At 42.2% G+C, this 144,179-nt stretch overlaps 5 protein-coding genes across 13 annotated transcripts in view; 3 read left to right on the top strand and 2 right to left on the bottom strand.

Moving 5' to 3' along the window:
• Positions 1 to 12,072: 12,072 nt before the first annotated feature.
• On the top strand, positions 12,073 to 46,383 carry lrrc3b (leucine rich repeat containing 3B). Of its 5 annotated transcripts, none has more exons than XM_026156337.1 (3): positions 12,073 to 12,308; positions 40,281 to 40,346; positions 41,418 to 46,383. In XM_026156337.1, exon 3 carries the CDS (start codon positions 41,564 to 41,566, stop codon positions 42,344 to 42,346), a length of 783 nt encoding a protein of 260 aa, XP_026012122.1. In that variant the 5' UTR covers positions 12,073 to 12,308; positions 40,281 to 40,346; positions 41,418 to 41,563; the 3' UTR covers positions 42,347 to 46,383. The 5 variants fall into 5 exon arrangements, with proteins under 5 accessions (XP_026012122.1, XP_026012124.1, XP_026012123.1 ...); XM_026156339.1 differs by lacking the exon at positions 40,281 to 40,346 and adding an exon at positions 18,354 to 18,502; XM_026156340.1 differs by lacking the exons at positions 12,073 to 12,308; positions 40,281 to 40,346 and adding exons at positions 13,462 to 14,247; positions 18,354 to 18,502.
• Positions 46,384 to 65,810: 19,427 nt separating this feature from the next.
• LOC113014825 (tropomyosin alpha-3 chain-like) lies at positions 65,811 to 82,455 on the bottom strand. Its single transcript, XM_026156576.1, has 10 exons — positions 82,248 to 82,455; positions 81,852 to 81,977; positions 76,159 to 76,292; positions 73,981 to 74,098; positions 73,734 to 73,804; positions 73,480 to 73,555; positions 73,227 to 73,289; positions 72,957 to 73,026; positions 67,512 to 67,590; positions 65,811 to 66,444 (listed from the first exon to the last, which is right to left on the bottom strand). Exons 1-10 carry the CDS (start codon positions 82,359 to 82,361, stop codon positions 66,441 to 66,443), a joined length of 855 nt encoding a protein of 284 aa, XP_026012361.1. The 5' UTR covers positions 82,362 to 82,455; the 3' UTR covers positions 65,811 to 66,440.
• Positions 82,456 to 95,635: 13,180 nt separating this feature from the next.
• arhgef2a (Rho guanine nucleotide exchange factor (GEF) 2a) lies at positions 95,636 to 132,109 on the bottom strand. Of its 3 annotated transcripts, none has more exons than XM_026155992.1 (23): positions 132,048 to 132,109; positions 122,235 to 122,397; positions 120,896 to 120,963; positions 118,736 to 118,784; positions 118,395 to 118,527; positions 117,082 to 117,191; positions 115,899 to 116,042; positions 115,443 to 115,693; positions 115,243 to 115,368; positions 112,924 to 113,044; positions 112,477 to 112,553; positions 111,497 to 111,668; positions 108,971 to 109,047; positions 108,078 to 108,250; positions 107,424 to 107,491; positions 106,171 to 106,359; positions 104,556 to 104,642; positions 102,802 to 102,851; positions 102,008 to 102,043; positions 101,872 to 101,922; positions 98,751 to 99,071; positions 98,068 to 98,236; positions 95,636 to 96,527 (listed from the first exon to the last, which is right to left on the bottom strand). In XM_026155992.1, exons 2-23 carry the CDS (start codon positions 122,377 to 122,379, stop codon positions 96,499 to 96,501), a joined length of 2,646 nt encoding a protein of 881 aa, XP_026011777.1. In that variant the 5' UTR covers positions 122,380 to 122,397; positions 132,048 to 132,109; the 3' UTR covers positions 95,636 to 96,498. The 3 variants fall into 3 exon arrangements, with proteins under 3 accessions (XP_026011777.1, XP_026011775.1, XP_026011776.1); XM_026155990.1 differs by lacking the exon at positions 132,048 to 132,109 and adding an exon at positions 130,068 to 130,312; XM_026155991.1 differs by lacking the exon at positions 132,048 to 132,109 and adding an exon at positions 130,068 to 130,312 and having other exon boundaries at positions 112,924 to 113,041.
• On the top strand, positions 131,789 to 137,250 carry thap7 (THAP domain containing 7). 3 transcript variants are annotated; one of them, XM_026155993.1, is made up of 5 exons: positions 131,789 to 131,867; positions 132,893 to 132,972; positions 134,271 to 134,408; positions 134,556 to 134,666; positions 135,878 to 137,250. In XM_026155993.1, the coding sequence occupies exons 1-5, from the start codon at positions 131,817 to 131,819 to the stop codon at positions 137,190 to 137,192; spliced, it is 1,695 nt and encodes a 564-aa protein (XP_026011778.1). In that variant the 5' UTR covers positions 131,789 to 131,816; the 3' UTR covers positions 137,193 to 137,250. The 3 variants fall into 3 exon arrangements, with proteins under 3 accessions (XP_026011778.1, XP_026011780.1, XP_026011779.1); XM_026155995.1 differs by having other exon boundaries at positions 131,829 to 131,854; XM_026155994.1 differs by lacking the exon at positions 131,789 to 131,867 and adding an exon at positions 132,108 to 132,170.
• Positions 137,251 to 141,260: 4,010 nt separating this feature from the next.
• Positions 141,261 to 144,179, top strand: part of s100v2 (S100 calcium binding protein V2) — a 5,118-nt gene continuing 2,199 nt past the window's right edge. The window contains exons 1-2 of the mRNA XM_026156499.1: positions 141,261 to 141,392; positions 143,337 to 143,468. Of these exons, the coding sequence (XP_026012284.1) occupies positions 141,384 to 141,392; positions 143,337 to 143,468 (141 nt within the window). The 5' untranslated portion in view covers positions 141,261 to 141,383. The remainder of the gene's footprint in view (positions 141,393 to 143,336; positions 143,469 to 144,179) is intronic.

Raw genomic sequence — 144,179 nt, 5'->3', positions numbered from 1 at the left:
TCTAATAGGATATTATGGTCGACAGTATCGAACGCTGCACTGAGGTCTAGCAGGACAAGCACAGAGATGAGTCCACTGTCAGAGGCCATAAGAAGATCATTTGTAACCTTCACTAAAGCTGTTTCTGTGCTGTGATGAGCTCTGAAACCTGACTGAAACTCTTCAAATAAGCCTCTGCAGATGATCTGTTAGCTGTTTGACAACTACTCTTTCAAGGATTTTTGATATGAAAGGAAGGTTGGAGATTGGCCTATAATTAGCTAAGACTGCTGGGTCTAGAGATGCTTCTTGAGTAAAGGTTTAACTACAGCCAGCTTGAAGGCCTGTGGTACATAGCTGATTATTAGAGATAGGTTGATCATATTTAAGATTGAAGCATTAATTAATGGCAGGACTTCTTTGAGCAGTTTTGTAGGAATGGGGTCTAAAAGACACGTTAATGGTTTGGAGGAAGTAATTATTGAAGTTAACTCAGAAACACCAATTGGAGAAAAAGAGTCTGATGTCTGAGAACAGAATCACCAGTTACCAGACTTTGACCCCCGGCGGGTGTGTCGCCGAGTGGGGAAAAACGGGTAGACACATGAACAGGTTGGTGGTGTACCTGGAGCTTTTGTTTAAGACTATGCTTCCTCCTCACCGTCACCCAGCCGCCCTCTTTCCCCAGCTGCTTGGGGTCTGCTGGGGAACAGCTAGCGGGGCCTACGCTATCTTTGGCTGCACCAGCTACAGGGGCCTGGCTAGCTACGGGTGAATGAAGGGTGCAAAGCCGAGTCTCCAATTCAGTAATCCTGGCCTCCAGAGCTGCAAATATGCTACATTTGTTATAAGTATCATTACTGCTAAAGGAGGCCGAAGAGTAGCTAAACATCTGACACAATGAGCAGGAAAGTGCAGGAGGTACAGGTGAAGTAGCCATGCTGCTAGCGAGTTGGCTACAAGTTAACCTAAGCTAGCAAAACAGTAAAGACACAGTGAGTGAATACTTTGGCTATAAATTAGGGAGCGAGTACACAGAAAGTGTGCTTCAGATGAAGCACATGAAGATTATGCTATGAAGAAAGAAGGTATCTAAAACGTTTTAAATAAATCGCTAAGCAGATAAGCTACTCAAAAACACCCCTGTGTTTGAGCAGGAACAGGAAGTAATACTCTACTGCAGAGAGAGCGAACACCAACTGACAGCGCCACTCTAAAAGGCAGTCACTTCCCATTACCAACCAAACTAACACAAGAATTATTTCAGATGATGTGTTGATTAGGGGACGAGGAGACACACGAGGAAGCGAAAAGAACATCAAACTAAATGCAGACAGGTTTAATCTGAGGCAAAAGAAGGCTGCGTACACAGGACACCTCCTAACAGCAGATGGACTAAAAATAGAATCTGAAACAGTGTGTGCCATAAGAAAGACGCCGAAACTAACAGATGTGAAAGCGGTTCAGAGGCTGTTGGGTATGAAAATTACCTAACATTTTGCCCACACCTCTCTGATCACTGTGAGGCACTGAGGCAATTAACACACAACGACTGTGAATGAAATGGACATCACAAGATTAGGATGCATTCCTCAAACTAAAGGAGACTACTGCAAATGCTCCAGTTCTGAAATATTACAACCCAGAGGTGGAAGTGACAGTGCAGTGTGATGCCTCAGACACAGGCTTGGCTGCAGCACTTCTGCAGGAGGTAGACCCATTGCTTTTGCAAGCAGAGGACTCACACAAACGCTCAAAGTAGAAAAAGAGTTCTTGGCTATTCAGCATGGAAATGTTCCACAAGTACACATATGGCTGCAAAGTTACCACGAGCCACTGGAGACCATCGTGAGAAAACCACTGTTGACTTCTCCTAAGCGACTTCAGAGAATAATGTTATGCATTGAAAAGTTTGATCTGGATGTGGCGTACGTGCATGGAAGGGAGCTTACAGACACTCTAAGCAGATCAGAACTTCTTGAATGTCCATCTTTCAGCTCTGTCGAAGCTGATATTGACTCTAACACACCTGCTAATCTCCAAGAACAGGCTCTGTGCAATACACCCTGCTACAAAACAGGATAACACCCTGCAGATCCTCATTTGAATCATGCAGGCTGATGAGTTAAAGTATCAAGATGGAATAGTATTCATGGGAGAACGTGGTGTCATCCCTGATAATCTGAGGAGCGAGATCACTCATTACACTTTCCACATCTTGGTGTAGAAGGATGCTTTCAGAGGGCTGATGATGTGTCTACTGGTATGACAGGAATGTCCAGATCAAGACACACAGCCAAGGGTGACATCTGCAGGGCAGTAGACAACAAACAACCAAAAGCAACCTTCCTCCCACATGAAGTGCTGAGCAGGCCGTGGTCAAGGTGGGAACAGATTTGTTTTCATCAGACAACAGAGATGATCTTATTACTGGAGACTATTACTCAAACCTTTGGGGCATTGCCTATTGTGTGCCAAAGTTTAATAAACGATTCTCCTGTTTGAATAAGAATCGCCAGTGCTGTATTTATTTTGTCTAGAAGAGGACGAAATACAACAATCTAGATTCACTAACCCCAGCATTGGCTGTCAGGATAAATGGTTACACGCTGGTTATCAACTGGCTAAGGTAACCCCGGGTGTCCCCTGCCTGTGCCCTTTTCCATTACAACCAGGTACTACCTAATGTGCGTGGTTGTCGTCATAGCAACACAACCGAGCATTCCGCGACATAATTAATAAGTGACATGAACGCTAAAAAAGGTGGACATCGAGGCGACGATATACCTGCTCCTCGGTCTGTGGCTTTTCGGCAGACTCTGGGATCACAGCGTTGTCTTTTGTAGCCATTTCCCTGAGCAAGACATCGCCAGACAGGAATGGCGGTTTTAATTTTCATGAACGAGACATGCTCATGACTCATTGAGTGACGCTACTGACCAGCCAATCGGTGGCATGCAGTCTGACGACCTCACATTGCAGTACCTGCTTGGATCGCTTGGAGCCTGGTACCAGGTACTGTGACCTAATGGAAAACCCTGGAAACTGTGGCGAACCGTGCCGAGTTGATCCCAGTAGGTACTAATGGAAAAGGGGCAACTGTGTCTTTGTACTTTTCCTCCTGTCACCCCCAACCAGCGCTGGCAGATGGCAGACCCTCCTTGAGCCTGTTTCTGCCAGAGGTTTCATCCTGTTAAAAGAGAGCTTCATCTAACCTCTGTGCACTATTGATATGTAACTATAACTTTCTTAAACAAAGAATGAGTTTGAAGATTTAAAAACAGCTAATTGTAAACTGTGTTTAAGGTCATGACACATTCTATGCGTCTTCACTATCACCCCATGGCCTACATGAATTTGGGAATTGACCTCTCTACAGCTGAATAGAGGAAGATTGTGTTCACACAATGGGTATAAAGGTACTCTTATTATTTTGCCTATTAGTCAGTGCTAGTACAAATCCTCTATTCATGGGACATGCCCGAATTACCTCACCCAGGAGGCGCACAGGAGGCATCCTTGTCAGATGCCCGAACTACCTTAACTGGCTCCTTTTGATGTGGAAGAGCAGCGGCTCTACTCTGAGCCCCTCCCGGATGGCTGAACCTCTCTGTCATGGTCTGGGTGGGTGCCAGTAGCTGTATCCCAATTCAGGGTCTGCAGCCTTAAAGGCCGCATTTTAAGGCCGATTACGTCACAGCAACGCGACGAAGGCTGTCCCAATTCGAAGGCTGCTCGAAATGCGGCCCTGAAATGCGTCCTTCATTTCCCTGAATTTTAAGGATGTGGCAGTGTAGACTTCGTGGCCCAACATATCCCAGAATGCATAGCGCGGCGGTGGGTGTGGATAATTTTGCCGAAAAAAAATGGCGGATGAGGGGCGCCCGAAGAGTGAACTTTAAGTAAGTACTGAATATGATGTCACTTATTTATGTGCAAATGTTTAATAACGAAGATCATGAAAACATTACTGTTGGCCACATGTCGGCAAAGTTATGTGACATTAGTGACGTTTGTACTAACTTGGTTTTAAAGCCTTTACTTTAAAATATACGCCGTTCAATAGCTGAGCTTCATCTTACAGAGAATGATCAAAGCTCATGTAGAAAGAAACAAACAAATGAACAAAAGATTTTCTCCTTCATTTCTGTTAAACAAAGCTTTATGAAACGTTTCCAGCTGTTATTATCATGGTTGCTAGGCAACCTGGGCAGCGCAACGGAGGTTAGACCGTCCCATTTCACAAGCCTCGCACTTCCGGCCTTAGCGGTCTTTGAGTACGCGGCCCTTGAGGATCGTTGAGACTGCGTACTTTAAGGCTGCAGACCCTGAATTGGGATACAGCCAGTGTTTCTCCCTCCATCTCCACCCATGGGAGGAGCCACTGTGTTCTGCTTATTACTCGCACCTGTGGGTAATTAAGCCGGGGTCTCATAAGGGCAGCGCACTCAACCTCTCTTCGCCAGATTCTCAGCTAACCCTAGTTAATGCAGGCCACCGCTGTGATTTTGTACACGAGTTGCAAACTACCTTGTCTCATCCTGTATCTCTCTTCCATAGCCACGCACCAAGTTGCCAGACACGAATCTCTGCTGTAGAGCACCCATCCGGACGCTGGACCTCCTGACAGTCTCATGGGTTTCTCGCCCCATGCACCTGCCTGCCTCCCTGCCTCAACGCCAGGGATTTCGGACCACTCACCCAGACCACTCACCCCTCCACGCCACTACTGACCACCCGTGGCAAGTAAGCAGTGCAAAGGAAAATTCAGAACAGACAGCTTGCCCATATTCCTCCCGAACCATACCTGAACGTCTGTACTCTGATTTCAGTGACTCTGACCCTTTCCCTGGACCCAGCCAACCAGTTTGACTCTCCCTTCAGCCCAATCCACAGAACTGCAGTTTCCACTGACGAGTGATCAGATTGTTTACTTAGCTCAGGCTGCATCCCTCAGAGATAGGGGGCTCCCTATCTCTGAGGGAGAGTCCAGCCACCCTTTGGAGGAAGTTCATTTCCTCTGCTTGTATCTGTGACCATAGGTGAGGGTAGGGACGTAGGTCGACCGGTAAATTGAAAGCTTCACTTTTACACTCAGCTGTCTCTCAGTGTAAAAACGTCCTGCAGCTGCAGCACCAATCCATCTGTCAATCTCCTGCTCCCTTCTCCTGTCACTTGTGAACAAGACCCTGACATACTTAAACTCCTCCACTTGGGTAAGGAACTTGTCCCTGACCCGAAGTGGGCACTCCACCCTTTTCCGGCTGAGGACCATGGCCTTACATTTGGAGGTGCCGATCCTCGTTCCCACCGCTTCACACTCGACCTCGAACCGTTCCAGTGTGAGCTGGAGGCCATCACCCGATGAAGCCCACAGAACCACATCATCTGCGAAAAGCTAATCAGCTAATCCAAAATGCTGCAGCAAGAGTCCTGACAGGGACTAGAAAGAGAGAGCAGATTTCTCCTGTTTTGGCTTCCTGTTAAATCCAGGATTCAAAATCCTGCTCCTCACATACAAGGTCTTAAATAATCAGGCCCCATCTTATCTTAATGACCTTGTAGTACCATATCACCCTATTAGAGCACTTCGCTCTCGCTCTGCAGGCCTACTTGTTGTTCCTAGAGTATTTAAAAGTAGAATGGGAGGCAGAGCCTTCAGTTTTCAGGCCCCTCTTCTGTGGAACCAGCTTCCAGTTTGGATTCAGGAGACAGACACTATCTCTACTTTCAAGATTAGGCTTCAAACTTTCCTTTTTGCTAAAGCATATAGTTAGGGCTGGCCAGGTGACCCTGAATCCTCCCGTAGTTATGCTGCAATAGGTGTAGGCTGCTGGGGGATTCCCATGATGCACTGGGTGTTTCTACCTCACTCACTATGTGTTAACAGACCTCTCTGCATTGAATCATATCTGTTATTAACCTCTGTCTCTCTTCCACAGCATGTCTTTTATCCTGTCTTCCTTCTCTCACCCCAACCAATCACAGCAGATGGCCCCGCCCCTCCCTGAGCCTGGTTCTGCCGGAGGTTTCTTCCTGTTAAAAGGGAGTTTTTCCTTCCCACTGTCGCCAAAGTGCTGCTCATAGGGGGTCATATGATTGTTGGGTTTTTCTCTGTATCTATGAAGCACCTTGAGGCGACTTTTGTTGTGATTTGGCGCTATATAAATAAAATTGAATTGAAATTGAATTGAATAGATTCTGAGACCACCCAAGTGAAAGCCTTCAGTCACTTGGCTGCGCCTAGAAATTCTGTCCATAAAAATTATGACCAGAATCCTGTTCATGCTATATTGATTTTAACTTTCCTTCAATAAATCTCATTAAATCACTTTGCTTTCGATGTGCAATTTGTTTTTCAACAATTAATTAAAAACAAACAAACAACAAAAAGCAGAGCATCAAGTATTCTTGGGCAATACACTGTACCCTCATCCTCATCATAGTGCAATTGTGTGTGAATGTCAGATAAATGTGTGGTGTTGAAGTACATGCACAAAAGGCTACCTTTGTGCTTACATGGTGCTGCTGGAGAGAGAATAATGCTGCTGTAACTGCAAAAGACTTAGACGAGAATCCTCCTTATTGGCCAGATGTTCCTGACAGATCTGACAGATCTGGATAAGTTAATACATTTTGTGTGGTCCACTCTGGTCTGCCATGAAATGTTCTAACCTTCTTCTTTCTAGAAAATTTGACTAACAGATTATAGTGAGTAGCAGGACTGATAAGAAGCTGGCCTCATGAGATCATGTCTGCTATATGTCAGCTGTCTTATTCATTTTGTTCCCACGAGATTTCTATTTTCTCAGGAAGGTTTTTATCACAATAGCAAAAGTAAACTAATTAGGATGGAAACAGGCTTTTTAAAGTGTTGATATTTATAAGGCTGTGTTCTTTTGGAACAGCACCATTGTGGTGTTTTCACAGCCTCTACAAGCTGTGAGAAATTCGACAGACGCTTCTCACATAGCACAGATGGAAATATTTCTCAAAGCACAGTGCCACAAGCCAGAATCCCCAACACATGTGCAGTGTATTTAAAGCAGACCTTGTTTGCTCTCAATACGCAGCACTGTCTCTGTGTTTCATTAGTATCTGATCTCAGTTACCATCATTATCTTACAGATTAGTATATCAGTGATTCAAAACTGATAAATCTAAAATGTTTGGAAATCATTGCAGTCATGAATAATTCAGGCTTCAGGCTTTGTTCAAACTGCATCAGATTTGCTTTTAAGAAGTGATTATATTTGAGTCTGTGAACTAATGGACCATCATCTGATAAATGCCAAGAGTGTGGAGCAGGCGCTGTTTTAAGTCATCTCTCGAGTCAGTATCCCAAAGAGAGACTTACTGACCAGGCACCTCGTTCACACACACTAAAAGAACTGTACAAATGGATATGAAGTCATGAACTTTAGGACCTGACAGCAAACCTACACATGCTGGGGAGGTTGTCATGAGAGAATTTATTCCAGGCCCAAGAACGTCAGTGATGCCTTTACAACAGCAGGGCTAAACTCAGACAATTTACACAAGGATAAGGCGACCGTGGCTCAGGGGGTTGGGAATCACATCTGTAACCGGAAGGTCGCCAGTTCGATCCCCGGGCTCTCTGTCCTGGTCGTTGTGTCCTTGGGCAAGACACTTTACCCTACTTACCTACTGGTGTTGGCCAGAGGGGCCGATGGTGCGATATGGCAGCCTCGCTTCTGTCAGTCTGCCCCAGGGCAGCTGTGGCTACAACTGTAGCTGCCTCCACCAGTGTGTGAATGTGAGAGGGAATGAATAGTGGTATTGTAAAGCGCTTTGGGTGCCTTGAAAAGCGCTATATAAATCCAATCCATTATTATTATTATTACATTGCTTCCTCTGTCCATCTCAGACCTCCTGACCAAATTACAAGAACCTTTTGTGGTTACACGGTGAGTGGGAGGGGTACCGCTAGACAGGTGTGGAGCCACACAGATACACCTCAACCTCCTAAAAAATGGAGAAAAGCAGAATCCGTTTGTCTGGTGAGTGTGGTGGAGGTTAGAGATGAACTGGGGCTGCAGGTACCTCTCATTGGGATAACCATGTCACACCAGCCCAGTGAGCGGATGTTGCTGCATTCCAACATGTGTTTTGCACACGTGTTCTCTCCCCTGCCTGGTCACTACATACTTGAAGATCACCATGTTGAAATGCACCCAGGCATCACAGTGAGCTCCTATAGATAACCTGAACATAAAAGGCAAACGGTTCAGAAGGAACTGGTTGCTAGAGATACCTTTGGGGGCTGGCTGGTTACTGCCGGAGGTTTGTACTGGGTTTTGTATAACAGGGCGATAGATCTTGTACAATGGACAGAGTACTACCAGGCGACTGCCCAGTCGTGTGCCTCAACAGGAAGCTATCCGGTCGTAAAGTCTGACGTCACTAGCCGTGTCTGGGCCTAAACTCCGCTGCAGCTCCATATATCAAACGATCACTATGGCATTACTGAGAGTTGAAAAACTGTCTAAAGTCTTTCATCTTTAATAAAATGATCAGCGTTCTGCTCTACCAGGTGTAACAATTGAGTTTAACATCCAGGCATCCATGAAAACAGAATTTATGACATTTAACGGAGTTAGAAGTTAGCAGGGAGTTAGCTCGCTAGCTTCTATCTAAATACAATATAGCATGTCCTGGCTGCGGGGTTTTGGAAACAAATTAAAACGTACAGCTCTGTTATCACTTCCAGCATAAATGAAGACAGAAAACTAAACAGCAGTGACGTTTGTAGGGTTACTGAAGTTGGGCTAGCTGGTATATAATGATGTGCTACGTGACCGCTAGCGACACAGCTATTTTAGCATAATATAAACAAGCTAACTTTTTTTCCACTCGATAAAAGTTAAAGTGTTCTCGGTGGTCAGGAACAAATGTAATCGCATGGCAGGATGCTGTAAAAGGACCAAACTTCAGCCAGGAGAACAACTGAGATAATCCATCCACAATACGAGGTTAGTCATTCATATACTGCTGCATGGGCTGGGCTGTAGTTACATCCTAAGGTTTTAAAAACTGAGCTTAAATAAATGATTAGCGGTAATAAAAGCCGAGGGAGGTCAACAGTGATCACTGACTGTTTTAGGAGCTTTTTGAGATCAAATAGAAGAAAATACATAACATTAAACATGTTAACAACACAAAAGCCATATTAAACGCAGACTACTTTAGACCCGGAAGTAGGATTCGTCACGTCATCACTTAACGACTGGATTAGAGTGTAAGACCCACTACAACACTCTGGAAAATGTGTGGTGGGTGGTTGACTCTCTTCATTATTACCTCTTGAGATGCCCATTCACCTTCTGACAATGGCTGAACTCATTGTGCAAATGTCCTGTTTATAAGATGGGGGAAACCTGCAGTCAGCTGAGACTGAAGGAGTCACTTGGATGAGTGATGAAATGTTTCTCCCACTGAAAACGTCCAGATGAACAGAATCAACCTTTCTGGGATTTACTTACCTGGATGATCGAACATGCACCAAGGTCATTTGGTTCTCCCCACTATATTTGCAGTATCAGATTTTTTTAAATCTCAAGATAATCAAGCTAACTAGGAAAGGCACAAAAGATGCAACAAATTAACATAATCAGTGGAACTTTAGTTCTGTAAGTCACCATCTTGATTTTAAAAGAATGCAGTCGAATTCATAGTGCGGCCCAGCCAAACTCCAGTTTCCAGCAATGGCGGCCGCTACTAAGTTTTAAAATTACTCATACTAATCTTTCTGGGTCACAAAATAAACTTTTAACATATTTTCAGGCGAGAAAGTAGTTGTGTAAACATCAAATATCTGCTCGGTTTATCAAGATATCCCATATTTGCAAAAGTGCTTCGACGTTTTCAGAGGCGTCTGCTACCCACCAGCTCGACAGCTAGCCGGGAGCTCGAGGGTTACTGATGCGGCCGAGAACGGCACAACTCCCGGCACATCATTTTCAGATCACCGCGGAGTTTCGCTGCTCGGGTTAAACGTAATATATAAGTCACTTAGACAACCTAAAATGTTATTGTTGGGCTTTTTTCAGTGTTTTGTTTGTTCGTGAGTAAATCGGTTTGGCTGAGATTAAAGTTATTAGATTAGATAAAATAAAACTTTATTAATCCCCCGGGTGGGTTCCTCCTTGGTTTTCACACAGCTGACTAAACGTCAAACAGAAAACTTATTAAACAGAAGTATGAGACAGTCGAGAATTTACACCAGTGTCTGGTTATATTTTAGATAGCAAGAAGCAGACGGCTGAGTTTATTAAACTCCACCGAGACAGCGGTGACGCTAATCAGAACTAGCCTTCTGATTCAGAAGGCTAGACCGTCCAATTTCACGCCTTTAAATTTTAAAGGCGTGTTTGTGTGTGTGTTTATACAATTGCTATTATGTTTGCACTTTATGTGTAATGTTACTGACTGCAGAGATCAGTAAGATGTGTGTATTTTTTATTTATTAGTTTTATTTATTTAATATTATTTTTTAATTGAATGACTGTCTAGTAGTTCACAGATGTCGAAAAACTGAGTGTGGTAAAGCCACTGATTTTGTTTATGTATATTTCTGCAATCTGCACATTGTACTGACTTTCATTTTAATGTTTACACCAGGGTTCCTTGTCAGCACTTTATGCTCAGATGTTTGTAAGCTAAAAAATCAATGGACAGAAAATGTGCAGATGTGCTCCAGTCTGTGTGCCAAATGATCCTTGGCCGAGATACCTCAAGTTGTTCCTGATGTGTTCATTGGAATATGAATGTTAGAAAGCACTTGCATGTAAACGTGTGTGCATGAATGACGTGTTAAGGCGAGTGCTCTAGAAGAACCGTGCTACATATTTACCATATTCCATGAATCAAAACGAAGTCTGTACCTGGTGTTGATACAGACTATGGTTTAACTGCATAGATGCAGATATAGAAAAAATATCTGTAGTCTGTGCAAGATCCTTTACCTGTCTGCAAAATCACGACTTTCTATTCATTTCATTTGGCCTTTACATGGTGAACATTTCAGCTGCATCAAGTTGCTGCTGTTAACCATATCAGTGCCAGGAAAGCAGCTACGTCTGCCATCAAAATAATAGCTCATCATCAGACATCAAACACACGTGAGCCCAAACCTCTCAGGTTTAAGGAAACCTTTCTGTCTTCATGCTTTCCCCTCAATCAGTTGGAATGCTTTTGTCACTTTTTTTCAAGTCAAATGTGAAAGTCAAAGTGAATACAATTCTTTCCTCCTCACTCTAATCTCACTATATTTATTGGAAGTGGTGTGAACTGACTGAAATTGTAGGACGACGGCTGCGATGGTTCAATGTTATAATACTTAGGTTAGCTTAGCTGTTGCAATGCTTAAAGTGTTTGACAAAGGCAGCTGATAAGCACTTATCTCCTGGGAACCTTTAATGCCTGGAGAAGTCCTGGCAGTCAGTTTAATAGTCATTAAAGTGTCTGGATCAAGAGGTGGACCTCTAGACTGACAATATTCACTTCAGAGAAAAACCCAACAATGTAATAACCCCCAATGAGCAAGCACTTTGGCGACAGTGGGAAGGAAAAACCAGGAACACAAGCTTTCACTAATCACAGCGTTGTTTTCCTGCTGAGTTTCTGACTTTCAGACTCGCACCCATTTCCCCTTCACCCGACAGAGCCTGTCCATCTTTTATATACAGTTTTTTCTGACTTCCTCATGGTGCCATTGTTTCACTGTTACTGTGAAGACGTGACAGAAAAATCATGGCATAGTACCTGGGATTACTGTACTTGTGAAATACTTTCTGGAACTGAAGCTACTGATAAAAGTGCAACTGGAACATCAAAATGAAAAACAAACACAAGAACAAATAGGACAATCTCCAAATGTGACACAGTCCAAACAATAGTAATCTTGAATATAGCAGCCTGCTCAAATAAATGAATTTTGTAAAGACAAAACATTTAAGAATGTAAAAATATGGCAATGAAAACATTCAATGGGTTACAGAGAAAGTGATTTTAATATATGGTTCATCTGTCTCCTGTAGTGCCTGGTCATCAACATTTTATACTGAAAGGTGAGACCGGTAGTGGGACCGCCTGTGTCACCCTGTAGCTTCACACAGCAGCCCCTCCCTTTACCCCATTCATTCCTGTGCAGTGTTTTATACTGAAAGGTATAAGATGCTAATTCACACAGCGATTTGTACACGCGTGAGCGGGCAGCAGAGCAGAGACTGCGCTCTCAGCCTGTAATCAGCTTCATGCGATCCGGACTTTCCGCTCCAGCAGTTTCTACAGCCGATGACTGACTGCAGGTGAGCAGACTTGTGTCGCCTGTTGCTCCTGTGTCCGTCTCCGCTGTGTTACGTGCGGACTACCCGTCCTCAGTCAAGGCCGCTGCTTTCATCAATGTTTGCATGGAAAAGAAATGTTTCTTTTTTTAATGTATGATTACTGTGTGATGTTATATAAAACCGCCTGTGTGCTTGTAGTCTTATCTTACAATTCGATTATGAAAGCTTTGAATTGGTGTAGGCAGTTCAGGTAGGGTGATGCGTGATATTTTCACAAGGAACGTCGTGCCAGACGCCATTAAAAAAATAGACTTTAATGTTTATTCTTGTAATTATCTGGGCAGCTTTGCGCATTAAAGTTCATTCGCACGCCATTCAAGAGTAGCGACACCACACATTCATTCGGCTTTCGAGAAAATAGCGAGAAGCTGTTTATTTTTTTGCATAATTTCAACTTTATTCCGGCTAAACCCGCAATTTGCTGCGATCTTTTCTGGGTACACGCACCTCGGATGGCGGTAGCTGTCGTCTATCAGTATTAAAGTTCAAATAATTAGTAAATAACCGCTGCTGAGTCTGGTGTGCGTCGACTTATGCTAATATCTCGCTGATGGATCTATTGCACGGTTATTCGTTTGCAAAAACCAGGCAGCGTAAAGTTGGGTAAAGATGGGTTTGGAATATTCAGTTAAATCAAACGGGAGAAACGACAAGCTGAGAGCTTTCAATGTATGCAGCAGTTCAAGCGTTTTTACGCGCATGGCAACAGCTGGATCTTACTGGGATTGTGTATCTCAGACTGCAGGTATATATATATATATATATATATATATATATATATATATATATATATATATATAGATATATAGATATATATATATATATATATATATATATATATACATACACATATATGTATGTATGTATATATATATATGTGTATGTATATATATGTATGTATGTATATATATATATGTATGTATATATATGTATGTATATATATGTATGTGTATGTATATATATGTATGTGTATGTATATATACATATATATATGTGTGTATGTATATATATATATGTATGTATATATACATATATATATATATATATATATATATATATATATATATATATATATACACACACATATATGTATATATGTGTGTATATGTGTATATATGTGTGTGTGTGTGTGTGTGTGTGTGTGTGTATTACTCATATCTGGGTAGTCCCCTAATCATTAGTAGAGACACAATCTCATATCATAATGTCAGCTGCAAGCTTTAGACATGTGACATGAGTAACTTTAAAGTAGTCACTTTTGCATTGCCCCTGTGGGGTGTGCCCCCTCTGTGGGGTGCACTGGGTTGTTTATCACGTGGGTTGTTAATGAATCATTACAGTGCAGTGAGGAATTTTGTTGATATTAAACATCTGAGATGTTCGTTTAGCTTTGGTCAATATATGGAAATGTTAGTGCGGTGAAGGATGACCCAAAATACGTACACAGAGAGGCAGGTGGAGTTGAACAGGGGAACCCTTTATTGGGCTGTATGACAGAGACAGTATGGCAATAACATCTCACTCTGACAACAGAAGGATATCACTTTAAAGGAAACGCCTGGCAACAAAATGAGACACAGATGAACAGAATGTAACTGATGAGACAGGTGTAAGCAAACCTAACACAGCTGAACCAAATGAAAATCCGAAAATTGAGAGTAAGACCCACAGGCTTGATAAAAACCTCTACGCTAGACAGAGACTAGAGGAAAGAAACACAGAGACAGGGAGAAAGCTGACACAAAATTTAATTCAGACCTGAGAACTAGAAGCAAAGTTAGTTATACTGAAGAACTAGAAATTAATTTGCTTCGCAAACCCAAGATCAAACAGGAACCTACAAAAACTCAGAACCAACAGTCAACACCCATTAAGGTCCATGGGCTGTTGAGGGGAGGAGGTAATTTATGATGTTCATGTGTCAGAATAATTTTCCATATTGTTGTTTTAGTATTAAAAGCTCAGCCAGTCTTAGTAATTAAAAACAACTTTAGAAAACTGAAGGTAATAGTTTTGATTTGAATCAGTTTTTCATTAGCAAGCTAAAGCCATGTGATGGCTAGGTTAGGTTTTCTCTAGGTCATCTGGGGATCTCCGGATGTTTCTGAACAATAAAAAAGGAAGAAACTGAGATTCTGGGTCAGATTCTCTGTGTTGCTAGATCAACACTAGCAACCTGTAAATGTAAAGAAGGTTTCTTCACCTGCACGATCGAGTAAGCATCGAGATGAAGAGCAGTTCAGAGTCAACTTTGATATTAATGCAATTTATTAATTCATTTTTGTTCTCACGTGTTTTCCTTGACTTGCTCACTATTGTTATATCTGTTGGAAAATCTTGCACAAAAAGACTTGTGTTTTAGAATATATACTTAGAATATATATATTTAGAATATATGTCTGGGCTTTTTAATCGTATCAATGATAAATCAGTTCAAATTACTGTCACTGAGTTAAATATGTCCTTTATAAGGGCTACGTTAAAAAGCACTGCAGGTTCCTTTATTTCACTGCTCATACATAGAATAATTCACCATAATCATCATTGGTTCAAATTCATGGTTTAAATACAACAGTTTAGTTTAGAGCTGGTGCCTAAACTAATATCTGTATCTGAACTAAAGAAGTTATACATGAAGATGTGAAAAAAGTAAAAATTTTTACTGAAATCCAGCTGACAACTACAGGGACATATAGGGTAGTCCCAAACTGTCACAGGGTAGTTGATGGTTGATTACTTTTTTGTTACAGTTAATTGTATTCTAATTTTTGCGTCATAACTTTTGCACTGTCCACTTCCTGCTGTGACAAAACAAATTTCCCACGTGTGGGACTAATAAAGGTTATCTTATCTTATCTTATCAAAAATGAATATGATACCAATATTTAATCAGCACCTGAAGCTTCAATTGAATGAATTAGTGGTTATTAAAAGATGTTTCAATGACAAGCGTTTCATGCAAGAGTAAAAAGTAGGGGTGCAACGATACACAAAATTCACGGTTCGGTTCGATACTTTGGTGTCACGGTTCGATATTTTTTCGATACAAAAAATGTTAATGCCTTTTTAATTTTTCATTTATTAAAATTATAAATATATATTTTAACTCAAAAGTACAGTTTTTAAATTTAATGTTGCTGAAACAAAAAAGTAATAAAAAAAAAACTATCTGATGGAGGAATCACTCATCTTTGGAAAAGAGAGTTTATTACAGAGAAATGGCTCTTTCAAAATAAAAGCTATACTATACGCTTCTTCTGGGCTATATTCTCAGCAGCACATTAAACATATCAGGTCCCCATAAGGAGAATCATGTGCTAACGGCTGTCTAAATGACTCGGGTAAAGTTTGTAGCATGCCTGCTTGTTGTTTTTGTCTTTGCACTAGGATGATGTCGGAGTAAATGTGCAGTCATATTCGTTGTGTTCCCACTAGTGCTGTCAGCGTTAATCTGAAATGACGTTAACACCACAACACGGCAAATCTCCGTTAACGAGCTACCGCGGATCGCCCCGTGCGTGGGGCTGGACGGCCAACACGTTAACGAGCTAACTGCGCTAACACACTAGCTCCCACCCATGTAATTGAGCATTGCGTGGCACATCCAACATACTGTTTTACTTTAGTCCATGACGCGCTTACCTTCAGGGTCATACGTCACATGAAAACCAAAATAGTTCCAAACGCCAGATCTGAATGAGGGTGGGGGAGGCTCAATTTGACATGTTGCAACTAGCTTAGCTTCTGTCTTGCTAGCTTGCCCTGCGCTCAGTGGATCTGCGCTCGACAGTGCAGCCTAGGCGGAGTAGTCGAGCGCAGATCCACTGAGCGCTCAACACAGACAGCATAGTCAGAAGGAAAGTTGATAAAATAAATTAAAAATTTTGCATTGTTTGATACCGAACCGAAAGCACTGTATCGAACGGTTCAATATCGATACGAGTATCGTTGCACCCCTAGTAAAAAGTGTGACAGCAAACCCCAGTCTATCCTAGTTCATAATTACAATAATGTATTTATTGCATTTTGCTGATTAATTTGCACTGGCTAAGAATATTTGGCAAATTTTTAAAAGGTTTTAAGAAAAGACTTCCTTAAATGTAAAAATACATTTGAAAAATCTCAAATACAGTGAAGTCAAATAAAACGAGGTAAACTTGCATAAAATAAAATAATTTGCACACTGTCTTTTTTTGGGTGGAGGTTTGTATTAAAAGTAAGAGGCAAAAAGAGTTCTGATATCTACAAGCTGTGGCAATGTGTGCTTGGTGTGAAGTCAAACTAGTGAATGAGTGAATTAGTATGTGTAAGTATTCAAAAGAGCAAGTGGAGGCTGCACTGACACAGAACATAGAACAACAGAACAGTTTGTCCTGTGATTTGATGCAGTTTTGTGCTCCTGAAAACAGACATGATGGTGATGTTGTAGATGTTAATAATTAAAGGTAGTAATAATTCAGTGTGAAACCCAACAGCTCCAGGTCTTTAGCTCAGTTTTACTGGCCTGTGGACCTTTTTTTTGTTTCACTTTAAATCTGAAAAATGATGTTACATATGCTAGTCAAGGACACCCCACCCCCCCTTTAGATGAACCCCTGCTTGTTGCAGGTATTATGTGATAGAACAGTGAACCAGCTGTCCTCAGGAAGCAGCCTAATTTAAACATGGTATGTCAACAGTTGGTCATTAATAATGTAGTCTTAGTCTTACTGTAGATACTGTGGATGGAGCAGCTCCAAAGTTCTCTTTTCGTCGTGTCGCAGTTTGTTAAACAGATGGTTTGATGAAGGACTCAAAACACCTTTTTTGCCACTAAAGGTTCGAATGGTGATGACAGGAACAGGCGTTTGTTAGGGCAGGGAAATATGGCCAAAAATATTTATCACGATATACATTTGAAAATTTGTGCTAACGATATAAGTGACGATATAATTGACACGAGACAAAATTCTTTACAACTCCACAACTTTATTAGTGCAAAAAAAACCCATCAATGTATTTTCACTTAAACAAGCAGCTGTTTGTTGCATTAAAGTTTTATAAAAATGTAACAGTGCAAATGCAAATTCCTTGCTGACAGTTTAACCAAAAGGCATTTCCAGTGGAAACTGGCCGACACATCCTCAGCATAACCATGTATAATATCCACAGAACTTAAAAAGAGGTTATACACACACAACACAGCAATATTATGTTGAAGCACAGTACGTATCACTCCGCGAGGCTCCGCCTACGATAGCCGTAATGCTCCGACAATCCATCAAGCGGTGCGACTTCGTGGCTTAGCAAAGTCGTACTGAAACATTTGACAGATTTTCGAGCGCCGTGCACATAAAATCGATTCCAGGTCAGTAAACACAACCAGAGTTCATACATAAGACACACGGGATTATAAGGGGCACTGTCGACTTTCAGAAAAATCAAAGGATTGATTTTAAGTGCGCCGTATTTTCCAAACAATACACGACGGCCCGCTAGCATGCTCTACCAAAAATAGTGCTTTGTTGTGTATCTGACGGGCGAAAGCTAGACCAGTTCCAGTGAACCATTTTTACAAACCAGTTCTGGTTCATCGGTTTCATTCAACGATCCACTTTCGCCCTCCTCATTTCCGTCGCCGCCATGGTTTTTCTGCCATGTTCGTATGAAAACAAAGGCTCTGCACATGTGCGTTTTACCCATATTCTATCGCCATATTTCATTTTCATTTCTTGGTAACGGCTCCGCTTCTCTGCTCTTCGCGGATGTTGTGTAGACAGACAACATCATCGTCAATGCTCCTGTTGTGTTATCAGTTTTTACAAACTGGGTTTGATGTTTTTAATCATTTTGTAGATGAGGCCTAACGAGCGTAGTACCGGTTTAGACTGCCAAGCTGGCACATGTGGTGATTTAAACCCATTTCGACAGGCTGTGCACACATTTACTCACTGACATTCAAACTCTAAAGTCTGTGATTCTTAAATTTTGCAGATTTCATAGAAATCTCTTCTTTTCTATGTTAAGCCCAACATCAGTTCCATGAGAAAGCAGACTTCCCTGTGTAAAAGCCCCTCACGTATACAGGCACACCGCTCTTCCTCCTCCCTGCTCTGCTTCATCACGTGAATAACCAGCAAGACCAGAAGGCATTGTGCAGACACATACAGACTGCAGTAAGTGGCACACAGAGAAAAGAGCGTGAAGTTATTTTTACTGCTTTAATTTAAAAGGTTGCAAACTGTGATGTGTGTAAAGAGTATCTGCTACCGTGGCAACCGATTTTTTCACAGATACAAAACACGTACGTATACGGGAGCCATGACTGACGTGTAAAATCCATCTTCAGCTAATGTTCACTTTAAAAGTGCAGTTGGACTGATTACCTATACACTCTATTCAGACATTCAAATAATATATACAGCTGAAAATTGTTTAATGAATTATTTTATTGGAAATAAAAACATATCTCAAACCTGAAATAAAAATAGATAATTGTAATAACTTTGTGTTAGCTGTGAAAGCAGCACTAGAATAAAATTCAACTTAGTTTCATGTATATAGTGCTAAATTACAGCAAACCCCAACAGTCGGACACCCCCGTGAGCGTTGGCGACAGAAAGAAACCTCTGGTGGAATCAGGCTGGGTAAGGGCCTGCCATCTGTCACGACAGGTTGGGGATGATAAGAGGGCAACGCTGTGGAAGAGAGAGAGGAATAATAACTAATGATTCAATGCAAAGTTGTGTACGAATATATGGAGAGTGAAAAGAGCAGAGTAAAGAAGAAACACTCACTGGCCCATGGAAGCCCACAGAAGGCCGGGTTCAGGGTCACCTTCATCAAACAGAAAGTTAACTCATAATCTTAAAAGTAGAGAGCAGACAGGCGGCCTGTCTCCTGCATCTGGCACAGAAAACGAACTGCTGTTCAGAGAAGAAGCCAGTTCCAAGAAATCAAGAAATTCATTAGTGACAGTAATCATATTTCTGCTTTTCTACATATTTGGCAAGAAACCTGGTAAATAAATACTAGAATCAGTCCTGGTTTTTAACATAAACATAATCAGCTAATTATCCAGTCTTTTAATAGTCATGAAAATATGTTCAGATCTAGCGTATTGATGATGCATTCGCCTCATAAATCACGACTCACTGCTCTCCCAAACATGGCCGTGCATAGGCTTCCCTTATATGTTAAAAGTATCTTTATCTCTGATACTGTCCTTGTATTTACTTGCTATCAGATTGATACCAAATTTTGAAGTATCGCACTCCATTAACAGAGAATCAGAGTTCAACCACTGTGGTTGCAAATGTGACCTCATTTCTCGATGGTGCGACTAAAAAGATTCTAAGTGGCATCGGTGTGACCAGCTGTTTGAGTGAAGAAAGTCTCCGTGTGGTCAACAACAGACAAACACACATTATGCCCATATCGTGGTCTAAACCAATCAGAGATAGTCAGGGGTGGGACCTCTGATTGGCCGTGGTCCAGATATTCCTGTCAGCCTACATGTATGTATGTTTGAAAGCGGATAGACAGGTGAGTAGTAGGGGTGGGTTTCAAGAATCAATTTTCCGATTAGAATTGATTTTAGCTTGAATAATGCGACATTGATTCATTAAATCCTGAATCGATTGTCCATCCATCCATCCATCCATCCATCTTCATCCGCTTTATCCGGGGCCGGGTCGCGGGGGCAGCAGCCTAAGCAAAGAGGCCCAGACCTCCCTCTCCCCAGCCACCTCCTCCAGCTTATCCGGGGGAACACCAAGGCGTTCCCAGGCCAGCCGAGAGATATAATCTCTCCAGCGTGTCCTGGGTCTGCCCCGGGGCCTCCTCCCGGTGGGACATGCCCGGAACACCTCACCCAGGAGGCGCCCAGGAGGCATCCTTGTCAGATGCCCGAACCACCTCAGCTGGCTCCTTTCGATGTGGAGCAGCAGCGGCTCTACTCTGAGCCCCTCCCGGATGGCCGAACTTCTCACCCTATCTCTAAGGGAGAGGCCAGCCACCCTTTGGAGGGAGCTCAATCGATTGTATTAAATGTATTTTGCCAGAAACGCCAGAAGCTCACAAAACTATTTAAACAACCACCAAACAGCCAAAACAGTAAATGAGAGCACCACACAAAGACATGAACACAAAGTGTGGACGTCGGGGCTGAAAGCCGACAGCTCAAACCAGAATGTACTTCAAGAACAGTTTCTCACCTCAAATCTGTGTTTTCTGCATTATTCGTTTGCTTGTCGCGCACCGGTCTGTTGTTGTGTACAGAGCTGACGGCCGCTGTTTGTTTTTCTTTTCCACAAAAATGACCTCCAACAAGAAAGCCTCATTTCTGCTGTTCAATACTGAAGAAATTTAAACTTTTTAAAATGATGCCAAATTGCAAAACGCTTAGCCGTGTCTCTAATCAAACCTCTGTAACACTTACTTCACTTCAGCAGCATTCACATGTTGATTCATGGTTTTGTTCAGTTTCTGTTCTACTGCAGAATATTTTTAAGGTTATCTGCTACAGAAAACCTGGCCAGGAAAATCTGCTTCATGTTTTTCTGTTTTATCCTCAGTTACTTTGACACAAAGGCCTCTGCTGTGATGTTTGCATCTCTGATGAAGTCTCACAAGTGTCAGTACTGATAAATGATCAGAATTATATTTCTGAATGTCTGAGTCAAAATTGAATTGAATCAGGACCTTGTGAACCGGAATCAAATGGATTATAGAAAGATACCCAGCCCTATGAGCAGCCTAGGCCTGACGGAAGTGGATGTAGCTGTGGGTAAAGAGAAAAGATGAAAAGAATGATCGGTAACTTTTGTTAAGTTAAGGCCTGATCCATCTAAAATTCAAAGTCAGTGCTCTGACATGGAGCCATCGACCTCTCTGGTCCAGAGACGGCATCACATAATGAGCCACACACAATCGACTCCGAGCCAGAGCCCAGTGAAAGTAAAACGGGGAAAGTTTATACATTTGGAACAGAGTGGCTTGAGCAGTCTCCCTGGCTAAGATAGAGTAAAGCTGACAACATGATGCACTGCATTTACTGTCGTGAGTGTGGAAAGACCACAGCCGCCAGTACTGCATTTGTGACTTGTGCTGATAAAGCACAGTGTATCCAGAACACATTATATGCTGCGATAAATGCACTGCCCAAGTGTCCCCTCTCCCCACGGCCTTTCAGCAGCAGGCAGCAGCAAACAGGTCGTCAGAGGAGCCGATGTGATGATTAAGTTTAACATTGTCTACAATATTACCAGCGTGCCAAAGCACTTTATGCACAAGCACTTTTTCAGTAACTTATCTTTCTTGTAGAAATGTGCTCCAAATAAAGAACTTTGTGTTGACAAGATTGTTAGTTAATCATTTACAAATCAATGTTGTCTGTATGGACAGCAATTTCCCCCCCAGAAAGTGCACGTGCCTGTGGTGTTAAGCGATGCGGTTGAACAATTTGGGTGCACCTAAGAAAAAGAGTTAGGCACACCAGTGCAACCGTGGCAAAAAGTTAGTCTAGAGCTAGGGCTGCTCGATTATGGCAAAAATGATAATCACGATTATTTTCACTGAAATTGAGATCACGATTATTTGACGATATTTATTTAACCCTTTAAGACCTACTATAGAACCAAGTCCACCAGAGCTTATATTATTTTTTTACATGCTGTAGTGCCATTTGTGGGAGCATTTCAAGTTGCTATACATCAATACAACTGTTATAGCCCATATTTTAATAATATGTATGCATTAAGTCCATAGTAATTACATAAATTGCAAAAAAGTGCAATAAACTACAAAAAAAATTGAAAATCGCTTTTGTTTTGTTTACATATATTTCTACTTGGAGAAATTTAAGAGGTTTATCCCTCAAAACTTTAAATACAATAAAGTTGCAAAAAATAGTTTCCCACCACAGGAAATTTATTTTGAGTGTCTTCATAGTTTTATTTTGGAGATACAGCAATTTTTATATACTGCAGGAAAAACAAAAAACAATCCTATGATGCAAATTTGCAAAGAAAACAGCAGGTGCCTCATTTCACTGTGGGAAGTGTTACGAACAGCTGATGGATCGGCAAAGCCTGTTTCTGGAATATTATGTTTTTGTTCCTGCAAGCGCTTTTTATGCAATTTTTGCAAAGCTTTATGTGGAAGGAAACCGTGACCGAGGACAAGCTGATGGCATCAGATGTAAGTACAACTCCTCCGGTTTCATATGCAAAACAAATTATTGCGCTAGCTTACACGGTTCAGGTTCTACAGGGATTTAAAAATAGTTACGCAAAACGGAGCGTGCTGCTCTGACCGGCTTTAAAGGGTTAACAATGACTTTAAAAAAATAATATAACATAGTGTGCAACACCACTGAAGTTTTTTTTTTTTTAAACTCTCTTTTCAACCAACGGCAGTCACTCTCCAAATAACTTCTGCTTAGCTTTCCGAGCTTCCCTCGGGTCCTCTTAATCAGCGGTCTCCAACCTTTTTTGCGCCACGGACGGTTTATGCCCGACAATATTTTCACGGACCGGCCTTTAAGGTGTCGCGGATAAATGAGGGAGGGGCTAATAATCGGCTCAGTCATTTTTAATGATCGTTGAAAGCCCAGATCGTAATCGTGATTAAAATTCGATTAATTGAGCAGCCCTATCTAGAGCCCTGCTATATCTTATACACCAATAGGATTGCCTTTCATATATTACTATTTGGGCTCAAATTTTGGGGGGTGTTTGAAGGGGCACAAAGATATCAAAAATAACTCCCCTCAAATTTCTTAAACCAAACGTAACAAGCCTGTTTGTGAAAATGGATTAGAAAGTACAGATATTTGGGTAAAAATATGAAAACTTGCTAGAAAGGATCATTGGAGGCCCTCTCCCACCCACCTCTATCGCAGTCAAAGCCCTGGGGGGGCCTGGGGCGATCGTGGCTCAAGAGTTGGGAGTTCGCTTTGTAATCGGAAGGTTACCGGTTCGAGCCCCGGCTTGGACAGTCTCAGTCGTTGTGTCCTTGGGCAAGACACTTCACCCGTTGCCTACTGGTGGTGGTCAGAGGGCCCGGTGGCGCCAGTGTCCGGCAGCCTCGCCTCTGTCAGTGCGCCCCAGGGTGGCTGTGGCTACAATGTAGCTGCCATCACCAGTGTGTGAATGGGTGGATGACTGGTTGTGTAAAGTGCTTTGGGGTCCTTAGGGACTAGAAAAGCGCTACACAAATACAGGCCATTTAACAAAGACAAATACTGTATAAAGATTCAGATTCAAGATTCATGGTCTTTATCGTCAGTACAACAATATACACAGTATACAGCGTACCGAGAGGCCGTTTCACCCCAAGCCCCCCATGGTGCATTATAGGTATATAAGAAATATATCTCCAAGAGATATCAAACTAGAAATTACAAATAAATAATAACTTGCTAAATTTAGGTAAAATTAAGAGCTTTAAAGGTACTGTATGTACGATACACAAAGACGGGACAGAGACAATACAAAGTGGATTGTGCAGTAGGTGTTGAATACCAGGTTGAGTTATGGTCAGGATATTGTAAAGACAGGATGAAGACATGTGCAAGATGCAAAATGTGCAAATATAATATAATTTGGATGTGTTCAGTAACTATGTGACTGAGTGTGCAAATAAGCATGTTGTTCCCAGGTCCAGTTTGTTGTGGATTTGTGGAAGTTTTTGTTGTTTTTGAGTCCTTTGGTGAATACTATATGGCACATATGTCAAAGTCAAGGACATTTATATCCGGCCCGCGAGATCATTTTATATAGATGTACTATTATTGTTATGCATGGCCCGGCGATATGAGGCGCTAATAACACACAAACTACAGATCCCATAATGCAGCGCTGCAGCCTCCTTGCTGAACGCTAGGCTAACTGGGAACATTTGCATCAATCAAGTCAAACTTCTGTTATTGCGAAGCTAGTCGCTCATAATGGTGGAGAGAAAAGTTGATTCTGAAAGCAGAGCCTTTCAGCACCGGTGGGAGGCTGAATATATGTTTACAGACATGCCGGTAAACCCGTGTGTTTTAGTAGTGGAGCTAATGTGGCTGTAATGAAGGAATTTAGTTTAAGACGGCACTACGAGACAAAACGTCAGGATAAGCTGAAAAACCTAAATGCAGAAACTACAGGAAGTAGAAGAGCTAAAGAAGAATCTGGCATTTCAGCAGACTTTTTTCACCAGAGCAAAATCACAAAGTGAAGCTGTTGTGAACGCAAGTTTTATTGTAGCAGAGGAGCCAAATCAGCCCGGTACCACTCTGAAGAGCTGCAGGATGAAGCTGTGCGACGTCTTGTGTCCAGACAAAACGCAGATTTTGGCAAATGTGAGCCTGAGCAGAAATACGATTGCTGATCGGGTTTGTGAGATGGCCACTGATTTTTTAATTTTTTTTTTGTGATTAATATTTTATTGTACTTTTAGAACACTACAGTCCACTGCAGAGACAGATTACATCACATAAAAAAACATCAGCATAGCAGCAGAACAAATTCAAATTCAAATTTTATTTGTCACGTACACAGTCATACACAGTACGATATGCAGTGAAATGCTTAGACAACTGCTCGTGACCTAAAGAAAACAAAAAAGGAAAAGGCTATGAATAAGATAGGAAATAAATATGAAAAATTAAAAAGGGTAAATTTAACTAGAAAGGAATAAAATATAAATTAAGGTTAAAAATGAAATAACTGTACAACACAAATTAGAATGAAGGGTAAATTTAACTGGGAAAGAATAAGATAAAATATATAAATTAAAGTTGAAAATAAAATAACTGTACAACAAAATACACAATATAGAACTATATAAGAATGTATGAAGAAATATATATACACACACACACACACACACACACACACACACACACACACAATAACAGCAGCTGTACAAGTATTAACTGGAAATGAAAAATATAGTGACCAGTGTTGTGCAATCAATCAATCAATCAATCAATCAATCAATCAATCAAAGCTTTATTCGTCACATGCAGGTTGCCCTGCAGTGAAATGGGACCCCCCCCGACCTTACACATATAGCACAAACATTACATGGGGATACAGGTCGGAGATTGGTAGAATCAAAGAAAAAACATTGAAATGTACACTACAGTGGGGAAAGTACAAGAGGAAAAAAGAGACCCCTACTCATGCTGTGCTTCCATGGTAGGACAGCATGAGAACAGGAAACAAAAAACTCCTTTGCACAAAAAAGCACATAAATGTCCACAGCACAACATTGTGAAGACATGACAAGCCACAGGGGTGGGTGGGGGGTGAGGAGTAATCCGAAGAAACACAGCAGCCACCCTGCACAGCGCTACCATTCCAGCGCGGCACACAGACCCGCCGTGTTCCCTCGCCAGAAACAAGCATCGAAGGCGTTGGAAAGGGAGGGGGGATTCATGGGACGGGAAGAATAGTCATCACACAGTCGTTATCAGGGAGTTGTTTTGGTGGGCTCCAGCCTTGGGCCTAGCAGCTGGCGCCGTGGTGTCCAAATGTTGAATATTGTTGATTTCTCCTTTGTGAGCAGCTCAAATTTAGCCCTCTGACACTGGTCCCTCGCTTCGAATCCAGCGGGCAACCTTGTGGGGGTTTGAACAGCCGGTTCCGCTCTCTTATTTCTCTGATAAACCAGGGCTAAGCCAACGCCGATCAGCATGAACCCTGTTATCATGGTTCCGAATAGGTAGATATCTTCAGCGTCCTCGATCGACAGTCCCGCCAGGCACACGGTCCTCCAGTTCTGCCACCCGTCCATCGTGTAACCGGCAGGGAAAGTCCCTCCAGGGCACTCAGGCTCTCCCGAGCCCCGACTTCTCGTTAAGGGTGTCAATAGCACTCAGAGACCAGTTGATCAAATCCATAATTCTCTTTTAGGTCCACATTATGTCTTGTGCAGTGCAAATATGCTTAAAGTGATTTAAGTGATGAAGTGAAAACAATGTCCAGAAAGTCCAGTGTGTGTGTAAGAACCATATGTGTGGGTCAGTACTGTGTGGTGGTGTGATTGAGAGACCGTATCGCCTGCGGGAAGAAGCTCCTCCTCAGTCTCTCTGTGTTGGTCTTCAGGGAGCGGAATCGCTTTCCTGACCTCAACAGAGAGAACAGTCTGTTGTTGGGATGGCTGAGGTCCTTCACCATCTTCCTGGCCTTGGTCCAGCACCGCCTGCTGTAGATTGAGTGCAGGTCAGGGAGCTCGGAGCGGATGGTGCGCTCAGCTGACCGCACAACCCTCTGTAGAGCTCGTCTGTCCTGCATGGTGCTGTTCCCGAACCAGGTTAAGATGTTTCCCGCCAGGATGCTCTCTATGGTGCACGAGTAAAAGTTCCTGAGCACCTTGGAGGGCAGTTGGAAGTCTCTCAAGCGTCTGAGGTGGTAGAGACGCTGTCGGGCCTTTTTCACCACGGTGTTGATGTGACAGGACCATGACAGGTCCTGCGTGATGTGAACTCCGAGGTATTTGAAGCTGTCCACTCTCTCCACTGGGCACTCGTTGATGACGGGGGTCTGGTAGTTCCTCTCCTGCATAGTGCTGAAATCCACTATCAGCTCCTTTGTCTTACTGACGTTTAGAAGGAGGTTGTTCCTCTGGCACCAGTTCTCCAGATTCCTAATCTCCTTCAGGTAGGCCGTCTCGTTGTTATCAGAGATCAGGCCCACCACGACGGTGTCGTCAGCAAACTTGATGATGGTGGTGGAGCTGGTAGTGGCCACACAGTCATATGTGTACAAAGAGTACAGCAGGGGGCTCAGAACACACCCCTGGGGGGCTCCAGTGCTGAGAGTGGTGGAGGCTGAGACATGTCCGCCCATCCTTACTGCCTGTGGTCTGCCAGTTAGGAAGTTGGAGATCCACTGACACATAGATGAGCTGAGTCCCAGATGCTCCAGCTTGGTGGTGAGTGTGGAGGGAATTATGGTGTTAAATGCAGAGCTGTAGTCTATGAAGAGCATTTTAACATAATTCCCCCTTCTAGTGTCCAAGTGAGTGAGTGATGTGTGGAGGAGATGAGAGATGGCATCGTCTGTGGAACGATTTGGACGGTAAGCGAACTGTAGTGGGTCCAGTGTGTCTGGTAGTGAAGAAATGATGAAGTCTCTGACCAGTAGAGAATACCAAACCAAAATGAGGGGGGGCAAACAAAGCAAGAGATAAACAAAAACATGAAAAAAACCAACAACAAAAAAACAAACATACAAAAAAGAAACAAAAACAGCCAGCCTTTGACTATGTGGGTCTTACTGCATGCCACACTCTGACATCCCTGAGAGTGCTTTGTCAGAATTCCAATGTCTGTCCCACTCTAAGGTCTAGTCTGTTCGTTTAATCTGGACAGATATGGATCCCACTTCAGATGGAAACTCTCCACTTTATTCAGGAGCCTGTATGAGAGTTGTTCTAGTGCAGCGAGTCTCCCTAGTTGAATATGCCATACAGAGACAGGTGGGGTGGAGGGGGCCTTCCACTGGGAGATAATGAGTTTACGCCCCAGCATCAATGCAGTCTGTACCCACTCAGCAGCCTTAGGCGGAGCATATTTAAGGAGTGATGGGTCCCCCAAAACAAATAGTCTTGGTGAAAAAGGAATATCCCATCGTATGGTTGATTTGATAAAGTCATGTATCTCAGTCCAAAAGATTTGGGTTTTAGGACAGCTCCAAATCATATGGGTCAATGTGCCTACCCCAGTCTGACATCTCCAGCATTCAGGGGACTGTATGAGGTTCGCCCTATACAGTCTGTGTGGCGACCAGTAAATTTGGTGTAGTAATTTGAATTGGATTAGTCTCGTTCTAACTTCCCTGGACACCTTTTTACTATTCTGCAAAATTGTAGTCCATTCCTGATCTGTAAAAGCCACACCAAGGTCAGATTCCCAAGCTAACTGGAGGGCGGGTAGCCCTTTACTCGTGCCCTTAATAAGCATTGAGTAATATTTAGAGACTTCACAACCCCCCCCCCCCCCCCCCCCCCCCCCGCCCCCCAAAGATTTTATTGATGTAGCTGAGATATTCAATAGTTGGAGGTGGTGTGGAGGAGGAACCAAAGGTTTTGAGCAATTAGTGCCGGAGCTGCAAGTACCTCCAAAACTGACTTTGTGGCAACTGAAACTGTGCTTTAAGGTCGTTGAAGGACTTGAGAATCCTCCCCTGATACAGGTCTCCGAGAACAAGTATCCCTCTCTGGACCCACAGTCTCCAGAAAAATGGCGACTTATTAATGCAGAGTTTGGGATTGAGCCATATGGAGGCCTCAGTATGAAGGTGGGAGTTAAAATTTAGTAGCAAGGCCACCTTCTTCCAGACCGTCTGCAGAAAAGAAAGAATGGGGTGGGTTTGTATATCTGGTGGGAGCTTGGTGGTTAAAATGTGCATCGGAGGGAGTGGTGAGCACAAAGTACTCTCCAGACTAAGCCAGGGGGGGGGGCTCATTCTGGAGGGAGAGCCCAGTGAACCATGTGTCTCAGACTGAAAGCATAATGGTAAAATAGTAGATTTGGGACCCCCAGGCCACCCGACTCCACTGGTTGCTGTAGCTTTTTAAGCTTTATTCTAGGGCGTCTGTTATTCCATATGAATTGGTTGCATAATCTGTCAAATTGATGGAAATATTTTGATGGGATTTTTAGCGGGAGTGTTTGTAGTAGGTAATTAAATTTTGGAGCACAATTCATTTTGATGATGTTAACTTTACCCCAAAGGGTGAGAAACAAAGGGGACCATCTAATTATGTCGGTTCTGAACTTGTCCAATAGAGCTTCAAAATTAGCCTGAACTATGTTGTATAACAAACGGGGGAATGTAATGCCCAAGTATTTAATACTAGTCTGAGGCCAGCTGAAATCCCCCGGCTGGAACAGGGTTTTGGGGCAGAAGGCTGTCAGAGGGAGCGCTTCAGACTTTGACCAATTTACTCTATATCCTGATATATTAGAGAACCGGTTAATAATTCTCAAGAGAGCAGGTAGAAATCGTTCTGGCTGTGATATTAGGACCAGGGCGTCATCAGCATAGAGCATCAATTTGTGGTTATTATTGTGGACCTGGATACCTGGAAAATCAGGGTCTCTACGTATTGTCGCTGCCAGAGGCTCTAAAACTAAAGCAAAAAGCAGAGGACTCAGTGGGCAGCCCTGTCTTGTACCCCTGTGGAGGTCGAAGGACTGTGATATAATACGGTTCGTTAGTATTGATGCTCTTGGATTGTTGTAGAGAAGTTTGACCCACCTTATGAATTTTGGGCCAAAGCCAAATGCTTCCATTACACAAAATAGAAAACGCCACTCCACCCTGTCGAATGCTTTCTCTGCATCTAGGGAGAGGGCTATAGCTGGAGAAAAGTCCCCCGTAGGGGATTTATTCTGGGTTGCCCACATAATATCAATTAGGCGTCTAATATTATCGGCAGAGCAGCGAGTCCGAATAAAACCAACTTGGTCGGGGTGTATTAAGTAAGTCATGACCTTATCTAATCTGGTTGCTAGTAACTTGGCTAAAATTTTGCAATCGCAATTGATCAAGCTTATTGGTCTATAACTCTTACAGTCAAGCGGGTCTTTGTTTTTCTTTAAGACAAGGGAAATAAGTGCCTCTGACAGTGTTGGTGGCAGGCTGCCCTTATCCAGGGCTTCCTCAAACATTTGCAGGAGTAAAGGGGAGAGCTCCTCTGCAAAGTTCCTGTAAAACTCTGCTGTAAACCCATCCAACCCAGGGGCCTTGTCAATTGGGAGATTTTTGATTACCCTTAAGATCTCTTCCTTTGAAATTGGGGCGTCCAGGGAGTCCACCTGTGTCTTAGAGAGAGTTGGGAGGTTGAGGGGGGAGAGAAAACTGTTAATTTCCTGAGAGTTTGCTTGTATTTCTGAGGAGTAGAGTTGCATATAGAACTCTCTAAAGGCTTCATTCACTTCAGAGGGTTTTGACACCATAGTGCCATCCTGTGCTCTAATTGCTGCTATGATAGTCTGAGCTTCTTTTTGTTTAATATATCTTGCAAGCAGTTTGCCAGGTTTATCTCCATCTTCGAAGTATTTCTGCCTAGCCCGAAATAGAGAAAACTCCATTTTCTGAGTCAAAATTGAGTTAAACTCATATTTAAGTCTAGTTAGGTGGGTCAGATTTGCTGAGCTCGTGTCTGCCTTAAAAGCGGCTTCAGCTATGGCAATCTTCCTCTCCAGGTCTATCTGCTTGGACAGAGCAGTTCTTTTCTTATATGAGGCATGCTGGATGATGAACCCTCTAATAAAGGCTTTCAAAGCTTCCCATGCTACACCCGCACTGGGAGCTGTAGAGAGGTTAATTTCGATATAAGAATTGATCTGCTCTCTCAAGGAGTGGAAAAAGTTGGGATCATGTAAAAGGCTTGAGTTTAGCTTCCATCTGGGAGACTTGGGGGGGCTACCAAATGAGCTCAGATGCAGGAGCACCGAGGCGTGGTCAGAAACGTGTATACTACCAATAGAGCAAGACATTGCTGAGGGCATGATAGAATTTGACACGAGAAAATAATCTATTCTTGACAGAGTGTTGTGGGGGGCAGAATAAAAGGTGTAATCTCTTGTGGATGGGTTGAATACTCTCCATACGTCCACCAAACCCAAGGTCCTACACATTTTTATAGCGACCGAAGCTGATCTAGAGTGTCGCTGTGAGGGAGTGCTTCGATCCAGTATATCATCCATGACTAAATTGAAGTCCCCTGCTATCAGGATTGGGTAGTCGCCCATATCACTAATTTTGCATTCCAAGTTTCCAAAAAAGGTGGGGTCGTCGATGTTTGGTGCATAGATATTGCTTAAAATCATCCTATGGCCTTGAATCTCAGCCAAGAGTAGCAATGTCCGCCCATCTTCATCCTTAACCATCCGGGAGCATTTAAACTGTAACTGCTTATGAATTAAAATTGTGACACCCCTACTCTGACTGCTGCCACACGAAAAGAATACCTGACCCACCCAATCACGCCAAAGTTTATCTGACTCTTGGGGAGACAAGTGAGTCTCTTGAAGAAAGACAATGTCAACTTTTTTTGATTTGATAAATGTCATGATCTTCTTTTTTTTGATTGGATGGTTAAGGCCCTTTACATTCCAGGTCATCAAAGTAAAGGCCCTTTATTGCTTATTCGCCATCATGCAATACGTATCAGACGTATAGCAGTGGGGAAACGTATTATTAGAACCAGGAGTTCAATACAGAGTGGACAATAAACATTTAAACAGATACGTCTGGGGCAACCGAGAACACTAGTCACCCTCAGGTGGGCTATGAGCCCCAGAAAGCAAAACATAAACTTTATGGTCCATGACTCTAACCAGTCGAACAGTCATAAACAGGACCCGTCGCCAGCAGCAGCATATTAAGTCGTTGTAATATGAGTAAAACAGTCATTCTGGGACTTAGCTAACTGAACAGACCTCTATGCAGGTTGGTTAGAACTGTCCCCTGACAAACTGAAAAGGGCTTCATGACAACTGAATTACTAAAAGAGGAATTTAATAGTCTTAGTGAGCTTCTCTACCAACGCAGATTGTGTTGTATTCTCAAAAGTAGCACAACTGAATAAATCAAATAAAACTGCGAAGCCCTATAATATTTAAACTAAACAGTTAAGAGGTGCAAAGTATAGCGTGTATAGCGTGTTAATTAACGCTAGGGCGAAAAGGAAAAAAAAAGGGTAGCGTTTAAATCCACGCCCTGACTGTAAATAACTCAAGGTAAAGACAGAATGTAGTCCTGGGCTTTTTGGGGGTCAGTAAACTCACGTCTGCCCTCCGTCATTTTCAGCACCAGCACCGCTGGGAACAGTAGGGAGAACTTTATCTTCCTTTCGTGCAGCAGCCATTTACAGGGATTAAATGCCGCTCGTTTGTCCGTGACAAGTTTGGAGTAGTCAGGGAAGATCATAATGCGGTGGCCGTTCCAGTTCAGCTGTCCCAGCATCTGTGCAGCTTCCATGATCCGTTCCCTGTTCTGAAACCGCAGAAATCGGGCGATGATGACCCTCGGGGGATGAACGTCAGGTTTGGGTCTCACCAGGCTGCGGTGTGCGCGGTCAATCTCCAGCCCGCCCAGGAAGTCGACCTTCAGGAGCCCTCTGGGAAGCCGGCGAAGCGCAGGTTGTTTCTCCGTCCTCTGTTTTCGAGGTCGTCTAATTTCTGTCGTAGAGCGTTCACTTCGTCACTAGTAGCAGGAGGATTTTCCTTTAGCACTCTGCTAGCATCCTCAAGGAAATCTAGACGAGACTCAGCGTTGCTTATTCGAGTAACCATATCCGCTAGCTTAGCCTCCACTGCCCTCGTAGCAGTTTGGATAGCGTTCAGCTTGCTCTCTTGTGTCTCGGAGGTTTCCTTAAGTAGCACGTAAATACTTGCAATGTCTTTGGCCATTTGTTCAGTTGTAGCAGTCTGAATAGTATCCGACATTGGAGGTGAGGGCGGGTGCACATCATTAGCTTTCGCTGTGGTTTCCTTGCTAGCGCCTTCTTGCCGTCGAAGCGTAATTTTTTTGTTGGTGACTCGGCATTTCTGAGCTTTCACAAAGAGTCTTCAAGCTTCCCACTGTCCTGAGGTTATATTTTGTAAGTGTTGTGTAGCGTAATTCTCTAAGTCTAATGCAAATTAGCTGCCGCTGTGACGGAGCTTCCCCATTCAAGCTGCCATCTTGACCGCCTACGTCACCCGACTCCAGATGGCCACTGATTTAAGAACACAGTTGTGTGAAAGAAGCAAAAACGTTATTGCATACTCGGCTGTGGATGAAAGTATAGACATGATGGGCATTGCACAGCTGGCCATCTTCATCCGTGGAGAGGAAATATTGAACATTAAATCGATGCACGGGACAACAACAGGAAAATACATTTTTTAAAACATATGTCAAAGTGTAACCGATATGACAAACTTGTTGGACTTATAACAGATGGAGCGCCGGTGTTGTGCGGTGAAAAAAGCGGACTAGTCAGCAGGATGCGAGTAAAGATGCAGGAGGAGAACTGTACCGGTGAGTTAACAGCATATCACTGCATCATACACCAGGAAAGGCTGTGTGGTAAAGTCCTAAAAATGGAGCATGTAATGATCACCGTGACGCAAACCGTAAATTTGATCCGAACTAAAGGTTTAAATCACCGTTAATTTCAGTCTTTTATGTGGGAAATAGATCATACAGAGGTCCGTTGGCTGAGTTGTGGGAAAGGTCTCAATCGAGTTTTTGAGCTCAGCGAGGAAACCTGTCAGTTCATGGACATGACATGTATGATGCGGTGAAGGCATTTCAAGTGAAGCTGTCACAAATGCACCAGTGCAACCTGCCTCACTTTCCCTGTTGCCAAGTAATGTTGAACCAAGTCAGCGGACTTTGCAGAGCCAATGCAGGGGGGCGCAGTATGAAAAAAAAAAAAGAACGCTGCTAGCATAATGGACAGGTTTTTTGACGGGGCGCCCACACAAACGCAAAGCAGGAGATGAAGCATCGCTGAATATGTTTCCAAACCAACTTCATTCTAAGCCAAAGACTAGAAAATATGGTGAAGCAAATCTTCCCTTTGGCTTCACCTGCACAAGTGCAGAGGTAGGTCTCCCTGCAGGATTGGTTTTCCCTGCGTCGGGAGCAGCGCTGGGCTGTTCAAATCACGGACAAACAGGATCCCACATTCTTGATTTTTAGTTTACAAACACTTCTTGTAATGACTAACGACTCCTGACATTTTGGAGATGTTTGCTCTGTATACAGTAAAGTTGCAGCGGGATACAAATAACATCAGGCTGATCCTGCCACGATTTGTCCCTCGGTTCAAATCACGGACAAACAGGATCGCACAGCTGTTTATGTTTTTGAACCCATTTTGCACAGAGAGGCATTTTTTGATAAATGTATTGATATCGATGTTGAATATTATTACACAGGAAAAAAACAACTACATGTAAAATAATGACACCGTGACGCCTCTGCCTTTGTAAATGGAGGGACAGTAACTGCGTGTAAAACCTGCAGTCAGATTAACAGTATTTGTCTCTATCTGCCATTCATCTCATGTAAACAATAACGTGGCGCACAGCGTGACGTGAAAAAAGGCACATACCTTTGACGTTGAGTGACGAACTCTGTATTCCTCGTCCACACGTAAACGCAAAAACAGAGATTTAAAAAAATCTCAGTTTTCGGTGATTTGAAACACTGTTTAGGTGGACGAAAAGCTCAAATGCACAGAAACAGCTCCGTGTGTGGACGTAGCGTAAAAGAGTTAGTAGCTTATTTTATTGCTACCTGTAATTTATTGCAGTTTACTTGTATTTGTTTAATTGTTTACTAAATGTTTGAGGTGTGAAATAAACCGTGTGAAAACAAAATATGGGTGTGTGTTGTTGGAGGATGTGTTTGTGCGCGGGGGGGATTTTTCTTGTAAAACACAGGGGCGCCTAGCAAAAAAGGTTTGGGAACCACTGGCTGATGACGGTCTTGGAGACAGTGACATCCTCAATGCTGATTTGCTGATGCAGCTGGTCGCTGAGGTTATGTACTTCACCAGGTCCACGGTGTCTGTGTATGTAGGAGCTTCTCTAAACATATCCCAGTCTGCACATTCAAAGCAATCTTGCAGAACAGGTATGGCCCCCTCTGGCCATGTTCTCACCCCTCTGTTTGTTGATGGGTCTGTAGACTGGGGTGAGAAGTATGGAGATGTGGTCTGATTGTCCAATGTAGGGGAGGGGTGAAGCCTTGTATGCATGCTGGATGTTTGGGTAAACAAGGTCTAACATGTTGTCCCCTCTTGTTGCAAAGTCAATGTTCTGATGAAATTTGGGTAGAACTGATTTAAGTGTGGCATTGTTTAAATCCCCGGCGACGATGAAGAAGCTGTCAGGGTGGGCTGTTCGCAGATCACTGATAATCTTGTAGAGTTCACTGAGTGTTCCACTAGCTTTAGCATTAGTGCTAGCACTGGGTGGGATGTAAACAGCAACGATGATCACCACAGTAAACTCTCTTGGGATATAAAACAGCCTGCATCTGACTGCTAAGACCTCCACGAGTTCTGAACAGTGCACAGACACAATTGGGAAACATAACTGTAATTTTACAGTTACGTTTCCATTTTGGCATACTCATCTAAAATCAGAAAAAAAAAACATTAAATCAAAACAGCAAAGTTATTTGCAGCCATTTACCTTTTACCCTTTTTTATAACCATTTCAAACTATTTACAGAACAATCAGCTGTTCTGCATTAAATAAGATGCCACACAAATTATTTGTGCCACTCCAAAAAATAATTTCTGTCCACCATAAAGGAGAACATCACAGCCTGATACCTGCAGGTCTGACAGCAGCAGGTGTATCACTGCTGTTTCTACCTGGAGACACCGTTTACACTGTAATCTGCATTTGGTGGCTTTTTGGTAACATCTGTAACATTCAGCAGTCGCCTCATTGTTCTGACACACAACACAAAACTATCCAAAACACCACTAACTAACTACACAAGACAACACATTAACTACACACTCCAAACACGCTAAATGTCACAAATCTCCCACATCTCAAAACTCTCTCTCTCTCTCTCCTAAAACTTCCCCGTCTTCCTGAACAACCCAATGTCATGTTGCCATATCATTCTTTGCATTTTTCCACCAACACAGACGGGCTGTTTTTTTATTTTTTGGTGATAAGCAGAGAGTGCTCGCTGCGCTGTCCTTAGACAGTAAACGTGACGAAACTATTGAGGAAAAACAGGCATATATATTGTTTATCATGACTCTGGTTTTACGTGGCCTATCAACACAAATTAAAAAATGGTATATATCTGCCATGGTTGGCTGTGTGGCAGGCGGGCAAGCAGGAGTGGTGGATCCAAAATGCAGGACTCAGACACAGAAGTTCAACTTAAAGCGCAGCTTTATTGCTGGAAAACCTCTTACTAACTAAACTCACCAAAAGACAAACAAAAACGCTGGTGGACTAAAACACTGAAGCAGAAATACTGAACTGGAACTAGAGCTGGAAACAAAACACTGGTAACACGGAGGCAAAACACACACAGCTTGTTGAGGGTACGACGCAACACTGACTCAGAGAAACACAGGGACTAAATACACTGGGAAGTAACGAGGAGAATGAGACACAGAAGGAGGGCACAGCTGGGGGAAATTAGAACTGACGAGACAAGCAAAGCAGGACACATTCACATAAGACACGGACCTACAAAGTAAAACAGGAAGGATCACACAGAGACGCGAACTTGACACAGTGGAGACAGCAACTAAGAAAAACAGAGACATAAACCATAAGGCAGAGGACTCTAAGAACCGAGAGACACAGAGGGGAACTCAAACATGCAGACACAGACTTACACAGAACAGAGGGGACACAGAGAAACGAGAAGGGCAAGGGATCGAAACTAGAAACCATAGAAACTCACACCAAGTACAATAATACAAAAATCACAATGAACTAAAACGCTGGGTCAGGAGACCCAGGACCCTGACAATATCACCTTGTTGCTTTGTCATCTTAAAGTGGTCATGTGATTGGCTTAGCACGACTACTTTATTCTTCTTCAGTCAAACAGCAGCACTCATGCGACTGTTTTGCCCCTGAGCTTCAGGTGTTGTGCCAAAAAGTGATCGTCGGGCAGAAAGTGAATGCCGCCCACGGGAGCGCGCAGCTGCTTAAAGCTGCAGCACCCGGATTACTTACAGCTACTTCCTGCAGCTGATATAAGATGCTGTAAGCTGAACACAGCTTCAACTGTCTGTTTGTTGAAAAATAGTAACGCGACCACATTTTCTTGTTAGTAACGGTAACAGCATTGTAACGATAGAAATAGTAATTAGTTAGATTACTTGTTACAAAGTAACGCTGTTACTTTTAATGCCGTTATTCCCATCACTGCTGATGGCAGTTTTAAGAATGCAGCTATGCACAGCTTCAATAAAATAAAAAGGCACATTCTGACTTGTCCATCATGTAGAAATCACCTTTGCATAATTTTAAAGTTACATATTATTATAAATTCCACATGGTCTCACAAAATTTGCAGATGTCTTAACTTCAGTTTTGGTAACATACTCTGAACTGCATAAAAATGGGAAAATACATTTAGTACAAAGCACATCAGTGGCGTTCAGTAAGACAGTTTTACAGACGAGCAGAGATGGGAGGAGAAGGCTCATATTTCAACATCATTAAGAGGCAACAATAGTTTCAGTGCAGTAGAGACGATGCACTGCAGCTGAATAACAGCAAAGCGTTTATTGTGAGGATGCCAGTTTCTGCAGTTTCCCATAAACTTTGTGTGCTTTATTCCCTACATTCAGGTTGAGGGGTCAGATAATGATGATGGTGTTTTTAATTGGACAGTCCCAAGAAAAGATATAGGAAAATATTACAAAATAGATATGAGTTGTTAATAACTTCTTAAGTACACAGACTACAACGTAGTCTGTGGAGGCAGCAAGCGCTGTTTGTATAGTCCTCATTAAGACTGGGTTGAATGCTAATGACTAATAATAATCTCCTACCTGTTTTGGTGATAAGTGGGCCAGAATAAAGCAGGGAGACCACCAGAGAACTGCAAAACAACTTCAGTGATCAAAAAATAAAGCATGAAAAGCACAGACAGTGGCTGCAGTGACACTTTTCACTGTGTTTAACACTCGCTGTCTTTGCTCTTCTTCGCAGCTCACAGACCAACAACAACACGAGCGACAGAGGCCCACACACCAGTCGTAGCACATACTTCATCTGACAGCAGAGCTCACTGCAGGCAGACGGACTGGCTCTGCAGTAGTGCAGACGTTGAACACGCTCGCTCTGTTCGAGCATAAATTCTGCAAGACTGTGATCACTGTGACTGTTAATTTATTTGGAAAGAGTAAATGTGAGGATTACTAATAGTGACAAAGCTCCGGGTCTCGTAAAGCAACAATGCACCACATATTTCCAGCAGAAATACACATTCACATGTCTGTAGCTCAGGTCAAAATACTGACTTGAAGAACATATTTCAGGCAGAAATATATGGTTAAATCCCTGCATGTCAACTATCCTTGGACAGGATGCTAAGCCCAAGTTGCTCTATGAATATGCATAATCGGTAGATAGAAAGACGAAAGTGTTTGTGTGAATGAGGCATGTTGTATAAAGCGCCTTAAGGGCTTCGGGAGAGCAGAAAAGCTCTAAATAAGAATCAGTCCATGTGTCATTTACATAGATATGGTTGTTGAGTGCTTTCTGCCTGCCTATTTGTATTGCAGTAATTGCTGGATTTTGCAGGAAACAACACTTAATTAATGTATAAATTGAGATTTTGCATTTTATAACAGAACATTAGCAGTGCGGTAAGTAATTGTTTCATGCTTTGATTTCCAAAACATAAGTAATCAATTATGACACAATGGATCACTTAGATCACTTTCTGTCTTCTGTCTTGCCTGTTCGATGAGCAAAATCTCTATTCTGTGTGCTGCAAGCAAATATCAGTATTTTATAGAAAGGCTAAACATTATGATACCATATATCATATCACCCATTAGAGCACTTCGCTCTCGCTCTGCAGGCCTACTTGTTGTTCCTAGAGTACTTAAAAGTAGAATGGGAGGCAGAGCCTTCAGTTTTCAGGCCCCTCTTCTGTGGAACCAGCTTCCAGTTTGGATTCAGGAGACAGACACTATCTCTACTTTCAAGATTAGGCTTCAAACTTTCCTTTTTGCTAAAGCATATAGTTAGGGCTGGACCAGGTGACCCTGAATCCTCCCTTAGTTATGCTGCAATAGACGTAGGCTGCCAGGGATTCCCATGATGCACTGGGTGTTTCTTCTTCACTCACCTTTTTCACTTACAGTGTTTTTTAGACCACTCTGCCTGTAATTATTAGTTGTTATTAATATCTGGCTCTCTTCTACAGCATGTCCTTGTTCTGTTTTGCTCCACTCACCCCAATCACAGCAGATGGCCCCGCCCCTCTCTGAGCCTGGTTCTGCTGGAGGTTTCTTCCTGTTAAAAGGGAGTTTTTCCTTCCCACTGTCACCAAAGTGCTTGCTCATAGGGGGTCATATGATTGTTGGGTTTTCTTTGTTTTCTTTGTATTATTGTAGGGGTTTTACTTTAAAATAATCGCCTTTAGGTAACTGTTGTTGTGATTTGGTGCTGTATAAATAAAATTGAATTGAACTGATTTGAATGGAATTGATTGGAACACCTGATGAGTGAGTAAGTACTTTTGGCAATGTAGTGAATGTGATCCAGACCAAACCTTTTCTATCTTCATCATCTTAGTAGCTTTCTTTATTTCCTGCTTTTAGTGATGTGTTTCCTGATTCACTACCATTCCTCTGTCTAATATTCTTTATGCAGCAGCTCCTCAAAGTACTGCATCAGTCTTTCAATTCAGTTCAATTCAGTTCAGTTTTATTTATACAGCCCCAAATCACAACAACAGCCGCCTCAAGGCGCTTTATATTGTAAGGTCGACCCTACAACACTACATACAGAGAAAAACCCAACAATCATATGACCCCCTATGAGCAAGCACTTTGGTGACAGTGGGAAGGAAAACCTCCCTTTTAACAGGAAGAAACCTCCGGCAGAACCAGGCTCAGGGAGGGGCGGGGCCATCTGCTGTGATTGGTTGGGGGGAGAGAAGGAAGACAGTCTTCATTTGTTAACACATTTCACATCTCCTTACTCACACTAACCTGTTACACATCTTTTCACAGCTCAGTCTTGCCGTCTTTCTCTCTGCTAATTGATACAAATGCTTTTCTTCTTCTTTATTGTCCAGCCTCAGATATAACTCGCTTTGAGCCTTTTGCTTTGCCAGCTCTCTCTTTGTGTTATGCATAGTTTCCCATAAAGTTTGCTGGTGTTTTCTTCGTCTCCCTGGCTATCAAATGTGTTCATTACTAAACTCTTTGAATATTTTCCAGTGGATACACCAAACACCTTCTTGGCAGTCTCCCACACTACTGCAGCTGTATTTTCACAGTCACCTGGTAATTCGTCTCTACCACACAGAACCTGTCTCAACTCCAGCTTTCACCATTTCATCGTTGCTCTGCCTTCACTTGCTTCCACATTTTGATTTCCAGAGTCATTCTACAATCTACAATCCTTTCTACATTTTATAATCTCCTGTCCTTTTCAGATTGCACCTTCTGCATTAGATATGGTCTACCTTCTTCTACTCTTATACCTCACTCTATGTTGCTTCTTCTTGAAGTAGGCTACATGGTCACCATGGCCGTTTCTGTCCTTTTGGCAAAATCCACCATCTGTCCTTCTGCATGCCTCTCCTTAATACATATATACTTGTCACCTCTGTTCACTCGACCTACATGTCCACTGAAGTCACCTCCAGTTACCAGCCTCTCCGCCCTGGAGACACTCTCCATCCTGACATCCAACTCGTGCACACCGATAGTCTGATCTTGTCTGACATCCACCTTCACGCCCTGTGGCTTCCATTGTCTCATCTTCTGAGACTGAAATTGTGTGGAGCATCACTAAAGTAAAACATTGCCCATATGCACACCCACTTTTGCGTATCCTGTTTGGGTATCCAGCATTGTGTTATACTTAACAGATGGTATGATAAGCCTCAGAATTATTCAGCATTCATCTTTTTATCTCTACTTGTGTTAAATTTTGATTCTATTGACAAGAGTAAGATAATGCTTGCACTATTATTTCATCATATTACTACTAAACAGATCAATCATACATTTTATGATTATGCACTAATCCAGTATAAAAGGTTTTACTCTTAGTCTTTCAGAAACACTTTTATTCTGATGATGCTGTTGGTAAAGTCAGGCTCTGGATATTCATTCTCTTTAGCAGAATGAATATCCAATGAATCCAATGAATGAATATCTTTCACTGGTAGAAAACTTATTTGGATTCATTGTATAATTTTGATTATTGATTAAATTTGATCATCTATCATGAATTCTACTTTCATGAAATTTTACCTGCCACATTTAAGATCATTTAAATGATGAACCTTTGACTATACTATATTTTTAGCTGATATGTTTGACTGACTCTGTCTTATCTCATTTCAGGCCACAACGCAGTATGATAACATCTGTTCACGCTTCCATATCTTCAGTGGGTAAATTGCGAAAGCCAGTCGCTACTATGCAATGTGTGTAAGCGACCAGTGGTGGTGCTGTGGCCCGAGGCGGGATGCTGCTGACAGTCGGTCAGCATGACTCTGCTGGACTTGTGGCTGTCACGCTCCATCCCCATGTGCCTGCTCCTTCAGAGCCTTGTCCTAATGGCCTTGTGCTTTCCCTCGGCCAGCATGTGTCCAAAGGGCTGCATATGCCAACGCGATTCCCACCTCCATGGCTTCAATGTTACCTGCAGTCAGTCCCGCCTCAAAGAGATTCCTCCCAGTCTACCAGTTGACACTGTCTTGCTGAGGCTGGACCACAACCAGATCGGCAGCGTTCCCGATCTCGCCTTCCATGGACTTAGGTTTTTGAGGGAGCTAAACCTTTCTTACAATGCAGTGGAGACTTTAGGGGAAGGTGCATTCACTGGCATAGAGGCAACTTTACAGGTGCTGGACCTTTCCCACAATCGCATCACTAGCGTACACAAGGATGCCTTTGCTCGACTGAAGGCCCGGATTATTGTGAACGATAACCCCTGGCATTGTGACTGCGCCCTTCAGCAGGCTATTGGAGGAATGGCCCATAACCATGAGGCTGCTGCCCGGGTTCTTTGCAGAAGCTCGGAGCTCCACGACCAGGAGGGACAGCCGTTCTTGGCGGTTGACATAGATCTCTGTAACTTGGCAAAAAGGACCACAGATTATGCTATGCTCGTAACCATGTTCGGTTGGTTTGCTATGGTCATTTCATATGTGGTGTATTATGTACGTCAGAACCAGGAGGACGCGCGACGCCATCTGGAGTACCTCAAGTCTCTCCCCAGTAAGCCGAAAAAAGCAGACGAGACTGATGACATAAGCACTGTTGTCTGACAGCAGTGGCCCCGTGACTGTGTTCAGCAGAAACCTGGTGAACACCAAAATGTTTTACATTTTTAGCATTTACTATACCAAACTTTTATGTAATATGAGCATCAAAATGTATTTGACTGTCTGTCTTTGATAGGGTTTGCTCATGACTACGATGACAGGAGGAAGGCCGCACCAACATTTTGGTTTTTACAGTACAAAGAAAGTCTTGAAAAATTCGAATCTCAGGTTTAAATATTTAAATGGTAATGACTTTTGTAGAGGCAGTGGAACATCTGAAAAAAGCAAAATTATTTGTAAAACATGACACACTGTTTTTCCCATTTGTCTGTTTCATTTGCCGTCTATCTGTTGATTGATCTATCTGTCTAGATTGCTGACAATCTTAAATTTTAGGTTTTTGTAGCTACAATACAACAAGGTCTTTTCAAATGTAGGTTTATAATTGGGATGTAGCATTAAATGTAGCCAATAATGTGGCTTTTTAATTTTATTTACAAGTTTATTATGAAAAGCTTACTAACCATTTTTAAAAGTACCCCCTTTGTGTAGCAAAAGTAATTGCACAAATAATACGTTTTTATGACATAAAAGTATCTTGTTATAACAAGCTATTTTATTATGGTTTTAGCGACGTGCTGCCATGATAAACTGCACAGGTCAGGCATTGAGGCTTTACATTAAAAGCCTGTAAAGTCATATGTGGTACCATAACAACATAGCTAAAAACAAAAGCTAAAAACAAATAGCTAATAAAAACAAGGCGTTTAAAAGCCAGAAAGTGCTATTAAAATACACCATATTGCTAAAATTACTGGTTCGCTTTCACAAGCACATGAACTTGAGTGACATCCCATTTTTAATCCATAGAGTTTAATGTGATGTCGGCCCAAATGTTGCAGCTATAACAGCTTCAGCTCTTCTGGGAAGGCTTTCCACGAGGTTTAGGAGTGTGTTTATGGGAACTTTTGAAAGATTTTTCAAAAAGTGCAGAGCCCAGCTCCTGAAAAACAATAGCACACCATAGTCCCCCTTCCACTAAACTTTACACTTGGCACAATGCAGTCAGACAAGCACCGTTCTCCTGGCAACCAGTTCAGTTCAGTTTCCTTATATTGCACCAAACCACAATAACAGTTGCCGCAATGCGCTTTATATTGTAAGGTAAAGACCCTACAATAATAAAACCCACCAAACACTGACTAGTCAGACACCATGCTTAATACCACTAAATCTGATGTTTTGCATTTGCAGTGTGCTTGTTGATTTAGGCATTATCTGGTTGCAGATAATAATGGGAAGGTCCATTGGTTTGTTTGGTAAGCTATCATAGAAACGTCAAAGTCCAAAGTAAGATCATTTGGAATATGAATATGATCCATTTCTGCAAATATGTCCAAAGTCTGGAATTTACTTTTTTTTCCAAATGTGTTTGCGTTGGATCGAATGTGTTCGTGTCAGTCTATACTATCACTGCAGCAATTAGATATTCCATGGTGTTTCTGTGTATTGCAACATTAAAAACTTCACTTCTTTTATCAAACATTTTAAATCACTAAACTAAACTAAGTCACTTCAGCTTAAAATGCACAAACTAAGCTCCTGTACAGGATGGAGCTATCTGTGGTATGTCCGTGTGTGTGTGTGTGTGCGTGTGCGTGTTTTCACAAATTGCAAATTTATTGATTAAAGAGTAAAACCGCTGAAAACTTCAAATATGTAAATAATCAATCTATAATGATGTCAGTGTTTCATTTAAATATTTTGAATATTTAAAGTGGAATAATCTGCTTCATCAAGGTCTGATTAGATTTGAGTGATCAAACATCCCAGCAAATGTCATTGGGTTCTTACACTGTTAAATCACGACTGACATTTTTCTTAGCTTGAAACCTTTTAAGTGGTTGTTTGAAGTAAAAGCATTTTCAGGGGCTTTGAAAGCTGCAGAGTGTGGTTGTATCCAGACATTAATTGAACTTCCCAAAGTTGAAACTTGACCATCACATCCACATCACGCTATGCTTGGCAGAAACATATGTATGTTTGAATGTCTTCCTACAGAGGCTGTCTGAAAATGTGAAATGTGTGAAATTTAAATGTGTCCTGACATCATATTGCAACTTTCAAAGAGCTTTCTTGTTTTTTTATACAATCTGGAGGACACAATCAGTGGGCTCTAAGTCTTGTTAAGAACAGGATTCATAATAATCTCTCTCAGTTTTGGAGTTGTTCATTATGAATTTATACACATATTTCTGATTTTAAACAAATGTTTCAAGACGTTTGATTCATATTTTAGCATATTAATGGTTAGAAGTAGATCTTAAAATATCAACATATTACTTCCAGCATGGTTGGCTGGAAGTAATAACATCCAGTGTAGTATTTGGTTTTGAATATGAACTCTTGCCTTCAGTGCTACCACAGCAGGAAACGTAATGTGCTTGGTAATGCAGTTTAAATGAAAACCCTTAATGTTTAGGGGTAGGATATGATGAGTAACACCAACATATGAGGGACTTTGGTCATGGACCCTGGAGAAGTTTCTTTTATTCATGGAAGTACTCAATCGTGAGACAAAGTCTGAGTCATAGAGTCAGAAGTCAGCCACATTAACAGCTTAGGATTTCTTCCAGTACATCCTGATGGAACAATCCCCTCATTTTATCCTGTAAGGAACTCAGAAGGAATTTGTACCAAACTAAGATCTCTACACAAAAACAGACATGGAAGATCTACGTTTGCTTGCATTCAGCTTCAGTATAGAAAGCAGCTGGGTTAGCAGAAGGTTATCTGACTAGTGTAGTAACTGACTCCACTCTTCACTCCTATCCCAAGCCCTCTATAAATCATTATTTCTGTTTTTTATTACTCTAATCATGAACATAAACTCTGGCTTTGGCCTTTCTAGAGGATACAGGCCTTCAAGTTTTTACATTTTCCAGATTATAATCATGCCAAAGGTGCCATGAAGAGATCAGACAAGACTTCCAGGTTTCCCTCCAGAATATTTGTAATAGTATGTTGATCACATGATGACAACTCAAAAACATGCTACAACTACAGGTTGCTTTATTGTACTGTGCATTTGTTCCTTCAGTTTGTGGCATCTTTGTTTATTGCTATTGCTGTTGTCAATCAGAGTAAATCTTTGTATGTCTGTACTGTGCAAAGGGAGCACAATACTAAATGTCAGTTGCAGCTGACTCTAATTGTTGGTAGTGTTACTTTCCTTCAGTCTCAGAATTATCTCTTCATTGCATTCCTTTGTAACAGGCCACACTGTTCTGATGATTCTGTTTTTGTTTTATAACTTTGTTCTAATTGAAACACATTAGCATTGAAGATTAATGGAAACCCGATGGAAAACCAGTACTGATAAAAAAGATACATATGGAAAAGTACAAGAAATTATATTCTCTCCACAAAACAATAATTTTAAGTTGTCCTGCAAACAAGTGATGTATTTTCTCTTAATCTGAATGTTCAATTCATGTTGTACAGTAGCGGTTATAAAATTGACTAAGGGAATACGTCGTGAGAATATGTAGCTATTGAGTGCTAGGATCACATGTAAATAGCAATGTGGATGTTTTGTGAAATACCTGGATGTTTTGTGAAATACCTGAAAACCCTTTAATTTGTTGGTCTTGTCTTCAAAAGACAATATCCTACTCCACAAGATGGGATCAGGATCAGTCTGTGAAATACATGTACAATGTCATGAAGCAAAGTGTAGCCAAGGATTTGAGAGTTTTTCTAAGTGCCTGAATATTTCTCTTACAGTTCTTTTCTTTTTATGTCTTCTTTTTCCATCTCTTTGCTTGGACTTTCAGAGTTTAGGATTATTACTGTTTAGTGGATTTGTGCTAGCTAGAAAAAGCAGAATCAACCATACGATATATGAACTATAGTATACCATATTGCAGATCTTGCACAACAAGAGCAGTGTGTAATAGACTAACACACCATGTTAGCATTGACTTTCATAGTTGTGGCATGAAATACAGAAAATAAAATAAAGAAGGTATGTAATGGTTCATGGTATTTTCTTTTCGCAGCATTTGCTAGTGAGTGATGGATTACCTTTGGCTAAACAGATAACTCTTGTCTGTTAAGCCAACATTTCAAAGTTAGTAGGGTAGTAAACTATAGGTGTACAATAATGATTATCATTATGTCAAAGAGACAGTTTTTCTCAAATGGTAATCTGCAGCAAATATATAACATTCTAAGAAAGATTTGGAGAGAATTTAGCTTGTTTCAGTGAAAATAGCAGACCGTTCTCACTCTTGAGGCGTAATATACTGACGGTTTGTCACGTCCCAAGGTGTTCCATAGGAACGCGAAAGATTACTTTCAGCGTTCCTATGCTACGCGCCGGGTTATGGATGAAATCCAGTAGAACGACGGTACCCTAGCCCTAACCTCCTATTGTCATGAACCGCAGTTCATGCACACAAGCAGGATCCAAAAGCAGACTCAATACGCTTAATGTGAGCGTGCAGATTTTATTGTTTTAACAAAAGGTGACCCGGAACAACCAAGGAAGCAAAATCGCAGAACTGAAGGAAACCGGGAAGACAAATTACACAGGGAAGCCATAATCAGGACTGTGGGGGGCTGCAACGGAAAGGGGAGAAAATTACTAGTGAGCAGTTGGATTGAGGGACATTACTAAACAGGGCTATAGTAATTTAGCTTACGACCAGAGCCGGACCGTGGGGCTCTGAAGAGGGGGAGCGAGTTAGTGGGAAGCGAATCCATGGAGGCAGGGATGAGGACAGATGGTGCACTTAGAGATCTGAGCAGCCAGGAGGACAGGCAGGTGGCAGACACAAACCCCGGATAGTAACCTGGGCACACGGAGGTAGAATTAACACAGTTCATAAAGCGTCTTGATGCATTCTCAACCATCCTGGAAAGTAAATCTCCAAAATGTCTGTGAAGGTTCTCAGTCATCCAGGTCATCGTAGTCAAAGGAGCTTGCAAAGAAAAGCGTCTGGACTTCTTTAAGTTGCTAGAAGACGTTTCACCTCTCATCCGAGAAGCTTCTTCAGTTCTAAGGTCAAATGGTGGAGAGTCCCAGATTTAAACCTAGTGGGAGTTTCCCCCCGCTACAATAGGTGACACGGAGGAGCCCATGGCACAGCCATGTTTTTGACTGTAGAAGCCTTTGTTGTATTTGAAGTATGTAGTGGTGAGGCAGAGGTCTAACAGTGTGCAAATCTGATCGTGGTGAAATTGGTCCTGTCTTCCAATGAGCTGTCTTCTTGTAGTCGTTTTCTGACAGTCTCCACGGCCTCCGTGGTGGGTATGCAGGTGAAGAGAGAGACTACATCAAAGGACACCATGGTTTCATCTGGATCCAGGGGAAGTTTCTGGACCTTGTCGGTGAAGTCGGTGGAGTTCTTGATGTGGTGTGGGGTGTTCCCCACGAGAGGAGCAAGGATGGTAGCAAAGTGTTTAGCAATGTTATAAGTGGCTGAGTTTATGCTACTGACTATGGGTCTGAGTGGGACAGCTTCCTTGTGGATTTTAGGAAGTCCGTAAATGCAGGGTATGGCATCCCCTGGGTAAAGGTGGTGATATGTAAGGCGGTCAATGATTTTGTCCTTTTCAAAGTCTTGAAGGCAAGCTATAACTTTCTTTTTGTAGCTGCTTGTGGGGTCTCGCTTTAGGGCTTCGTAGGTATTGTTGTCACTGAGGAGAGTAGTGATCTTTGTGTGGTAATCTGTAGTGTTTAGGACCACGGTGCATCTTCCCTTATCAGCTGGTAAAACAGTGATGTTGTGGTCTTTGCTCAGGGAAGCGACGGCCTTCTTTTCTTGTATTGTGAGGTTGGACGGAGGGACTTTGGCACTGGAGAGGGTGGCTGAGACTTTCATCCTGATTTGCTCTGCTTCTGTCTGTGATAATTTATTAATCCGTATGGCAGATTCTGTGGCTGTGATGAGGTCCACTATGGGCAACTGTTGTGGAGAAATGGCAAAATTGAGTCCTTTGGCTAATACTCTCTTTTCAGGTTCAGTGAGATTCCGGTCTGAAAAGTTCTTCACCCATTTCTCCTGACTGGCATCAGGTGTGTTTTCTTCTCTGTGTAGGTTCAGAATGAGGAGTGTGTGTTTTTGAAAGCAAGGTGTGGAATTTCCTGCGTTGTCTTTCTTTTCCTTTAGAGTGTTGGGCCCGCTGAGCCTTGTCCACAAACTTGTAAACCTCTTCTAAGATTGGAGAGGGTAGAAGGATTTCCAGTTCCTGCAGGGTCTGGCTGATCTTGATCTGGAGGGCATCTATAGTGAAATGGACCTGTCTTAGCCTTTCAGTGCCAAAGTCCCTCCGTCCAACCTCACAATACAAGAAAAGAAGGCCGTCGCTTCCCTGAGCAAAGACCACAACATCACTGTTTTACCAGCTGATAAGGGAAGATGCACCGTGGTCCTAAACACTACAGATTACCACACAAAGATCACTACTCTCCTCAGTGACAACAATACCTACGAAGCCCTAAAGCGAGACCCCACAAGCAGCTACAAAAAGAAAGTTATAGCTTGCCTTCAAGACTTTGAAAAGGACAAAATCATTGACCGCCTTACATATCACCGCCTTTACCCAGGGGATGCCATACCCTGCATTTACGGACTTCCTAAAATCCACAAGGAAGCTGTCCCACTCAGACCCATAGTCAGTAGCATAAACTCAGCCACTTATAACATTGCTAAACACCTTGCTACCATCCTTGCTCCTCTCGTGGGGAACACCCCACACCACATCAAGAACTCCACCGACTTCACCGACAAGGTCCAGAAACTTCCCCTGGATCCAGATGAAACCATGGTGTCCTTTGATGTAGTCTCTCTCTTCACTTGCATACCCACCACGGAGGCCGTGGAGACTGTCAGAAAACGACTACAAGAAGACAGCTCCTTGGAGGACAGGACCAACTTCACACCCGATCAGATCTGCACACTGTTAGACCTCTGCCTCACCACTACATACTTCAAATACAACGAAGGCTTCTACAGACAAAAACATGGCTGTGCCATGGACTCCCCGTGTCACCTATTGTAGCAACCTTTACATGGAGGAAGGGGAAAGGAAGGCTCTTGGTTCTTTCAAAGGAAGAGTACCCAGCCACTGGTACAGATATGTGGACGACACCTGGGTCAAAATCAAGACACAAGAAGTGGAATCCTTCACTGCGCACATTAACGCTGTGGATAAAAACATCAAGTTCACCAGGAAGACACAAAGGACGACTGTTTGCCTTTCCTGGACTGCGCTGTGCACATTGAAGAGAACGGCAACCTCAACATCGAAGTTTACCGGAAGCTCACACACACGGACCAGTACCTCCTCTTTGACTCCCATCACCCTCTGGAACACAAACTTGGAGTAATCAGGACCCTACACCACCGGGCAGAACATGTTCCCTCTAAGCCTGAAGGAAAAAAGAAGGAACACACACATGTAAAGGAAGCACTCAAAACGTGCGGCTATCCTAAATGGGCGTTCTTAAAGTCAGCAAAGAGGCACAGAAAAGAAGATCAGACACCAGCGAGGGAGGATAAGAAGGACAGACGCAGCAACATTGTCATCCCCTATGTAGCCGGTGTATCAGAGAAACTCAGGAGAGTTTTCTCCAAGCATGACATCCCGGTGCATTTCAGACCCAGCAACACGCTCAGACACAAACTGGTTCACCCGAAAGACAAAACTCCAAAACACAGACTTAACAATGTGGTGTATGCTGTACAGTGCAGCGAGGAATGCCCAGACCTCTACATTGGAGAGACCAAACAGCCACTTCACAAGCGCACAACACAGAAGAGCCACCTCCACAGGACAAGACTCAGCAGTCCATCTGCATCTTAAGGATAAAGGTCACTCTTTCGAGGATGCCAATGTTCACATTTTGTAAATATCAAATATATGTGACAGGCAAAAACTAGAAAACACTTTTAGCAGTTAGAACAACTTATACTTATACTTATATATAGATAATTTTTAACCCTACAACTGTTTACAACTTGCATAGTTCCCATTTCTGTATAGCTGTATATCTCAGATTTCTGTAAAGTTATTTATTTCATATTCTGTATAGTTTTTCATATTTATATCCTGTTCATAGCTTGTACTCACTACAGCCTGTACATACTTATAGTTATAGAATATTCACAACATACTTCATACCGTGTACATTATAACATACCATAATAGACCCATTTCTGTAATATACTCACATATCTATATTATTGCTAATATATATTGTAATATATCTATATCACTAAAGCACTTCTGGATGGATGCAAACTGCATTTCGTTGCCCTGTACCTGTCCATGTGCAATGACAATAAAGTTGAATTCTATTCTATTGAATTCTATTCTACTTGAATGCAGAATGTTACACCATCACTTATGGATATATTAGTTTTTCGCCTCTCACTGCTTAAGCCATTAATCTTTCTAGAATTGTTCTTTGAAACAGATGCGACCTCACAAAAGATGTTCAAGGTTCAAGGTTCTTTATTTGTCACATGCATAGTTATACAAGTATAACACACAGTGAAATGTAGCCTGACACGCTCCTCGACATGTGCAAAAAAATGGGGGGGGGTGTAGAGGAAGAACATTATATATATATATATATATATATATATATATACATATATATATATATATATAAAAAACACCCAGCACGCCCCTGCGGGCGGTTGATCCTTCAAGCTCGGGTCCTCTACCAGAGGCCTGGGAGCTTGAGGGTCCTGCGCAGTATCTTAGCTGTTCCCAGGACTGCGCTCTTCTGGACAGAGATCTCCGATGTTGTTCCCGGGATCTGCTGGAGCCACTCGCCTAGCTTGGGAGTCACCGCACCTAGTGCTGCGATTACCACGGGGACCACCATTACCTTCACCCTTCACATCCTCTCGAGCTCTTCTCTGAGCCCTTGGTATTTCTCCAGCTTCTCGTGTTCCTTCTTCCTGATATTGCTGTCATTCGGAACCGCTACATCGATCACTACGGCCGTCTTCTTCTGTTTGTCTACCACCACTATGTCCGGTTGGTTAGCCACCACCATTTTGTCCGTCTGTATCTGGAAGTCCCACAGGATCTTAGCTCGGTCATTCTCCACCACCCTTGGGGACATCTCCCATTTTGACCTCGGGACTTCCAGGTTATACTCGGCACAGATGTTCCTGTACACTATGCCGGCCACTTGGTTATGGCGTTCCATGTATGCCTGCCTGCTAGCATCTTGCACCCTGCTGTTATGTGCTGGATTGTCTCTGGGGCATCTTTACACAGCCTGCACCTGGGGTCTTGCCTGGTGTGATAGACCCCAGCCTCTATGGATCTTGTACTCAGAGCTTGTTCTTGTGCTGCCATGATTAGTGCCTCTGTGCTGTCTTTCAGTCCAGCTTTGTCCAGCCACTGGTAGGATTTCTGGATATCAGCCACCTCCTCTATCTGCCGGTGGTACATACCGTGCAGGGGCCTGTCCTTCCATGATGGTTCCTCGTCTCCCTCCTCTTTCTTGGGTTTCTGCTGCCTGAGGTATTCACTGAGCACTATATATATATATATATATATATATATATATATATATATATATATATATATATATATATATACATTAGGGGGAATGTGCAGTAGTAGCAGCAACCAGGTGAATTCTGTACATTAATATGAATAGACATCTGACTATTTTACAGGATAGACAATATAAACATATTTAAAATTAAAGGAATTGAAATGTACATTGTGCCTTGGTTTAGTGTCTGGAAGAGTCCTGACTCAGTCAATTATAGATGATGTGAGCGGGCGGGTGTGTGTGTTTAGGGCACGGATGGCTTGGGGATAGAAGCTCCTCTTGAGTCTCTCTGTCCTTGCCCGGAAGATGCTGAACCTTCTACCAGATTGCAGAAGTTGGAACAGTTTGTTGCCTGGATGGGACGGGTCCTTCAGTATCTGCGCTGCTCTAGTCCGGCATCTCCTGGTGTAGGTGTCCTGAAGCGCGGGGAGAGCAATCCTGCAGCAGCGTTCTGCTGTACGGATCACTCTCTGGAGAGCTTTTTGGTCCTTCACACAGCTGTTCCCGAACCACGATGTCATGTTCTGTGTGAGGATGCTCTCCACAGCGCCTGTATAGAAAATCCTGAGGATCTTTGGAGAGACCCTGAACTTCCTCAGTTGTCGTAGGTGATACAGGCGCTGCCTAGCCTTTTTGGTCTGGACCTGAATGTGGGCAGCCCATGTCAGGTCTGAGGATATGTGGACACCAAGATACTTGAAGGACTGCACCCTCTCCACTGGAGCTCCATTGATGATAATGGGCTTGTAGTCTCTGTGCTGACCCCTTCTGAAGTCCACCACCAGCTCCTTGGTCTTGCCGACGTTCAGCTGGAGGTGATTGTCCTGGCACCACGATGCCAGATTCTTCACTTCGTCTATGTAGCCCACCTCATTGTTGTTGGAGATGGCACCCAACACCACTGTGTCGTCAGCAAACTTCACAATGGTGTTGGAGCCGTGGGTGGCCACACAGTCTGAAGTGTAGAGGGAGTAGAGCAGTGGCGAGAGGACACATCCCTGAGGTGCTCCTGTGTTGATGGTGATGCTGTTGGAGAAGCACCTGCCCACCCTCACCACCTGAGTTCTGCCAGTGAGGAAGTCCAACACCCATGCACACAAACGGCTGTTAAGTCCCAGATCCCTCAGCTTTGTGAACAGTCTGCAGGGCACTATTGTGTTAAATGCTGAACTGTAATCAACAAACAGCATTCGCACATAGTTACCCTGTTTCTTGTCCACGTGGCTGAGAGTGGTGTGTAGGACGTGGGCGATGGCATCCTCTGTGGATCTGTTGGATCTGTAGGCGAACTGCAGCGGATCTGTGGTGTCTGGGATGGAGGAGGAGATGATGTTCTTCAGCAGCCTCTCAAACACCTTCATTACTACCGAGGTCAGTGCAACTGGTAATCGTTCAGGGATGAGGGTTTGCTGTTCTTGGGCACAGGGATGATGGTGGATCTTTTGAAGCATGTGGAGACCACAGACTTCGCCAGGGACTCGTTGAAGATGTAAGTGAACACACCTGCTAGCTGGTCAGCACAGCAGCGCAGCAGACGGCCGGTGATGCCGTCTGGCCCCGCCGCTTTCCTTGTGTTCACTCTCCTCAATGCCGCTCGGACATCATGCTCCGTGATGCTGGTCACCGGGCTCTTGCTGATGATGTCACTGTCCTCGGTAGTCAGGCGGTAGATAGCATTAGCCGCCTGGCTAACCTCGAAACGGGCATAGAACTGATTCAGCTCGTTGGTGAATGCAGAGTCGGCGTTGATCGGCGCAGTGTCCCTGGCTTTGTAGTCCGTAATGGTGCGTAGTCCGTGCCACATACTCGGTGTGTCGCCCTGGTGGAAGCGGGACTCCACACGTTCCCGGTACCGGCGTTTGGCATCTCTCACCGCGCGCCGCACGCCGTATGAGGCCGCTTTGTAGGCGCTCATATCGCCAGTGGCGAGACCCGCGTTGTAGGAGGCGGTCCTGGCGTTTACTGCAGTGCAGATCGATCTGTCCATCCACGGTTTCTGGTTTGGGAATGTGGTGACTCTCGCAGTGGGGATAATCTCCTCCGCTAGCATATTGACGAAGCATACTGCTACTTCCGTAAACTCGTTGATGTGGACTGCGCATGCTCTGAGCATGTCCCAGTCGACGTCGTTGAGTGCGTCCTGTAGCGTAGCTTCTGATTGGGCAGTCCACCGTTTTACCTCCCTCATGGTTACTTCTTCCCTCCGTATGCTTTGTTTATACTGGGGGATGAGGAAGATGGCGTTGTGGTCAGACTTCCCAAAAGCTCGGTGTGAGACAGCTTTGTAGCCCTGCTTGACACGAGACATGCTGGTAAAAGTTTGGCATGACTTGTCTGAGGTTCGCTTTGTTAAAGTCTCCTGCTACAATGAGGGCTGCGCCCGGGTCCTTGTTTTGAAGCGAACTCAGCACATCATGTAATTCGGACAAAGCCATACCTGTGTCCGCTTGGGGTGGGATGTAGACCACCGTGGCGATGACCGAGGTGAACTCACGGGGCAGATAGAAAGGGCGGCACTTAATGCTCAGGAATTCCAGATGTGGCGAGCAGCCGCTGGAGAGAGTAGAAATGCTCCTGGCATCACACCACTTTCTGTTTATCATGAAACACACTCCCCCACCTTTGGTTTTGTTCGACTCTGCCGTTCTGTCCGCGCGGAGCACAAAGAATGAATCCGACGGAGTTACGGCCTGGTCCGGCACGGTGGGGGTCAGCCATGTCTCCGTGAAGCACAGAATGTTGCAGTCCCTCATGTCACGTTGGAAGGTGACCCTTGCTCCTAGGTCATCGAGCTTGTTCTCCATGGATTGTACATTGGCCAGTAGGATACTGGGCAGTGGTGCGCGATGCGCCTGCTGTCTCAGTCTGTTCCTAATACCAGCGCGTTTCCCCCGGCGCTTCTTTGTTCTGCGCCTCGGATGAGCGGCCCGTCCTTTGTTGTTCTCCGCGCCGCGTAGAATCTCTGACGGCCAGGAAGGGTCAGGTTTAAAAGTGTCCAAGATTAGATGTGCAACCTTGGCACCGATGTTTACAAGTGATCCGCTGTCGTAAACTATAAGACTAGAGGATTTTGGGATGAAAACCAGAGCAAAAAATAGGTAACAAACAAGAAAAGTAGATAGTCGGAGCGGAGCGGTCAGGAAGGCGTCTGGACGTGGCCGCGCCATCTCGTGTTAACTATGCTGTCAGACCTGACCAGAGCAGTTAACGAACTCCGTGAGGAGGTCGGAGCATGCTGCAATGAATCGGTAGATGCTGGGGTATTGCCTCTGGATTTGCCCTTGCACAACATTGAGGAGCTAAACAATGCAGAGGCAGCTCCTCAATCACAAGAGGCAAATAAGGCAATGGTAAGTATATAAAGATTATGTACACTTTGCAACTATAAAGTGTAATAGCGGTCAGATGTGATTTAAATACTTAACGACGGCATGTTGATTATACACACAAGCACTTACACTTAAGACATGAGACACGCTAATTCCATCTCTTAAAATGTGTCTATAGGTGAGACGCTTTGCCTTGATTGGATCATATGGGTGGCACAGGACGCACATCATCCATCCCCATCCCGGAGTAAAAATTACAAACTTATGAAACATAGAAATGTAAATAGGAAACTGTCTTTTAATAAAGAATTTAGCAAACGAAACATGTCTATTGTCACGGCTGCTGAGATGAGCCGTGTGGTATTGAAGGGAGAAAGGACCCAAAACGCAGGCAGTAGATGATAACGCTGGTGATGATTTATTTACACAGTGGTGAGAAGGCAAAACAGGCAAGAGGGAAGACAAAACTAAAGACCTGAACTGGGAAAGCTAAATGACAAACCTGAGAAGATACAAAAAGGGATGAGAGGCAGAGAGACAAGCAGGACACCGAGTAACACAGACGAACCGGCAACAGGCAGGAGAACACACAGGGCTTAAATACACACAGCAGTAATCAGGGGATGAGAGACAGGAGGGCAACACAGCTGGGAGGAATCTGAGCTGACGGGACAGGGGAAACTACTGATCAACACTCACATCGACACGACTTCACATAAAACGGACAGACACATGAACCAGACCATTCACAGACTTCACAAATCAGAACAGAATCAGGAATACTTATTATCCTGGAAATTATTTTTGTACAGTGCTCCATTTAACACATTAGACAAACAGACAAACCTAACAGTACAATATAAATTATATACTACATAATACATAAGTCACATAAATGAATATTAAAGAAACATGTGTAGCAGCAAAACAGTGTGTTAAGTGGATGCGTTGTACAGGGAGATGGCCACAGGCAGGAATGATTTCCTGTGTCGTTCAGTGGTGCTTTTCGGTAATCTCAGTCTCTCACTGAACGAGCTCCTGTGACTGACCAGCATGTCATGGAGTGGGTGGGAGGTGTTATCCAACATTGTCTTTATCTTGGACAGCATCCGCCTCTCCGACACCACCTTGAGGGAGTCCAGCTCCATCCCCACAACATTGCTGGCCTTACGGATCAGTTTATTGAGTCTGTTGGCATCTGCGACCCTCAGCCTGCTCCCCCAGCATGCAACAGCATAGAGGATCACACTGGCCACAACAGACTCATAGAAAATCCTCAGCATTTTCTGGCAGATGTTGAAGGACCTCAGTCGCCTCAAAAAATAGAGACGACTCTGGCCCTTCCTGTAAAGTGCTGTGGTGTTTTTAGCCCAGTCCAGTTTATTGTCAATGTGTACTCCAAGGTATTTATAGTCCTCCACAATGTCAACACTGACCCCCTGGATTGAAACAGGGGTCAAGTGTTTCCTGGTCTTCCTGAAGTCCACGATCAGTTCCTTGGTCTTTGCCACGTTGAGCTGCAGATGATTCTGCTCACACCACGTGACAAAGGAGTCGACCACAGCCCGGTACTCTGTCTCATCATCCCTGCTGATGCATCCAACCACCGCAGAGTCATCAGAAAACTTCTGAAGATGGCAGATGGGGTGACACCATAGACAGACAGATACAAACGCAGACTCAGAGGCAGACCGACTATAACACAGAACCTAAACAATCATCATAAACTAGAAAATGATAACAAACTAAAAGCGCTGGGTCACCGACCCAGGACCATGACATCTATTGACCTTTTTTTGTTTAGTTTTTTTTCTCTGTTGCATCACATGCAATTCTTTCTTATTTTAGGATATTAATACTGACATGATACATTGTGAGACATTTGGTTTTTTTTTTATAAAGGGTGTCCAATTTGAGGAATAAGTACAATTATGTGTTTAGGTGGTCTAAGGATGATAAACATGCAGTAGTTTAGTATTGGTTAAAATACCTATAAAGAAAGGTAGATTTCCAGTCATGATTTAACTGTTGTTTTAATAAAAAGCAACTGCGAAAGAGGTGGAAAATCAACACCATAGCTCAACAGTGTTTCAATATCAGAATCTGACATTGTTTCAATGTCAACAGTATTAGAAAATATAACGTTGAATCAATGTCAGGTTTCAACATTGATTCAATATCAAAACCTGACGTTGTTTCAATATTAAAAAAGGGTGCAAGTGTGACGTTAGGTCAACGTCACACTTCAACGTTGATTCAATGACACAGCCTGATATTGACTCTACATTGTTTCAATGTTTCCTTGCTATCTGGGTCTAGCCTGGATAGCAGCTGTGAGACGAGCTGACGTGCAGTTCTCTTCCATCTTCAAATATCTGTCGGTGCTCCAGACATTTTCATTCCGGTAAGTTCTAAATATGTTCATATCACTCTTTATAGCCTATTAGTTTTATTTTCGATGCACTCTGAGCTCATAGCAAATTAGAACAAACATTCTAATGAGTGATTTTGCAGAACTACCTTCTATTTATAGAGTTGCTAATTATTTGGCATTATTGCAGCAAACCAGCCTATGAAATGGATGAAACATCGTGACTGAGTTCCAGCGCTACACAAGGGGCACTTCAAAATCCCTGCTTCAAACATACTACCATGCCAATCAGATTACTTCTTCCATGTGGGGGTGAAGAGGGGACCCTCCTGGATAAGATGGTGAAGGTTTGCTGCGTTTTGGTGAACATGTGCCCCAGTGTGGCAGTAAAACCAGGGAAAAAGCCATGGATCACAAAGGGGATAGAAGATGCATGTAAAAAGAAAAATAATCTATATAAGAGATTCATCAAACAGAGGACAAAAGATGCTGAAATAAAGTACAAGTTATATAAAAATAGATTAGTAAATATTATAAGAACAAGTAAGAAAGAATATTACCACAAATTATTGGAGCAAAGTAGAAGTAACACACAAGAAAGATGGAGGATATTAAACAGTCTAATCAAAAAGGGCTCAAAAAATAAGAATTATCCAGATTATTTTAAAAAAGATAAAGATATTGTGCTTGATAAAACTAAAGACATTGCAAATGAATTTAATGATTTGTTTGTAAATGTTGGCTTTAATTTAGCAAAAGAAATTCCAGAGTCAAGAAATAATAACGACCTAAATAAACATATTACTCAGAATGTGTCCTCCATGTTTATTGGTGCTGCAACTCATAGAGAAATAATTAACATTGTGAAGACATTTAAAAATAAAAAGTCCACTGACTGTTTTGGTATTGACATGATATTAGTTAAAAGTATTATAGAATATCTAGTGCAACCTTTCGCATACATTTGTAATCTGTCCTTTCAAACTGGTGTGTTTCCCTCACAAATGAAAATAGCAAAAGTTATTCCAATCCATAAAAACGGAGAGAGGTGTCAGTTTACCAATTATAGGCCAATATCACTACTCCCACAGTTCTCAAAAATTTTAGAAAAGTTATTTGTTAATAGACTTGATAAATATATTGAGAAGCATAATCTCCTAAGTGATAACCAATATGGCTTTAGAGTGAAAAGGTCCACTTCAATGGCAGTGATGGAACTTGTTGAAGGGATATCTAATGCAATAGATAATAAGAAATATACTGTTGGTGTTTTTATAGACTTAAAAAAGGCGTTTGATACAATTGATCATTCTATATTAATGAATAAACTAGAGAGATATGGCATAAGAGGGATAGCATACAAGTGGATGAAAAGTTACCTGGATGAAAGATATCAATATGTCGAATTCAATAATGTAAAATCTAAGCAGTTGAAGGTAACTTGTGGTGTTCCTCAGGGCTCTGTGCTGGGCCCTAAATTATTTATATTATATATAAATGACATATGTAGCATTTCCAAACTGTTAAAATGTGTATTGTTTGCTGATGATACCACTCTGTACTGCTCAGGTAAAAACCTAGAACAGCTTCTGACTACAGCGGAAAAGGAGTTAAATATATTAAAAAACTGGTTTGATGTAAATAAGTTATTAAATATAAAGAAAACAAAATTGACTATTTTTGGCACTAGACAAGTGAAAAATGTATCTAAAATCAGGGTTAATGGAATTGAAATTGAAAGAGTGTACGAAAATAAATTTCTTGGAGTGATAATTGATGATAAGCTGAGTTGGAAGTCTCATATAAACCATGTGAAAACAAAAATGTCAAAAACCATTGCTATTCTCTATAAAACAAAGCATGTACTGAACAAAAAATCATTATACACACTTTATTGTACTCTGTTGCTTCCATATATGACTTACTGTCTGGAGATATGGGGTAATGCATATAAAACGAACACTCTTCCTATTTTCAAGTTACAAAAAAGAGCTATAACAATTATAAACCAATCAAACTATATAGAACCAACTAACATTTTATTTATTAATCTGAATACCCTGAAATTTTATGATTTAGTTGAATATAAAATGGCACAGATAATTATAAAGCACAAAATAACTTGCTTTGCCCCAGTACTCAGAAGCTGTTCAAAGTCAGAGAGAGTCAATATGACTTAAGGGGAACAGATTTCTTTAAGGAAAACAAGATGAGGACAAATATAAAGCAGAGATGTGTTTCTGTTAGAGGAGTTAACCTGTGGAATAGTTATGACAGTGATTTAAAAAGGTGGAGTTCATTTTCCTTGTTTAAAAACATGTTTAAAAATAGAGTATTAGAAAAATATATAAATCAAGAATGAAAAGAGCAAAAAGGAGAAAAAAAAACAACCTCTTGATTCTTTTACTTTGATGTAGTTACTTATCTAAGGTGGAAAGTTTTTTTTTCTTTGTTTGTTTTTTGTTTGTTTGTTTGTTTGTTTGGTTTTTGCTTTGTTTTATTATTTTCTTCAAGCCCTGTGTACAGGAGCTGCATACAAAAAGATATTTTGTGAAAAAGGTTGGCGTAATAAGCAAATGCTTCAGCCAATACCTTTTGATTAGCCTTGTCTCATGCTTTCTTTCTTTATGGTAGATTTTTGTTCTGTTTTCACTGTTTGTTTGTTTTTCACTGTTTTCACTGAGATTTGAATTTGAATGCTAATCAATAAAATCAAAAAAAAAAAAAAAAAAAAGGAAACTTGCTCTTGTTAAATACTCTTAAAAGTCTTGTGCTGTATATGTAGCGGTAATTTGTCAAAAGACACAGTAAATAAAGTAATGTTAGTAGTGGGTGATTTTATGGAAACGCTGTCATGAGTTTGTGTAAACATTTTGTCATTTGTAAACTATATATGACATGGATTCTACACTGTAACTGATGTGATTTTCTTTAAAGTGGTTTTAATTAAAAGAAAAAAAGGCAAAAATTAGTTTGTTTCTTTATTCAACTTTTGAACAGTGGTACTCAGTCAGTACATACTCAATAAATGCACATTATTTACATGGCAGTGCACTACAGGCATAAATCTAGACCCCTAGATAAAAAAATGATGGTTCATTCCCACAACCCACAGCTTTACTGTGTACCAGCAGTTTATCCAGTAACGGTGACACGCTGACAACTCCAGAGTAGCAGGAGGTATTTTTCTGTTTTGAGGACGGCTTTTTTTACCTGCCACAGATCAACACCGTTGCTTCTACTTTAAACCGAAGAGCAGGGACATGGCTGCAGGTCTCCACGACTCCGGCCATACAGGTGCAGTGGGCAGCTTCAAACTTCCCTGTGATGCTCACAGTGACCTACAGCTGCAATGCTGGTTCATTCAGTCTTTGAGAGTGCAGCACCTGAAACACACACAAAGTTCATTTAAAGACCAGAACTTTAATGAGCCAAGGCCGACACAAATGTGTTGTATCTACGTTCAAATACATTTATCACAAATGTAACAAAGTGTTTAGAAAGTTAGCACATACATGTAATTTTTCTTTTTTTTATGCATCCATCTATAGAACGCTGCAGGTTATAGTGCAAATGTGCCTGTTCTCTGTCAGAAACCTGCCTGCAGAAAATGAACCTAAGGTATGTCATGCAAGGATGTCATCACTTCCGCTGTACTGTACTAATTCACAGCAGGTGGGATATCCGGTTGTTAGGTGATGATGTATGAATCCTGCTTCTTGGTCCAGACTACTCTGCGCTTAATAAGGCTGTTGTGTTTTTAACATGTTTTAATGTTTTGTATCTTGTTCTATTTAATCTCAACAAGCCCCTAAAAACAGTCAGTGATCACTGTTGGCCACTGTTCATTTTAAAGCTCAGTTTTTTTTAAATGGAAATCATTGGGAACCCTCACGTTAACATTTATCAAATGGGAAAAAGTGATAGCAGAGCTGAACATTTAGATTTTTCAGAAATCTCTCAGTCAGAACATCTATGTTTAGATGGAAACTAGTGAGCTAGCTTCCTGCTAACTTCTAACTCTGTTAAATGTAATAAATCCTGTTTTCATGGATGCCTGGATGTTAAACTTAATTGTTACACCTGGTAAAGCAGCAACACTGATCATTTTATTAAAGATGAAAGACTTTAGACAGTTTTTAACTCTCAGTGATGCTGCAGTGTTCGTTTGACTTTGGGCCCAGTCACAGCTAATGACGTCAGACTTAAAGACCAGATAACAGGAGTTCTTGCAGTGATTTAATGGCACACAGCAAACCAAACGCAAAGCCAATGTAAAACAAAAGTGACACAAACATAGACCAAGATGCACTTGGCCAAATCTGAAAGAGGTTGTCTTTCACTCTTTTCCCTAGCTGGAAATATAGTAGCTGCTCCAAGACAGTAAGTTTAGCAAGTAACTAAACTAAACTGTGACTGGTGAGCATGTCATGGAGTGGGTGGGAGGTATTGTCCAACATCGTCCTCATCTTGGACAACATCCGCCTCTCCCACACCACCTTAAGAGGGTGCAGCTCCATCCCCACAACATTACTGGCCTTACGGATCAGTTTATTAAGCCTGTTGTCATCTCTGACTCTCAAACCTACTCAACAGCATGGAGGAAAACACCGGCCACAACATACAATGATATCATTGAACTAACGTTTAAATGTACAATTTGAAAATAAAGTACAAATACCTGAAAATTCAGCTGTAATGGAGTATTTGTATTTTGTTACTTCCCACCTCTGGCCACAATCGTGCCACAATGTTTAAAAGAAACATTTGATCACTTCTGTTGCCAGCAGGGAAAATTTAGACTGGTTATTGAATTCGTGTTTAGGTAGCTCCATGCCCTCCTGGGTTTTAAATGCACCTTAGAACACACATGCATCAACACTACAATGAGTGGGTGGAGGGAGGTTTGGAGTCTTCTCTCACCCCCATTCTCTGCGACATGCTGGAGCGGGAGGGCTAGGTGGAGGAGTTGGCCGTCCGACTGCGGTCTGGAGTGTGGGGCCTCCCTGCTGCTGCGGAGTCGGGACGGTCTGCCTCTCCCCACCGCAGGGAAAAGGGTAACACCACCTGGGTCTGGGTGCAGTTCCCCCTCCAGGGGCGAGGGTACCTAGACCCGGTTCGTAGAGTACGCTTGGGGAGTGTGATCGTGTGTACAGCGTCTCTTTATGTCTGTCTCCACGTTGGTTGAGTGTGGAGTAAGTGCATATGAGAGCATGAGGGTGGGAATGGATGTTTGTGTCTGTGTGTGCCTGTATGTCTGTGTCTATATGTCAGGTTGGGTGTCAGACGCCACCTCTCTGGGGACATCTCAGGCCCTCCAAGGTTTGGAGGGCCCCACCACCACTTCCCCTGCCAGTGGCGGACTCCCTCAGACATCGGTGCGTTGGTGGTTCTTTGTGTCCGGGGATGGGCGTTCAGGTACACACCAGCTCACTCCTTGGCGGCCGCTTATCGGGGCCTGGAGCCTGGGGCTCGCTCGGGCCACTTCGGAGGTGGGGTGCCCCCGGCCTCTCGGCCTGGGGCTCGGTCACTCAGGCACGGCTGGCTGCCGGCGGAGCTCACGGGCGCGTCACTGCAACTCCCCCTGGCTTCTGCTCCGCGGCTGCTGAGTGAGCCCTCATCTGGGACTCTCCTCAGCTCTTTCTGTGGCGCAGCTGCCCCTCTGTTGGTCTTCCTTGGTCTCTTGTGTTCTGGGGGCCTCTGGATGTCTGGAGTTTTGATCTCCTCCATACCTGCTTCATGCCCTGGAGGACGGGGCTGTGGCCCCCCCACACCCTCTAGCAGATCATTACATGAAGGAACCTTTTAAAAAAACAAGTGCGTCCATGCTCACAGGTGTACACACAGGTGCTCACACCCACAAACTACACCATTTTTGGCTTCTACCTCAAAGCACACTGTGTTCTGTTGATCTTATGTGCTGCACAATAATGTTTAACATTTAGTATTTACTGTCATATTCCCATATATCATTGTGATGTTGTTTATTCTATTACTCTTGTTCTCTTCTGCTTGTTTTCTTTTTTCTTTCTCAGCAGGTGATCCAGGTGATTGATATATGCATTTTTTTTTCTGCTCATTCTGTTGGTTTTTGTCTTTTGCCCTTCTCCCCCGTCCCTCTTCTCAGCTGTTTCTCTTTCCCTCTTTCTTTCTCCCCCTCTTTCCCCCAGTCAAGTCTGTCCCGTATTCAGCAAGTGAAAATAAAATAAACAATAAAAGGTGAATCAAATGGACCATTACGGCAAGGCTGGGATGGTCAATTTGGTAAAGTAAATCCGTTGGGCATCTTTCTTTGCCTTTAGACAACAATTCTGATGCAAAAGAGCCAAACGGGACAGGCAAAAAAAAGAAAAAAAAAAAGAATTTGTGTTTACTGAGTCGTTATTATAGGGCCATTATTAAATGTCTTTAAGCTGTCCTTTGCTGGTGGGCATTATCTTTTTACATTTATCACCTTACTAACTGTTAAATCCTAAATATTTGTTTGTATTTATTTATTTATTTTATTATTTTTCTTTTGTATTTCCCCCATTTTTATTTCCCCAGACCTATTTATTTCATCTTAATCTTCATCTCATTCCATCAGGAGTGAAATTGCTTGTTTGTGTGCACAAAGTGGCCAAATAAAGAAGATTCCGATGCTGATCTTGATCCATTTGTTTTCTTCTTTCTTATACAAACCACTACATGATCATTTTACAGTCACTAAATAAAATAAAACTGACTTAAGTTTAATTTTGTTTTTGACGCACATTCTGAGGAGGATTAGCAGCAATCTTCCACTCCAGCTTGTTCATCAACCATAAACCCAGACAAAGTTTTCATTTAATTTAATTTAAAAGTCGGATTCTCACCCTTGCTCAGCATAGTTAAAAACCTGTTTCATTTGTTTGAAGGGTCACAGTCTTTCCTCACTGTGTCCATCATGTCTTCCTGTTTCTCCTTACGATGCACACAGGTCTTCACCTACACTCATCCCGAGGCTCTATGAACTGGAAAGAGGGAGGGCAATACCTCAGGCAGATCATCAGACAGCACGAGTGCCAATTAAAGGCTCCACTTTAGCGTGAGGGGTTCACTTTAGAGTGGTTCATGGTCAAAGTAGCTATTCCTGTTATTTGAATCTACCTTCATACTTCTACCCCTACATCTGATTTTGGAATCACAGTCTCTGCTCTCTATTCCTCACTCTGTTGTTGTTACTGCTGCTGCTCCTGCAATTCTGCACAGCTAATGTCAGAAACAGCAGCCTCTTGTGACTGTGAGAGCTCGTTACCAGTTGACAGTGCAGCTCTTAACATGCCAGTTAATTCGACACATACATAAAAAGAACTATTTCTTAATATATCTCTCTTAGCTTTTCTATCTTTTTACTTTTGTTTGTTCAGTTTTATCCACCCCATCCACATAAAACTCTTCTGTAAGGTGTGTGAGTTCAAAGGAAAGCTAAGGGAAGGGGCCTGTTGCATGAGTAAATTTGATTGTGCAATCCAGTGTCAGTTCAATTACATTAAATTCAATTTTATTTATATAGCACCAAATCCTAACAGCAGTTGTCTCAAGGCGCTCAAATAGTCGGTAATGAAAATGGATGAATATGCTGCTCTCAGTGCTGGTAGGGACGGTGTGCAGCAGCCCTTTAAGCTCGCTTTCAGCCTGTCGAATTATATTGACGAAGAAAAACATAATAATATTGACCCGTCAGCCCACAAATGCATTGGCCCAGTGTGACAGATCACTGTATCAGGCCTGGGGGCTTTGGGATCTGCAGGTAGGGAGAGAGGTGGTTAAAGGCAGCAATCGCTAAGGGTTGATTACAGTTGTTGAACATCATGGTGTCTCTTGGAGGAGGAGAGTGGGCAGGCAGGGGGATCCCAGGTAAGTCCATGTTTCCAGTAAAAGTGTCAACAGGCACAATGAGGCAGTGCTGCTTTTCACATTTAGCTCCAAAAATTGGTAACAGGTACATTTCTTTAGAAAAGCCTGAAGCTCTTACATCTCACAATGCTTTGCAGGGTATCATCGATGTGCAGTGTGCACAAACCGAGAGTAAAATGAATGTCAATTTTCCATGTTAACCACCAGGGCAGAACACAGCATCGGCGTATTTTCAAAAAGTTTAAAGCACCAGTCCAGCAAATCTCTGCTTTCGTGTAATTTTCAACAAAGAGATCCAGATTTGCAACAAAATGTAAATGGTTTTATTTTTTTGCCTGTGCTCCACGTCTCCACCAAATTCCAAAACTGTTCAAATTACTTTGCTGACAGACAAATGAACATGAGACATACTTTCACCAGGGCTTTACAATCATAATACTTTGTAATTCACAATTCAGGAAAATCTTTAAGTATATTTATATATATAGGTTGGTGATATTTCTATCCAGATGTGGTTTTCATCACCAAATTTTCCATGAATTCCTGAGACAAGAAAATCCTGAAAGCATTCATTAGGGACTGAACACTGCAGAACGCCCGTCGAAATTGCAAGACAAATATTAATAACTTCAAACTAAGAAAATAAACCATGAATACAGATGACGTAACCCAGAGATGTTTCCTTAAACAGGGATACAGCACAGAATTGATACAGAAGCACAACGAAGAGCAAAACAAAACAACATTTAAGAGAGCAAACAATTATCCATGGACAACTGAATCATAAGAGGCTAACTGCACGGGAGCAAACTTCGAGGATTTAGAGGGAATACTGTAAATACAGGTAGGCGATCACAGACGCAGAGCTGAGAGTAATGGTCAGCAGAAGAAAAGGTCACAACCTGGAAGGATGGTGGAGATTCTGAACATTTAGCTGAAAACAACAGAAGCAAAAGACAGTAAGTGCAATTATATCTGAAATAACATCTTAGGCAACACAAGTGCAACATTGATAGGCCATTCAATATGTTTACAAGCAGGTCTAGATTTACAGAGAACATGGTGGCCACGACAAAAGAACCCATTGATGAATCCGTCAGCTTTAACAGAGGTGCTCAATTTGCTGACAAGATATTTGACTCGGCACAGACCACGCCCGCCACACACATTAACCAGGTAAAATACGTATTTAGGCTGAATGTTTTTTTCTTCAATTATTTTTTAAAAGTCAGGTCAAGGCTCCAAAAGCCCAAAGGAGATATAAGGGTGGCGGCTCACAACAGTTTTTGTTTGCTGGATCATTTTAGTTCAGCTTTCCTTTTGTTATATTTCTTTCAGTTCAAAATGTGTTCATTACATAAATAAAATGTAATTTTCTCTGTAGCACTTCATGGATTTCATAAGCAGCACACCTTAGTTGTTCACACAAAGCATAAAAGTAAAAAACAATATATACAGTGTTATCTTCATTTTAGATGTCAGAAAGTATTTGCGGCTCCCAGTGTTTTCTTTTGTGTGGAAACTGGCTCCAAATGGCTCTTTGGGTGTTAACGGTTGCTGACCCCTGGTTTAAACCTTTAGTGTGTTTTCAGCATCATCTTTGAGGTCCCAAAACAAGCATATCAGCCTTCAATAGTGTCTCAATTCTGTACCCGCTGTTTGTCTATCAACAGTAAGAAGAGGCCACACAGACCATCAGTACCTTAAAGTTTACAGTGCACTTATTCTGGGTGGTAAAACACTATCAAACTCTTTAATGTTTAGTTGTTTATTTAGAAAAAAAAGATTAAACACTCAATTAAAAACTTAATTTAACAATAATTAAGATTTTTGTAATTTTCTAAAGCATTTTTTAAATTAATGCAGTAAAATGGACAGCCTGATGCTCTGAAATCAATTTACTAATAATGCATATTTTATGGCACAATTCATTATTAAATCACAAAGTGGTTGATTTAAATGTGCAAGACTCTTGGTCATCCATGTGCTGTCACAACTTACATAGAGGTCATGTCATTAAGGGCATGGTCCAGTTCCTCACTGATGGCTTTGTACTTGAGCTTTTGTGCATAAAGTTCATCTGTGGGTATAAACACAGACAAGAGACAAAAGTGAAGAAAGAAAACAGACAGTTTGAACAAAGAGGCTGAAACTGATCTGCAGAAACATTCACAGTGAAATACTAAGTTATAAAAAAATGAACTAAGCAGTTCTTTCTTAAATAGAAGAGTCCAGTTAATAAGAGTAGCCTTGTTTTCTGTGTTAGTGCTGCTCACTGTCTTGGACTCTTCATCACAACTGAACGTACTGGAGACATCCTCCCATACATGCATGTATGCCTTGCCTGCTAGCATCTTGCACCCTGCTGTTATGTGCTGGATTGTCTCTGGGGCATCTTTACACAGCCTGCACCTGGGGTCTTGCCTGGTGTGATAGACCCCAGCCTCTATGGATCTTGTGCTCAGAGCTTGTTCTTGTGCTGCCATGATTAGTGCCTCTGTGCTGTCTTTCAGTCCAGCTTTGTCCAGCCACTGGTAGGATTTCTGGATATCAGCCACCTCCTCTATCTGCCGGTGGTACATACCGTGCAGGGGCCTGTCCTTCCATGATGGTTCCTCGTCTCCCTCCTCTTTCTTGGGATTCTGCTGCCTGAGGTATTCACTGAGCACTCGGTCAGTTGGGGCCATCTTCCCAATGTATTCTTGGATGTTCCTTGTCTCATCCTGGACTGTGGTGCTGACACTCACCAGTCCCCGGCCCCCTTCCTTCCGCTTAGCGTACAGCCTCAGGGTGCTGGACTTGGGGTGAAACCCTCCATGCATGGTAAGGAGCTTTCTTGTCTTGATGTCAGTGGCTTCTATCTCCTCCTTTGGCCAGCCTATTACCCCAGCAGGGTACCTGATCACGGGCAGGGCGTACGTGTTGATGGCCCGGATTTTGTTCTTACCATTCAGCTGACTCCTCAGGACTTGCCTGACCCTCTGCAGGTACTTGGTGGTTGCAGCTTTTCTAGCGGCCTCTTCATGGTTCCCATTCGCCTGCGGGATCCCCAAGTACTTATAACTGTCCTCTATGTCTGCAATGTTGCCTTCTGGTAGTTCAATCCCCTCAGTTCTGACTACCTTCCCTCTCTTTGTTACCATCCGACTACACTTCTCCAGTCCGAACGACATTCCAATGTCATTGCTGTATATCCTGGTAGTTTGAATCAGTGAATCGATGTCTCGTTCACTCTTGGCATACAGCTTGATGTCATCCATGTACAGGAGGTGGCTGACGACTGCTCTGTTCCGTAGTCGGTATCCGTACTGTGATGACTCTGCCATTATGAGCTTTAAATGGAGCCAGGAAGCATTTAATCACAATGCGTCTGTGCTAATAATTGGGTATTGGGTATATATATATATATATATATATATATATATATATATATATATATATATATACTAGGGGTGCAACGATATTCGTATCGATATTGAACCGTTCGATACAGTGCTTTCGGTTCGGTACGCATATGTATCGAACAATACAACATTTGTAATTTATTTTATCAACTTTCCTTCTGACGATGCTGTCTGTGTTGAGCGCTCAGTGAATCTGCGTTCGACTACTCCGCCTAGGCTGCACTGTTGAGCGCAGATCCACTGAGCGCTCAACACAGACAGCATAGTCAGAAGGAAGAGCGCAGGGCAAGCTAGCGAGACAGAAGTTAAGCTCTCCTTGCAAGATGGACCTCCCCCACCCTCATTCAGATCTGGCGTTTGGAATTATTTTGGTTTTCATGTGACGTATGACCCTGAAGGTAAGCGAGTCATGCACTAAAGTAAAACAGTATGTTGGATGTGCCATGCAATGCTTAATTACATGGGTGTGAACTAGTGTGTTAGCGCAGTTAGCTCGTTAACGTGTTGGCCGTCTAGCCCCATGCACGGAGCGATCGGCGGTAGCTCGTTAACGAAGATTTGCCGTGTTGTGGCGTTAAGGTCATTTCAACGAGATTAACCTGAAAGCACTAGTGGGAACACAACGAATATGACTGCACATTTACACCGACATCATCCTAGTGCAAAGACAAAAACAACAAGCATGCTACTAACTTTAGCCGAGTCATTTAGACAGCTGTTAGCACATGATTCTCCTTATGCTGCTGAGAATATAGCCCAGAAGAAGCGGATAGTATAGCTTTTATTTTGGAAAGAGACATTTCTCTGTAATAAACTCTCTTTTCCAAAGATGAGTGATTCCTCAATCAGATACAGGGCTCGCAAAATCGCTAGCCCGACGTCCCGGAGCTAGCTTTCCAGTCGGGCTACAAAAATCTCTCTGCCCTGCCCGTCGGGCTATTGTAGGAAAAATATATGTCAATGCTTTTGCATTCTTTTGGAAATGTAGCTGGGTAATTATGTCATTGGCATCGGTGAGCCACTGTCAATATGTGACATATTGAAGTCACGTTTGAATTTGCGCTTGTTTTTTTGCTTTCACTTTGCAATGACAGCACTGATCTGTGAGTGATGATAATTTGTGCACCAATTCCTCTGACATCGTCTTATTAATCGTTAGCTTACTATGCAAACATGACAAGTGAAATCTCCCGCAGCTTAAACATGTGAGAGGTTGATCGCGCAGAGAATCGCTGAGCTTATGTGAGTCGTGTGTAAAAGTAGCAGGATATATATTTGACTACGATGACCTGGATGACTGAGAACCTTCACAGACAGATATATATATTTTAGTTCTGCTGAGCCAAATAAGACAGGTCAGGGTGAAGAAGTGACAGCCAAAGAAAAGCTTACCACAAAACGGAGAAGTTATGACAAATCAGACTATAAGGCAAAAAGAAAGTGCAGCTTTATGGTTTCATGGACAAAAGAATTTCTGTGGCTGCAATATGACGAGCTAAATAACCAGGGCTGCACATAAGTGGTCCGCAGGTGCGCATTCGCTGTCAAAATAAAAAACACGCACAAGGGTTAGGGTTAAATTTAAAAACTGTACTTTTGAGTTAAAATATATATTTATAATTTTAATAAATGACAAATTAAAAATGCATGAACAGTTTTTTTGTATCGAAAAAATATCGAACCGTGACACCAAAGTATCGAACCGAACCGTGAATTTTGTGTATCGTTGCACCCCTAATATATACATATATATACATATATATATATGTATGTGTGTGTGTGTATATATATGTGTATATATATACACACACACACACACATACATATATATATATATATATATATATATATATATATATATATATATATATATATATATATATATATGTATGTGTGTGTGTGTGTGTATATATATACACACACACACACACATACATATATATATATATATATATATATATATATATATATATGTATGTGTGTGTGTGTGTGTGTATATATGTATATATATACAGCGAACGAAGGCTGTCCAAAGTCGTAGACTCCTCCGAATGCAGCCGACAAATGCTCCTTTTCCCCGAATTTGAAGGATGGGTCGGGTGTGTCCTTCGTGGTTTACCATATCCCAGAATTCATAGCGCGGCCCAGCCAAACTCCAGTTTCTGGCAATGGCGTCCGCTACTAAGTTTTAAAATTACTCTTATTATTCTTTCTGGGTCACAAAATAAACTTTTAACATATTTTCAGGTGAGAAAGTAGCTGTGTAAACTTCAAATATCTGCTCGGTTTATCAAGATATCCCATATATCGCTAGCTCTGTGGTCGGCATGAAGCTGGACACTCTGGTGACAGTGGCAGAGAAAAGGACACTAAAGAAACTGCTGGACATTATGAACAATGCTGGGCATCCTCTGCACACGGCCATTAACAATCAGAAGAGTCTGTTCAGTGACAGGTTGCTTCTCCCCAAGACAAGAACTAACAGACTTAAAAACTCCTTTGTCCCACACGCCATCAGACTGTTTAACTCCTCTCTGGAGGGGAGAGGGAGGGGAAACAGGAGGACAAAGGAGGGAACAACTAAGCTGTAGTGCCTCTTCACCTCACTGTGCAATACCTTTTGTGCAATACTTTTGTAAATAGTCAACGGTGCAATAGACTCAATACTTGAAATGTGCAATTCACTTGTATTTTTATTTTTATTCCTATTTATTCTATTTATCCCCTTCGTATATTTTATTTATATTGTCTCTGTATTTATATATATGTGTAACTTCTGTCGGTGCTGTGCTTTTTTGGAAATCGAATTTCCCAGAGGAACCCACCCGAGGGATTAATAAAGTTCTATCTTATCTTATCTTATCTTATCTTATCTTATTTGCAAAAGTGTGCCGACATTTTCGGAGACGTCTGTTACCCACCAGCTCGATAGCTAGCCGGGAGCTCGAGGGTCACTGAAGCCGCCGAGAATGGCACAACTCCCGGCACATCATTTTCAGATCACCGCAGACTTTTGCTACTCAGGTTAAACGTAATATATAAGTCACTTAGACAACCTAAAAATGTTATTGTTGGGCTTTTTTCAGTGTTTTGTTTGTTCGTGAGTAAATCGGTTTGGCTGAGATTAAAGTTATTAGATTAGATAAAATAAAACTTTATTAATCCCCCGGGTGGGTTCCTCCTTGGTTTTCACACAGCTGACTAAACGTCAAACAGAAAACTGATTAAACAGAAGTATGAGACAGTCGAGAATTTACGCCAGTGTCCTGTTATATTTTAGATAGCAAGGAGCAGACGGACGAGTTTATTAAACTCCACCGAGACAGTGGTGACGCTGATCAGAAGGCTGGACCGTCCAATTCCACAGCCGTTTACTTCCGGCCTACCCGACCTTCTGAGGACCCGGCCCACGTAGACCACGAAGGCCGGGTCCTCAGGAGGATGCAGCCCATGAATTTGGACATGACCATAGCATTTTCTGACTGAGAGATTTCTGAAAATATTAAAACATACAGCTCTGCCATCACTTCCAACATAAATGAAGACAGGAAACTAAACAGCAGTGACGTTTGTAGGGTTACTGAAGTTGGGCTAGCTGCTACTGTATATAATGATGTGCTACGTGTCGCTAGCGACACAGCTATGTTAGCATAACAAACACAGTGAAGCTGGAGGATGAACGCTAACTTTTTTCCACTGGATAATGTTAAGGTTCCTGATAGTTAGAGACAAATGCAATCGCATGGCAGGATGCTGTAAACGGACCAAACTTCAGTCAGGAGAACAACTGAGATAATCCATCCACAATACCAGGTTAGTCTTTAATATACTGCAACAACATGGGAATAGAGCCGCTGCCAGAGAATTCAACATTAATGAATCAATGGTAGGAAAGTGGAGGAAGCAAGAAGAATGAGCTGAGTAAAGTGTGACTTATTTGACTGTTTTGTTTCGCTTAGTGCGTCTTATAATCTGGTGCACCTTATGGTCTGAAAAATACGGTAATTAAAGGGTGAACTTTGTTGAGAAATGAGTGTTTTACCTTCCAGATCATCAATTGTCTTCTCCAGCTTGGCCACAGATCTCTCAGCAAACTCAGCTCGCGTCTCGGCCTGTTAAAGCAACAACTTTTGATCAGACAACGAAGTTGAAGAAGTAACAGAAATGCAGCAATATGTTGACCTCTCAAAGCATCAAAACATTTAGAGCCCAGCGCTCATTTAAATGTAGAAAATATTTTAAATAGATAAATAAAATGATCAATAAATCCAGCATTTAGAATATCTACAGGTCATTTTTCTTCCTTGCTCACCTCTTTCAGTTTGTCAGTTAGGATCTTAATTTCTTCCTCATACTTGTCCTCCTTTTGCGAGTACTGTGTGGAAGGAGAAGATTATTCAGAGGGTGAGGTCTGCAGGATGGTGAAGTGTCACAGCGGGGCAAGGAGATACTTGGTTTGACTCTAAACCTCCCGAGTGTACTGTGTCAGCTTCTTTATTGTTATATGTAAAAAGTCACGTTTTGAAAATATATGTTTACTCTCAGTGTCTCTGGCCTTTCCTTACCTTCTCAGCCCTGGCCTCCAGGGACTTTAGGTTATTGGTGACATTCTTCAGTTCATCCTCCAGCTCAGCACATTTACTTTTAGAGTTTTTAGAAGACAAAAATAGGTTGGTGCAGAAAACTCACAGTTTAAATGTTTGCCATGACATGTAAAAAAAACCCTGTAAACACTTGAAGCAGTGCTCCTAGGAAATAATTGCTTCTGTCCTTCAAAAAACCCCAAACATGAGGCAGGTAACACGGTATATGTACTCACGCCTCAGCCAGCTCTGCCCTCTCCTCTGTACGCTCTAACTCTCCTTCTACAATCACCAGTTTACGAGCAACCTGAGGAGAAAGTGTGAGAGTTTAAGGTCCTGCACCGTGGATTTGCTATTTTTCAGTATTATTGTAATAACAACACAGAGGTAGATACAGTTACCAGCTCCTTTCAAATGTCTTTGGTTCCTAAAGAAAGTGCATCACTGCAGCGGACTGCAACAGACAAGAACAAAAACACTCGCCTCCTCGTATTTGCGGTCAGCCTCCTCAGCGATGTGTTTAGCTTCCTTCAGCTGAATCTCCTGGAGCTCCATCTTCTCTTCATCTTTCAGAGCTCTGTTCTCAATCACCTTCATGCCTCTGTGCAGACAAACCATCCTTACTTTCTGACAATACAAATACACTGCTAAACATTTTTAACCCTCGTGCTTCGTTCATTTCATGTAAAACAATTTTGTGTTCTCGATCAGATATAGAAACTATAATAATAGATGTATTATCACTGTATGTTGTGTTAGATTTTTGTAATCAGCTCACGTTCTTGTGAGCATGACAGCCTTTCTAAGTCTCATTAATCTGAAAAAACATCTGGATTAGTTTGACTGTAAGAAATGATCAGATGAAACACAGTCTACTGTTTATCACAGGCTACTTTGGATAAGTTACAACGTTAAGAACATTTGTTTTTAAACCATTTCAAATCTTTTATAGTCACATAAAGCAACACCTGTTGTGGTCCTGGCCAAAAGTGAACGGGAATGTTTTATTTGTGTGGCTAGGAAATTATCCCAAAACTGCACTTCTGACATATCTTTATGCCATGTTTAGACTGCTTGATTGGCATTTACTTTTTGAAAGGGCAGCGTCCCCTACCGGTGACCAGACACTGTGATGTTTGGACTTGGACATGAGTGATGAGTGGCTGCTATTCCACGCACTCGTCACAAACCTCTAATCACTGCCAGTTTGTCTTGCTGATGATGACCCTGAACAGTATTGTGGCTGTCAAAGCGAATCGCCCATAACAACATGTAAATCATGTTTAATTAATCAGGAACAGTTCAAAGCATGATTCGATGGCCATCATCGTCATCATCATTCCTCTTTATCTGGATTATATTCCGTGCCATCTTCAGCTTCTGATCCATCCTCACTGTCAGTTTCCTGGCCTCTCTCCTCCTCACCAGTGTGGTGATCAAATATGTAATCAAGAGCCTCACTTAGGTCATGGTGCTGCCACACAGTGACCTGTCACCATAGCTACACAGTGTTTTCTGTGGGGCAGATAGGATTTGATGCATAGAACAGTTCATTTTGAAAATCTGTCAGCTAAATATAAGAACGTGGTGTTAATAACCTCTGTTTAGATGCTGCTGCCTTACATATGACTGGGAGGAAGCTAATAATAGACTGTGCAATAATACACAATTTAAAAAATGAGTATAGCACCAACTCAATGAAACTTTCAGATATTGACCTGATCTGTTAAGTAGCAAAGGGGATTGTTTGAGCTGCTTTGGTCTTAATAAAACTAACAAGTGCACCAGAGAAGCAGGTTTAACAGGTGGAGGCCACTGACTCTTTCCCCTCCTCATCTTTTCTGAATGTTTTTTTTGGTACTTTTTAGTTTTGCATTTGGCTGGTGTTGGTGTGAGTACCAGTAGCATGAGGCGATACCTTGGCCTTACAGAGGTTACACAGATTGTCCAATTGTAAGGACGCCTGTTTTCTGTTGGACTCGTCAAGGTTGTTAGTTTGGTCGCTATTTCTAAGTTTGTTATGTAGTTTCATTGTAGCCACGTGTATGTAGCTAGTTGAATCATTTGCATTTCTAGTTACTTGTTCCATTTCGTGTCCTCGTTGTCTTGGTCTCGTCTGTGTTCCCCCCAGCCCGTCATGTCCCTCGCTCTCTCGCTCCTTGTCTCATGTGCATTGTGTTCAGTTTTGTTTCCCCTCTAACGTTTGTCTAGTTTGCTCCAGCTGTGTTTCTATGCATCTCCACTTCTCTTATGTATACACTCTGTCAGTGTCTCTTATGTTCCAGTCATGGGTCTGATGACCTCCAAGTGTTCCTGGTTTCTAGTGTACCCCCAGTTTAGGGTTCCTGTTTAGTTCCTGGCGCCTGTTTTGTATAAAGTCTGATCAGCCAGTACAAAGATCTCGCTTGCAGTTTAAATTTCCATCTGCTTCCATGGCTGCACTAAGCTCAAATACTCAGTAGCTATTCAACATCTATGGAGTTTTTTACTGATATATTAAGATACATTTTCAGTCCCAGGTCTTTTTTGTGTGGTTCTAGCACAGTATGTTCATGAACCATCCAACGGGAAAAGTGTGGTCACTGACATTCAAGCTGTTCCTATAACGCTTGACTTGTGATACTCATCGCAGAAGAACAATAGAGGTCACAGCAGAGTCACCTCTCGCTCTCATCTGCAGCCTTCTCAGCTTCTTCCAGTTTCTGCAGAGCTGTTGCCAGCCTCTCCTGAGCGCGGTCCAGCTCCTCCTCTACGAGCTGGATACGTCTGTTGAGGGAAGCCACTTCTGCCTCTGCCTGAGAATACAAGGAGCAGATTAATTAGAAAAACAGTCTGTTACATACACTGCACATGTCTAACACAGTAAAAGCAGCATTTCCTGATAGAAGCGTATTGCATGTTATTCCAAAGAAGTGGATAATATAATGTGGATGTGGACAAAGCTTTTCCAAAGAATCTCTTCAAATAACCTTTTTGGTTTTCAGTGAGTTAGGATGATGTACTCAGCCAGAAGCTTATCGTGATACAGTGCATGTATTCTCTCTTTTTCCACATTTTGTCATATTACACCATTATTCCATTTGCTTGAAATTTTCTTTTTAAACATATTTACAAATATTAGATTTAACAGGTCTTAAATCAAGTCTTGGCTCTATAGGTCACATAAGGACAGAGTAATCATAAAGTGACTCCTTTGTTATCTGGACTGTGTGCTTAGGACCTTCGAGGCCCAGAGCAGTTTGGAGCCAGTTGCCACCATCATGCTTCACTGTAGAGATGGCATTGGCCAGGTGATGAGCGGTGCCTGATTTCCTCCAGACATCATGCTTGGCATTCAGGCCAAAGAGCTAAGTGTTTGTTTCATCAGAGCAGGGAATTTTGTTTCTCATCGTGCGAGAGTGCTTCAGGTGCCTTTTGGAAAACTCCAACTTACTTTTACTGAGGAGTGGCTCTGGTCTGGCCACTCTATGATACATACCTGATTGCTGGAATGCTGCAGAAATGCCACTGTTGGCCGAAGACAAAGGAAGACTCAGCAGGGAAGGTGAGTTAGGAGGCATCGAGAAAGACAGAAATGCAGGATCGTGGAAAAGAGTAAGGAGTCCGTATGGACTACGGCTCATGAAGGGAGATATTATGAAGAGAAGGAAAACAGACATATTGTGTGTACAAGAGACCAGGTCGAAGTGATGAGGCCAGTAGCATTGGAGGTGGATTCAAACTGTTCTAGAGAGAGAACTTGATTATGGGTCATTTTGAAGGAAGTGTATACGAATAGTTCTGTTCAGGTGAAGCGTCTGTCAGACCGGAGCATTAGTTCAAAGCTGTACATCAAATAGGTGAATGTTAATGCGTGTGCTGCACAGTCAGAAAAGTTGAATATAGTGGTAATGAGTGGTAACTGGTGTCAACTTTAACAGACATGGGAACACGGGTGATGAGGAAGTGATTTCAGCAAAGGATGGAAATGACTGGTCAATGCATGTTTCAAGAAGAGGAAGGAACACAGGGTGGCATGTTAAGGTGGAGGAAGGTGCACACAGGTGAAATATGAAATCTTATGCACAAATGGCAATCTAGTGGACATATGTAACCTGGTCTGCAGGTAATAATAGGTGATAGAAGCCTCTCCACACACCTTAATGAATCCAGTCCCTGCATACAAGCATGTCCTAGGACTTCATTTAATGTGGTCAGACAGAACCAGACCAGGAGCCCTATAGACTCACACAACCCTGGATTTATCCCAAATATAACGGATACTTGATTTAAGAAAGGGAAAGATATGGGTTTGGTTAAATATTTTGATTTACTTAATGGGACCAATTAAAAAGGTTTTGAAGATTTGAAAGAAAAAGGACTGACAAATAAAGACTTCTGTAGATTTTTACAAATAAACATAAGATTGAAAGTATATTTAACAGAAAGATCTGTGTCGGGTGTTCTGAATGTTTTCCTAATGGCATAAAAATCTATTTCAGGAATTAGACCCATTTCTAAAATATACCAAGGTTTACAAGCATTGAAAGGGCAAAATAAAACAGCTAGAATAACTCTTTAACCAATTAAAGAGCAGGTATAAGTGAAAAGATGTAAACACAAAATACAGATTCAAGTACAAGTACACAAACAGTGTCTCTGCTGAAAGCACAGCTCTCACAGATTCCACAGCTGCCAGTTTCATCGTGCAACGACAAAATTTACTGAACCAGCAGCACACGAAGACCAGAATTACGATTCACATTTGAACAACATTAACAGCAATTCTGTCTTTTCTGTCTTGCTACCAAAAAATCCATCTCGATAAAACCACATTTCCTGCAGAGCTCAAGGGCTTGAAGGCAGTTTCCATCATGAATTGCTATTTTCTGCCTTACTGACTTGTTCACGCACAGATACATTATGCACTGGAGTACTGTTGTGTACAGTATTGTGTACTTTTGAGTTCTTTTGGTTTTGCAAAAATGACGACTGCCAAGAAAACCTCATTTCTGCTTTTTGATACCTAAGAAATTTCAGCTGTAACAGATGGCGCCAGATTGCAAAATGCTTAGCTATGTCTGTCAAGAGTGGGACCCAGTTACAGGACTCAAACACGAAGAGGGTAAACTGGAAGAAGCAGCTTTATCTCTGTGGAACGAGTAGTGAGGAGAACATGGAGCATTGAGAAACACAGCCAGTGGACAACACACCAGTGAGGAGAGGGAGACTGAGGCCTTAAATACACACAGGATAATGAGCGGATGGGAAACAGGAGGGAACACAGCAGGAAATAATCAGACTAACAGGAAGGGAGGAAGCAAAACTGAACACACTGAGCACAGGATGAGAGACTGCCAAAATAAAACAGGAAACATACTAAGACGCAGACTAAGATATACAAACACTGGGACAGGGGAGACAGACTGAGAAGATGGAGAGGGCGACTGACATGACAGGCTGGGGAGAACACAGACGAGACCAAGACAACCAGGACACGAAAGGGAACAAACAATTCAGAACTGGAAATACAAAATGATTAAAGTGGGAAGAACAAGGAAGCTAAACAATACCAGAACTGAGAAACACAGAAACACTGAGTCATGATGTTTTCTCAGTGATCTGTGAGTGGGCCCATCTTTCTGCTGGTTTTATGACACAACAATCTGACCACAATGGGCTCAACAGACACTGATTTGCACCAGGATGCAATCACCATCCAATGACAAAAGTGGGGAGAACGTGAGTGAGTTCTTTGTGGCCTCACTTCAAATCAGGACATTTTGCTCCAAAAGATAGTTGAATGCAGCAAATTCATGGTGAAAGTGCAGGCAGTGGTAGTTCCCATATCCAGGAAACATCTACAGTGTCTACTTTTTAGGTTTTTCCAACTTCTATCGCTGGTTTATCGGGAACAATAGCAAAGTCTGACTTTTCTTAAGACGCCTTTCTAGTGGAATGTCTCAGCCTGGGAAACCTTCGACCATCTGGAGCATCTGCTCGCCTCTGCGCTTATTCTTGCTCAACACACTCTAGTTCATTGAGGAGGTTGACACTTTGGATTCTAGATGCAGTGTTGTCCCAGAGGGCTGCTGATAAAATGCACCCCTTGGCTTTCTTTGCTCATCAGCTGTCACCCACAAAGCACAATTACAACATGGGGAGGTGAGAACTGCTGGTGGTGAAGCTGGCGCTGGAAGAATGGAGGCACTTGCAGAGGAAGCTGAAAATCCCTTTGTTGTTTGGATGACCACAAGAAATGATCAAACTCACTGCAAGCCAGGTGGTCTTTTTCTGGTTGCCCAGTTTAACTATACAAACTTCTACCTCCCAGACTCGTGGAGCACCAACGCAGATGCTCTCTCCCCCCAAAGGGAGTGAACCAATCCTCCCAGCCTCCCTCGTCGTTGGATCACCTGGAAGATCGAGTCGCTGGTCAGTGCCGCGCAGCAAAACGAGATAGATCCTCAGGCTGAGCGTGTCCAGTGGTCTGTAATAATATCTGTGATTCATACAGAATGGCAGCCATGGCTTGTGCTGATGAGGTCATGGTGATAATTATGAATCAAGAGAATATAGAAAGATTAAATTACCATAAGAAAAGGTCCTCTGCTGAACCACGGTGAAGGTGGAACCTTTGAACATTTATTGTTAGCCTGCTACAGAACAGCAGGTTTTATCATTGACAGCAAACTAAAATCTTTAAGCTATGGTTTATTTGAAGGACTACTGATGGATAGCAAAAGAGATTTATTTTGGTAAATCGTGTCCATAATCAACACTCTGGAAAATGAGAGCTAAAGAATGATTAATAGTGATATTGTCTTTAAAGACAGATAAATTCCCTTTTTCCTGGAATATTTTAAATATTTGTATAAATATATCTATGTTTTTGCACGATTCTCATCCGATGTAACTGCCATATCTTTTGAAGAAAGGGTTTTTGAAAATGGTTTTGATTGTTTGATTTAAAATCCAGTGTGGTGCTGTATAGAGGCAAAATTACAAAAAGTGTGCCACTGTCCAAAAACATACGGACTGTAGCTAAGAGCTAAATTAGTGGACTGAGTTTCTGTAAGTAATGGCTCGACTGGTTCGACTGGTTCGACTGGCTCGACTGGTTCGACTGGATTTAATGGGGTCAGCCATTAAACAAAAGGACTCCACCGCCTCACCACTTGTGTGCACCTGTGGGCACCAATGACTTTCTGATCATAACATTGGACATCTGTCCAAAAGAGGTTTTGAACACTTATTTGTATGGATAACATAAAACAAATAAACATACAAAAATATGGAGAAATAGAAATAACTATCGCTTCTCTCAGACGAAATCTCCCCGTTTCCTCTTCTGTCTCTGTTTAGATTTAGTCAGTTTCTGTGTTATTTATGGGTTTTTGGTTAATTCCTCTTCCTCCCTTTGAACATTACTTTCCTCGTGTCTGACCTTCTACTCCTGTCTTGTCTTTCCTTGTGTATGATTATCTGCCCCACCCTCTTTTCTGTAGTTTAATCCGTGTCTGACTTTCCTCAGTGGTGTCTCATTTCTAACCACCCATCAGTGTGTGTATAAAAAGTACTTTTGTCATATCATCTGTTTGTTTTCCATTTGTTCCCCATCTCCTTTCAGCCTCTTATGGCCTGCATTTGTATTTCACTTCAGCGATGTCTGACAGAGAGCCCGTCCTGTGAATCTGACGCTAGTTTAAATTCTCAAAGTCAGTGTGTGAAAGAGAACCATTTGGATGGACACCTTTGAGAACTAAACATTGTAGCACGAGCTGAAGGATGAAAGTAAAACAGGTGGAGAAAGGTGAGTGCAATAGCCCACTGGTTTATGATAGTCTAGTTCTTATTGTGCTGTGAGAGCCACAGTGAATGAGCCTAAATTAGGCTACATCCATTAAATAAAGGCCGTCAGTTACTGTGATCTGGGAGGCATGGGTACCTAAAATGGACTTGAACAATTGTTAATCTCACTGCCAAGGTTGGGTGGTTGACATCAGAGTTAAAAAGGGCTCTGAATCCCCCAACAGCTGTGAGACGTAAGCATGATGAGAATGGAATGCAAGGCTGAAACAGGAACTCAAACTGGCTTGGTTTACACTGGCCATCAGTTCATGCTGTGTGAGACACAATGCCACCACTGAGAGAGCTCTGTATCATGTATTACAGTTTCTTGGCCTTCCCAGTCATAAAATAGGGAAAAAAATCTCCCAAAGAGTCACATCCACGTCAGCACCCTGCTAATCTGTTTGCTTTGTGGAAGAGACATATTTTCTTTTGTATTTTCAGAATGTAAAGGTTGGTCAGTAATCAATAATGTGGTATTATGAAATGCACCAAACACACCACTGTGAATTAGTTTTACTCACATCAGCAGCTTTCTTATCAGCAACTTCAAGCTTCTCCTGAGCATCCTTTAAGGCCTCGGAGTATTTATCAAGCTCATCTTCTGTTGCTTTCAGCTTCTTTTGCATTTGTATAAGCTCGTCTTCATGCTGATAGCGTGGGACAAGAAACACAGGGTTAGATTTTAATGTACATTTTTGGACAGACTTTCCTCAGCAGCAGACTCAGGTCCTTGTTTGACTACCATCCACCAAAACCACAGATAAAAGATAACTGGGTCTCTGGAAGTCTCAAAAAGTCATCTTTCCTATTTTCATTCATTCATTGGTACAAGATGCTAAACTACACCACATACTAAGCTCATATAAACCACCAGGCTGATGAGTCCGCTTCATGTGATTTGCACCTGTGTGACCTACCTGCTTGCTTCTATCTTCAGCTGCTTTTCTGTCCGTTTCAGCCTGTTCCGCCTGATCCAGCGCATTTTCCTTGTCCAACTTCAGCATAAGCATTTTCTTCTTGATGGCCTCCATTTTTGTTGATGTGTAATAGCGTTTTCCTGTAAAAGATCAATACTAATTGGTGCAGAACCTGAGACTGGCAAACTGGAAGAGACACCAACTCTAACAAAGCAGCAGACTATTTATATGACAGACAAGGAGACACTCCCCCAAAATCACACACAACTGTACCCTGCAGATTAGCTGGAAGATGAACCTCCACACAAGCACCTCAGAATATCTTTGATCTGCTCTTATCATGTAGCTGTGAAGAAGGAGGAAAAAACAGAAATGAAATGTGTTTTCAGGACCACTTTTGTCTGTCCTTCCATGCACATACATGGACAGTGTTGGTTAAGTCACTTGAAAAAAGTAATCAGTAACTAATTACTGATTACTTCCCCAAAAAAGAAATCCCGTTACTTTACTGATTACTTATTTTCAAAAGTAATTAATTACTTAGTTACTTAGTTACTTTTAAAAACACGATTTACAACCTGAAGAGGTGATAAAGTGATAGATCTTTCAGCCCAATTCTACTTTTTCTACATAATCCATCATACAAAATGTAATCAAATGGAAAAGTCTCTTTTTTAAACTTGTTTTATTAGTTTTAATCTTTTAACTTTATGCATCAAGCAAAAATTTAATTATCTGCAACATTCTCTGACTGGAAGAAATTAGTTTAACATTTAAACCTATTTTCTGCACATTCCAGCACATAAAATAAAATATTTTTTGTGTTTACACTCAGTCTTTCAAATAGATGCAAGTAAAACACAGCAGAAAATAAATAAAGTCAAAGACTCAGCAGTCCTGTTGCTCTATTTTCACCTGTAAAGCAGGCGGAGGTTTACCCTGGTGCAGGTGTGCAGCGGTCAGTGGAAGAATCCGCGAGTTTCTCTGTGAGTTTCCCATCACGTCGTAGCTACTCGGTGCTTGCTTTGAAGTTTAGGGGTTTTTTTCGCTGTAAAAAGAAGTTTTCTTCCCACGCACAGCGGACACTAATGTTTTTGTCACTTTTTATGGAATCAAACTCAAAGTAAGGTCAGTACTTCCACGCTTTAAACGCTGCACGCTCATACTCTCTCTGCACTCATATATGATCCACTGTTGATCTGCACACAGCTGTTGTCACCAACGTCGCACTCGCTTACGTCACTGTCATGAGACATTCTCGCAAAAAAATCACGGTTTTAGTAACGCAGTAACGCAGCGTTCCTACGGGAAAGTAACGGTAATCTAATTACCGTTTTTGCAATAGTAATCCCTTACTTTACTCGTTGCTTGAAAAAAGTAATCGGATTACAGTAACGCGTTACTGCCCATCTCTGTACATGGAAAGCATAGAGGGAGAAAGAGTAGTACCAAGACACCGTCATGAAACACAGCAAAGCATCACTGACAACAGAAATGTTCATGAAATGACACGAACAGCTTGAAATGGTAGAACTGGGGTTGAGGTTGTTTTGCAAAGCAGCAGACACAGGAAACAGCTGCTGTATACAGGCTGAAGTAGTGTAAGACCTGAAACAGCTGAAGACGTGGGATCCTTCAGGTCAGAAGACACAATGACACTAAGAACAACATGACCACTCCTTTCCATATCTCACTCCCACAGCTCACCACTTTACATCCTCCATCATCCCAGTGCATGCTGTTTACTGTTCACCAAAATAAAAGGATGGCCAGGATATTACTATGGTGTCTTGTTATAGCCCCGAGCTGGCCTGTTCATGGCTAACATGGAGCTAGTTTGGAGCTTATTCATTTCTTTTTGTATTTTTTCCTTCAAAGTGTTGAAACATTAAAGTTTCCAAAAGAGAAAATGAAAAACAAAACTAACTTTTTCCTACCAAAAACCTTTCCAGGTGGAGCTCCGGGAGGAAAAATCAAGACTTGCTTTCATTTCGATGTGAGTCGTGCTAATAGACTGAATATCCTTAAGGGATATGTAAAAACTGCAAGTCGAAATTATATTTAGATGAGAAATTTTAATTAGTCATGTTGAATATATGAAGTCCTTATATGCAAAGTCAACAACCACGCTATTGCCATTCTTCAGTGCATCACTGACTATAGTAAGTGATGCTGAGTGTCCCTCAGTTACCCTTCACAGAGCCTACAGGCTCCTTCTATGAATCTCCTCCTCCAGCTCCAGAATCGCTGTCTCACCAGCTGAGCTGACCGATCAGTATGTCTGGCGCAGATGTGACGAGCACACTGCCGTGCATCAACCCCCAGAAAGCAAAAGCAAAAGGCCCAAACAGTATTCCAAAGAGGGTTCAGAGCTTATGAACTCACACAAGTCTGCACAGATATTTTTAACATCTCACTCTTTCAGACGGTGCCAGTGTGTCTGAAGAGAGTGAGAGCGCATCAAGAGTGCAGCAGCAATGTCATGAAATGCATTAAGGGGCTAGTTATGACCCACTACATACACTAACATGGACTCATGTGCCATAAAAATTGTCACTGTGCACTGGATGCAGAGTGGTCAGTGTTGACAATCTGCTCTCACAAAGATGGCCAGCTCCTGTGTCAGGCTGCTCCTCCTAGACTTTAACTCTACCTTTAATACTATTAGCAAACTGTTGTTGCTGATAACTGCAACCTCTGCAACTGGGTCCTGGACCTTTTTCACACACCACTAAATCACACCAACAGTCACATTTATGAACGACTGTGCAACAATACGAAGAAAACTCAAACGATCAGACGACCCCCTATGAAAAAACACTGACAGTGGAAAGAAAAAACTCCTTTTTCACAAGAAGTAACACCAGAGATCCAGAGATAAATAATAACTAACGACTAAGTGCAGAGTGGTGTATAAACAAATACAGAGTGCCTCCCATTATAAAGTACTCTGGTATTGTACTATGGTACTATAAGACTGATTCTTCCAGACTTTGCATGTGAGGACAAGGACTTTAAATTTGATTCTGGATTTAGGAAGGAACCACATTTTGGATCAACTGAAGGCTTTTCAGGCAGATCTTAGGACATTTTGATAACTGAACTGAATCACAGTCGTCCAGCCTGGAAGTAATAAATGCATGAACTAGTTTTTCAGCCTCTCTCTGAGACAGCACGTTTCTGATTTTAGAGATATTGAACAAATGCATTCCTACATATTAATCTAATATTCACACTGAAAGACAAAGGAAGCGAAACTAAACGTAAGACACAGAGACAAGAATTTGGCATAATAACTAAGACTGAGCGAGCACACGAACACCGAGGGAAGAATCTATCAGGAATATACCGACTACAGTACTTTTCATTTACATTGTGACACAGAAGATGAAAGCTGATGGTGACAGTCAGCAACACATTCAAAAGATCTCTGATTTCTGCAGTGAGACTTGGAACCTTCTATACAAAATGTAAACTGTGCAAATTCACCTTTTCACTTTAAATATTTCTTGACACCAAGAATTCATATCATGAATCTGCTTAGAGAAACAGCAAACATCTGTGTGAGAATGTGAAACACTTGAATAGATAAATCTGTCTAAATCCAAAGAAGTATGAGCGCTGAATGCTGCAGCTATCTGAAGAGCTAAAACTGCTAAGCTTTTCAGCAAGCCCATCCTCAACATCATAAGAGGAAAGAGTTGGTTTAATGCGTTCAACACTGTACCTTTGTTAAAAGACAGATAATCTGCAATGGCCTGTATAGTGCTCATTTGAAAGTTAACTGCTCCTGCTGCACCACAGACCTACACCTTTGTTTCTCTTCAAAACTTAAACGTTAAATCTGGTTGGTTGCAGAATAATATTTGGTATTTTTATTTTACAAAACTAATTACAAAAATATTTTTCATATGTTTAGTCTAACAAACTTTTCTTTTCTTTCTCTGAAGTAGTTATATGTGAAGTAATATTTATTGTTCACATTAAATAAATTTGTGGATACATTGTGCATTCTATTTTTGTCATTTTTGCTATTTTACCAGTTATGGATATGGTAAATACAGCATCTGGGAAATGACCATAATCATAGCTTTTAAAAGTTTAATACCTGAAGATGAACTCATAAAAATCATATATACTGTTTTTACCCATTTCTGTGGTCAAAACTTCCATAATTAAAGAATATATTTTATAGGTGAACAACAAGCTGGACTGGTCATGCAACACGCAGCACCTGTATGAAAAAGCCCAAAGCCGACTGTACTTCCTCAGGAGGCTGAGGTCTTTTAACATCTGCAGGAAGCTCCTGAGGATGTTTTACCAGTCGGTGGTTGCTGGAGTACTTTTCTATGCTGTGGTGTGCTGGGGGAGCAGCACAGCAAAGAAGGACTCATCCAGGCTGGAGAAACTGATCAGGAGGGCTAGCTCTGTGGTCAGCATGAAGCTGGACACTCTGGTGACAGTGGCATTGCTGGACATTATGGACAATGCTGGGCATCCTCTGCACACGGCCAGAGGAGTCTGTTCAGTGACAGGTTGCTTCTCCCCAAGACAAGGACCAGCAGACTTAAAAACTCCTTTGTCCCACACGCCATCAAACTGTTTAACTCCTCTCTGGAGGGGAGAGGGAGGGGAAACAGGAGGACAAAGGAGGGGGGAACAACTAAGCTGTAGTGCCTCTTCACCTCACTGTGCAATACCTTTGTTAATATCCAACTGTGTAATAGACTTCAATACTTGAAATGTGCCGTTCCCTTGTATTCTTATTCCTATTTATTCTATTTATCCCTTTTGTATTCTCTGTATTTATAAATGTGTATATATGGTATATTTCTGCTCACGTTCTGTAACTTCTGTCGGTGCTGTGCTACTGGAAACCGAATTTCCCAGAGGAACCCACCCGAGGGATTAATAAAGTTCTATCTAATCTAATCTAATATCTGTTAATTAATGATCAATCCCACATAAAATTACTGAAACTTTATTTCTTTTACTGTCATTTTGTATTTTTTAATGTTGTTATTATATTTTTATTGTTTTATTGAGAAACAATTGATGATTTCTATTAAAAACACTACATGAATAAATTTTACTTACATTTGTAATTTCATAACTAAACACAGTATCAATTAAATTTATTTTTTTAATGAAATGTCCCTGTGATCAGATGGTTGGTTGTTTGCTAGAACAAATGCAATCCAAACTGACACTGTTGAAGGACTGCCTGCCCTGCGACAGTATTTCATGACCTGCCTTTGCTGCCTATAAATGGATCTCCCCTGGGATGAGTAGGGTAGATAGCCAGGGAGTTGAATGTGTCACTTATTCCCCCCTAAGCCCCAGTTAGTTATTAATAAACATCTTTTGGCTGACATTGTCTGAAGGATTAGAGTAAGAGACCGAGTCGGCAGCAAGGCAGACGATTCCCACATTATGTCATATCTATAAACTCTGCGAACATCGGTTCAGTTAAAAATTTTGTATCATGCCAGATCACAACAATAGTCCCCTCTTTGTATTGTAGGGAGAGTGTCTGTCTCCTGAATCCAAACTGGAAACTGGTTCCTCAGAAGAGTTGTCTGCCTCCCAGTCTACTTTGTAATGGATAAGCCTGCAGTCTGAGAGGAAAGTTCTCTGTTGGAACTTTAATATTTGTACTGTATATGAGAAGAAGAATTTGAAATTCAATTCTAGATATAATACAGAACAAGTAAAGAGTAACTAATATGCAAAATAATACAATCCCAAATCGGAAAAAATTGAGACACTTTGTAAAATGGAGATAAAACGTCAGGGCAGGGGCATATTTATCACTGCAGAGCACCACATCTCCCCATGACAGAGGCCAATAATGTCTAGGAACTGTGAAGACCAGCTGCCAGTTCCCGAACGCATTTGGAAAAGTTGCTTGCAGCCCATGTTTCAGCAAAACCTGTGGTGGATGTTCTGGAGACTTATCCTGTTTGCCCCTAACGAAATATTGGAATTGGGTCATTTAATCTGCTGATCTCAATCAGACAGGTATGGAGTTTACAAACAGCGTTCACATCTTGAACTTCCATGTGCAGTTAAGGCTGCTTCTTTGTCCACTGCAGTTCATTTTTGTGTGACGGGCACAAACCAGGAACAAACCAGGAACAAACCAGGAACACTCATCGTGGAGCTTTCAAACTGGTCAAACTGTGCCGGTGTTTCTGAGAGCACCTGTTTACAGGCACCTTCGGGCCAGGTGGGTGTGGCCCTGCCAGGTGGTTGGCCACACCTGAAGACCATCACGCAGCTGATCAAGCCTCGTCGGAGGAGATACTTAAGAGTGTGTGGTGCTCTCTCCGACGCTGGATCATTGCGTGACTTCACGTTAGTCTCTCGGCCAGTCAGTACGGTGAGTCTGCCGCATTGTGCGTATCTTACGGCTGCCTGTTTGTTATCTCCCCAGGAGAAGCGTGGAGACGAGAGGGCAGCGAGCACGGGGTGCTCAGACACTGAGGAGCGGGGACAAGGAACACTGACACTGGGAAGAGGACATGTCACGGGAGTCGGGAACGCACTGGGGATTTATTGTTATTTTCCATTTCACTGTAATTAAACGCATTGTTTGCATTCAGAGCTCCGCGCCTGGGTCCTCCTTCCTCACTTCCCCACAGTTGGCCAGCCTCAACCGTGACAAAGGCAGTTCTGGTGCCTTCCTGGCCACCGGGCAAGACCTTGACAGAGTGTCCAGCAGCAGATGTGAAACCACTCTGGGGGATGACGGATGGCTAAATAACAGAGATGAAGGAATTCTGCAGGGTGGCTAGGAGGCCCACAGCAGACACAAAGAGACTCTGGGTACCAGCCAGGAGCCCAACCAGAAGGCCAGTAGTGGACACGGAGCAATTCTGAAGATCAACATCACGGAAGGAGACATGTCCCATCATGACCGTCAGTGGCTGAAGAGATGGGGCTCTCCACGATACAAAAGAGGAAGCCAGCAGCAGAGACTGAGACCCTCAGAACCAGGACATGAACTCCTGGACTTTGGCTCACACTCAGGTGGAGCAGGGCCCACTGGCTCGAGACGCTGGATGTTCCGAATTTTTTGAAGATACTAGAGGCTTGAGATTCCCTAGATTCTCTGGGGACTCTTGAGGCTCAGGACTCCCTGGAAGCTTGATCTGAGCAGGACTCCCAGTCAGGCTGTTAAGTAGGGTGCATTGTCCTCTCAGAAGGATGCTCAGCAGGGTCTAGCAGATTGTGTTGTCCTGCCTGGAACTGTGCAGGGTTCACAGCCACTCCTCTGGCGACTCAGGCTGCTTCGCATTATTCGCAGACCTTCTTGGAAGCTGGAGCTGTGGCTGGAGCCTGGCCACCATCACCCTAGGAAAGGGGTAAGGTGAGAATCAGGCTGAGCCTGGAGTAAGGATGGTGGAGCATTAGCCTCTGAGGATGCAGGCTGTGAAATGTAAGCAGTCTCTGGAGTACCATATGTAGTTTCTAACAAGGTAACACAGTGAGTGGTCTCTGAGAGAGGACTACATTCAACAGTCTAGGCAGTCTCTGAATGAGCTGGCTGATCACCACAACCCATTGTCTCAGAGGTAATACTGTCAGGCCCAACAGACATACTGTTGTTATTCACCAGCACAAAAAGACACGCAGTCTTGTTATGCACAGGTTCCAGACCTGCATAGGTTCTAAACCACAACACGTAACTTTATTAATCACAGTTCATTCTCTGACACAGCAACAGAAACCACAGTCTGTCTCCCAAATACTGAACACACAGACTCATTAAACTTAGTCCTGTTATCAGTGGACTCAAAAACAGAATATGCACTGAAGGAAATCTCTGTCATCCGTAGATCGAGTTTCCTCCTAAGGCGTGGGCACCAATAAGCAGAGTTCATCCTTTAACATATAACAAAATTAAAATATTCTCATGCATGATCAACGGTTAATCACGGTACCGGCCGGAGTACCGGGAGCAGTTTGGAAGAACAAGAAGACGCGGAGACTGTCCTAGGTTGTCATTCCAAACTGACTCAACTTTATTCACAAGTACAACAGTTTATATAGAGGAAAAAGGTTCGTGTGTCAGCAGATTCTCAGTTCAAACCGGTACAGACCAAATAAGGAAGCGTCTTCCTGCTCTCTGAGCAAAGAAGTATCCTTTGTATAGTTCAGTTACAATTTATGATCATCCCAGCGAAATACACTCCTAGACATAGAGTACAGAGTTCTTTCATTAGTGAATTCTGAAACGAACCACCTGGCCTTTAACGAGCCTTTTTCTAAGAGATAAAGAAGGGAGGATGGGAGTAAGGAAGTGATCTCTGTGGTATTTTCGACCTTGGTACCATCCTGTGATTCTTACACATTAATTCTTGGGTCACAGAGAAAGAGAAAAACAACTAGTAAATGGGCCTTATTGAGTAACAGTTTTCCTGTATAATATCACTATAAAACAATATCCTGTAAATGCTACCATGATATCAAAATATCACAACATGCATTTATACTTTCTCCCACAGAAAACTCATTCCCTTCATCAATCTGATCAGAAACAGAAATGTTCATTTCACTAAGATTATATGAACGTTCAAGAAATGGAGAAACAATCAAGTAACCAGACCACAGTCCACAGAAGCCAGTCTCTGCCATCAATTCCTCTTTACTCACAGAAGCAGGGGCACCACCAAGCAGGTCCAGGGGGCACTGGCCACCCCCCAAAATTTGCTGCCCCTGCACAGAAGACGAGACATCAGGAGACACCAACAGAGAAACAGTCTGCGGATGGGCTGGGCATCAGGACATACGAGCAGCAGGTCAAGACTAAAGCAACTTGGAACTAAGAATAAGACCAAAGCCACTAAAAATACATGAAGCAACTGCAAACATTACACACACCGACAATCAACAGGCTTGAAAGTCTAAAAAACTGAAACTGCTGGGCACACTGACCCAGAAACATGATAGAGATACAATAAGACACAATAAAATAAAAGAAATGATAATAAATCAATAAAAGTCTCAACAGGAAGCCCATTTAAACAACATACAGTGGTGTGGAAAAGAGTTTGTCATCTTCCTGATTTCCTGTTTTTAATGTTTCATCAAATAAATTTAAATATTAGACAAAAATAGCACAAGTAAACACAAAATGCAGTTTATAAATGAAGGTGTTTAATATCAAGGCTAAAATATTCAAACCCATATGGTCCTGTGTGAAACAGTGATTTTATAACATAAATTAACAGTGGTGAATGACATCTTTGGAAACTTGAGTTCAGTTTCTCTAGCCTCACACAGGCCTGGTGACTTAAATAGGACCTGCCAGACAAAGCAGAGTAGACCAAAAGGCTCTCAGAATCATATCATGTCACAATCCTGCGACTCATCCAGAGGTCACAAAAAAACAGCACAATATCCGAAGAACTGCTTGCCTCACTTCTCTCAGTTATGGACAGCGTTCATGACTCCAACATAAAAACAAGAGACTGGACAAAAATGACCTGCATGGCAAAGTTCCAAGACAAAAACCACTGTTGAACAAAAGGAACATTAAGGCTCGTCTCAGTGTTGCCAGAAAACATCTTGATGATCCCCACGACTTTTGGGAAAATACTCTATGGACTGATGAGACAGAAGCTGAACCTTTTGGAAGGTGTGTGTCCCATTCATCTGCAGTAAAAGTAACACAACATTTCAGAATAGGAACATCATACCAAAATATGGTGGTGGCCCGGGGTTGTTGTACTGACTGAGGACCTGGAAGACTCACTGTGGTAAATGGAAGCATGAACGAGACTGTCTGGCCATCCGTTCATGACGTCAAGCTGAAGTTGGGTTCTGCAGCAGGACAATGATCCAAAACCATGCAGTGTGTTACATCCCAAAGAAGTCTACGGGGTGAGGGGAGGAACATAAAACTAGAAAGAGAAATCAATATCAAGCTAGCCAAAAACATAAGCCTAATGAAAAAACAGGCAAACAAACCAAGGCTTCCAGAAACATCTGACATTCTGACAACCACAAAAATGGCCAAAGACCCTGAAGCGATATTTCAGTCAGCCTTGGAGAACATCTGTTGGCTGCAGGACTCGGACTTCAGCTTGCACTGGAACGTTCACGGCTGAATGTGAAATGGTGGGAATGAGAATCGGCACCTCCAAATCCGAGGCCATGGTCCTCAGCCTGAAAAGGGTGGAGTGCCCACTCCGAGTCAGGGACGAGTTCCTGCCCCAAGTAGAAGAGTTTAAGTATCTCGGGATCTTGTTCGCAAGTGACGGGAGAAGGGAGCGGGAGATCAATAGACGGACTGGTACAGTGATGCGGACGCTGTACCGGTCTGTTGTGGCGAAGAGAGAGCTGAGTGTAAAAGCAAAGCTCTCAACATCAGGAAAGGAGACATGTCCCATTGTGACCGTTGATGGCTGAAGAGATGGAGCTTTCTACGATACAAAAGAGGAAGCCAGTAACAGAAAATAAGACCCTCAGAACCAGGCCACGTAGAACTCCTGGACTCTTGGAAGTTCAGCCACCCGGGAGGGGCTCAGAGTAGAGCAGCTGCTCCTCCACATCGAAAGGAGCCAGTTGAGGTGGTTCAGGCATCTGGCAAGGATGCCTCCTGGGCGCCTCTTGGGTGAGGTGTTCCGGGCATGTCCCACCGGGAGGAGGCCCCGGGGCAGACCCAAGACACGCTGGAGAGATTATATCTTTCGGCTGGCCTGGGAACGCCTTGGTGCTCCCCCGGATAAGCTGGAGGAGGTGGCTGGGGAGAGGGAGGTCAAAATCCTGACCTGAATCTGATTGAAATGCTGGGATTTTGTATGAAGCTGAGTTACATAAGCTGGAACAGTCACCCAGGTCATGGTCTTGAGAGCATGAAAATGACAGCTGGACGTCTTAAGGGTCCTGCTGCAGCCACATTTGTTTTATTCTAATAACACTCCTCCTCCTCCATCAGGGGTCACCACAGCAGATCATCGCCTTCCATCTCACCCCATCTCCAGTATCCTCCTCTGTCACACAAATCTTTTACAGATTGTTCTTCACTACATCCACAAATCCTCTTTGTGTTTTTTTTAACCTCCTACCACATTCAGGGTCTTTTGCCCAATGTACCCACAGTCCTTCCTCCTTATGTCCAAACCATCTTAACCTCGCCTCTCTAACTTAACCACATGTTTTGAGACAGAATAAATCAATATGTTGATCAATTCTAAAGTCTTTTCAAAACAGATGATCATAAAGAGAGTCTCCTGATGTTTAATAATTCATATTTAATAGTTTTGCTCTTTGGTGCTGCTTTATCTCAGGTGGTCTAAGAGCAGACAAAAGCTCTATGTGGTGTTTTGGGGCTATGGGGGGAGGAGGGAGCTGCAGAGAGCCAAGTAAGACTACAACTTTTAATTCCTGGTCTTTACTTAGTGTTGATTTAATAAATTAATCCTTATTTCTATAAATAACAGCTGCACCATCTAAAGTGGAATGACAAAAACTCTCCTAATAAGACCAGATCAGTTATCTTTAATGCCCACATTGGTTTTTGGGCACCACATAGACAGCTAGCGGTTGAAGGATGACATGTAGCTATGTAATCAGTGGTCAGATTGGGAGTCTGATCAAATTTGATTGGAGGCAACTCCTCTACAGAGAGCTTACCAGAGTTGCTCATTTGGGAAAATTGATCTGAAACAAAAAAACAAAGGTGTATCCTCTGATGGCCAGGGCCCTGAAAGTAGGAGGAGCACATGGTGGAACCTATAGCAAATTATAGGGGAACTTGTCCCCGCTTACCTTTCAGTGTAAATATGAGCATACAGTATGTATATGAGGTGTTGCTCTGATTGTTTAACTGGGTCTGTCTAACCTGCTTGGCCCTGTGGCTTTCCCACACCAGATGTATGCACAGAGGTCACACATACAAACATCTTGAGAGGGAATCCTTATGCACTGAGAACATTGAACATGCCGAGCTGACATTATTTTTACTTTCCTGGGGTTGTATTAACAAATGGTTTCCTGGTTGTGGCTACAGATCTGGACACCTGCGCTACTTTGTGGCTGCTATTTCTGCAGTTCATGGAAACCAATCTCAGAAAAGAGAAATCATATAATAAAGAAAATAATTGACACCAGAATATATTTCAGGTTATATATTTTATGTAGTAATACAAATAGCACAATTGGAAAAGGGTGTGCAAAAGTAATTACAGTCCTTGTTTTTGGCTTACATTGCATTCAACCCTATATTGTAACAGGCAAACACTGCAATGAATCCACACTTTGATGCTACTATCTCATACATTCTCATACATACAGTATCATTGTTCTCAGTTGCTTTTGACCATTGTTTACAGTCAAAATGTTGCAAATCCTGTCTTTTTAATCGATAGATGTGCTAAATTATATCTCAGCTGACCCAGTGAATTAGTTATAACTAATTCAAATCAGTTTACATCCAGATTCACTGCATATTTGCAGTTTTATGCAAGTCAGATCAAATACGGTTGATTTTTCTGGCAAAGACATGACAGTAGTATATCTCATGCAGCAGTCACATAAATTACCATTTAAAAAGTCACTATTGTTTCTACAATGTCTAAACTTTAATTATGCATCTGGACCAAATAAGGACTTGTAAAGGTGGTCAAAAACTGTTACTGACATCTGTAGGTGAAAAGAAAAGAAGAAAAAATCTGTTCAGATGCACACATGCTGAGAAAAAAGCTGTTCCTTTAACTCCATATCATATAGTGTGATCATGAAAAGGCTTCCACTGTCTTGGCTACCACAGTTAGTCAGATGGTGGTGTTGATGATGGCACTGATCCTGTCTTAAGTCTGCAAAGCATGATTTGAATAAGCTGGACACAGAAGATGTGAGAACTGAACACTTTTACCTACCAGGATATAGTCTGCACCCCCGTGAGGGGAAGAATAGATTCCACAAAAACAAAGTGCAAATGTCATGTAATCAGTCACTGCAGTAACATTTATGAAAGCCTGACTTCAACATAGGGGGAACTACCCAAAGCCCTTAATTATCATAAATGTCTTCAAGAAACAGAAGCTGAGGGACGTAAAGTTGTCCTCATAATCTCATGACCTGAACATCATCTTTGGAGAGATTGTAAACATGCTCTGCATGCAAAGATCATCGAAAACATCTCAGAACGTGAACAGTGGCTGAAAATTCCTAAATCCAAAATGAAAACACTCAGAAAACATTTAGGTCAGCGGTCTCCAACCTTTTTTGTGCCACGGGCCGGTTTATGTCCGACAATATTTTCACGGCCTTTAAGGTGTTGCAGATAAGTACAACAAAATAAAACCAGTATCGGTACCAAAAAAAGAAGATTTATTCATAACACAGGAAAAGATCCAGGGAAACCGAGTTAACGATAAAAACGATTTAAAAAAATAACGATAAAAACGCTGAAAACCATAAATTTCGCTCCCGAGCCTCAACCCTCGCAGCCCGGTACCGAACGACTCACGGACCGGTCCGTGGCCCGGGGGTTGGGGAGCGCTGATTTAGAGTTGTGATACCTGCTAGAAAAAGTTCAACACTGATCTAGTTACTTAGTAGTTAATATGTGAGACAAGTACTTTTTGCATACAACTGTGTCGTCATCAAAGTACTACAACAATTAGGGACATGGGTTAGTAATTAATGAAAGAACAATTCTGCAGATAATACAGAGCAACAGAAGATAGACTGACACACAGAACATGAAAAACCAGAACATGTATGTGCTGCATCCTCCCCTTGCTGTTGGTCACAGTAGGGATCAAACTGTAGGCCAAAGTATCACGTCAAGAATTTCAACACAACATTCGAACAAACAGTGCTGTGTATCTACAATCGAAGCCCATCATTTGCCAGCACCTAATGCATGAACTTCAAAACTTTAATATATCAACAGCTTACTGATGGAAAAAGCAGGTGAAATGATCCAGTCGCTGTCAGACCGTTTGATGGTTAGTATTGATTTTGTAAAATGTTTAAGTTATAGTTGTTTTTTTAATTTTATTTTATATTTTGTGTTTTTTCCAAGTCCAAGAGCTTTGGGTAAAGTGTTGATAAATTTCATTAAGACATTAGTAGTTGTAATACTTGTAAGTTTATCATGCAACGTGTGATTAAATGTAAAACTCACTGCCACGTCAACACAAACTACTCAAAAACAAAGCAGATCAAAAATATCAAGACTTCAGATGAGCAAATATATTCATACAGTCATTAGCAGAATGAAAACATGCCAGGATCAGATCTCCTCTGGAATATCGTGAAGATCTGAAAAAAAGAGAACAAATATAAATTCAGACCTCTAACATCAGTTTAACAGTGCAGTATTTTAGTGTCAAGTATCCAAACATAACGGGGGGAGGAACAAATCAAATTAAAGCTCATGTGTTTTGTTTGAGGAATGAGGGATGAGGATACAAAGGCAGTCAATAAACTCGTTGGTGGCTGGACTTCTGGAGTCACCCAAGTTCTTTAAAGCTCTGAATGTTGTGGAGCTGTTCGGATTTATACAGCTTTGCAACGTTGCATGGAAATTGTGGGGAGTACCTCTGGACTGGCAAGTTGGCTGCGGGTGTTGTATAAAAAGCTAAGTGTAAACATGTAACCCATCTTTTTTCTGGGAAATCAAAAAGTAAATGGTTTGGGAAACGGTGTAGCTATGTCTTTATATCCTAATCAGACAACCAAGTACAGTAAAAGGTCTTAAGTGTGGTATTTGCATTTGGTTGCTGAGGAGAAGGGCTTAGACTAAAATGGAAGAAATCAAACGGGAACATTAGGAGTACCAAACCACATCAGCAGTTTGGTACATTTTTTTAGTTACATTTAGTTACATTTAGTTACATCTACAAATGACGATAAAGTTATTTTGTCAGAAAGTGTTTTGTAACATTTCTGTCCTGATGCTCAGTTATACAGGTAAATCCCAAAAGCTTGACTCTGTTCATCAGGACGTTTTCAGTGGGAGAAACGTTTCGTCACTCATCCAGGTGACTTCTTCAGTCTCAGCTGACTGCAGGTCAGTAACTTGACAATTAGTATGCAAATTGTCATGACCAGTGATCAACAACCACCGATCAGTGGCCATGAGTCCCATTCACAGAGAGCTGGGGAATGGCTGCAATCACAGAAGAGCCACCTCGTCAGGCCAGGACTCTGCAGTCTATTTACACCTACAGGCCAGTGGACTCTTTCAATGATGAGGATGTAACATCCTGGACAAGGAGGAACGCTGGTTTGAGGGCAGAGTCAAGGAGGCCATTTATGTGAAAAGGGAAAGACCATCTCTGAATGGAGGAGGGGCCTAAGGGTGCATCTGTCACCATCTTACAATGCTGTGATTGCAGCCATTCCCCAACTCTCTGTGAATGGGACTCATGGTTGTTGATCAATGATCATGACAATTTGGATATTAATGATCAAGGAACTGACCTCCCAGCCCATTGTTCCTTCAGTGGGCTGGTTTCAGTCATTGTGCAAATGTCCTGTTTAAAGGTTTGAAACCTGCAGTCAGCTGAGACTGAAGACGTCACCTGATGATGATGAAACGTTTCTCCCACTGAAAACGTCCTGATGAACAGAATCAAACATTCTAGTTTTCTTTAGTAAGGAAAAGTTATTACTATTTTTTACACAATAACTAAATTATTTTCAGAAAAAACAACTTATTTTTCAATTAACACTCAATATGATTTGGGCTGTCACTTGAGAAACCGCTGTGCCAAAAACAAAAGAAATGGTAAATGGACAAGAAAGATATAGATACATAGACAGCAGTCGGTCACGTCGTGTCTGTCTGTTACCTAACCTTTGGAGCTTTCAGATGCAGTCCCATCGTCATCATCATCTGACGTCACATATACCTCTAGGTCAATGACTTGCTGCAGGCTTGACTGGTGAACAGAATCTTGGTTGGCTTGCATGTTATAAACTCCAGACATCTCTGTTTCTGACTGCATTGACAAAGGCTTAGACATCTAGGAAAGAGCAAAGAAACATGAGTAATGGGTACAGAAAACACAGCTGATTTATAACAACCACCAGGTTTATTTTACTCCTCTCAGAGGTTGTTTCTTCGGGCTTTTCTGCCTCTTTGTCAAATGCATAACTTCCAAAGATCAAACTATCTGCTCCGCGTTCGGTTATCAACCTAGCTCAGTCATCACCAGATCAGCAGCCAGAGGTAGTGTGTCTGTTCTGTTCATGTTACAGTCAGTTTGTTTTTCACAGCTATCCTCGTTGTCTGTTCTGATCGAGCATATGTGATGGTCTGTACTCCCATGGATGGCCTGCATCTCCTGGTAGCGTTGTTCCAACTTTCTGTAAATAAACCTGTGTGACCTTTTCCCTGTGTCCTCTGTGTGTGGGTTCATGATTCTGTTCATGACAGAAGGATCTGACCTCCATGGAGTTAAAATTTGTTTAAAATCTGTGTCTTGGCGCCCCTTGTTGCCCCTATTATACTATATCAGTATAAGTAATTGAACTTACCTGAGAGGCCTGTTCTCCATACCGCTGTGAAGCAGGTGCAACCCCACTGGTGGCTTTCATTTGTCGGACCTGCCTCTCTAGCTCAGCCCGGGCCCTCTCGCTGTCTTTGAACCGATTTTCTGCATCCCTCAGTCTCAGCAGCTCTTCCTGCAGCAGGCTGTGTTGTCTCTGCAGAAGCGCCAGTTCTCCTATGGTTGACAATACAGTGGCTTCCCGATGGCCTCCATCTCGCAACAGAGGGCGCCATACTTCACTTGGAGACATGGTGCCCTGCTGCTGCAGTAACAGCTCCAAGATTGAGTCTTGCTTAATAACAGCACCCTGTCATATTACAAGGAGAATCCAGTGTCAGATATTTTTGGTTTGTGACAGAGTCAAATATGAAGTGTGTCTGTTGTGTTGTGATGTTTTAGAAAGATTCCACAGTTGTGTTATTTTGTAAAGATGGATTCGCTTCTTTGTTTCTGGTAGATTTGACTTTTATTTACAAATATTTCAAACCAGTCGACCAAATAAGCACCAAAAGACTGCTGCGGATCAGCTTTAGTTTAGCTTTTACTGTGAAAAAAATCAAAACATGTATAAATAAAGAAATATTAAGCACTAAATGTACAGAAAGACATAAGAGAGAGAAATAGAAAAGTGATTAATTGCACATAAAAAAGTGGCAGGAGTGAGCAGCAGTACAAGTTTGAGCAGCACAAGATTGCAGTGTGAGCTCATGCGTCTCATGTCTGCATGTCTTATGATGTCAGGCTCGTGTTGTCATGGCTACGTCTCTCAGTGTTTCCTGTTTTATTTTGTAGAGTCAGGAGTCTCCATGTTCAGTGTGTTTTGTTTTACTTCCCCTGTGGTGTCCTTATGTTCAGCTGTTTCCTCGTGTGTTCCCGTGATCACCTCCTGTGTGCGTTCAGTCTGTGTCAGGTTGTCTGTTTGGTTTCACGTCATGTCACAGAGATCTAACTGCTCAGGTTCATGTTGGGTTTATTTCACAGTTCCATGGTCCCATGAACCTGTTCAGTTCCATGTCTCTCGCCACAGTTTCCATAGTTATTTAGTTTTCCCAGTTTAGGTTTCAGTTAGTTGTGGCTATGTTTTTGTATTCATGCTTACCAGCCATAATAAACATCTCGCTGTTTGTTTAAACCTTAGTCCCGTTTTCTCCTCTGTCTGAGATTGGGTCACTCTACACACCGTCAGCTCCCACTGACCGTGACAACACCTGCACTGCTACAACTGTCTGCTGGGACTGAACGACACTGCATTCGTTCTGAAGACAGTCTGCAAGCTGGTAAACTGCCCAAGGAAGAAACTTCTGAGGCTGGATCCTGTCACACTGTCCTTTGTTCTTTTCACTTTTTTATAGCAATAACTGGATGAGACACTCCTGAGAGTAATGTTTTCAGTAAATGGACTGATTCTTATAGAGCGCTCTCCCGGAGTGCTCAAAGCGCTGTAGACAACACACCCACTCATACAAGCACTTCTAAACACAAGTGCAAACTAATCTCCACACACCCTGATGTCAATGTTACCAAGCAGGTACTGTGTTAGGAGACCTGGGTCGTTGACGCAGAGTTTTGAAGGTTTTTTTTACTATTGTACTTTGATTCTTATTGTTTATTGTTTCTAGTCTTTTGGTTTCTTTCTTAATGTTCTGGTTTCTGTCTGTGTTTCTTGCTCTGTCTCCCCTGTCTGTTGCGTCCCCTTGAGAAGTCCATGTCTCTGTGTTATGTTTCCTGTTTTACTTTGAAGGTCCATGTCTGATGTTAATGTATCTGGTTTTGCTTCCCCTGTCTCGTCAGCCCTGATTTGTCCCAGCTGTGTTTCCCTCCTGTCTCTCATTCCCTGACTGCTCCCTCTGTGTATTCAAGCCCTGTGTTTCTGGGTCAGTGTCGTGATCTATCATCCCTCCATGCTGTGTGGTCCGGCCTTCTGCCTGCCAGTTTAGTTTCCAGTGTTTCCAGTGTTTCCAGTGTAGCCAGTGTAGCCAGTTGTGTCATGTAGAAATAAATCTTTATTTTGAGTCTGCACTTTTGGGTCCAACTTGCCATCACTACTGCCTGCACACAGCCTTCACATGACAGAAGATCGCGACCAGAACATGGACCCCGCAGACTGTTCCTGCTGGAGGTTCTGGAGAACCGCTCCTGTATGACGAGCCAGAGGATTTGCAGCCCGGTCAGCTGGAGGGTTCGTGGCCCGACCCACCCCCTTCCCGGAGTAAACAGCGTTCACAACGCCGCCACTCCAGAACGACTGAGCACACCCCATTCATGGGAGAAAGTGAATGTTTATTGCCCTCTCCACTCGAGCATTCCAACCCAACCTTCTGCAATTTCTTTCACTGTGAGCAAGACTGTTTTTCACTCAGAGGATTTATTCTGTCTGAATCGGTTGATTCAGAGAATGTAAGTCTTGTTCCCGCTGGAGGGTCCGAGGGGCCCATCCAGCCTTCATCGCTTGCCGCGCCACCATCTGCGGCTTCCATGCCGTTGTCTGGTCCTGCCGTCGCCTGTCTGGTCCTGCCGCACAGCCGGCCTCCAGACCTCCTTCACCTGCGCCGCTGCCGCCATTGCCTTTCGCACAGTCGGCCTCGTGAACTGAACTGTTTAGGGCTGTTGTGCTGTCGACCTCTGGGCCCCCTGAACCTTTCAGAACTGTTTACTGTGTTCTTGAACATTTCATGGCTTTGCTTTGGACTCTGGCTCCTTGTTTTTAGTTTGTTTCATTTGTTTGTTTGAATTATTTTCAATATTTCTTGAAGCTGCTAAATTTAGCAGCACTCAGTGCAGTTGTGGCAGTTGCCTGCCTTCATTTTAAAAGGTTTGTAACATAATTTTCAGGAATTTTAGTTAAAGAGGATTACAAAAGTGAACAGGAAATACTGAGTTAAGTTATGTCAACTAATTCCCCTCAGAGACATGCTTTTATAAAATGTAGTTATTAATCATGTTAGTTTTATCGTAGTCAAAAAGTACATGTAGTCAGAACATTGGCATTCAGACAAGCTTTAAAGTTTATCAACTTAACAAAACTAAGGTGAAGGTGACCTCGTACACAGTGTCTGTAACATGTGGTGTGGTGTATGGAGTGCTGTGGCAGGTTAAGTCCGACTTACCTGGAGTGCATGAAGATAAACGCTGAGATTAACCAGCCTTTGGCAGATCTCCTGTCAGACACGAGCAGCATACTTATTACTGACTTCTGTTTTAAATGCACTTTAAATAAACAGACATACTTTAAAAGTTACTTACCATTAGCGGTGACTTGTCTTGTCGCTTCGTGCATTCCTTTATTAGGCAAAAACGTTTTCCACAGACAGCAGAGAGTGAAAACAGTTGAAGCAAAGTTATTACAGTTCACCAACTCAGAGAAACATTTCAGATTTTCCGCACAGATCCAGCTCGACCTGGATGGTTACACTCATGACACGCCCACACAGGGACAGAACTAACAAGGAACCAGGGGACCCGAGGCACCAATGCCCCAGACCCCACACCCAACCCAGGAGCACCTACCAACACAAGTATCCCAGGCACCATTCAACACTGCAAGGCAACATCCACTCACATCCCCCACCACCACAAATCAGGACAGACACACAGACGCCCCTAAAACAAGAGTCCAGTGACTTCAGTGTGAACTGGAGTCACTCTGTCCTGTCTTTATTATACAGGAGAGCTTTTTGTATTCATCAAAAACTATACCGAAATATCTATAGTGGCTCGAAAATAAAAGAATGAAGGTCATACAATACATGACCTGCTGTGCTGATATTAAAATATGATTATTAGAGATATACTTGCAGTTAATGAAATTACTAAACACAAGTAAAGTTTGAATTTGACATTGAAAGCTAAATTCTTACTGACATTATTGATGTCAAAGATGAAAATTAAACTCTAGTTTTGCTGATAAAATAAAAGTCTCTGGACAAAATGACTCATCGGTCCCGTTAACTTTACTATATGCAACACAAACCAAATCTGAGACCATGTTCAGTTCCATAACTGCACCTCCAAACCCTTTCCCAACTCTTTGTCCTCACCTTTGCTGCAATAAAATGCTGGGCTCCATTGACCAACAGCTCTTGGTCACCTGAGAAGAGACAAAACACACTCAGTACTTGTCTTGGAGCAATATGTGCAATTTAACCTTTATTTTAAAAAAACAGAAGCTTTTTTATGTAATTCTAAGTTGTTGTTGTAACATAGTTTTCTGGTATCACTTTATAATGATGTCACACTATTAAGCATTAGTAAGGTAAGTATGCTTAATTCATCATTTATAAAGTATTACTCTTCATTAGTATGTAATTTATAAATGTGGATATAATTGTTTATTCTAGACTAAAAAGCTCACTCATAAGGCGCCCATGGTATATTTAGTGTAAATCAGTGACTGAGTGTTTTAAAGGTTTTCTTAATACTTCAGATTATAATTCATGGTTAATTCAGGCAGTTACCAGCAGGCCTGGACTGGTAATCTGGCATACCGAGTATTTGGATGGTGGCCCAGTGCACATGTGGGCTGATGTGTCCACATATTTTCTTTCCTTTGTCGTTGTAATTATACTGTCCAGTAAGCAGCATGAAGACCCGCTGCACATCGCACTGACAGCAGTTCATTTTCATTACTGACACCAAATCACCCAATCACATCCCTTACTGCAACCAGCCCCTCCCCTACTTTCCATGAATTCATGCACCTTTTTGAGAATTCAGATTTATGTGGCCATTAAATAGCAGTATTTACTGACTGAGTGCAGTAACATGCTAGGGAAATCAAGGCTCCATGATAACGCTCATTGATTTGGGATTCTCCTTCATGGTGGAGAACCACCTCGTAACCTGATCTCCTCCTCGCCCCACGGAGCTGCTCTGAGTTCTCACTGAATGAGGAGGAGGTGGAGTCCTTACTTCTTTCATTTAAGCTGTTCACCTGTGTGAAACCGCTATTTAGTCTAATTCAGCTGCACTAAAGCTAACAGACCACAAACCAGACGAAAGCTGAACCTCGGGAACGATCTAAAGAAGTTCCAAAGTCTCAAACATTCCAGAGACATTTTCCTGCATTACCAGTTTAATATGATGGACCCTTTCTTTATATTGTATACACGCATTTGTGAAGCTCTGTGAAAGATTTATTATTGTTTTGTAAAAACAATGTTCATGTTTTATGTTAAATGAAGAAATCTTTGTATGTTCAAGTTGAGCTGTCCTGTGGCTCCACCTCCTTGGTGCATCTTCCTCTTAAACCCCGCCTACAAACCTGCATTATTGTGCAAACCTCAGGTGTGTTATGTTTGCATCTGTATGTTCTGTACTTCTTTCTGTGTTGTCTGCGTCATGTCTCTGTTGGGAAAATAGCTGAGACGTAAATAACCTTCACTTCACATTAACAAATAGTAATTGTCTTAATTAACCATGAATTACACTATGAAACCAGCATTTATAAAACCTCTATTAACCTCACAAACAATGAGCTCATATCTTAATCATCTTAATCATTATATAGAGGAATGGGCGTCCAAATACTTTGTTATTTATGTATTTAGAAATGTTACCATGAACACATTATGAGCTTATTAATCAAGAATGAACATTTATATCTGTATTCATACATTACATACTAAATAGGAGTGTTGTGTTCCAAATGATGACCAAAGCACTTACTAATACCTAACTAATGCCTGATAGTGCCACATTATAGGTTGTTACTATTTTTCTTAATGTATAAATCCATAATTAATTCAGTCAAACTTAAGATGATCATGAATGAGAGACTGAAACGCTGACTTACTACAGTCTACCACCTCCATGTGGCTGTGATGGCACAAAAGGCGGGTGTCCATGCTGAAGCCCAGAAGGAGTTCACTCAGCCTGTCCACTGTGAGGACACACACACACACACGCACACACACAAACACACACACACACATATTTCTATTAACTTTACATCTTTTTCTATTTTTCTGTTCCCATGTTGATTCCTCCTGCATGTCTTGTGTTTGATCTCCTCTCTGTGTCAAAACTGCAGCACGTCAGATGTATATATAGTGCGTCAGTCAATGGTAAGTGAGCTCGATATGGCCAAAACAGCTGTTAACTTCCAAAGGGTCGTCGCGTCTCTTCTTAACCTAACTTCAACAACTCTTTGCTAAAGTTTCTTCCTTTCTCATCAACTTTATCCCCTGTAGTTACCACAGCTCTGCTCATCACCCTTGTTTTGAAAATTGCTACCAGTTCACTATTCCTCAGACATCCTCTCAGTTCCTCCACACGTATATCATGTAGACCATTTGCCTTCCACTCTTCATCTTGGCGTAACATGGGGGAAGTAGAATAGACGACGCAGCGACGAACAAAGGAAGACTGAGGACTTAAATGCACACATGAGGTGATCTGGGGAAGTGGAGACACATGAGAACACAGCTGACTAGAAGGAAACATAATGACAATACAGGGGAGAGTAACCCTAACTACAATAAACAAAGAACACCATACTCTTTCAAAATAAAACAGGAAACACAGAGACATAGACATGGAGATAGAACATGAACTTAACCTAACCAGAGACATGAAACATGACAGGTAGACACACGGACCAGGGAGAGATGACAAAAGGGACTAAGAAACCAAGGACTAAACTGCAAACTAGAAAACAACTAGATGTGTTAAACTACACATGTGGATACAAAAACAAGCGTTAGAACTTAAACCCTGGGCCACATGGCCCAGTACCGTGACACTTACTTACAATGATCCTCTGTACTTGCCGTATCTGTCCTGCTTTCGCTCTCATTTTCTTTATTGATCAGCTCATCAAACTCCTTCCATCTCAACACACTTTCTTTACTCACAGCAGACAGCACACTGTAAGCCTTTGCCTCTCTATCTCTTATTTGATGTACATTTAGTTCTTGCTCATTCAGTCTGTTTCCAGACGATACATAAAATACTGTAGTACAGTTTTCCTCACCGCTTCATCCAGCTTCTGCCATTCAGTCCTGGATTTTACCTTCACTTACTTCCTTATCTTGATTTCCAGAGGCACCTTGGTTTTTGAAAAATCCACAGCCATCAGCCCTACCTACCCAGCACTACCTCATCACCTCTGTTCCCTCGGTCTACATGTCCACTAAAGTCGGCTTCAGTCTTGAAGCTTTAGCCTCAGCCTCAACTATGTGACAGCTCACGGTCACTTCAGAAAAAATTCAGGGAGAAAAAGTGGATGTAGGAGTTTGGGTAGTAAATATTTTCATTCTTGTTTGCTACAAAATGTTTGTTTTTACTCATACTTCTAATTGAAATTATGTGAAGTTATGTACAAAAACAGTTATTTATTTTTTTGTTGAGTTGGATCAGATATTCACCTTCACATGTGAAGCATGCTAATATGAAACGTGGATAGTTACCCTCAGATGTGGCATCCAGTAATAGTTTTTCAGCACGAGGAGCTTGTGGTGTGTCAGCCCTAAACAAGTAGCGAGTGATGGGAGGCTGCAGGCTCTCCTGGCCACTTGTCACCTCTGCCAGTTCACAGAATAAAGTCACTCTTTCCTGCAGGAGCTCCAGCATCTCCTGGTCCTTGTGCTGCAGGTCAGCTGATTGGATGACAATCAATCAGTCATCAGTCTAAAACAGACGTGCAGAAAAACAAAGCCTGCCTCTTCACAGGTCTCCCTGGTTCATGTTGATCTGACAGAAAGGTCGGGCAGACCCCAGCCTTCACTGGACAAAATGAAAATGCTGATGCAGGACGCTTTAGTTTGAAATACAGTTCATGTAAATAACTATTCAGTTCAATTTTCAGTTTAATTTTATTTGTATGAAACAAGCTCAGACATGGTCTAAACAGGAGGAGACCAGTGCAGCTATGACTGTGGAGCAGAAACGGTTTTTCCTGCTGATTCTTTGGTCGACTTGTTATTTGTTCATATCTTCATTTAACTTCCTAGTTTTAGTTTGTCCTGTTCTCAGTTCTTGGTTGTTGAGAGTTTAGTTCCACTCTTGTGCCAATTCCCCGATAAGTTCATGTCTGTTTCCTCGTTTAGTCACGTGCTTCACTTCCTCTGCTTCTGGTTAGATGTCACTGCTCCAAAATTGTTTGCAATCAATACATCAGAAAAAAAGCAGCTTGATGAGAGAAATTCTGTGAGGCATTTGATGGTTTTACCGTTACCAAAGCTGCTTTGCTCTTTATGGTTTTACTGTTTACTGTTGTTCCAAACTTGTGAAATGCTGCCTTCTTGTGCAAAAGCATTTACTGTGGGCAAAAACGCAATCCAAGATAATACTGGCATGTCAGAAGATCTAAACGATTCCTGACACTAGCACAGATGTTCTGCCTGTGGATACTACAGCAGTTTACATTTTTAGATCAGGTTTGGTATGTTTGATACTCTGACAGGGCCTTTGGATTTGGTTTGGAGATCACAGTGATGTTCGGTCCAGTGGAACCTCTGTATTTGGTAAAAGTATGGAAACCTTTAAATAACTATTTAGGACCAAAAGGGTGAAAGAAAACCTGAGTATTCATCTTTTTGGTTAAAGTTTGTGGTAGAGAACACGTAGCCACCAGTAAGACTAAGCTACCATGTCGTCTTTTTCTGGTTCCCAGGTATTTGAAATGTGAATGTAATTCAGTTAGTCTGTATATTCTCCTGACCTTTGAGCCTCCTCAGGTGAGCCTTGTGTTCCGACTCTATCAGGGGAAACTCCTCTCTTGATGGACACCTGAACACACAAAATCCAGACCACACATGCCGTCTTATCAGTCACATAACAGACACGAACGTTTTAGATTTGTCGTTTTTTTGTTCATAAACTAATTAGTAGACATTTATACCTCAATAATTAAACAGTTTATCACAACTTGGGTCTCATTTTTGTAACTCGACTTTATTACCCTGCCCTCACCTATGGTTACAAGCTCTGGGTAGTGACCAAAAAACGGGTACAGACAGAAATCAGCTTCCCCTGAAGAGTGTCTGGCCTCTGGGGTGAGGAGCTCAGCCATCTGGGAGTTATTATTAGTATTATTATTATTATTATTATATAGGAACCAGTGTGCCGACCTCATAACCTATAGGAGGAAAGTACAGGCTCTATGAAAAACATGCTACATTTATTCTGCTCTGCAAATGCAAATAAATGTTTGTGTTTTCTGTGGGATTTACAGTCCATAATTGTCTCTGGGTAATTACATTTTTCTTTATATTTTCCAAAATGCAGAAATAAGACCCAAGATGTAATAAACTTCAGTTTGTAGACTACAAACCGATGGAAAGCTTTAGCATGTGTTGTGTGTGCATTTACCCACTTGCTGACAGCGTGCTGTACATGGCGTATCCAGATGTTCTTGTCATCCTTGGAGGCAGCATAAAACTCGTACATCTCAGGAGGGGTGGAATCACTAATCAGATACATGCCTCGTTCCTGATTGGCTATGTCCCTTACTATTAGGTTCTGAAGGGACAGTACTGGAGGCTTGTCCTAAAACGTACAACATGGATAGTTTTAGTGAAATAAAGAGAAAAACTTGTTGTAACTATGTGTTTTTTTCACCCTCGTTTATCTTTTATTTTCCATTTTAAATAAACGATTTAGTTCAGTTACATGAAGGCTTACACACACACACACACACACACACACGCACACACACGCACACACACACACACACACACACACACGCACGCACGCACACACGCACACACACACACACGCACACACACACACACGCACGCACACACGCACACACACACACGCACGCACGCACACACGCACACACACACGCACACACACGCACGCACACACACACGCACGCACGCACGCACGCACACACACGCGCACGCACGCACGCACGCACACACACACACCTCGAACAGGTAAAACAGCCAGGACACACCTAAAGATACAGATTCTGTGCATTTCTGTTAGCATGCTTAGCATGCTGCAGCGTCATTGTACTTTCTCTTTCTTGCTGCATTCGCTCTCTGTCACCTGCTTCATCGCTGTCTGTGTGTAAGCAGTATTTACTTATTTATCCATATTTATTTAGTGTTTTGAAATATCCTTTTCAAAACAAAAGGGTTACAATGTTTAAAAAATGTCTTTCCAAAAATGATGCATTTGTGTAATTAGTTTTAGCATGCTTTGGGGGGGTTTTGGTTAGTTTTTTGTGTGTTTTTAACATGTGTGCAAATATTTTCTTACCATAGATGGAAAGATGCACCTCTGGTCCTTCTCCTGCAGAAACACCAGGATGTCAGACATCAGTAAGACCTGTATATCTACACAAACACACACATAAACATTTTTTTAGACTAGAATCACCCTTTAGTGTCATTGTATAAAATCTTTACTTAATGCAGTGCAGGATGGTTCTGGGTTTAAATGCGGAAGTGTGGAAGATAGACAGAGGACCTGTAGGAAACCAATGCAGGCAACCATAGAGAAAGACGCCACCACCCAGCAGGTTCAATCCCAGGCTTTCAAACCTTGGCAACAACAACACAGCCCCTTTCTAAAACTTGAATTTCAATTTAGTTGTACTTATACAGCTCCAAATCACAACAGCAGTTGCCTTAAGGCACTGAGAGATTAATATTGCAAAGTAGGGACCTACAATAATACAGAGAAAACAGAGAAAACAGAGAAAAACGAAATCATTGGATCTCCTTTGAGCCCTTTGGTGCTTTTAGCAGGAAGAAACCTCCAGCAGAACCAGGCTCAGGGAGGGGCGGGGCCATCTGCTCCAACCAGTTGGGGTCAGGGGACAGAGACAGGACAAGTTATCAATCAATATAATAATATTTTTTAATTATAATTAATAATAGTAGAATATTCATAATAAAACGAAGAATGGATCCTCCTTTAACTAAGGGAGGATTCAGGGTCACCTGATCCAGCCCTAACTATGCTTTAGCAAAAAGGAAAGTTTGGGCTATGCTCTAATGGGGTGATATGTTATTATAAAGCTATTAAGATGTTTGTTTGCTTGTTTGTGATTGAAAGGATTTTACATTTGGATTTAACAGGGAGCCAATCATGAGAAGCCAGTATGGGAGTAATATGTTATTTCTTATTTGTCGTGTTAAGGCCGTCATTTTCTCCATGGGTGTTAAAATCACCCACACCACTCGGACAGCCAGCAATTGAATATGACCGTGTCTGACATTGTTTGTTAAAGAAAAACAAAAAAGATAAATGCTCATATTTTATGAGCATAAACAACAACAAAAAATCAGTTAAATGTGAGGAGTGAAATGAAAATTAATCAGTAAGATACAAGGTAACAACATAAGTCTCTTATTCTGGGCAAACACATCAGGTGGACCTTGTCCTCCACCGACATTCTTCTTCGTCTTTTGGTGTGTTGTTCATTTTTCATATCGGCTTTGATGTTTCTTTTTTTACCGGATCCATAATCCATGCCTCGGGGAACTAACATTAACATAACTACCTTGTTAATGTCACAGTCCTGGGTCAGTCTTTGAGTTCATTTCTAGTATCTTGGCTTCTGTTCCTGTGCTCCGTGTTCCCTCTGTGTCCTCAGTCAGTCATGTCTCTATGTCTCAGTGTTAAGACAGCATTGTTGTGTATGTCTCTTGCGTTTCCTGTTTTACTTTGAAACTCCATGTCCTATGTCAGTGTATTCTGTTTTCCTCCCTGTCCTCATGTTTAATTAGGTTCAGCTGTGTCTCCCTCCTGTTGTGCATTTCCCTCGTTACCTTGTGTGTATTTATGCTCTGTGCTGTCCTCTGTCTCTTGTCGGTCTGTCTGCATTTATTCTTGCTTGCCTTTCTTGCTTGGCGATCGTGGCTCAAGAGTTGGGAGTTCGCCTTGTAATCGGAAGGTTGCCGGTTCGAGCCCCGGCTCGGACAGTCTCGGTCGTTGTGTCCTTGGGCAAGACACTTCACCCGTTGCCTACTGGTGGTGGTCAGAGGGCCCGGTGGCGCCAGTGTCCGGCAGCCTCGCCTCTGTCAGTGCGCCCCAGGGTGGCTGTGGCTACAATGTAGCTGCCATCATATGTGTGTGAATGTGTGTGTGGATGTGTGTGTGGATGTAGTGTAAAGCGCTATACAAATACAGGCCATTTACCATTTAATTCTAGTTGTGCAGAGTGTCCCAACTTTTCATTGTGCACAGCCGTACTTACTTTTATTATTGTTTTTATTTCATTATATTTGTCATTTTTTAAATTGAGAATTTGTTTCATAATTGAGATTCACGGTTTTTAAGGTGCATTTTAATGTTGTTTAGTGTTAATGACAGAATAATTACATAAGCCAACGTATAACGTGTGTTTTATATATACAGTCTGTACATCAGGGGCGTCCAACTCCAGGCCTGGAGGGCCGGTGTCCTGCAGGTTTAGATGTGTTCTTGATCCAACACAATTTAAATGACCTCCTCAAAATGTCCTGAAGTTCTCCAGAGGCCTGGTAATGAACTAATCGTGTGATTCAGGCGTGTTGACCCAGGGTGAAATCTAAACCTCCCTCGAGGCCTGGAGTTGGTCACCCCTGCTGTAAAGGTCAACTGAGGCTGATTTAAATGTTCAGTTTTGACTTGATGGTATTTTATCAATATGAACCAAAATCTCTGAGGAGTCTTTTCACCACCTCGTTGAATCTATGCCATAAAGAATTAAGACAGCTAGTAATAGGACAATAGTCAGTGTCTACCTGTTGTATTATGTTTATTTTATTAAATATTAATCACCCAATTGTTGTGTACCTTTGAGTCGTGATCCTGGAGTTTTCCAGAAAAGGGTCCCTTCACGGATAAGTCTCCTTCGGAGTAACTCTCCAGCTTTAAATATTCCTCCATCCCGTACTATGGCCTCAGCCCTTGGGTCAAGCTTGGCATGGATTTCCTGAAGCCGCTGCGTTTTCTCCAGATCGTCCATCTGCCGACAGGAAATTCAATCTTACATTTTCAGTTTGATTAAATCATCTGAATGAACCAGCGAGCTAATCTGAGTCGGCTAAAATGGATGTTACAAGGAGATTTGTAAGATCCGTTTTGAAACGGTGATGGAGGTGGAGGTGTGCTCTGAAGAGAAGAGGAATGAACATCACTTAGACAAAATAAATGTGTGTGAATTGGAGGGAGTCAGGCGGAAAGATGAACATACAAAGTCTAAGTGTTTAAAAATGAAGCTGAGTTTTACTGAGTTTTAGTAAAAGTAGAGGAATAGTAAGGTCTTATTACTAAATGTTATTCTATTGAAACTAATAAATACTACATATTATGACTGTATTACAGTGTAATACATTATAAGACAGAAAATACGATGAGATTTTTCAGTAGATAAAAAACAGAAGTAAATCAGTCTTAGAAATAAACAAAGATCTCGAGTATGAGCTAAAAGCACTTGTGTGGAAGTTTAGAGCCTGTCGAACAGGGCAGGCAATTGTTTGTCCTGTAAATGCTACAAATCCTCTCTCTGGTTAGTGAAACAAGTCGTCCACTTTACAGCTGAGGTAGGAGAACAAATGAATGCTGGGTTGTTAGCACAAGCTAAAAACTAGAGATCTAAAGACCTAATCTAAGCGTCATTTAGGAAGAATGAGTGTTTGCACTGACTTGTACTTGATGTCTGAATGTGTAAGATTTAGAAAAGAACATAAATTCTTTGTGAGTTTGCTGATATTTGAATATGAAGAGAATGAATGACGCACAGATTATTGCACAGGGAGCAAACACTTCAGTACCTGTTGGTCTATTGAACTAAGCAGTTCTCTGATCATCAGCAGAGCCTGGGCCACAGAGGAAGCTTCTTCTTCATCATCTGGATAAAATAGAAACAATCATCTGATTCATCTCTAATTTCAGTAAAACTGTGAAGTTTGAATTTCATCTTCTGACAATTTTTTCAAAAGAAAGAAAGAAATATGAATTTGCATATATGAGTTTTAATTTACTAAATCCAGCTCACAAAAGCTTCATGTACCAAATATATTACCCTGGGTGTTAAAGGGTTAGGTTTACAGTAAATAACAGAAAAATGGAGAAGAGGAAAAAGTTCCCATTGAAGCCTGGTTTTGCTTCGTTGTGTGGAACCATGAATGTTAGTTAAATGTGAAAACCAGCATTTTTTAATTTTCTAGTGACATTGTAGATCTGAGAAAAGAAGGAGGCAGATGACTGGGATGAGTCACCTGTTGTGTTGTCCAGAATGCGCTGAATAAGTGCAGGATACTTGAACATCCGCTGAGTCACCAATAAGATGCACTCTTGAACACCATGGCAACGTAGCAAGGGTCCTCGACTCACCTGCTGCTAAGAGACAGAAAGGAAGCTTTAATTTTTCATCATTATTTAAAAGCGATCAGTTTGAATCATACACTCAGCAGAGCTGAAGTCAAAGGTATGACTTTTCTCCACGAAGTCATGGTTTCAACCAGCTTCCACGAGGGTGGCCTGAGGGCGCGACAATGTCTAGCTAGCCCTGTGCTAACTGTATCAACACTGTATCAACACTGTATCAACACTGTATCGACACTGTATCAACACTGTATCAACACTGTATCAGCACTGTATCAACACTGTATCAACACTGTATCAACACTGTATCAACACTGTATCAACACTGTATCAGCACTGTATCAACACTGTATCAGCACTGTATCGACACTGTATCAGCACTGTATCGACACTGTATCGACACTGTATCAGCACTGTATCGACACTGTATCGACACTGTATCGACACTGTATCAGCACTGTATCGACACTGTATCGACACTGTATCAGCACTGTATCGACACTGTATCGACACTGTATCAGCACTGTATCGACACTGTATCGACACTGTATCAACACTGTATCGACACTGTATCAACACTGTATCAGCACTGTATCGACACTGTATCAACACTGTATCGACACTGTATCGACACTGTATCAGCACTGTATCGACACTGTATCGACACTGTATCAGCACTGTATCGACACTGTATCAACACTGTATCGACACTGTATCGACACTGTATCAGCACTGTATCGACACTGTATCGACACTGTATCAGCACTGTATCGACACTGTATCAACACTGTATCAGCACTGTATCGACACTGTATCAACACTGTATCAGCACTGTATCGACACTGTATCGACACTGTATCGACACTGTATTGACACTGTATCAACACTGTATCAACACTGTATCGACACTGTATCGACACTGTATGTGTGAGTGCATGATTGGCATTTGTCACAGAATAGCAGAATTGGCAGGTCCACCCTGGTATCCTGTGCTGTCCACACATAAGTGCAGGTTCACACTGAACACACGTGACATACGTAAGAGGACCCGGAGAAGTCGTGGGGAACACTCTGCTGCCCGGACAAGTTTAGTGGTGGGCCAGTGATGGTCGGGGTGGCCTGTCTGTGCTTCATCAGTACCTAAGATAAATGCACTGCCTGATAAAATGAACAGAACACTTGGAAAAAACATCAGATATCAATGGGGGGGAAAGAATTCGCACACGGGTCTCTACAGGCTGAGCGACGCCATCCTGACCGTCGTTAAGTATCAGTGGGAATTCCTCTGCCCCACTGTACCCTGCACTGGTGCAGTGGTTAACTGGGCTGCTCCTGGTGCACTTTATCTGGCGCAAATGTGCAGGCAGATGTAAAAGTAGATCCCCCAGGTCACCATCTGCCGTCTCATTAGGAGCATGTCCCAACATTGTCAGTCATACAAACTCCTGAGTACCGTTAGTAAAATGGGAGAGCCTGCTGCGCCATTCTTTAAATTCAGCCGTCTGTAGGTTCATAATTTCATTTCATTCCATCAAACAATGAGGCATCCTTTCATTCCTAACTCATTACCATCTGTACCAGTATCAGTATCCAGCATGAATGTTTTCCCCATTAAGATCTGATGTGTTTTCCAAGTGTTCTTTTAATTTTAGGGGGCAGTGAATTTATCTTAGGCACCGATGAAGCATTTCCTCCACTCTTCAATTGAAGCTGCGTTTTCTTTTTCTTGAACGTGTCCTCTTGTTCTGAAACAGCATTTTTGCCCTTTTTTAACCAATTATAGCAGCGACATCTGGTTCCTTATGTCTTTCAGACATGCTCATTCAAACCCTTTAGCTCTCCTCCGACATGATCAACATCTTTAGTCTATGCTTAGTAAAATTAAAATGCCTTTAGTATGAAACATTGTAGGTGCCAAGTAAGCCAGTTATTTAATTATGCTTATTGTTGCTTTATTGTTCATATTTATTATGCTGCTGCGTCGTCAACAGCAGCACCAACAACAACTGGTAACAAGCCCTCGCGGTCACACGAGGCTGCTGATGCTGGAAACAGCTGTGGAGGAGTGCAGCAGGAAGGCCAGCAGTCCCAACAACAATATGAGGAAGAGAGGGAGGAAGGTGAAATAATAATTAGGAAGTATAATTGGAACAAGTCTTGGTAGGTCGGTACGGTCGTTAACATATACATATGTCCATGCATGTGTCTCCTACCCGTATGAAGAACTGGAACTTCTTGTCTTTAGCGAGCAGCTCCTTGTATAATTTGACAGCCTTTAAGTGTCGGCTACAGAACTCAGCATAAGTCTTCTGCATGTCATCTGCAGACTGGCCTGAGAACTGGCAGAAGAACACAAACAAGTCACGTTACTGTGGATATGAGTCAGTAAGGGGAAGTCAGCAGAATCACAAACCTGCTCTACTAGAATATCCCCCAGCTGATGAATGGTGTAATTGTGGTTGGATCCAGGTTGCAGGCTGTTCTTGCGCCGCAGGAGAAGTTGTGCCAGAAACTGGGAATGTATCTTGATGAGCTGGTCCAGGCAGGGAAACATAGCATGCACGGTGCTGGGCTCTAACTGAAGCTCCTCCAGCATGCCCTGTCGAAACACCCTCTCCATGATCTGCAGTGTCTGCATGTGGTGCAGCTCTGTATGGATCAGCTCTAAGAGACACACACACGTATAACAAAGGTGAGATGAGATGCATACGACATTTTTAAATGACAACCATTGCATATTTCTAAACGGTGACATACTGATTTGTTTTCTATGTGTGTCCATATGCAAACACATGTATAACGTTTAGCAATAGACTGAACGTCTGCATATGAGGCAGAAATGATGAAAAATAGATCATGTTTTTGTCACCATAGATGACATCCTGCCTCTTGATAACATTTTTGCGATGTGTCTGTAAGTAACTGCTATCCACAGCCATGCTCCACGAGTCAGCCTTAAAGTCCTGGCCCTCAAGCTCGATCTCCTCCAGGACTGAGGCGTAGTACAGTTCTCCTAAAGAGGAAAAGAAGATCAGTATGAAAGACTGCAGACTCACAGATTATTGTTTATTTTACTATTGTTATATGAGAGATTATTGTAGACTGAAGACAAAAGTTTGAACAGACGACTTGAGCTTTCTCCTGAAGGTTTGAAGATTCAACGACCTCTTCATGAAATGTGTCACGTTTCACTTCTACTGCTGTACAGTTGTATTCCACTACATTCAGGAAGAATGTTTATGAGGATCTTATTACCAATCAGAGCATGCACCAAACGGTTAATGGACTGGTTCTCATGTGGCACTTTTCTACTCTACCCGAGCACTCAAAGCACTTTATACAACCAGGGTCATTCAGCCATTTATACAAGCACTTATTTTTTTATATGACAGTGCTTCCTGTCTAGCATTCACGCACATTCATACTCTGATGGATGCAACTTGGGGTCAGTATCCTGCCCAAGGATATTCGGCCCATTAAACCACCTGTGGACACCTGCTCCACCTCCTGAGCTGCAGCCACCCCCAACTACTAGTAGTTAAGCGATTATCTATTAAAGTTAAGCACCAAACATGCATTCATGTTGACAAGCTTGCTTAAATTCTGGAAACATGCATTCATTTGTCACAATGTTACAATAAGAAGGTGTGCAGGCGTGGACAGAACGTTCTGTCCACCTTATTAATCCATAAACTATCAGACAGATTATTGGAACTTGTACTCTTTGCAGTCTCCCATTCAGCCCTTACTTTCTATGTGGAAAATAGTCACAAGGAATTTCTTTTTTAAATACCTACATTCTCCAGGTACACCTGTTCAACTGCTCATTTATGCACATATCTAATCAGCAGCATCAGTTCTCTGGGTGGAAATGGACTTCATGAACTGTTCTGGTTTGTTTTCTACTACAGTCCAGTGCATTATGATGTTGCTGGAAGAATGACCAGTCTTTGGCCTGCAGACTTGTGAGTATATAACATACATGTATAATTAACTGACTGTGAACACATGGAGCTGTCTAAGATTTTGTGCTGCTTGGATGTTTGCGATACCGTCATCATTGAGCGACTCCATCGACATCGTTCTGTTTCTGAAGCTGAGGGAGTCTGTCGACTGGGAGAGAATTCTGCGTAGTCCCAGGGGAGCATCATCATTCAGCGACCTGCAGCACACACATGCATGCAGGTATTATTGGTGCCTAACTATTGTGCATGAGATAAATGTAGCGGCAAACAAACTGGAGAACCAAACAGAGCCAAATGTTAAAATAATAAGAGGCACCTTGAACAGTGGTGTTTAATGCATAGAGATTTCACTGGCTGCACACCAACTCATACATTTTGGAGTTGGGAATGTTGGTGTTTTGATTGACAGACATACTGAAACTGACAGTTTCCAACTAAGTTTGTGGGTTAACTGAAAATTTCCTCGTGTATATATATTAGCGTGGAGCCGTATAAATTGCCAGCACAAACTCAACAAATCAGTGTCAATCCCAGACACAGTGGATGAGCTCTTTGGTTTCGAACAAACATGGAGTGGAGGGTTTGTAATAGATTATCTTTTTTGAAGGTTTTCTGCTCTTTTTGGGTGTATGTGTCACAGAAAAAGAGCAACAAGGCTGCACTGTTCGCACGACTTCACGGGGGCCATGTGTGCCTCCTGTAACCCCCACCGGTCTCTGTGTCCAGTTTGCATGTCTTAGTCTGGGTCTCGGGCCTTCACAGTTTTTCCTTCCTACTGTCGCTAAGTGCTTGTTGGGGTTTTCTCAGTATTGTGGGGTCTTGCAACATAAAGTGCCTTGAGGCGGCTGCTGTTGTGATTTTGTATCATATAAATAAACTGAACTGAGCTGAATTCAAATCAGGTGGAGCAGAGTAAATTTTGCAATCTGAGATATTATCACACCGTCCCTGTGAGCATTTACAAAACCTGTATACATCTTTATCATTGCCAGTGACTGTAGCATGAAGATGGATAATCTTCATCATCATCTGTCTGTCAGCCACAGTCTGTTCTGTGCCTCACTCATCAAAAACATTGACATGTTGGGGGAAAGCAAGCATGAATACTCATGGTTGCAGCTCAAAATCATCTTGAATTAGCTTCATGACCTTTCCTGTCCCACCATGTGACAGTGAGTGACCACGGTTAAGGTCACATACTGTGTTTTTAAAAGATCATTTCCTGTCCTGCTTTTTATGCATTCTTGGTGTTCGCTGAACATTCGACAAAGCAAATCCAAACTAGTGGATGTGACTGGTTTCTGTCCTTAATCCAGCAAACCAGCGTGCACTGATGACCTCAGGTAGCTTTAACCAAACAACAGAGCAACACTAATATTCGCTCTGTGTTTATGACCCACCCTACGATGTTGTTGGTGGAGACACTCTTGGACAGGGATAGGTGAGAGCGGCCACGGCGTGATCTGAGCAGAGATTGTCGGAAGCTTTCAGAGGGGTAAATAGCTGAAGTTGGACGTTCTCGCATTCCTTGAGCTGAGAGGAGAAAATAGTTGTATTATAAAGAGAATTGGCTGAAGAAAGGGAAAAATATTCCAACATGTTAGCAAGCTAAAGAGGATTTTAATGATGACGGAGGAACATACTGATAAAGAGATAGATAGGAGGGAGGAAGGAAAGAAGACAGGACGAGAGTGAGGCAGAATATGCAGTTCATTTCTTAGATTTGTTCCATTGTTCTTACTTTTTGCACGCAGTGGAACATTGTTCTTCATCAGGGCCGTCTTCTGTTGCTGAAAGGACAAAAACTACAATTACAGGAGCACAAAAATGAAACAAAGAGAGTTTTTAGGTCAGTTTAGCTACCAGAATAAATTCACCATTCATTATATTTAATGTTGATTGAGAACTCAAGAGCAAACTGTTAGGAATAAATAAAAGGAACTAAAACAACCTTTTATTGACAGTGACATTCAAGGTTATTATTGTTAACGAAACTAACGAAATAACAAAAACTAGAAGTGAAAAAACATTTTTCACTCTTTTCACCTCTTTTAACGGAAATAAAAATAAAAACAAGACTTTGCAAAAAACGGAAAACTAACTAAAATTAACTGGATTTATAGCGAAAATGTGTTTAGTTTTCAATAGCGTCGGGTGAAAGTGAAGTGTAGTTTCCAGGTTTTTTCTTGCTGTGTCTCATTGTGCCAGCAGGGGGCAGTACGTTAGTCGAGTCGTCTGTGTCGCTGCTCCGTCCCACGCAGAATCACGTCAGCAAAAGTCGGGAGAAATCGCCAGAGTCCAATTTCATATTACTCTGAATATGATTGCGTTTTAGATAAAGCAAGTGTCTTGTAGTGGAAAGAGACAAATTATGCGGAACATTTCTAAAGGGAACCTTTGAAAAGCTCACACAAGAAGGCTAACCTAGCTTAGCTTGAGAAGGTAAGGGAGCACGCCCAAGCCTCATCCCCAGAAACAGAAGCTAACCCCGGGCAGCGTGATGCATCCCGAGACAACTCCACAAAAACCATTAATGCAGTGCTTCCAACAGCGAGCCGATGGCTGCTGGTTGGTCCGTTCGCAGGAACATCACAAGCGAGAGGAAGCGTTGGTGAATATGTTTATTGAGACTGGGATATCTACACAACTTTTTGCCTTCAAAAAGTTTAGCAATTCACCCGGAGCTGCAAGAGGTAATAGTCTCATTGGGGCCAAGATATATATCTTATAGTTGCCTGCTATCAATGGTTGTTCATCTGCCCTCATTTATTTATTTATTCCCATAGGTGGGGATGTGAGTTGTCTGTCTCTGCGTGTTAGCCCTGCGACAGACTGGCGACCTGTCCAGGGTGCAGGGTATGGTAGCTGGAAGAGCAACATACCCAAGGATAAGCAGAAGAGCATGACTGATATGATGAAACTGGGATTTTGTTACACTTCATTGTTGCAAACACGACGAAAACTATAACTGAAACTAAGGGTTTAAAAAAAATAAAAACTAAACTAGCAAACAAAAGGTAAAAACTAATAAAACCTGATACAAAATTGAAAATCTGAAGTCAAAACTAAATAAAAATAAAAACTAATGAAAACTGCAAAACTATTAAAACCCTGGTGACATTGTAATCCAATAGGCTGTTCATGAGGGAACGCTGTAACGCTAGGAAATGACTCTGCGCTTGGAACTACAGGAACCACAGAAACACTAACAGTACAAGAACAGAAAGACTATGACACAAACAGGAAACAGCAGGAGACACAGCTGGAACTATTGGGAACTATTCAGAATAGAAATACGTTTAGATCAGTAAGTATCTGGACAGCACAGACACTGAAGTGCAGACTTTCAGTGTTACATGTAAACGTCAGCAGCACTACGTCCACAGTTTGACAAAAACGATTCGTAGTCTTGATGAACTGTTACAGGCTGTGATTCATAATTTCTGATTAACCAAAGACCATCGTTCTAAAAAGTGATCTGATACCTTCAAATACAAAAGGAGTACAAAACTCTTCCATTGCTTGGATTCACTAGTGCAGCATCTGTTGGTTTGACTATAACATCACTGTTTTACTTGGTAACTGTAGCTCTAAATCTGTGACATGTCTGTGAGATCAGTCAATTAAACAGCATTTAGCTAATCTTAGTCAATGCTTGAAGCTCTTTTGCACAAGAGCTCTCAGCCACACTGACCCATTCACACACACAGCCACTCAGTGATGGATACAACAGGACACTCTGGACACTGCCAGTGCTTAGGAAACAAGAAGAAAATGAGATGACCATCCATCTGAACAAGCTCAGCCTCACCCAGACCAGACGGATGAAGACCACGTGTTCAAACTGATACACAGAGACTCTTTGCAGAAACTGTGATTAGTAGTGATGTCTGTGTCTTACCCTCTGTTTCATTTTGGCACAGTTTGGCAAAGTATCTCGACATCGGTTGTGGATAGTGGCACTGCATGCTGGAGTAAATGAAGACACAAGAGGCAAAGTAAACAGTGAGGAACATAAAACATGCAGTTAAATCAACACATTCATAGACACAGATCTTTCACTATAATCACATCAACAACCAAAATAATCTCTTTAGTCACGATTTTCACTGCCAAAAACCTGCAAGCCAGCAGTTTTCAAACGTAACCTGGGAGGCTCCTCTTCTTCATTTATCCAGAACCTATTCAGTGCTTATTTTACCTACATTTTTAAAACAGCAAGAGGGCAAAGGAACCCACTGGTTAAACCAACAATTGTGATGTAAAACACATCAGTCCTCAGTGGGCAAAACAGTGACGCTGTGTAAATGTACGGGTATGGACGGGAATGAAAGTAAGAAACAGCTGACAGAAAGTCGTATGCACTGATGACAACTTGTTTGGCTCACAGTTTAGATTAAAACATACTTCACTTAACAACAGTATTTTTCACACATGATAAGCTGTGAGCGATAGTTTATTATGGCATATACTGTGCATGAGGGCACACAGCCTGCAGCCAGCCAGTAGCTCTGATCCAAACACTGATACTTGAGAGTGGACTGAGCTGTCATCGTCACACTGTGATAAAAACAAATAGCAAAAACTCCTATTGTTGTATTTTGACAGGTTATTTAATTTGGTGATTGAAGCTGTTCACTGACTGCTCTTTATTTCTTCAGTCATCAAATCATAATAAAGATTCTCCCATCAGCACTACTGTGACTGCTGATGTAGTCAGGATGCGGTCGGCCGCCCCCCCCCCCCGAGCTTGGGTGTGCTGGGCGTTTCTTCCTGTTTTAAAGGGAGTTTTCCTCCCCGCTGTTTTCAAAGTGCTTGCTCATAAAAGGACATGTGATTGTCGGGTTTTCTCTGTTGCTTCTCTGTTTCCTGTGACTAAAGTGAAGACTGACTGAAAATAAGAGTGGAACCAGGTCTCTTCATCTTTGACCATAAATAGTTTTTTTTTTAGTTTAATTTAAGAATTAAATATTAATGTAATGGCCTTAAAATACCCCTCCTGTCTCCCTCCTTTTAAAGTCTAATTCAGTTAATAAAAAGGGACCAAATACTAAAAAACCAAGAGAGAGGTGACGCATAACTCAGTGCACATCCTGTGTTTTTAGACATAGAGAGAACTTTGTTCTGAGGTTTGTGTCTCTGGCTTTATCGTCATACTATCGTCATACTACACATCGTCATACTACACTATATAAAGCATAATGATGAGACAGTGGTGGAATAACTAGAGTGTTACTTACTAGGGCAGCAGAGAGCCTCCTTTGCAGTGATGCTCTTGTTGCATGCTGAGCAGAGTGTGGTTCCTGACACTGTCAGAGATGTAAAAAGGTGACCATTGGGCTTGAGCACCACACTCTCCCTTGCAGCTTTCTCTCGCTCCCTCATGCGCTCTCGCTCTTTATTCTGAAAATGAAACAGAATGTAAAAAACGTGTAGTATGAAATACTTATTCACATACATTTACTGAGAGACAGTAGAGCTTATGCACTGAATCTGCTGCTTAACATCTGTGAAATTAGTTCTGCTTATTTACATCATAGCATGAGTCTAAAGACAGATTGGGATGAAAGAGGAGCAATTTAAGCAGAATTATTACTAAACTACATGTTCAGTTAACTTGGCCATAAACAAATGCAATGTTGTAATATCTTCCATAAAGCCAGAACATCTGACTATTCATCACTGATTGATGTAAATAAGAACAGCCAGAGATTTCTCTGCAGCTCTGTAGCCAGGCTGACAAACAGTCAGAGTTCTGTTGAGCCAACCATCCCTTTAACGTTAACTAGTAATGATCACAACCATCACCATGTATGTGATATACTTCCAGTGTTCTGACAAACCATCCTACTTTGGCAAAATGTCCTACCATAACTAGTTTATGCACATTTCTGCTGTCACAGAGTAATTCCAGCACAAATTTAAGTAGGCATGACGGTTTGCCACTTAACTTTGCCCATCAGAGTGTGCTTGTAGCACATAGTTATGAAGCCAGGACGGTTAGCATGAAACCGTACTATCTACAGCGAGAGTTTCCACACGTCATTATGATAGCTGTGCATGCCCCGCCCTCTGCTAACGCTGCAGCAGCCTGTGAGGTCCTGCACACTGTAACCAGCAGACTCCAAACACAGCACCAGGCATACAGCTCATCACCTCTCCCTCCCTGGTTCATCTCCAGCCTGTGTATAATCAGGGGTGCACATAAGTGGTCCGCAGGTGCACATTCGCTGTCAAAATAAAAGACGAGCACCAGATAAGAAGTTGCAACCTGCGTTTGCGTCCATATAAAAAGCACTGTTTTTGTCCGCTAGAGTGGGATTTTCACGGCACATTCTGCACCACATCTCTGTGCGATCATCATTTGTTTGAAGCCAGCTCACCTCCTGCAACCACTTTTCCGAGAATACGCGCTTCTTTTGTAGTTCGGACTCCTTCTGCTATTCTTTGGAGGTGGAGGAACACCAAAGTAACTGCTTAAAGGAGCTTCTTGACATCTTTAAGAGTTCTAAACAAATGTCTGTCCTCCTCCAGAAAATCTTATATACGCAAACGCGCGTTGCAACTTCTTTGCGTCGCATCTTTTATTTTGACAGCGAATGCGGACCACTTATGTGCAGCCCTGTGTATAAACCTCTACTACAGAGAACCAGTTGTGAAACGCACAGTTAAAAAATGGTCGGCAGAGACTGAAGAGGCCCTGAGGGACTGTTTCCATTCTACTGTGTGGGACAACCTCTGCAGCCCCCTGGAGGATGACCTCAACAGCATCACAGACTGCATTACAGATTACATGAACTTCTGTGTGGACAACACCGTACCCATCATAAAGGTACGGTGTTTTTCTAACAAGCCATGGATAAATCCTGAAATAAAGCCTCTCCTCAGGGAGAAGAAGAGAGTCTTTAGATCTGGAGACAAACAGGAGCTGAGAGCTGTCCAGAAGAAGCTGAAATGGAAGATAAGGCAAGGGAAGGAAAACTACAGCAGGAAGGTGGAAGAGCAGCTGCAACAGGACAACATCAGAGGGGTTTGGAACAGCCTGGAGACAATCTCAGGACAAAAACCAACCCCCCAGGCTGCAGGAGACTTGGGGTGGGTGAATGACCTAAATAAATATTTGAATAGGTTTGATCAACCACCCACCCCTCCCCCAGCATTGTCCCCCCTGCTGCAATCTCCCTCATCTTTAGGGCCTGCCTGTCCTTCATCTCAGCACTTCACACCTCTCAGCTCCCAGTCATCACACACACCCCGGCTTCTGTGGACTCCAACATACCCCCCCCCCCCCCCCCCCCGAAATCCTCTCTTTCTATCTCTGCACTTCAAGCGAGGAACGAGCTTCGCATGATCAAGGTGCAGAAGGCTGCAGGTCCAGATGGCGTCAGCTCCAGGTTCCTGAGATGCTGCGCAGATGAACTGTGTGGCATCCCAGGTTATCAGTTCAACCTGAGCCTGTCACTGGGGAAAGTTCCACGGCTGTGGAAGACCTCCTGTGTGGTACCGGTACCAAAGACCTCCCATCCCAAGGACCTCAGCCGCTACAGGCCGGTAGCCCTGACATCACATCTGATGAAGACCCTCGAGAGGTTGGTTCTGAACCATCTGCGCCCCCTGGTGAGGTCTTCATTGGATCTGCTGCAGTTTGCTTACCAGCCTGGCATCAGAGTGGAGGACGCCATCATCTATCTCCTCCACCGAGCTCTGACTCACCTGGAGAAGCCTGGAAGCACTGTGAGGATCATGTTCTTTGATTTCTCCAGTGCTTTCAACACCATCCAGCCACGACTTCTGAGGGACAAGCTGGAAGCTATCAGGAGTGGACCACCACATGTCACAGTGGATACTGGACTACCTCACAGGCCGCCCACAGTATGTGAGGGAACAACCTCTACACTGCAGACTTCTCCATCAACTGCCCACGCTGCCACCTACAGAAGTTCTCTGACGACTCTGCCATAGTCGCCTCATCACAGGTGAGGACGACTCAGAGTACAGACAGTGGACTCTGGACTTTGTGGACTGGTGTCAGCAGAACCACCTGCTGATCAACGCCAGGAAAACCAAGGAGTTGGTGGTGGACTTCTGGAGATGCAGACCCACCACACTGACACCGGTGAACATCCAGGGAGTGGACATTGAGATAGTGGACTCGTATAGGTACCTGGGTGTTCACCTGAATAATAAACTGGAGCCACAACACTGATGCTCTTTACAGGAAGGGTCAGAGCAGACTCTACCTGCTGAGGCGGCTGAGGTCATTTGGAGTCCAGGGAGCGCTTTTAAAGACCTTCTATGACTCTGTGGTGGCGTCTGTCATTTTTTACAGTGTGGTATGTTGGAGCAGCAGTTTATCAGCAGCTGAGAGGAAGAGGTTGGATAAACTCATCAGGAAGGCCAGCTCTGTTCTGGGATGCACCCTGGACCCAGTGCAGGTGGTGGGAGACAGAAGGACTGTGGCCAAAATAACATCTCTGATGGACAGAGTCTCCCACCCCATGCATGTAGATGTTGCTGCAGAGCTGCTTCAGTGACAGACTGCTGCATCCTCGATGCATGAAGGAGCGTTTCTGCAGGTCCTTCCTCCCTGCAGCTGTCAGACTGTACAATCAGACCTGCTCCCAACAAACACAGATGTTTACATCTGCGCTGTAATTTGACACTATTTTATCAACAGATTCGCACTACAACCTGAGTTTGCCTCTTATCTGTATTTCATTTTATTTAATTTCAATAACTGTACAGTACTCTGCTTTCGGTAACTATTGTCCTTGTTGTAATTATGTAAAAATTGTGTATGTCTCTGTTCTGTGTCTTGTGTACTGTTTGTTTGTATATGTGTCTCTCTTGCTGCTGTCACACCCAAATTATTCACTTGTGGGAAAATTAAAGGATTATTCTTCTATTCTATGTAACTCTTAAATATTATCTACAGCTACTCTTAGTACCATTGATATTAAGTTAGACTCTTTTTCTCCAATTGATCTTTCTGAGTTAACTTCAATAATTACTTCCTCCAAACCATCAACGTGTCTTTTAGACCCCATTCCTACAAAACTGCTCAAAGAAGTCCTGCCATTAATTAATGCTTTGATCTTAAATATGATCAACCTATCTCTAATAATCAGCTATGTACCACAGGCCTTCAAGCTGGCTGTAGTTAAACCTTTACTCAAAAAGCATCTCTAGACCCAGCAGTCTTAGCTAATTATAGGCCAATCTCCAACCTTCCTTTATATCAAACATCCTTGAAAGAGTAGTTGTATTTGTATTTACAATTTTTTCATGTCAGTGAAGAGTCCTCCTCCTTTATAGTCCTGACAGGCACTAGAAAGAGAGAATATTTCTCCCATATTGGCTTTGCTTCATTGGCTCCCTGTTAAATCCAAAATCAAATTCAAAATCATTCTTATCACGTACAAGGTCTTGCTTCATTTTGCCCCGTCTTATCTTAATGACCTTATAGTACTATGTTATCCCATTAGAGCACTTCACTCTGCACTCAAAAAAAGAAAATTGGGTGGTTGTTACATTTACAAAAGTATAACTTGTAATTTGAAGAAAATAATTTCATGTTTCTATGGTAAACATGATTAAATCATGTAGGATCTGTATGAAATTCAACTTATTTTGTTCTTGTTGAGATGACATGATACAATCTAGTAAGAGTGGTTAGTTGCTGGACTCATGAAATTCACAAGATCACGGGTTATAAGAAGCAGACAACTGCCCACACCATGTGTATGCTATCACTATTTATTGTGGTTTAACCTGTCAAAGACAAAAACATAAAGAAAATTCTGCATCAAGCCTTGTAATAAGTAAGTAAAGTTTATTTATACGGCACCTTTCACAGACGTGTCACAAAGTGCGTTAAAAGCTAGTTGTTTTAAAAGCATTAAAAGCTTTTTGAAATAAAAATGTCTTTAGCTGCTTTTTGAAGGTCTCCACTGAGTCCAAAGCCCGTAGAAATAAAGGAAGTGCATTCCACAGTCTGGATGCAACAGCCTGGAAAGATCGGTCCCCTCGAGTTTTACAGCGAGTGTGGGGGACCACTAAAAGGTTTTGGTTTGATGACCTCAGGTTACGAGAAGAGGTATGTGTACGAATCACATCAGCAATTGGGGGGGGGTCCCTGTAATGGTGTAAAAGTTTTAAAATGGGACCTAAATCTGATTGGTAGCCACTGCAGCGACTTTAACACAGGGGTCATACAAGCTCCCTTGTTCAAGCCGGTCAGCAGCCTCACTGCATAGTTGAACAACCTGTAGACGAGCTAGCCCTTTCATGTTTAGACAAGTAAACAGGCTGTTACAGTAGTCCAGTCTTGTAGAGACAGAAGCATGTATCATCATCTCGAGTTCACTTGTTGACACGATGGATCTAAGTTTTGAAATGTTCCTCAAGTGAAAAAAGCAGGTTCTTACTGTCTGATTTAAATGTCCCTCCAAAGAAAAAGCTTCATCAAAACCAACACCCAGGTTTCTAAGCTTATGCTTCTGTGAGGAACCTAAATCACCCAGATGCTGTTTAATATCAGGTATTGCACTGCCTGGTGCAGTAATCAAGGTTTCTGCTTTGGCTGGGTTTAGCTGGAAGCAGTTATTGTTCAAACATTGTTTAATGTTGGTTAAACAATCTGGTTAGTTTGCAGTTGGTTCTCACTGGGTAATCTGGTTTCCTCCCACAGTTAAAAGTCATGTAGTTATTCGAGTTAGGTTAATTGGTGATTCTAAACCTGTTGTTTGTCTCTATGTGATAGACTGGTGACCTGTCCAGGGTGGACCCTGCCTCTTACCCTATCACTTCTGGGTTATGCCCCAGCCCCCCTGCAACCCGGATAAAGCTAGTAGGATGGCAGTGGAAGTTGTTGTAAAGTGGAGACAAAACCATTTATGTTAGCCAGACTCTAGACTTTGTTGAACATTATGTAATATGAAGACAACATGTAGTATTCAAGTGACCAAGTAGTATTGAGGTAAAAGTTATTGAATACTGTTGGAATAAAGTGACAAAATTGTGAAGGATTAAAATATTCCAAGAGCTCAACTTACTTCATTTAAACATGTTTCAATCACGTTTCATCAACACAAAATGCACAGGTTTATTGAATGTGAATAAGTTGTGTTGATTTAACTAAGTTGTTTAAGTTTATGCCAAAGCAAATGTGTGCAACCAATGTCCACTATTGATTTAACACGTTCTTTATTTCAGTGTGAGACTGCGCTTACTTGGGGTTTCTAAGGTAAAAGTAGAGTTGGAGGCAGAGCCTTCAGTCTTCTGTGGAACCAGCTTCCAGTTTGGATTCAGGAGACAGACACTATCTAAAGCATATAGTTAGGGCTGGACCAGGTGACCCTGGATCCTGTCACCAAAGCACACGGGGGGGTCATATAACTATTGGGGTTTTCTCTGTATTCTTTGCATTACTGTAGAGGCTTTACTAGGGGTGGGGGAAAAATCGATACTGTGTAGTATCGTGATATTTTGTTTGCTAATAATGTATCGATACAGGGACAGCAGAAATCGATATTTTGTTACAAAAAAGGTTTTTGTGCTCTGACTTCAGAGCATGTTGATCCTTTTTCTGAGCAAGAATCCTGACATTCCTTCACTGTCCAAATGTGTTTAACTTGTTTTTTGGCAGCAATAAACATGACAGTTTACTTATTTTAATTTATGTTTTATTTTAATTAAGTTTAAAACTTTTTTATTTAATGTAAAATTATATTTTGTTTTAATTTACTTTCAAATTCTTCAGTTGCTGAATGGGCTGCATAGTTTTCATATTGCATAGTTCAGAATAGCTGTAATTGTACCAGATGGTTGCATTCAGTTAAGTTGGACTAGACTGTAATACAAACCGTTCAGTTTGTCAACAATAAAACTGAAATGAGAGAAAGACTGAGTGTGAGACTTTGATATTAGATAAAATGAATATTGATAAAGTTTACCTTTATGTACAGAATCTGAATATTGCAAAATATTTTTTAAAAATTGCAATAATGTCATATCGTGCGTTAAGTATCGTGATAATATCGTATCGTGGGATATATGGTGATTCCCACCTCTAGTCTTTACCTTACAATATAATGCACTTTGAGGCAGTTGTTGTGATTTGACACTGTATAAATAAAACTGAACTGAATTGCTTTAATTCAGCTGCACTGGAAAGCTTTCAATCATTAGAGGCCATTTTAAGGTCATGCTAATGTTAATGTTGGCAATAAAAACCAAGGCAGGGGGATTTTAAGCACAGTTTTAAAGATAAAACACTTTTTATGAAAGTCTGATTGATTGAAAGTTTGACCTTCTTGACCCTGATGACGATTTCAGAGGTCCAGTAAAATCATATTAGACTTCCCTATAGCACTTTTTGGGAATGCTGAAAATACACAGCACACTTAATGAATCATAGTTTCGAAGAAACATCACAGAAAGACTGAGCAGTGTGAAACAACCTGTAATTGGAACAATTCCTTCAGCTCCTCATCTCGAAAATGGGAACCACCACCCCAGTCTGCCTCATCGCAAGCATGGAGGTTGGAGACAAGACATTGTGCCCAACAAAGAAAATGTCTTTGTTGCGCCAAGAAAGCTCAACAGAAACTGGTAACAGCACACAGTCACAGCCATTTCTATGGCAACAGTTGCTATAGTCGAATATAGTCCTAGGAGCTCGCACACAGTGTACAAGCAAACATACTCACAACCACCTACATGCTGCATGTAGACTTAGCTGCAGCCCATGCAGCTACATAAGGCCCAGTGATCTGCCAGCCCTGTGCTCATGTCTTTCAAGAGCTGGCTCTCTGTCACAACACGGAAATGACCAAATTTATGGTTCAGAGTGCAAAAGCGGGTGAAGGAGTGAGGAAGTGAGTGGGGGTGGAGACAAAACCATGAACTGCTACAGTCTATGACCTACAATACTGTATTAATGAACACACATTCTAACAATCACAAGATTTTGTAAATGTGCTTTCTTGCCTGTCGTCAAAATATGTCCAACACTTGCCACCGATGCTGTAGTCTTTATTATTAATGCAGAACTCGAGAACATGCCAACTTACCCGCAGGTTGATCTCCCGCATCCTCTCCTGACGCAGTTTTGACAGATTGGTAACTCTGGACATAACGCACTTTCTCAAGACCGACTGAAAAAGCAGTGAGCAAGTCGAAATAAAATATTCAGTTTGAAAGTTTGTATAGTTTTCTGTAAATCATTCAATTCTCCATCAAAGAGAAAAAGGAATAGTCTGTCCTCACTAGCCAACTGCAGTGTGTTTCTGCTTTTAGTGAAGTGACTGTTCCTGTGAGAAATCTGACTTCTGAATCATCACCGCCCCCTCACACTCACACACATACGCATCCACACACACACGTACACAGTGTTCGTCCGTCTGTGAAATTTTAGTATAGACTACATTTGCTGTTTGCTGAGCAGCAAAATGAAACCATTTTAAAAACTTGAAATTTTACAATAGCTACCAAGACGATGAAAATATGTAAAACTATTAACTATTAAATTTATAAATGTGTTTGGCCTGTAAATAAAAACATTATGGGAGTCAAACAAGCAGGTTCACACATGAACCTGTTTGTTTGAACAACGACCAGTGGCTATGTGATCCACTCACCTGTGGCCCTTACAGATGATCACACAGTCTCTGATACTGAGGGTAACAAAGATGGATTACTGGTGTTGTACACGCATCATGACATGTTTGGGAGTTTTTTGTTTGTTTTTTAACAAAAAAGGATTTTTTTGTTCGCACAATTAAATGCCCAGACAAGGATGTAGGTGTTTCCTGTAGGACAGTTATAAAACGCACTGCATTTACATCTCCAACATATTCACATCGCTACCCACGCCTGAGTTAGGTGCAGCGTGTCCATATGGTGCTCGGCAGTGTATGCATTTACACAAGGTGCATTTTAGTCCATCGGGTATGCAGTGATGGTACCGTGTGCTGGCTGGTAGGTTTCACACTTCAAACATGGACATATATGTATGTGAGCACATCCCATATTAACATATGGCGCAACATGTAATAATGGAAAAAAATAAATAACAACAGTTATTTATCCAAGTATTGACTGCACTGTTAGTATGCTTTTCCCTATTCCTTCAGTGGACTTATTTTACTATGTTACTATGACCACTGACCATAGTAGCACAGTGCAGGTCTGCTGAACCTTTGGCACTCAGACAACTTGTTTTTTGTTTGTTTGTTTGAAACTGAAGTTATTTTTGTTAGGAAATAATCTGTGACGCGATGACTCTGTGGACAGCAAGGCAGCTGGCAGGCTGTCAACCATCCACCTTCACTGAAATACGTATCACAGCTGACGTTACAGTAGCACTTATAGTAGTAATAATTATTCTGTTCTATTCTTTTCTATTCATATAGCGCCAAATCATGATAGCAGTCGCCTCATGGCTCTTTATATTGTAAAGAATGACAAGATATTTCATTATTTGCAACACAATATAAATATATTGTTTAAATTTAAAATGAACACTAAGAGTAATAGGAAAGCACCCAGTGTAAAAATTGAGGAAATTATAATTCAGAGTGACTATATGAAGAATTTATGTATCAGAGTTTATGTCTCCCTCATCTCTGATAAGTATGAGAGAGAGAGGTGGCTTTATATGAGGACAGCAGTTCAAATTTTACTCTGGGGGGGCAGAACCACAGAAAGGACGCGTTCCTGCTTACACTCCAGTCCAGTAGGTGGCAGTAATGCGACCACTATCAGGTATACGGCGGTAAAAGTGGCAGAGCAGGGCAGGAGGAAGAAGAAGGAAGCGGAAGATGAAGAAAGAAGAAAAAAATTCAGCCATCATTCTGAGGTCAACAGCCGGGGTTGATATTTTTGTTATTATTAATGTTATTATTTAAATAATATACACTTCCATGAACTGAAATGCGTTACAACCGAAAGTAAGACCTTCCGTAATGGCGGCTTCGCGTTTTAGGCCCTTCGCCTGCTCGTTACAGAAACAGCAGAAAACCCTGTTAAGTTAAATGTCCAGTGTAACGTACTGTGTGACGCGCCTCCAGGCGGCTCGGTCATGTGTACCTGAACCTGCACCGTCAGGTGATCGAGGACCAGCTAGTCCCGTTTACTCGATTGTTTGAAGCTACATGGGGACTTGGGTTAATCAGGTATGATTCAGACATCCGAGATGGTCACAGATAAGCGGCAAACGTATCGATACTACACACCGCGATCAGCAACTCCGTGATTGGACGAATGAGGAGGGGGCGGTGCACGAAGTTTGGAACAACTGTGGGGTGGATGGAAACAAAAACATTTCTATCCTTTTCGATATCGATCGTATTCTTAATGCTAATGTTGGCAACACGCCAACACAGGCATGACCCCCCCGCCTGTGTTAGGTGTAGCGTGTCCATATGATGATGCCCCCCCCCCTCCCCCTTTTTAAAAATTTGACTCAAATTTAGAGAAACGTTTAAATGAAAAACTGCAAGCTTTCGATTCAGGAGAATGAGTATTAATCTATTTGTTAGCCTGAAGCAGCTTTTCAATGGAAAACAGGACTTTAGTCAGACGAATGCTTAATGTTGTTGGACACTAAGGAGCTGGGGAGGAAAAAATAAAAACACAAAAATTCAAACATCCGTCTTTAATTTCTTTTTTCTTTTTTTTCACTTGCTGTCAGTTGATACGATACAGAGTAAATGTTTTCTACCATTTTAAAGCTGGTAGGCAGAGAAAGGAATTGACACTGACGGTCAATAAGACTAAAAAAGCAAAATAAAATCTCCATCTCGAAGCAGTAAAATGTGTTTTCTGCTAAACCACACCCCCTTCCATGATAAACTCTCCATTTTTCTACTTTTTCTACTCTTTGTTTTACTTTCAGATGCCAAGACATTGTTCAGCAGGGGGTTGCAAATCCAGGGACAACCATGAGACTCGAAATGCTGGCGTCACCTTTCACAAGTGAGCACTTTACACATTATGTTTGGGTCAGAGTGTAGTAACCAGCTATTGTTTTTATTCACATTCTCTCACACATTTAGACACATGAATGAAACAGAGGAACTCAAAAGCTCACAAATCATCTGCACATCTATATTTCTCCTGTTCTCATATTCACTCAGTAATACACAAGGCTGACATTCAGGTCAAAATACAGTTAATATTAAGCTGTGTAAAACTGGAACCAGAAGACATGAGTTTAGCTGTAGTACTTTGTGGGTTTTATAACACGATTAGAATAATTTATTTGAGCAATATGTGGAAAGTTAGAGAAGTTAATCATAATAATACCCAACCTCCTTATAACTAGAAAAATCAACGGTTGATTTAATTTTTCACATTTGGAAAGAGGTTGCAAGTAGTTGAGCCACATGTACAACACCCTCAAACGCTGAATCGCGAGGCGAGTACGCGGGTTGCCTGGTGGGAGGGAACCTGTCTGAATGTGTCTAATCTATGAGGTTCTGACTGAAATATAAATCTAAGTAGTTAATGTGAACCTGTGTGTATACAGACAAAACAAACACAACAGGCAGCAACAAAGTTAATTCCCATGTTATCACAAACAGATTGCATGTACAGCAGGTACAATAAGTGTGGAAAACATAACCAAATTTATTTGTAAAGGTGCTATTGACGTGAAATTCACACCAGATGTTGGTAACAACCCATCCAATCCACACATGCAAAGAAATCAAACCATAGATGTCCATAAATTAGGTCATGTGTAATAATGAGAAATGACTCAGGAAAAAGTAACGCATGAAGAAGAAAGAGAGGTGCGAATAGCATGGACAGTCCCCAAGGGGCAGTTACCGTCCAACAGAGCAGCATGACTTTGAAGAGAAGGACAGGGCATCAACAGGCAGTAAGAGTGAGATAATAAATACACAGAATAAACATTATATACACACTTTTAAAATTACACAGTATTCCAGTACTTGTTGTACCTGCTGTGACTGCCACTTTGACCCCATTCAGACCTTCAGCAGACAGGCTCCATCACGTTGCTGTTGAGTTTTGATGCACCAGTATCTCTCTGCGAGTGGTCACACACCTGGTCGCCATCGTCAAAGCAACGCTTTCAACAGGAAGTTCATGGCACGTGGTCGCAGTGAATTTGTGTTATTCACATTCAAATGGAGATGTACTGATGATGTTGTGACGTTATGTTCTTTGAAATATTATAATATATCTTTATTGAACTTGACCTGAAATGGAAGCTTAATGTAACACAGACTGATGTTGTGGCTGACTAGGTTACCCAAAGGAGCGGCTCGGAGAAACCTTTGGATCAGTAACTGTCACCGCGCAGACTCCTGGGATCCTCAGACGAACTTTGTCTATTTTTGTTCAAAGCACTTCCCACCCGAGAGTTTTGAGCTGAGTGGAAGCAGGTGTGTATCGACCAGCTGGACTTTCACAGGTTACAGATACCACTTCAGCTAAAACCAGAATTTTCTGTTATTAACTGCTGGTGTAGTTTTCAGTTATGGCAGTGTTGCGATAGCAGCCTAAGTATTGTTTTTGACCCTTTCACACAGTGGAATCAGACGACTAAAGGAAGATGCAGTTCCTACTTTATTTGATTTCCCTCCAGCAGCCAAACACAAAAGAGCAGGAAGGCAGCAGAAAGAAGACAACATCCCTGTCAGGTAATCAAACCTCACACAGGCTGATAGTTTGTCATCATCTGTGAGCAGATTCTGAGCTCCTGAAGTGATTCATTATTTTATAGTTATTTAAACATAGTCTTTGCTTCAGTTCCCACTCTGTGAGGATGCTCTGTGAAAGAACAGGCCAACTCTAACGTTCGCTTGTATTCTTCTGATTCTGTTACGGGAGCATCAGGTATGCCTGCAAGTCAAAGTGCAATGATTTTTGGTGTAATTTAGCATAATAATTAGTACGTGATAAGTTACAATAAACTAAGAAATTGTTACTTTAGTTACCAAGTATCAGGAAAACATGAGAATTCCAGCAGCTCTCTGATTCTTGGTTCGAGCACCGAGTACGTGCTGGGGTCAGCTCTACATGCAAAAGATCTGAGACCAGCTGGCTGATCTAGGACCAGCTCTTTGAGGTGATGAGATGAGGGATTTACTTTAATTAAGGTTGAAGTAATCATCTGAGATGACTATAAGTGATCCCTGAATAGGGTAAATATATCCATACTGAAAAACCATAATGAGCAGGTGTTGATGAATGAGTGCCTAAAGTTTTGAACCCCAGTGGAAGGAGGCCACACCCAGCTGCCCAGCTGGGTGTGGCCTACAGTTAGCATGACATCTGTCAGCATAGCAGTCAGGGTAAAAACAGGGAAGAAATCAACCATGTTAGCATCCTGTGACAACTGTGATGCTGCATAAAGGTTTGCCACGATGATTAAAATGAACAGAGAAAAATTTATCATAAAAATAGAAATGATATAGTGAATAGAAAATAGGAAAAAATAAATGTTTAAGAAAAGATAGATGTGAAATAGTGAATGAATCTGAAGCACTCAGTGGTGACAGATGTGAGATGTTAAACCTTCACAGCCTGCAGTGCTGTGAAGGTTTTGAGCCGTCACTCATTTCTTCATGTGTTTCTAGAAAAACAGGAAAGGCTGCAAACATTTAAAGATGTGCAAACACACATTAACATTAGTGTTTAAAGATAACTTTTGTTTCATTCTCTGTCAAGATGGTTCCACACTGTATCGGTTATGTTGAGGTCCACAGTGTTCAGTTTATGCTTTTACTGCATTTGCAGTTTGAATAGAAATAAAAAAGAATACAGTCATCCATAATCTGCTAGACGGCTGTAGTGTTAGTGGCTATTTGATTGTCCAGGAAAAACTAATTTGTCACAGTTTCTTCTGCAGGAAGAGTTCCCACTCAGGAGCACAGGATGGCACACATCAGGAGATCAACCAGCGTCACACTGCAGAAGAACCCACAGTTGAAAAGTCAGTGAGCTCCACTGAGGAGACTACTCAAGACATGCCTGGATTTTCTCAAGAAACATCAGGGTTGGAGCAGCTGTCGCAGCAAGAACTCGGTCCTCCACCTCCAGAGTCTCGACCCGTTTCCCCGTCACGTTACATGAGACGTCTGCCCCCCCCTCCAGGCTTCTACTTGTCAAAGGAGCACAGCTACGCTCAGCTCTGTCCCCTGTTGTGGAGGAGACGTTATGACCAAGTTGTAGACTGCTTGGAAAAAGCCCTACGACAACTGCATGCAGCCAGGCGGAGGGAAAGCCGTCTGCGGAGCACCGTGCTGGGGCTCCGTGATAAGCGACTAAAGCACATTCTGCTTCTGTCACAGAATGGTTGCAAAAACAGGGGAAGCTGCATAGAGGGGGGAGAAGAAAGACAGCACAAAGGAGATCCTGACCTAGAGGAGAATGAGGCTAAATCCAAAGATATGAAGTTGATTGAGGACAAATGTGCTGATCAAATGGAGACAGGATGTAATTTTCTACCAGAGTCCAGTAGCTGGTCTGAGACAGACAAGGGAAACTGTTTGTACTGTGGAAAAGGGCAGGGGCAGAGTGGTGGGCATTTGGAGCACGAGGACTCACCGAACACCCAGAGAAATGTTGCAACAAGCTCCTGTGACACAGCTGAAAATGTGGATCACGTTCAGATAGATAGGCAGCAAGACGTAGAAACCAGTGATACCAGTGTAACAAGTTCCCAAGTTTTGTTGCAAAATCCAGGTGTTCAGCATATAGTCTCAGCTGGAGTGTGCTTTCTTAAAACTGACGAGCAGAGTTTGCATTATCTAGGCTCTCAGCAGAAGCTGCTGCTCTCTGACAAACGCCACGGAGAGTCTGACGTGACGAGTCAGGATCACCACCGCGACCTGCAGCACCAGCTGCTATGGTTACAGGACAGCGCAGACGGGCGGGTGATCTTGTTGACTGTCCCGACTGACGACGAGCCGCAACGTTTTGTCACGATGGAGAACGTGGCCGGCGAAGAAAAAAACACTCTTTTGTCAGAACTGGATCTAAAAGGTGTGGAATACTTAACAGAGAGCAGCGGAGGCATGTCCAGAGTTGAGTCGTCACCGGATCAACACAGCGAGCAGAATTCAAATGGTGCGTTAGTGGAAATACGGGACGATGTCAGGATGAAACTTAAAGAGCACCTGGAGGGTTTCCACCTTCAACTGAGCACCGAGTTTACAAACTGACAAGGATTATATATATTAGGGCTGCTCGATTATGGCAAAAATGATAATCACGATTATTTTCACTGAAATTGAGATCACGATTATTTGACGATATTTATTTAACCCTTTAAGACCTACTATAGAACCAAGTCCACCAGAGCTTATATTATTTTTTTACATGCTGTAGTGCCATTTGTGGGAGCATTTCAAGTTGCTATACATCAATACAACTGTTATAGCCCATATTTTAACAATATGTATGCATTAAGTCCATAGTAATTACATAAATTGCAAAAAAGTGCAATAAACTACAAAAAAAATTGAAAATTGCTTTTGTTTTGTTTACATATATTTCTACTTGGAGAAATTTAAGAGGTTTATCCCTCAAAACTTTAAATACAATAAAGTTGCAAAAAATAGTTTCCCACCACAGGAAATTTATTTTGAGTGTCTTCATAGTTTTATTTTGGAGATACAGCAATTTTTATATACTGCAGGAAAAACAAAAAACAATCCTATGATGCAAATTTGCAAAGAAAACAGCAGGTGCATCATTTCACTGTGGGAAGTGTTACGAACAGCTGATAGGAACGGCAAAGCGTGTTTCTGGAATATTATGTTTTTGTTCCTGCAAGCGCTTTTTATGCAGTTTTTGCAAAGCTATATGTGGAAGGAAACCGTGACCGAGGACAAGCTGATGGCATCAGATGTAAGTACAACTCCTCCGGTTTCATATGCAAAACAAATTATTGTGCTAGCTTACACGGTTCAGGTTCTACAGGGATTTAAAAATAGTTACACAACACGGAGCGTGCTGCTCTGACCGGCTTTAAAGGTTAACAATGACTTTAAAAAAATAATATAAAATAGTGTGCAACACCACTGAAGTTTTTTTACCTCTCTTTTCAACCAACAGCAGTCACTCTCCTCTCCAAATAACTCCTGCTTAGCTTTCCGAGCTTCCCTCGGGTCCTCTTAATCAGCGGTCTCCAACCTTTTTTGCGCCACGGACGGTTTATGCCCGACAATATTTTCACGGACCGGCCTTTAAGGTGTCGCGGATAAATGAGGGAGGGGCTAATAATCGGCTCAGTCATTTTTAATGATCGTTGAAAGCCCAGATCGTAATCGTGATTAAAATTCGATTAATTGAGCAGCCCTAATATATATCTGTATAATTTTAATGTGACTGCACATTTCAATCTGGCAGCAGGTTAAAAATGCTCACCCATCTGTGCTATCAGCCAAAGCATTGAAAACACAGCTTAAATCCAAGTTCCTGGCATTATGCTCACCCTGCTCTCGTCTCTACTTCCTCTTCTAAGCTCTACTCTTTTGCTTTGCTTAGCTGAGGGCCAAAGGTTTGCAAATATTTTGCACAAATGACAGGAAACAAGGTCAGGAAGTGCAAGCAGTACATTTCCCAGCTCCCACTCACCATTAAAACTTTTCAGAGATGGTAACTACTTTAATCGCTGTACATTTAGAGCTAAAAGTTCATAGTTCATACTGCTGGCGTTTCTTTAAAAGACAAACATACAGCGGAGCTCTTTTAAGAATACAAGCATCCAGTGTATGGTAGAGAAGGGAATCTCCTTCCTTCAGGGCTGCCCCGCCTGACATTACACCTGTATTAAATGCTGGCTCTCTTCCACTGTGCGTTTGGTCTCATGTCCCTCTATCTCTTCTCTCTCCCTTTGTGCCCGATGAGTCACACCACAGCCTGGTTCTGCCCGAGGTTTCTTCCTCTTACAAGGGAGTTTTTCCTTCTGTGTTATCGGTGCATGTGTGAGTTCAGGGTGGTTATGGCTTTAGGGAAGAAACTGTTTTTGAGTCTGTGGGTTTTCTGAGCTGTCCTTGATGATGTTTGCTGCTCTGCTGAGGCAGCAGGAGGAATAAATGTCCATCAGGGAGGGGGGAGGGCAGCCGATGTTCTTTTGTGCTGTCTTGACCACACTCTGAAGCCTCGCTCTATCCGCCTTAGTGCAGCTGCTGTACCATACCGTGATGCAGTATGTCAGCAGGCTCTCAATGGACGAGCGGTAGAAGGTCAGCAGCAGGTTGGAGTTCAGCTTCTACTTCCTGAGGACCCTCAGGAAGTGCAGCCGCTGTTTGGCCTTCTTGACAACCACTGAGATGTTGTCTGTCCAGGAGATGTCAGCAGAGATGAGGACACCAAGGAACCGGAAGCTGTGGACCCTCTCCACACACTCCCTGTTGATGTAAAGGGGGGCCAAGTCAGTGCCTCCTGAAGTCGACAATGAGCTCTTTGGTTTTCTTAGTATTCAGTGCCAGGTTGTTTTCTGAACACCAGGCTGCCAGCTTCAGGACTTCCTCTCTGTACTCTGCCTCATCTCCCTTTGAGATGAGTCCAACTACTGTGGTGTCATCAGCAAACTTGATGGTGAGTGTTGTTGTGGGTTGAGCTGCAGTCGTGGGTGTAGAGAGAATACAGGAGGGGGCTCAGCACACAGCCCTGTGGGGAGCCGGTGCTCAGTGTGCGAGTGGAGGAGAGATGAGGGCCGAGTCTTACAGTCTGGGGCCGGTTTGTGAGAAAGTCCTTAATCCAGGCACATGTGAGAGGAGGGAGGCCAAGAGTGACCAGTTTGGTGACGAGGATGTCCGGGGTGATTGTATTAAAGGCTGAGCTGAAGTCCACGAAGAGCATTCGGACGTAGCTCTGCTGCTGCTCTAGGTGACTCAGCACAGCGTGGACGGCTGTGGAATAATAATAATATAACTAATAACATGAACTTTGGAAAAAGCTTCACAAAGTACTCCAGTACTGCACAGGGTGAGAGATATACATGTTTCAGTGCAAGGGAGCCTGCCAGCTGCCAACATCAGGTAACATATCCCCCGGGGTCCTGAAAGTAGGAGGAGACCACTCAAAGTATCCTTTCTCTACATTATTCTGGATGCTAATATTCCCAACATTGAGGTAACGTACAAAAAACAAGAGCTGCTCATGTTTACATCATAGAGATCGTGTAAACCTATTTAAACAGTGTGCATTTTACCTGTGAATTGAATTTTAGATCTACAAATATTTACTCATTTTTTTCACTCCATTGCCTAAAACAGGGACCATTACTGAAAGGTTTTGATAGTGGAGGGGCATGCTGGGAAATGTATTCCTACACACTGTGGTAAGGACACCAAACTGAATATGGCCCAAGGTTTTACACCTGCACACAGTCACGATGTGGGGGGAAAGTTAATGAACACATGGATGGTTGTCTCTGGCTTTCAGAGATGTAGCCGGTTCTCCAGTAATATGCTAATATACTTAATCAAAGACTAACTCAGAAACAAGTCTTTTGCCCGGGTAACTAATAAAAACCCATCTGAAGCTTAGCACAGTTGTCAAGGCCCCGAGAGCTAAAGCTTGGTGCCCGTTTTTGCTGGTAAATTTCACTGAATGTTTGTATTTCAAAGAATTAAAGTTTAAAGTGCTCTGAAGAGCGGAGGCCGTGTGGCTGTTACTGTAGAAGCTGTGGGAGGAGCTACAATCCTGAGAATGATTGACGGCATCCTGCTGAAACTGCGTTGCAGCTTCTGGGATTGGGTGTGGCATTAACCCTTAACCGTACGAACACCGGCGCATACATGAGAAGGAGGGGGAGCGGGTCTTTATTGGTGAGGGGCAAATGCAGCCTGCTCTTATCTTTCCCAGCTTGGATGCAGTTCTTTAAAAAATGTTTTTTAAATTCCAATATCCCCCACCCCCTCTGCGCCACCACACAAACCGGATAACAGGAATGTGCTCATACCTGCTGTCTCTGTCCTTACTCTTTTAGTTTTGTTTCTTTTTAATCAGAGGACATCCTTTTAGGGACTTTTCCTATAAGCTGTACCGTGTACAGTCCGAGTAAAGCAGTTGTTGCAGAGAACAGCAGTTTCCAGCTTTGCTAAAAGTTTCCAGATGTGGAACAAGCTGTTGACTGCTGTCCGAAGTGTGGCACATCCTTTGTGCTGTGTAATGACACACTCACGAAAAACACAGCCTGAGATGTACATGTGTGACTGTCTTGTATAACTGTGGTAAATTCATGGCATTGCGTCGGCGTTATCTAAGAGCACAGCTCCTTCCTGGCTCTTCTTTGTGGCGGAGGGAGGATCTCGGAATGCTGCCAGCTGGTGACAGATGCAGGGCTTCACTGAACCTCTCCAGCAGCGAGAAACACAGGAAGACGAGTTCCCGCAGTCAACATGCCTCAGGTAGGTAAAGACAACTTCTTTTAGTGCCGACATGGAAAATTGGACCTCTTGGCAGCAGACGTTTACACCGTCGGCTCTTTAACCGGGAAAAGGTGGTTTGGTGCGAAATCAATATGTGGAATTTTTTTTTAAAAAATGGCCTCTGTGCGCTTCACGGAGAAGCGACGTGTCACACAAGGCGTCAGATTATCAGCGGGGGGACTGTGTTTGGATACGCAGGTGTAAATACTTATCATTCAGAAGTGACTGAAACATCAGCAGTGGATTATTCTCGAACTTTTTTTTCGGGGAGAAACTTCCAGAGGTATGCGGCCCCTCCCCGAAAAGAAGTGCTAAGCGCAGGGTCCTGCCGCTCCTCCACGACGAATTCAAAGTGGTAACAGTACACGCGTGTAATTCATCACAGTTTTGTGCTAATTTGTAACAAACAGTTAACTTGCGGGTAAAGTACCTTGACCCGTAAAAGCGTGTGTCTGTTATACTGTGGGTCGCATTTTGTAGCGCGGTTCGGGTCCACTTACACGAGTGTCTGTGAATGAGTGCAAAGTTGAGTAATCACCTTTATCCTCTGATGAAATGTTATTTATCGTGATGGGTGTTGTCTCTTGCAGGGTGTCAGTGAGCCTCGGGTATAGTGGAAGGGCTTAATGCCTGTACAGCCACAGCACGTGACAGAAATCAAACCAGTTTCATATTTGCTGAAGAGTTTTGACTCTTCGCCACTCTCAGACACCAAATGGTGAATGCTGCCAGGAAGAATTCTGTTCCACATGATGGCTGAAGGGCTTACTCACTCCTTTCATTTGGCACCAGTCTGCACACACGTTTGTAGCTCTCGACTTATTGAAACAGCAGTTTTATCTGCACGAGCTCAGACAGCGATCCACCTCTGTGTGTCCGTGTGCTCCACGACTCTGCAGCGTTTCCTCATTTTCCTGTTTCTCTATGCTCCTTCTCATATCCCTGTTGCTCACAGGAACAGCGAGTATCTCGCATTATTCCATGGTTACATCTTGAACCGTTTAGTAAATGAGACAAAACAGTCAAGGCAAGGAATTTCCTGAAGGAAAGCCAGTGCTCTGTAACCCATGATCAAGGAACACACGGGCATTACAGAGCCACAAACTGACCCAGACTTTGTCGCACCTCATTTTTGAATCTCCACTGTGTGGAGTTTACATCAAGCTTTACAACAAGCTGGATTCGATATGTTAATGAGCACCCACGTTAACTATTTAAGATAAATCACTAATAGACTTCAAAGAAATATAAAAACAACAAATTCAGTGAAATAAATAGATCTCCTGACCATTGCTACTTTCTTTGAAATACTTTTTCACAACGGTGAAGAAGGCTTGCTGCAGCTTGTGGTACGTTAGTCAGAAAGGGTGTGGTTCTGACAAAGCTGCTGCCACACATGCATTGAGAAACAGCAGGAGCACTGGGACCTGTTCTGATGGCCAACGAATAATAATTGGATGAGTTTCTCAACAGGCTCATTGTAATGACTTCATAGGGCAATGATGTGTCGCGTTTCTAGGTTGGTGTTTGCTCAAAATGCAGCCGCAACAAGATCTAAAATGCATGTTGGACAGCGCCGGTGGGTAATGCGGTTTCCTCACAGCGAGAAGGCACCTGGTCTGAACCCTGAGTGGGAACTTTCCTCTGGGTCCTCCAGCGTCCTTCCCAGTTAGGTTCACTGGTGACTCTAAATTGGCCATGACTGAGGGAGATAAAACGGTTGAAGGGTACAGAGTGCTAAATTAATGTACAGGTAAAATTGGACTTAAATGTGGTGCATAAAGCAAGATCTGAAAGTGTTTTTTGTTTGTTCTGTTTTAGGGTAAATGACATAATAAACTTTTTAAGAAAAACAGGTTTCTTTTAAAATTACCTGGCTTTCTCTTTTGTTGTTTTTTTCTTTTCGCCTTTAATTTTTCCCAGTATTCTGACCTGGAGAGTGCCATTAATACACTGGTCAGCCAGTTCCACTCCGCTTCAGCAGACAAGTCTCCGACGCTGAAAAGTGATGAATTCAAAAATCTTTTGTCCTCCCAGATGCCCAATCTGATGAAGGTAAGTCCACCGTAAGCCTCCTTGTGCTTCTCTCTGACCGGGATCGCAGTTATCTGTAGCAAATGGGTGTGGCAGCACACCTAACCATATTCAGCTTGCACAAAGACTAAGGGGAACATGCTTACAACAGAGTTATACAAGCCTAATCCACACACAGGCAAACACACACTAAAAAATGTTAATCCTCTGAAGACATGCACTCCTTTCCATTAATCTAACAGCGTCTCAGCCTAACCTCTGAATACAAACATAACTGCTGATCTGTAAAAGTTTCTAAGGCAGTCTTACTTGGTTAGACCTTAGATTAGATTTACAAGTAAATTCTGACATGGTCAGGTTAACGGACAGGCATTAAGATTGAAACTGCACACCAGTCTCTCCTGCATCATCAACTCTCTACAGATTCATTTGAAGATTGCTGTAATTTACTGTGACTGAAACATGTTTTTCAATGTTTTTTCATTAATCTCCTCAATAATATAAATCATTTCTATTCATGGTAACAATTCTGTATAAGTCTGTGAGAGTTTTTGGCAGTTTTGTTATTTTGTACAAACTTACGGTTCAGCTGTGCTATCAGACAAAATGCCAACATGCACACTTCTAGTATTTAATCATTAATACTAAACTAAAGAGCTCTGAGTGTCAGTAAGACTTGAAAAGCACTATATATTCTCCCCAGCCACTTTGTTAGGTACACCTTTTCATCTG

Source organism: Astatotilapia calliptera, chromosome 22 (genome assembly GCF_900246225.1).
Source record: "Astatotilapia calliptera chromosome 22, fAstCal1.2, whole genome shotgun sequence".
Classification (NCBI taxonomy): domain Eukaryota; kingdom Metazoa; phylum Chordata; class Actinopteri; order Cichliformes; family Cichlidae; genus Astatotilapia; species Astatotilapia calliptera.
Note: the sequence above shows the minus strand (reverse complement) of the source record. Positions and strands in the feature narration are given on the sequence as shown.

Bases quoted from the DNA above. Each gene is read 5' to 3' on its own strand.
- lrrc3b (XM_026156338.1), top strand. From the start codon at position 41,564: ATGACTCTGCTGGACTTGTGGCTGTCACGCTCCATCCCCATGTGCCTG.
- LOC113014825 (XM_026156576.1), bottom strand. From the start codon at position 82,361: ATGGAGGCCATCAAGAAGAAAATGCTTATGCTGAAGTTGGACAAGGAA. The intron at 81,978-82,247 runs GTAGGTCACACA...CCACGCTATCAG, and splicing joins CTGAAGATAGAAGCAAGCAG to CATGAAGACGAGCTTATACA. The intron at 73,027-73,226 runs GTGAGCAAGGAA...TTGCTTTAACAG, and splicing joins TAACTGACAAACTGAAAGAG to GCCGAGACGCGAGCTGAGTT.
- arhgef2a (XM_026155990.1), bottom strand. From the start codon at position 130,130: ATGTCCAGAGTTACCAATCTGTCAAAACTGCGTCAGGAGAGGATGCGG. The intron at 111,669-112,476 runs GTACTGAAGTGT...TCCTGTCGGCAG, and splicing joins TTAGTTCAATAGACCAACAG to ATGGACGATCTGGAGAAAAC. The intron at 109,048-111,496 runs GTACACAACAAT...GTGTTTGTGTAG, and splicing joins TCCAGGATCACGACTCAAAG to ATATACAGGTCTTACTGATG.
- thap7 (XM_026155993.1), top strand. From the start codon at position 131,817: ATGAAGAAAGAAGAAAAAAATTCAGCCATCATTCTGAGGTCAACAGCC. The intron at 134,409-134,555 runs GTGTGTATCGAC...CCTTTCACACAG, and splicing joins TTTGAGCTGAGTGGAAGCAG to TGGAATCAGACGACTAAAGG. The intron at 134,667-135,877 runs GTAATCAAACCT...TTTCTTCTGCAG, and splicing joins GAAGACAACATCCCTGTCAG to GAAGAGTTCCCACTCAGGAG.